This window comes from Falco biarmicus, chromosome 12, assembly GCF_023638135.1.
Source record: "Falco biarmicus isolate bFalBia1 chromosome 12, bFalBia1.pri, whole genome shotgun sequence".
In the NCBI taxonomy this organism is placed as follows: domain Eukaryota; kingdom Metazoa; phylum Chordata; class Aves; order Falconiformes; family Falconidae; genus Falco; species Falco biarmicus.
Window position 1 is genome coordinate 1,361,006 of NC_079299.1, and position 141,526 is coordinate 1,502,531.

General features: G+C 46.2%; 3 protein-coding genes across 5 annotated transcripts; all 3 read left to right on the forward strand.

Moving 5' to 3' along the window:
* The first annotated feature begins 7,448 nt into the window (after nucleotides 1–7,448).
* SEC23B (SEC23 homolog B, COPII coat complex component) lies at nucleotides 7,449–26,848 on the forward strand. 3 transcript variants are annotated; one of them, XM_056357174.1, is made up of 20 exons: nucleotides 7,449–7,590; nucleotides 9,977–10,212; nucleotides 11,272–11,329; nucleotides 11,963–12,049; nucleotides 12,257–12,493; nucleotides 12,874–12,959; nucleotides 14,380–14,524; nucleotides 15,082–15,240; nucleotides 16,080–16,195; nucleotides 17,380–17,503; nucleotides 18,017–18,097; nucleotides 18,420–18,509; nucleotides 19,305–19,411; nucleotides 19,588–19,741; nucleotides 21,149–21,226; nucleotides 21,516–21,677; nucleotides 22,521–22,607; nucleotides 24,192–24,347; nucleotides 25,179–25,244; nucleotides 26,405–26,848. In XM_056357174.1, exons 2-20 carry the CDS (start codon nucleotides 9,992–9,994, stop codon nucleotides 26,492–26,494), a joined length of 2,304 nt encoding a protein of 767 aa, XP_056213149.1. In that variant the 5' UTR covers nucleotides 7,449–7,590; nucleotides 9,977–9,991; the 3' UTR covers nucleotides 26,495–26,848. The 3 variants fall into 3 exon arrangements, with proteins under 3 accessions (XP_056213149.1, XP_056213150.1, XP_056213152.1); XM_056357175.1 differs by having other exon boundaries at nucleotides 7,457–7,590; nucleotides 9,921–10,212; XM_056357177.1 differs by lacking the exon at nucleotides 7,449–7,590 and adding an exon at nucleotides 9,296–9,316.
* A 519-nt stretch (nucleotides 26,849–27,367) lies between these two features.
* Nucleotides 27,368–29,209, forward strand: SMIM26 (small integral membrane protein 26). The gene is made up of 2 exons (XM_056357178.1): nucleotides 27,368–27,557; nucleotides 28,523–29,209. The coding sequence occupies exons 1-2, from the start codon at nucleotides 27,437–27,439 to the stop codon at nucleotides 28,705–28,707; spliced, it is 306 nt and encodes a 101-aa protein (XP_056213153.1). The 5' UTR covers nucleotides 27,368–27,436; the 3' UTR covers nucleotides 28,708–29,209.
* Nucleotides 29,210–30,522: 1,313 nt separating this feature from the next.
* Nucleotides 30,523–59,674, forward strand: DTD1 (D-aminoacyl-tRNA deacylase 1). Its single transcript, XM_056357379.1, has 6 exons — nucleotides 30,523–30,679; nucleotides 33,795–33,885; nucleotides 36,038–36,273; nucleotides 45,192–45,289; nucleotides 57,120–57,296; nucleotides 59,060–59,674. The coding sequence occupies exons 1-5, from the start codon at nucleotides 30,637–30,639 to the stop codon at nucleotides 57,273–57,275; spliced, it is 624 nt and encodes a 207-aa protein (XP_056213354.1). The 5' UTR covers nucleotides 30,523–30,636; the 3' UTR covers nucleotides 57,276–57,296; nucleotides 59,060–59,674.
* Nucleotides 59,675–141,526: the final 81,852 nt, after the last annotated feature.

A 141,526-nucleotide genomic window follows, 5' to 3' on the forward strand; every position in this document is an offset into this window, starting at 1 on the left:
GGATCTCTACACAGCTACTCAGTAGCTTCACAATAGCCTCCCAGCCGGGAAACGATTGAGCCAAGCACAACACTGGACCTGTTGCATCTAGCTATTTGCAACATTCCCTGTCTGAAAATGAGCCCTCCTGGGCACTGTGTTGGGAGGGCAATGGTCAAGCACCTCTACAGCTGAGTTACCAGCATGTCCGGTCATCCGACCATCAGTAGTAAGCGGTGGGCTAACAAAGATTTTGGGAGACAGTTTACCTAATAAGAGTAGGGATTCCACGTCAGCGATTTCAGTACTGTCCAGGAGTTTGCACCTTCTAAAAGCAGTCCGCATCACATACGAAGTGTTCAAATCTTGCTTGTTTCCTACTTAGAACATGGGTTGTGGACAGAAGGCGAATGGTGGCAAGTGCTGTAGAAAGGAGGAGGGGAAAAAAAAAAAAAAAAAGTTCCTGTCCCATGCAGGGTATAAATAGAGAGGCAAAGGCTCCTTGTTTGGGAGCAGCTAGGCATGCTGTCTCAGACTGCAACAAAACAACTAATACCGACCGATAAGCTGGTAATGCCCATGGAAGGAGTTTGATAGTATTTGCTAGCGTGAGCACCCACAGCCGGCTCTTTCTTTTGTTGCAGTGTTGCCTCAAGGTGACAGGGATGCTTATCTCTGCAGGGGCTGAAGGGCTCTTACAAAAGAGAAGTGGGGGTGAAATGATCAATGTTTGTTCTTTCTCTGCCCCCTTTAACCACTCAGCACACAGCAAGCCTGGGGAAGGCGTTGCTTATTTCGCTGGAGGGAGCCTTAACTTCAGCTTCAGGCATCCCTTATGTGGCCAAAGGTGACACTGAGGTGTGGGGCTGAGGTCACCTTTGTCTTCCTGTTCAAAGAGGACCTAACACAATGGGGTCCTGAATCCTGCTGCTGCAGAGGTAACATGTTGATTGTGCTCTGCTGCAGCTACAAGATAGCTTTCAGGGAAGTGACATGTCTTTAGCGTGCAGGTATGTCACTTCATGCAGTATAACCATATTCATTGGCAATTAGAAAAAGGAGAGAGGCTTGTTTTCAGTTAAGAGCTTCAGGAAGTAGAGAACTGTTTTTTTAAGATCTTGAAATTCTGGCTCGTTTGTATTGGGCTTATTTGGTTGAGATGACCTTTACGGTCTCTGAAGCTTCTTAGTGTTGTAGCTGTAACAGGACTTCTCGGATTTGGAAAAAACACGTCTACAGAGAAAAGTAGAGCTATTTCACTTCTCTGTCTGTAAAACAGGAATCTGATCTATTTCTCAATGAATTACAGGAATGAGCTTTCAGCCACTCTGGTTTTTCATGAACCTGGTTAATCTATCAGCCTGTAGTTCTTTTTTAAAAAGGGAGTAAATACTAAAAGGTAGCATTAATAGCCCAGTCTTTTCTTTTCCTCCCTGAGTTTCTTCAGTCTCCTCTTCTACCCGGCAAAGCTGTCCCTTTTACAAACTTACGAAATGCAATTTTTTGAGGAACCTGCAATACTAGCTCCCCTACTATGACACCACACCACGTGTAGAAAGCTGAGAGCTGAAGTTAACCCTCAAAACACGGATGACTGCTTGTAGGCATGATCTGCGCATTTCTTTATGCAAGCCTCGTACAAAAGGTCACAGTTCAGCTGCTGCAGGACCACGAGGTACCTCCTGGGTTGGAAAGATCCGTTTTCGTGAGCCCTGGGGTGTGCAGACCCTGCTGTGAACCCACCAGGCTGTTCTGAGCAGTTTCCTCACTAGTGGTCACCAACTGTCTAAGGGCAAGTTGGAGGAGGGTCACTTCCACATGCCATTTCCACGTGGAATCAAGTGCAAGATTGCTTTTTATTTCCAAGAGAAACATTAACTACAGTACTAGGCTGAATGGTGAACTGATGGAGTACAGCTAGCAGGTACTGTTCGACATGTCTAGCCTTTACAGACCAACGTTTAAAACATTAATGGCAAACTTGAAGCTTTGACAGTGACAAAACACTTACACTGTGGCTGCGTGGCTGTGCAGTTTTTCCTGCTTTTTTTTTTTTTTTTAAACTTACTCTGATCGTAACTCGCCCTACGGGGAAGTACGAAGCGATGGCTGTTGATCTGGTGTGTTCCAGCGCCACCTTCTGTCTTGTCCTGGTATTGCTGCCCTAGGGCTCAAGAAAGGACCGCTCTTACACCGTGCTTGGGTTTCCTGGTTTGCCTCTGTGCAGAGCAGGTTTGGGGAAGAAACAACAGCGAGTGGGGAGAGCTGGGTCTCCCTCTGCTGCCAAACACTTCGTGCTTTGAACCAGGGTATAGACACCTTAACACGCAGGCCACCTCATCCTCTTGCTTCAGGTGGCTGGGACTTTCTGTCATTTGACCTGTGAGAAATGGGCAGCCAGGCCCTCAGCTGTGCTGAGCTCAGCTTAGCCTGCAGCCTGGAGGGGACAAAAAGGTACTGTGAGGAGCTCCATGGATGGTGTCCAAGTTCTTGATGAAAATGTTTGCTTCCTCCCTGAGAAAGGTTATTATTGCACTTGGTGCACTCTTCAGGAGGTCCTGTGGGGAGGAGGGGAAGCAGAGCTCAAAGCATTCTCCTCTTTCAGCAGTTAAACAAAACAAGTTGGGGCTTATGTAGGTAGCCAACCCCCCCGCTCCTCCCCTTTGAGCAAGCTTGCCATTCTTCCAGGAAAACAGATGAATGGGAAAGCTTTTACTTTAGTTATTTGGTCTAGAAATACAGGGCTTTGGGATTGTTGTTCCTCTTGCAAACTTGTGGTTTAACCCAGCAGGCAGCTGAACACCACACAGCTGTTTGCTCACTCCCCCTCAGTTGGGGTGGGAGTGAGAAAAAATGGTAAAACTGGTGGGCTGAGATAAATGCAGTTTAATAGGACAGAAAAGGAAGGGGAAGTAATCAGAGAATATACAAAACAAGTGATGCACAATGCAGTTGCTCAGCAGGCTGCCACCCCCCTGGCAAACTCTCTTCAATTTTTTTTGTTCAGCATGACATCATAAGGTATGCAACATCTCTTCAGCCAGTTGGGGTCAGCTGTCCCAGTTGTGTCCCCTCCCAGCTTCTTGTGCTCCCCAGCCTACTCGCTGGCAGGCAGTATGAGAAGCTGAAAAGTCCTTGACTTAGTGTAAGCACTGCTCAGCAACAACTGTGTGTTATCAACATTATTCGCATCCTAAATCCAAAACACAGCACTGTATCACTGCTACTAGGAAGAAAATTAACTCCACCCCAGCTGAAACCAGGACACAAACTCACAATAGTTGCTCAGTGGTTTTGTTCATTTAATACTAGCGGGGTGGGTGCAGCATGGCCCTGAAGACCTGGGTCCCGGCGAGGTGCTGTGCTTTGCTTTTGAGACATGGCAAGCTGAATAAGATGTAAAATGAAGGCTAAACCAGCAATTCCAGAAAAGCAGATTTGATTTGGCCTCCTACTGATACTGCTTGGAGGGCAAATTCTGGGTCTGAGGACATTAACAGTAGTAGTAATTTGAATTTTATATGCTTTAGCATACAAGCATAGGTAGCATTCTTCTACTTTATTCCCCCTGAATTTGTGATTTTTCTGCTCATGGTCAGCCTGTACAGAAGTCAATTTAACCCCTGCAGAGCACACTTGCCTTATGTTAGGAATCTGGGAAGACAATATTGATGTTCAGCTCAGCACCTCGTTTTGGTTTCGTTTGGATCTGGAACATTTCTGTCCACTGTTAGATGCTTCAGGAGAAAATACACCTTTTCTGCCCTGGGAAGGAGTGAATGGCGCTTGCTTAAAGCAGTTTCCTCAAGTGTTCCATGGATAATACCAATCTTGCTGTGGAATTCAGCATTCTGAAAATGGCCCCTATCTGTGTACTTATGCATTTCTGCTCCGTATCTGTCAGCAAATTCCTTCTGTCCTTTCCAAGGGAAGGGAAGAAGAACTGAACTCCCAACAGATCCAAACTCTACAATAGCCCAATGGCACTTTCATTGGAACTTCTTCCACTGCCAGACTCTGTTAAAGAATCTCGAGGGGCACAGAGAAGGGAGTTGAAAGCCTTGTCCTTCTCAATGGTTTGTTTAACTTCTTGCTATTTCTAGTGTAAATAAACTCTTAGCACAGACTGCAAACTGGGAGCAGTCACAGATTTTTCCAGGTGCTTGAAGGGTGAAGAAGGGATTGCCTTTTTTTTTATACCCAAGCATTCCATTGTAGACTGTGCAGTGATGTTTAAAACATATTTATATTCCTAATTGCTTATTATATGTCAAAGCTGGCCACATTTCCTATGCATGGCTTTACCAAAACCTTTTATAGCTAAGAAAAGTGTAAGATGTGTCCCACATAGCTCATATACTAGAAAGAAGGAACATCACCCCATGGTTGGTCACAACACAGAGCCTCTACAGGCAATCTAAGCTCCACTGTTTGGCCAGCCTTTGTTTCTTGTGCCAGTTAACTGGTAGGAGGCAATACCACCTGGATGAGTAGATGTTCATACTACTGGCTTTCTTTGGGTTTTTAATCTGCCATACCTGAGGTGTAGGTAGACACCAACATAACTACATATGTGAGTTTTGACATACCCCAGAAAAATGGGAGCCTGGGGATCAAACCTCCATGGAGGACCATGCTGCTGCACAGCATTACAAACAATGTTGCTCTTGTTTTAAGCTGAGTGTCACCAAGCAACTTGAGAACGAACTTTAAACTTTTGTCTAATCAATGACTTGAAGAAAAATAAAAAATACTCAAAACATAGATTTACGTTGCATTTAAAAGAAGGAAAACAGAAAAAAACCCCAAAGGCAGTGCATGGGTGAGTGAACTTGATCACAGGGCATTAATTTCCTTTAAGCAAAGATGGAGTGATGCTCATGCAGAAGCCTGGGGAACGTTTAGGCTGACCACTGCATGAGTTCAGTGCAAGTGCCCAAACTATTAAAAGCAGGTCAAGATGTTTCAGAACAATGCCTTTGCCCGTAGAAGTATGTATGAAACTTTGCAGTGTTCAGAGATGGATTTGTGTGCAAACATTAAGATAGGACAAATCCCACTTACTTGAAGCCACAGTGGAGGATTCATGTCATCAGCCTCGCTAGGAACAGGCTTTGGCTTCAGAAGAGACTGTGGGAAGCAACGAGAGAAGCAAGCAGTGACAGAGGGAACATGTGTATCTTGTTTCAAGGCACAGACAAATTTCTGGGGCAAGTCAGACCTGGTCAAACAGATACCGGAGGAATTTTACCAGTGTGCTTAACTGTAAATGTTGCAACTATGTATTCATGACATAGCTGAGCTGTACAACGCTGTATTATGTAGTTTAGCTACTAGTAGAATGCTGCATTATATAGTTTAGCTACTAAGTAGATAAGAACTGGTCTGAAACCAAGACATGAACCGAGAGTACTGAAACATGGCCAGAAGAAGAGATGGTCATGAAAAGGATAAGAAGAAGAAGAGGAAGATGCCAAAGAAGAGGATGATGAAAGAATGAAGATGTCCCAATGCCCACCAGAGGACCCCTGACCCATCAGGCCACACATGTGCAGTAAAAGTATAGATATAATAGTTCTTAGAACTGTAATGAATATGCTAATAGTTTCTCAGACATGTCATTAATATGTACAGATCAGCTATATAAAGATGCACAGTGATCAAAGTCAGGGTACATGCTGGGCAGAACTTATCCCCCATGCACCCAGCACTGAAAATAAAGCATGCCTGCTTTCTAACGCTCCAAGCTGAGCATTAGAGAGCTTTGTCTCTGATTTTTCCGTATCAAACCCTCTACCACACAGCCACAGGCAGCATGTTGTATTTCTGGGTATTGTGGCCACCCCTGGACCCATCCTCGCCAGGGGTCTGGGCACCGGGGCTATCCTGGCAGGCTGGGGCACAGCTTTCCTCACGGAGTGACGGACCACTGTGGCCCCAAGCCAGCCTCCCGCGTCTTGTCTGGGCACAGCGAGGAACGTCCGATTTACCGTGGTCAGGCATGTTGGAAAGCAGGCTGCAGCACCCAGGGCGTGAGGTGTGCGGGAAGGCTGTGTGTCCTCGGAGTGTTATAGTTTACCTGTTCCATTAAATGACAGAGACGGGCCAATTAGAAAATGTGATTTATTAAAGCAAGCGACAAGTAAGCAAAACAGCGCTGGGCGGCCGGGGAGTCTCCTGCTCCACCAACGGTGTGCAAATTCAAGCAAGCTGAGCAGCTCTTTTTATCTTCCCCGAGGTCGCTTCTGACACCTTCAGTAGCCCCTCTGCTGCTTCTGTTATTGTGGTTTCTTGTCAGACAGGACGTTCCCATGTTTGGTGTAGCAAGATAACATTGTGGACATGTCTCTTCTTGTTAAACAGGAAGTTCTTAAGACCACCACGATGGGTTCCTTCCTCTTGCTTAACTTGGTTGATCAGCAAATTACCTTTAGTTACTTATTACAGGAGCAAACCACACCTGGCTGGTGGTGGTGTACTGTTCGCTTCACGGCCCTGCTGGCTCCTGGCTTGGCTGTGTTATAAATTGAGACCACAATGGATCATAATCCAATTAAAATTTTATTAATTATAGCAAGTAGAATATGAGCAAAGACAGTGCTGGACGGCAGGGGAGTCTGCGCTCCGCCAACTGCTGTGCTGAGCAGCTCAAACAGTCCCTTTTTATACATCTTTACTCCCGTGTTCATGAGGTAGTGGAGGTACTCTGCGCATGCTTCAGTTGTTGTTAGGGGGTCGTTTTCTGCCTCCTGGTGGTCGTTGAGGCCGAAGTAAGAAGTCTTCCTCCTTCGTCCCATAGTTGACCCCTCACTCATATGTCCTTATATGGGGTTGTTTGTCCTGTTTCTGTCGGTTCCTGGACATCTGGTGGTTATCTTATCTTGCACAAGCGCTATCTGGTGGCTGTTTTAGTTTGCATAAGCGATTTCATATCTTTTGCTGTCTGACCTTTACATTGGGCTTAACATAAATCTTAATAAACAATACCCTAGTCTATAGTTTCTCACAGCTGCACCACTGGCCCTGTGGCTCAGCCTGGCGCACATCGCTGAGCCACCCTGCCTGGGAAGCGCCTCCAGCCTGCGAGGGAAGCTGAGGCAAAGATGAGGCTGCTTGGGCCTTGCAGTTTTGTTTTTTTTTAAAGTGTCTATGTTATGAATAAACTGGTTTTTATAACCTCTTCCTAGGAGCTTCTCCCTCTGCTGCCACAGCAGCACCCCGCAAAGCTACCGAGGGCCCTGAGGGATGCCGCCTTCCCCGCCCCGCAGCTGCCCGCCCTGTACCAGTGCGGAAGGCGACGCCGCCCCGCCATATTTAGTAGGGGCACCGCGCTGGTCTCCGTCCCAACGCTGCACCTGGCACCCTTAGCCAAGATGGCCCCCATGACGCCGCCGCCCCGCCATGCTTGGTAGGGTCACGCCGCTTCCTCGCCTTCAGCACGGAGCGTGGGCGTGCCCTGAGCTAAGGTGCCGGCGGAGCCGCGCCGGGAGCGGGTGGGGCGTGCTGGCGCCGCCATCTTGCCTGCGGGCACGCCGTAAGGCTGAGCTGGCCGTGCTGCCCGCGCGGGGGCTGCCGGGAGAGCGGCGGCGGGGAGCGGCGCGGCGCGGGCAGGTGGGAGCGGCGGGGGGGCCCGGGGGTTCCCGTCCCCTGTGGCTGTCCTGGGGACTGCGGTGGTGGTGTCCCCGCAGAGGGGAGGCTGGGGGGTGGTTAGTGATGTCTCCCGTGGCGGCGGGTGGGTGACGGTGGTGTCCCCTGTAGTGGAAGTCAGTGGTGTCCCTTGTGAGGGGGGCCTCGGGGGGCTGTGGTGTCCCCTACGGGAGGGGCTGGGGGGCGCAGTGGTGTCCTTTACAGGGAGTGAGTGTCAGTGGTGTCACCTACAGGAGGGGCCGGGGGGACAGTGGTGTTCTCCATGGGAGGGGCTGGGGGGGCAGTGGTGTCCCCTGAGGGGTGCTGGGGAGGGTTTCGGTGACCCCTGCGGCTGTGCCTGCGTGGCGGTAACGCAGCACGGGGCTTCCGCCGTGTCCCCTGTGGGGCCAGGCGTCGGCAGTGTCCCCGGGGCTGTGCGGCGGGGGCCCTCGGGGCAGGGCTGGGCTCAGCCGCGTCCCCTGCGCGCCGAGGGTCCGCGCTCCGCCTGCGGCAGTGCGGGGCGTTGTGCTGTACCCCGTGGCCGGGCTGGGGGTCAGCAGCGTTGGGGTCTGGGGTGGCCCCTATGGCTTTGCTGGGGATCTGCGGCGTCCTCTGTGCGCAGCCTGGCGAAGGGCTGGGGACCTGCCGTGTCCCCTGGGAGCTGTGCCCAGGACGGTGGCTGGGTGGTCTGTGGCGTTCCCCGCAGCACTGCTGGGAAGCAGCAGCAGTGTCGCTTTGCTGGAAGGAGTGGGGCTCAGCACTGTGCCCTACAGCAGATCCCATACAGAGACGGGAACACTGCCGCCCCTCCCGTGTGAGGCTTTGGAAGGTCCCTGCTCTCCTGGATGGGGGATTTGGGCCTCCCCACTGCTGGGACAGGCCCTGGACGTAGGTCGCTGCGGAACTGGGGCTGGAGAGCCCTGTGCTGGTGGCTGGCGGATGGTGCAGGCACCTAAACTGGCCCTGCGCAGCCCTCGCTGAGGGGGGCATGCCTCCCCTCCTGCCATCCTGACCCCAGAGCAGGGCCACAGCCCGTGCCAAACCCAGCCAGGCAATGGGGGCTCGGCCCAGGGCCTGGGAGTGGTGCTGAGCTGCAGCTGGAGGGACACGGAGTAAATTACACTGCGGTGGGTTGTGCTGCATACCTGAGATGTCAGGTGTTTGTCTGGCTGTTCTGATGGGTGGGATCTTTTACAGGGAGGCTCAGCTCTGACTTCTACTGTGACAGAGCCATGTGTGGTGGTGGGTGTGTGTTGCTAAATCCTCCTGCTTGTCCATCCAGAGGTGGGGGTGGAAATACACAGCAGTTCCCTGTGAGCTTGATTTACATCCTTAATAGCAAGGATGAAGAAAACATCAGTGAGTTTGGAGGTCTGTAGGAAAGTGTTACCTCACAACTTCTCTTCCTCTGGGGGAGGTGATGCTTCTGATTTCTCATAGCTATGGCCCTCCTGAATCTCCTGCTGCAGTGAGCACCAGAAGTAAGGTAAACCTGGAGCATCTCCAGCTGCAGGTGAACCTCTTGTTTCCTTGGCTTGAGCAGCTCGTGGTGCTGCTGCTCTTGGCTCTGTGAGTTGCTGCCAGTGCTGTGTGGGTTTTGTGGGCTGAATTCGACAAGAGATTTCAGTAGGCTTGTCCTTTCTTTTGTCAGAGAGATCAAAGGTAATGACAATCGTGGTGCTCTTCTTCACATCTGACTCTGAAGAGTTCAGTAAGGCCATGCAGAGTGACCTCTCTGGTGTGTTGGGGATGTCGCTCCTTGAATAGTGTGTCTTCTCTGAAGTCTGCTGGACTTTCAATTCCTCCCTTACTGGGAGTGGGATATGGTGCCCTGCACAGACCTTTTTTTGACCTTTTTGTCATGTGCTTCTTCTCATCTGTGAGCAGGTCAGACTGGCAGCTGGGTGACATTCGTGACGAGTCTTTTGGTTTGAGACTTGGCCTCCTTTTCTCCCCCCAAGGTTTTAGCCGAGGGCTTCAGGATATGTTGCAAATTTGACCTGTTTTCCTTTACAGACCTGAGTCAGGCAGGATTGCCTTGAGACCAGCATGAGGCTGAGTGGGTATTGGATGTTAAATGTGGATTGCAAGGGAAAAAAAGCTTGCATTCTGGTTTTGAGTGTCGGATTTCCTTGTTTCTTCATTGGATTTAGTGGTGTTTTAATTGTCTGGAATGCTGATGAGAGCCCTGGACAGAAGAGATTAATGTAGTCACATGGTTCATTTGATAATTGGATTAACTCATTGTAACATGTTAGCTTTGTCCTGCAATGTCTTGTGCCTACATGTAGTTGATCTACTGACCTCCTTTGCAGGACTGCTGTCCAAACAGGTGACTGTTGCCTGAAACGTGTTGCTTGCATCCTTTCAGAGCTTCTGCGATCCCATGGCGACGTATCTGGAGTTCATCCAGCAAAATGAGGAGCGTGATGGAGTGCGTTTCAGCTGGAATGTGTGGCCCTCCAGCAGGCTGGAGGCCACAAGGATGGTTGTCCCCCTGGCCTGTCTTCTGACCCCACTGAAGGAGCGTCTGGACTTGCCGCCCGTGCAGTATGAACCGGTGCTTTGTAGCAGGCCGACTTGTAAAGCAGTGCTCAACCCACTCTGGTAAGAATTTCTTGGCTGGGCATATTAAGAGAGGCTGGATAGTACCTAGTTTTTATTTTAACTTCACTGCTCCCTTATTCCCCTTTTTCTCTGCCCAGTGCCTGGCAGCCTCTTTAATTTAGATGTAGTGTTTTTTTGTTAAAATCCTTGGGTGCCTAATGCGATACGTTGAATGCCAGTCTGTTACTAGAGCTGCTGGAACCAGAGGAGAGAGGAGTGCCTTTGGGAGGCTATTAATGCAGAGACGGTATGGAAATGGCCACCAATCCTGTTACCATTCCAGAGAATTTTGTGGTGAATGATGAAAAAAAAATAAACAAAGGTGCCACTCATAACTGTCCTGTGGGCTGTGATGTTCACTGGGTTTTCTGCTTCCTACACGTCCTGCTGCTTCTAGGGCAGTTCCAGTATGAGTTCAAGGTTTTCTTTGAAGTTTTGCTGAGAATTTAAGAGGAATAATCTCAGTCCCAAAATTATGTAGTGATCATACATATTTGGAGTGTAGCACTGGGCTGAGAAAAAGCAGGGAAGGACAGTAAAGAAGTAAAATGAGATCGAGCCCATGAAATAAGAATATGGCCAGGCTTTACTGCACCAGCAGTTACAGGATGTTGTAATGGGCTGAGGAGGGTAAACCCTCTGGGGCAGGGAACAGCCTGTTTGTTCAGTGTTTGTGCAGGATCTGGGTGAGTGGCTCCTGCTGCTCTGTAACTGGAGTACTTGTGTGCTACAGCTGTACAAACAATAAAATGACCAAGATAAGCCCAAGTGTACTGAAAAAATTATTAGACCCAAGTCTTTGTCTGCCAAAGGCTAAGCTCCAGAGAGCTGTCAGTGGTCTGTCATGCCAACAAGCCTGGAAGTGGCAGGGCTGAATGAGCTAATGGACTTTCTGGCAATAGAACAAGAGTCTGAATCCCTAAAACTCTTGTCGTTCTACTTGGAGTGTCTGTTACTCTTGTTTCTTCCTCAGTGCTGTGAACCAGCATGGATAATTATGAACCTGTGCTGTAAAACTGTTCCTGTAGTTAATACTAATGCCTCATCTTTCCCTCGCAGCCAAGTTGACTATCGGGCCAAGCTCTGGGCTTGTAACTTCTGTTTTCAGAGAAATCAGGTAAGTTGGAAAAAGTATCAGCCCTTCTATCTTTTCAGTGAACATTTTATTGATGGCCTCTGCTGACAAAGGATGTCAAGCATGAATTCCACTTTTTGAGATTCCTTCCCTTGGTCTTTTTCTCTTGCTGAACCCAGGCCAGAGCACTTGTTAATGTGTCTGTTTTACCTGACATCTCATCTATGTTCTGTTCAGTTTTGCCGGTGATTTTACCAGCATGCAGGGCATGGGAAGGCGATAAAAATGCTATTTTGTCCTGTGTGTTTCCAGTGTGGTTTTTGCACTGGATGTTTACTGTTCTTGCCAAATATGAAATTAATTAGATTTGAGTAGCCTTTTGCTATCAGAAACAGTCATGTGGCTAAATGAATTTCAGCTAATGCATAGTTGCTGCTTTAGTCCTACCTTTTATTTAAACTGAATTGAGCAGCTGTCCATACTGCTGACCACTTGTCTGTGCTTGGGAAAATAGAGTATGAGTCTCTCATCATGAATTAATCAGGTTGGTGCAGTGGCAGTAAATGAAGAGTTGAATAACCACATCACGAGCAGGGTGGCATCTGTACTGCAGAGGAGGGCCCTATATTTCTGTCCTGCGACTTCCTTGTCCTAATTTTTTGTTCTCTTTTTCAGTTCCCTCCCGCATATGCAGGCATATCTGAGGTCAATCAACCAGCAGAGCTTATGCCTCACTTTTCAACAATTGAATATATAGTGCAGGTAAATGAATCATAGGCAAGTTTGAAGCCTCCAGAATTGTCTTGTTTGTGACAGATTATGTATGTATTAGATTTACATAAGATAATGCAAATAAGTAACATCTCTGCAAGGTGCTTGAGGTAGGGGTCATTTTATTCCTTGGCTGGAGTTATAAAGTGTCACCCGGCATATGCACACACCTAGTAAATGAATCTCTTTCCACATCAGCGAGGTCCGCAGACACCATTGATCTTCCTCTATGTTGTTGACATGTGTCTGGAAGAGGAGGACTTGCAGGCGCTGAAGGAGTCCCTCCAGATGTCCCTAAGTCTGCTGCCTGCCGATGCTCTGGTGGGGCTTGTCACTTTTGGCAGAATGGTCCAGGTTCACGAGCTGAGCTGTGAAGGGATTTCCAAGAGCTATGTGTTCAGGGGCACAAAGGACCTGACGGCTAAGCAAATACAGGTATGTTCTGCCATCTCTTAGGCCAGTGGCTTGTTTCTCTTAGCTCTGTTGACACCACTACGGGTCTTTTGAGCGCTGGGCTCTTGGGGAGGAAGAAGGGTTCAGTGCTCTTAACCGTTAGTCTGCTTCCCTCCCAGTGTCTGCTCTGTCTTTTTTTCCCTTGTAAATTCCTTGGAACATTGTCCAGGATAGAGTTTGTGTATCTTACGTAATGGACCCATTGATCCATTTCTAATGGGACTGCAAAGATTAGTAATTTCACAGATTTTAATATATTTAATGCTACAGTATTGCAGGCCTCAGGGTATACTGCTTGACAGCAAATAACGTTTAGTGTTTGAATAGCACATCTCCTCTGCCTTCTCTTTACTGTTCTCTAGGATATGCTTGGGCTTTCAAGGCCGGCTGTCCCCATTCAACAGGGAAGACCTCTTCAAACTCCAGAGCAACCTGTTACTTCAAGCAGGTAAGCTGCCCCAGTACAGCCGGAGAGCAGGACAGGGGTTTTATGCCCCTTTGCGGTCACGCTTCTCAACCTCCGTTTCTATTCTAGTGGTAAATTATAACAGGATGAGAAAACCCCCTAACTTAAGTTCCCTGCTTGAGCAAGAGGTTGGGCCGGATGCTCGAGAGGTCCTTTCCAACCTCAGCCATTCTGCGACTCTGTATGGACAGGATTTACTAGTGCTGCAGGCAATGTATTAGGCTTCTATAGTGTCTTGGTTTTGCAGCTGCAAGAACATGATTGCCATTCAGGCTGGATTTCTACGTGAAAAACATAGAGTAGCTGTCTTTGGGAAGCCTATTGCTCAGGAGTCATTTGGAGCAAGGGCCTGTTTTTTTTGATTGACCAGCCAACAGGGTCCTGGTCTATGCATAACAATCCTACATACCACCTACTACCCCTGTCCCAGCAAGTCCAAAACCCAATTGACAGGCCAGCAGTTACCCCCGCACAGTAAAGTGGTATTTACCTCTGTAGAATACAGTTTTCTCTTTTTTCAGTGGCAGCTCTTGTGTGTGTGTTGTGGTTTAACCCCAGCCAGTAACTAAGCACCACGCAGCTGCTTGCTCACTCCCCCCTGCCTGGGGGATGGGGAGGAGAATGGGAAAGAATGTTAAACTCGAGGGTTGAGATAAGAACAACTTAATAATTGAAATAAGATAAAATAAATCCAGTAATAATAACAACAGTTATAATGAAAAGGAAAGAAAAGGAGAGAGGAATGAAATTCAAAGGGAAAAGAGAAAGGAAACAAAGTGGTGTGCAATGCAGTTGCTCAGCATCTGCTGACCAATGCCCAGCCAGTCCCCCAGCAGCGATTTGCAGGCCTCAGCAACCCCCTAGTTTAGAGTGACGTCCCGTGGTATGGAATATCGCTCTGGATAGTTTGGGTCAGCTGTCCTGGCTGTGTCCCCTCCCAATTTCTTGTGCCCCTCCAGCCCTCTCACTGGCAAGGCCTGAGAAACTGAAAAGTCCTTGGCTTAGTATAAACGCTACGCAGCTACAACTGAAAACACCAGTGCGCTGTCGACGTTGTTCTCACACCAAATCCGAAACACAGTGCTGCACCAGCTGCTAAGAAGAAAATTAACTTTCAGCTGAAACCAGGACAATGTGTTGGTAGACTAAATCAACATTGAAGTTCTTTTCTCTGTTTTATGTGACTTTATCTTCTTGTCAGTTCCTGACATCTTGCTTTAATCAACTTTTTTGTTTTACACAGGCCTGTTATCTTGGAAAGTTTGGATGTAAGAAGGAAACACGCCATGTGACTTTTTGTTCCTGATAACTGTCTCAGTGCAATTTATGCGTGCCAGGAACCAAGAGGCACTTTCTTCTTTAAACTTATAAGCAGGAAAACATCTTATTTGAATTTTTGCAGGTTTCTGCAGCCAGTACATAAGATTGACATGAATTTAACAGATCTGCTTGGAGAACTGCAAAGGGACCCGTGGCCAGTGACCCAGGGAAAGAGACCTTTACGTTCCACTGGAGTAGCTCTTTCGATTGCTGTTGGCTTATTGGAGGTACGGTTAGTGCTGCTGGTTGAAATGGGCTGGTCAAAGTAAGCACCTGGTGGTCTTTGCTGAAACATGCAGGTGTCAGTCCAGCTTGGTCTGTGGCCCAGGTACATTGGGCTGCCGAGGTGCAGTTTGCATTTGACTCGTGTTAGCACCAGCTGGTGTAGAGTGGGATGGGCGTTTACATCTCATGTGAAATACACAGGTGTTTAAAGGTCTCTGATTCTGTGTCGCCACATGGAGGTGATGCAATGCACAGGGTTTATCTGAGGGTCATCCAAGTTGTAAGTAAAAAGAACAGAAACAGCCTGCTTCTTGTTACGAAGACGTGAAGCTTGATGTTGTTGAGTCTAAACTTGAGAGTGCTGTGACTGTCAGGAAACGCGTTGCTGTTTATCAGGGTGGTCTCTAGCAGAGACAGGTCCCTAAGGACATTGCAGAAACATGTGCAGATGCTTCTCTAAAGGAAGCATTGTTGCCATTTAATCAGTTTCTCTCCCTTTTTTCTCTCCTTATCTGCCACCTCTGCCCTCTCTGATATGTGTCTCTTATTTTTATTTTAGGGCACATTTCCAAACACAGGGGCCAGAATAATGCTGTTCACAGGTGGGCCACCAACACAAGGACCAGGCATGGTGGTAGGAGATGAACTGAAAACACCCATACGTTCTTGGCATGACATAGAGAAGGACAACGCAAGGTTCATGAAGAAGGCCACCAAAGTAGGTGCTAGTGCCTACCGGGTGTGTTTAAACCCAAAAACTGAATAGTGTCAGAACACTAAATGCGGGGAAAGGACGTAACACAAATGTACGTACACTGCTGTGTTGACAGCTGTCCAAGGTCCTTCCCCAGGGAACAAACGTACTAAACGTACTTGTGTTCTCTTGATGTGGGAACAGTATGTCCAGTTATTTGCATGGTTTTCCTTGAAGTGCCTGAGTCTTTTGTGTATGCTAAATTGTGAGAATGGTCAAGGGAAGAGTAAAAAAGACTTCCTCCTAGTTACTTCTCCGGCATGGCTTTGTGCCTTCTCAGGAAAAGGAGTATTTCACTGTTGTTTCTTAGCTGACAGTGGATGCAGTTTGTTCATCAACATCATTGTATCTGCTTCTGGTGAGGAGAAAAACCTGTCTTCTAAGAATTGGTCGCTTTCAGAAAGCCTCTGTTGTCTTCTTGATATATGAAGCAACAGTTAAAATAGTAAAAATTTCAGATGTGAAATGCTTCTGTCAGCTAGGCGAAAGCGATATGACACCTGTTCTCTTAACTGCCACCAGGAAACCTTTGGGTTTCTGCTGAGTTGTCCCAGGCAAAGATCCCATGCAGTTCGTGCTCTCTGTGTTTGTGACATGCAGCTCAAACTCATCCAAGTGCAAACATCCTAGCGGGGAGAAGCATGCTCTAGCAGAGCAGTAAGAGCAAACAGCTCTTTAGTTACCACAGCACTAGTAGTTGCTTGATTTGTACCTTGTGTTTCATGTGTTGGCCTCAGCTGGAGAGCAGGAGAAAAATTGCCCATTGTGACATCCTGAACAGCGTGTATGTTTGTTTTCTCCAGCACTACGAGACTCTGGCTAATCGTGCTGCAGCCAACGGGCATGGCATCGACATCTATGCCTGCGCCCTGGATCAGACTGGACTGCTAGAGATGAAGTGTTGTACAAACCTCACAGGGTATGTTCACAGCAAGAGAGCACAAAGTTGGTACACGTTTGTTTGTTTGGGGGTGTTTTTGATGGGGACGATAGTTCAGAAAGCAGGTAAGTTTGCTGTCAGGGCAAAAGGGTGAGATAGTTATCGTTCTGTTCTAAACTGTGGTTTGAATTTGCCAGGAATTACATGGCAAACTTCACCTGATCCCAGTCCACATTTCTGAAGTCTCAAACCGGCATGTGAATTAGCACTGCTGGTAGAAAACTCGCAGTCCTGCTTTGAGAAAGGTATTCTAAAGCACGGTACTACATGTCTTTTGCAAATGCCTTCTGCCTCCTTGGGAGATAGGAAGTATTCCCGGAGTTTACAGGATAGAGGTGCTGTGCTTTGTGGTGTGTGCATGGCTGAAGTGCCATCAGAAGAGCAGGCTGTCAGGCATGGTGGGTAGAAGCTTTCCTTGTGTGGGCCAGATTTTCTCTGCTTAACAGCTCACTTGTGCTTTCTCCAGGGTTTCTTGACTTCCGAGGGTCTAGTTTTAAGTGACATCTCTGAGGGTTAAATGCCTGTGTTCCGTATTGCTGAAAACATTATGGTCTTGGTGAGGAATGCTGTCTGCTAAGCCCAGCCTTTTGGGGACTTGGCTTGTCTTGTTGGCCATTTGATGTCTGCTGTGTCTAGGGAGTGAAAGGAAGGTTTGAGCAAAGATGAGGTATTTGTAAATAATCACGTAATGCTCAGTAAGCAGAAGAGAGATAGTTTAACCCCGTTAGTTGCGTTACTGAGCTCCATCTGACCAGGCCTGGGTTTACCAAGGCACTTAGGGGAGGCACAGTACAAACCCTTGCACCCATAGCCTGCAGCATGGCAGGTTCCAGCCCTGTGCAGAGAAGGCAGGCTGAGCAAAGCTCTTTCCTGAGTTATTTCTAACTGGTGCAACATGAGCATTTTTAAGGCAGCTAAAGGGATGGCAAAAAATACAGTTGAGAAAGCAAGCTGGCAAAGATGGAGCATTAACATGCCTGGCTTTGGAGGAGGCATCCGTATATCTGCATTCCCTGATGTGAATTCTGCCTATGCAAAGACATGCTTTAAAACAGTTCCTGCATGTGTTTGCATGCATGAGTGTTGGAGGGATGTATCCTTTGTGCTTTACTTCTAGTTCCCAGTTACTTCAGTTCCCTTGTGTATCGTTTCCTCTTTCCCAGAGGACACATGGTGATGGGAGACTCCTTCAACACTTCTCTCTTCAAGCAGACCTTCCAGCGGGTGTTTAACAAAGGGTTCAATGGGGAATTTCGGATGGCTTTTGGTGCAAATTTGGATGTGAAGGTGAGAGATTAGTTTCACTGGATGACATTAACTGGGAAATACAAATGCTCTTCATTCAGAGGTCAATTTAAGTAGAAAATTCTACATGTTTGAGGTCAGCCATAGTGCCTGTTTTGGAAGAAGTACCATACTGGAGTGAGTGGAGGTGTTTTTGTTTGGAAGCTTATTAAGTTTGTGGGTTTTGTGGTTTTCCTTTTTCCTTTTAATTATTGTAAAAAAAAATAAATATAGGCAGCTGAGCTCAGCCTCTCCTCACTCAGCAAGGAGCGTTTCATACTCTCTCCTGGTCACTGTAAGTATGTCTTCATTATTAAGATGTGGCTGTGTAGATTCTCTTACGTTCACTAATTGTAGCAGTAGGTGATCTGGAAAAGTGCTCAGAGTTGCTTTCCCACAGCCACATGTACGCATTATCTGATCAAAGCTGAGGAAAACTGATTTAGTCTGTGTGTATTCTATTTGAGCTGATTAAAAACCAAAAACCCAAACTTACTTTTTTCCACCTTGTTCTAGACCTCCAGGGAGCTGAAAATTGCAGGAGCTATTGGACCATGCATATCCCTGAATGCTAAAGGGCCATGTGTCTCTGAAAATGTAAGTTTCTGGCATAGAAAAGTCTTTAATGAAGAATTAAATAAACAGTGCAAAGTTTCTGCCTAGACCTACAGCTCAGCTGGAATGTCAGTTTTTAAGGAGAAGTACAATTTGGAAACATCCTTAGGAAAAGACAATCTTTACATTCTTACCCCATCAGGTTTTCTTTTAACAGTATGGCCTTCAGTAACTTCATTCATACCCAAAAGACAAGCAATCTAGAAGGTCTGCTATTACTTGTACCTCTGATCAGAATTTAACATAAGCTTGCCATACCTGCTGCTGGGGATAAAAATGTTGCTTTCTTTTTGATTCTGTGCAGGAGCTTGGAATTGGAGGAACATCTCAATGGAAAATTTGTAGTCTGGATCCCAGCACAACTCTGGCCATTTACTTTGAAGTGGTAAATCAGGTCAGTCCTGGCTTCTCTTTTTGGTCATCTTTGTTACGCACCAAACTATTTATTACAGGGCCAGAAAATGTAGTGACATCCCCTGTGTTGCAAATGGATGGTTGCAAAGCAGCCAAGTGTTTTGTGCCAAAGAAATAGTGTCGGGGTTTTTTTTTTTTGTATACATAAATTGCCCAATATTTCTGTACAGAACCTGCATTCTTTCCTTGTCATCTTCCTATAGTATTTATTTAACAAAGAAGAAATTGTCTTTTTGCCAGTATGTGCTGTGGTGAATGAAAATATAAATACCTTCACATTCTTGGAGAAATGGTCCCCCAAACTGTAACAGCTTGATGGCTCACAAGCAATTTTTGGCTGGGGAAGTTTCTAAGCATGTGGCAGCTAGACGCTGGGAAAGCTACCCCAAAGGAATTCTATTCCACTTGTGACCCTCTGTCTTCTCTGCTGTGTGGGCTTGTTACTGTTGGGAATAGGATGGTGGACTCGTGGGACCTTTGCTCAGATCTTGTACTGCCATTCTTACATTAGTTGCTGTGGAGATAAGTTGCTGCCACCCTTTAAGGGACAAGCTGAGGAAATGTCACGCCCAATATTAAATGGGCCCATCATCACTTGACTCTGAAGGCTGCTGGGAAGCACAACACTAACAGATGTGTCTTTTTTCTCTGGCCCTTCTCTCACTTGTATTTGTACTATTCGATGATTGCTGAAATGATGCCCTGGAGTTCTCTGTAGTGGACAGAGCTACGGAAAAGCCAGCCTGTTTGAAGTCTCACCTTGTTTCATTTGCAGCACAATGCACCAATACCGCAGGGAGGCAGAGGGGCAGTGCAGTTCGTCACTCAGTATCAAAGCTCCAGTACGCAGAAACGCATTCGTGTCACCACCATAGCCAGAAAGTGAGTATCTGTTGCCAGTTCTTTTGCAGAAACTTAAGCCACAGCCTGTGCTGGAATTTTACTCGCTTTTTGGTGCATGTGTTGGCTGCAGAGCACTTGGCACAGGGAGGATGAACCTTGTTTGGGTTTTGCTGAAGGTGAATGCATGTAGCACTAACCCTTTACTAACCCTATAGTTGGGCAGATGCACAGAGTCAGCTTCAGCATATAGAAGCTGCATTTGACCAGGAAGCAGCTGCTGTGCTGATGGCCCGACTGGGAGTGTACAGAGCCGAATCTGAGGAGGGACCTGATGTTCTACGATGGCTGGACAGACAGCTGATCAGACTGGTAAGGCCAGTAGAATGCAGTTGGCTGCATTCTTGACTTTAGTAAAAATGGTCTCTGGAAATGAAAACGGCATCTTTTTCCAGACTGACTTGCTTCATTTGTGCTCTGACCGTGGTCACATAGTTGTAGTACGTGATAGCTCAGAAAGCAGTGTGATCATTGAATTTGTGATGGGGTAGGTAGGCATCCCATCATGCTGAAAGTGTTAAACATGAGATTAAAAAAGTGATAGGGGAACACAGAATAATGCAGATGGGAAGGGACCTTTAGAGGTCTCTGGTTCAACCCCTCTGCTCCAAGTAGGGCCAGCTTTGAAGTTAGAGCAGGTTGCTCCAGGTCTTGATCGGCTGATTTTGAAGATCTCTAAAGATGGAGTTTGTCTTGCTTCTCTTGACAACCTGTTCCAATGTTTGATCATCTCCCCTCCCCTTCCCTCCCCTCATCAGAATTTTCAATTCTTCAGCTACCTGTGAGGTAGCTATAGACAGCAGTATGACTCCTTGATCCCGCTCTTCACCAAGCTGAATAAAAACAGCTTCTTCAGCCTCTCTACATGAGGTGTTGCAGCCTTGTTTTTGGTGGCCTCTGCTAAACTCACACCAGTATATCTGTGTCTGTCTTGTGCTGGGGAGCCCAAAACTGGACACAGCATTCAGATGCGGGCTCACCGGTGCCAAGTTCAGGGTAGTAATTGCTTCTGCAGCTTCATAATGTCTCTTGCTTTGAATTTCACAAGCCTGAATTGCCTAAATTGGTTCTGGTCTTGTCCAAACACCCATGTGCAGTTGATACCAACAGATATGGCACATCAGACCCTGAAAAAACAGGGCCAGTATCAAATAAAGATTTTGGCACAGACACACAGGCATGTTGCATGCTGAAGTGATTGTGCAGTCATGTATAGTTAAATTGCTAAAACCATTGATGCTTCGTATTTTCAGTGAGGCCGTTGGTGAAATGCCAGTCTGCTGCTGCTCTAGAAGGAAGTAGAGTTGCTGTAGAAGCGCTTCATAGCATACAACGCAGCTTAGGTATAATGTAGTATCCCTGATTTAAAAATTGAGTACTACTAGAAGCACTATTCTTTTCATTCTTAGATAATTTCAAATCTAGATTTAACATACACGAAAAAAAGGTAAGTAGATTGAATCCTCATTCTCATTCCAGTAAGATACAGAAACCACTGACTTAAAGGGAAATAGCCTGTGCATTTTATATTACTTGTTATTGTCATGCTTATACCTTGGTTGCTGTTTGAAAACAACCAAAAGAACAACCTTCAAAAAAAAACCCCAAACAGGTGTTAATCTTAAAAAAAAAAAAAAAAAAGAAAAAAAAAAAAAGAAAAAAAAAAGAGAGAGAGAGAGTTGAGACGGGTAACCAAAGTAACCATTTTGCTTCCAACAGTGTCAGAAATTCGGACAATACAACAAAGATGATCCCAACTCCTTCAGATTGTCAGAATCATTTTCTTTGTATCCCCAGGTAAGAACTTCACTTCTCACAGCTATGGGAAGAGTGTGCAAGGGTGAGAGTGACGATAAAGTATCTTGTGCCATTTGTCAGATTCAAGGTGGGAGGATCAGGTGCTTTTTTAACGTGGGGGCCTGGTCCTGTAGTTCAGTGCTGCAAATGACTGCTAAGGAAAAAACCCTGAGGAGTTAATAAGAGGTAGACTTTTTTCCAAAGAATTTATTGTTCAGGAAGATTGGACTGGGGTGCAGAAGTTTTGGCAACTTGCTGACATTTCTGTTTTTGCTTCTTTCTGGTGCAGTTCATGTTCCATCTGAGGCGCTCCCCATTCCTGCAGGTCTTCAATAACAGTCCAGATGAATCTTCCTATTACCGTCACCATTTTGCTAGGCAAGATCTGACCCAGTCTCTCATTATGATCCAGCCCATCCTTTATGCCTATTCTTTCCATGGACCTCCTGAGGTGAGCCCCTGTTTTAACAGGAAGAAGTGGATCAATCCAAAATAATGAGTAGTCAGTCAAAGTAACAAACTTCTTTCAGTAACAAGGCCTCTTTATGTATTTTTTTGAGTCAAGGTAATTATTAAAGGATGCGATGGGGCAGTGTAACATACGAATTGTGTTTTCAATAAGCTTACAGCTTTGATTAAAAAAACCCCAAACGACCAACACCCCCCCCCCCCCCAACAAAAACAACCTCCCCCCATCCAAGCCACAACCCCTGTCCTGCAACGCATGGTGGATCCTGCAGCTGTCAGTATCGCTTTTGCTTCTCTGCCAGAGGCTGCCATCTCTGCTGTGTAAGTCAGCAAGCCTCAGCCCTTCCAGATCATAATCTCCCACTAGCTGCCTGTTTTCAGTTGTTTCTGCAGCAGTGTTTAACTAGGTACAAGTATTCAGTGAACAGACAGGGATATCCTTATCCTGACAGCCTCCTTAAAAGGAGTGTGCGTCTGGCAGGAAAGAAACGCAGGAGCTGCTGGAGTAACACTGAAACCTTCTTGGCAGCATTTGCTGGAGTTCACATGTGATTCCTTGTTTTTCTTGAGGTACTTTTAAAGATAATATCAAATTAGACTTGGATAACCATAGAAATTGCTCTCTGGCATTCTGCGCTTCATACAATAGCTGATAACCTGCTGCTCCACTCAGGGGTGCTGCGGGAGGCTAAGCGTGCTCTGCAAGGCGTTCGCGTGGGCTGAGCAGACATGTGAGCAGGGCTGGGCAAGCACTTCGGCCAGCCATGAAGGTTAATACAGTTCTGAGGGCTTAGTGGCACTTGACTTTCTTCTTTATTTTCCCCAGCCAGTGCTTTTGGACAGCAGCAGTATTCTGCCCGACAGAATCCTACTGATGGATACTTTCTTCCAGATAGTTATCTACCTTGGTGAGGTACAGTAAAATACTTTCACTTTCTCCATTTGCACTCCCTCCCTCCTGCACGCAGGCAGACAGTGTCACTGTTGATATAAAATAAGCTGCTTGCAAAGCCCATGCTAGCATAATGACATTGTATATGTGCTGCTGGTTTTAAGACAATTTCCCCACTGTCTGAGTTAACAAAAAAATCTTACTGGAGTCACTGAGGATATTCTGCACTGAATAACAGCTGTCACGTTAGCTTGGTAATGAAGGTGGTCCCTTACCACACCTGGAAAAGGCCAGTGAAACTTGAAACTAAGCAGGGCAGAGAGATGCGGTTTGATTTTCAGGTATGTGATATACTTGGTTGCTGGGTTTTGATACTTAAATACTGCTGCTCTTAAAGAAACCAGTTATGAATTTTTCCAGTTTTTGCTTTTAAATACTGGATGTTTTTGACAGCTGCTCCTATATTCTTTCCATTGTGACTGAGTTAAGTGCTTAGGTGCTGACCTTTTCTAAACATTCAATTTATACCAATATCCCAAGCCTTGGCTTTCCAGTGCCTCTTCAGTATGCAGAGCTGTAGAGCTGTGTTTCAGTCCTGTCAGGTTTTGTAAGGGCGGTATGCTACTGTAGCTGGATAATAGGGATGTCTCACATCCTAGACTAGTTATGGGGTAAGGGATGAAGAGGAAGCTTGCTTTCCGCTTCTTTGGAGATCTCCTTGTTCTTTGGTGCCATTTTTCCCCCTCACATCCTTTATAGTCCTGCTTGGGGAGTGGCCTTCATCCAGTTTCTTCTATATAAACATGGCATCAGATTGCAGTAGTTTAAATAAACCCATCTTGGCTTATGGCTAAACATTCCTATTGGTGAAAACTTTTTGGGAGGCATTTTAACTCTTCCTTTTTTTTTTGACTAAGCTACTTAGTCAAAAGATACTTAATGACTGTTATTAGAATGCTTGAAGTTTGGCATTATGGTTCAGGGCAGCTCCATTATTAGCCCCCAGCTTCACTCCGTATCGGATTTGATCCCTTTGAGAAGTGAGCAGGGACAGCCGATTGACATGAACAGGAGTTGGACACTTATATCAACAATGACAGTAAATCTTCTAAACAGTTTCTGCCTACTGTTGGAGGGCAAGACGCTGAGTAACTGGGTAAAATTCAGACAAAGGAAGAGCTAAGCGTGTGACCTGCACTGTATGGAACAGTTGCTAGGTACATATGGTTCGGTACCTTGAAAATACTGGAAGGCAATGGCTGCTTAATTTAAGTCCAAATCAGATTCAGAATGTCAGTGACTTATAAACGCTTTGTGTTTCTGTGTTGGCATGGGCTGAAAGATAAAGGCTTGAAGATCACTTTCAATGAATTGCTCTTGCACTGCACAAACTGCTGCCAGCTTTTGTGTTGAGTGGCCTGTTCTTAAAATCAGGGACAGAAAGTAAATAATGTTATTGCCAGAGTAGTGAAAGCGTGTGTTTGCCCTGTGCTCTGTAAGCAGAAGTACGTGTAACGTTCTGCTGCCTAAAGACATGTAGGTTGAAAAGGGGCGGCTTGCAGACATTTTAATTATTTTTTCACTTCCTCCCTGTCCTGTCAATAGACTATTGCGCAGTGGCAGAAAGCTGGTTACCAAGACATGCCTGAATATGAAAACTTCAAGCACCTACTGCAAGCCCCACTGGATGATGCCCAGGAGATCTTGCAGACTAGATTCCCTATGCCGCGTTACATCCACACTGAACATGGTGGCAGTCAGGTAAGGGGCTGTTGCTGAACAGAGCAAATAGCTGTCTTTCTGCCTTGCTAAGGGATGGTTCTGTAAGTTAAATACAGTGGTAATTTAACTCTCCAAAGTACAGAGCTTGCATATCTTTCCATGACTGTTTACTACAACTTTTGTCTTTTAATAAGCCAATCACTTGCTGGATATGCTTTTGAAATCAGAAGATGGGGAAAAAACAGAAAAAGCCAACTTAAATATCTTATTTCCCAGAGAGGTGGGAAAGAAATGATTTGGCTTTGTATCTACACTTACCCAGGACAGGGAGTGCAATTAGCTTGCTAGGACAGTCGATTACACTGAATGATTGACCATCTGTTCCTTTATTCTGTAATGCTGAATGAGGATGTAAAATAGTTCCTATTTTTTGCTCTTCCTGTAATTGCAGTTGTGCTGTGCTTGTCTGTGCCTGGCCTTCTTTGTAGCAGTGAAGAGGCAGGAATTAATGCTCCAAAACAAATATTGGGTGTTAATTTTTTATGTGACCGTGTTATGCTGGTCGTCTGCTAGAGTGGGTGGGGGCATGGGAGGGACAGTGCTGGTGACGTGCCTGTGTCACATGGAACCAGAGCTGCCCTGCCAGGCGAGAGCCGCTTGCTGTAGCAGAGCGCTCTGTGCCTCTTGGAGACATGTTGTCTGTGCAGCAGGGCTGTTCTGGACTTGAAACTTGTTTAAGTTAAATTGGTACCTTGCTTGCAAAAGCAGAGTAACATTGCTAGTCATGTATCTAAGGTGGTATGAGGTCCTGGGGGAGCCAACAGGTCTCTCATTTTACAAAACTGGTTCTCTGATGTTTTGTCTTAATAGGCCCGGTTCCTCTTGTCTAAAGTGAACCCTTCTCAGACCCACAACAACCTCTATGCATGGGGACAGGTAAGCAGTGGAAGAGCTGCTCATGTTTGGGAGTGCTGTAAAATGTACATTTACATATTTGTCTATGCAGCAGCCACATGGCCACAAACGGTGAGCAGGGTACGTTTGTCCTCTGTTTCTTACCTAAGAGCTTTTTGCAGACGTATGTGACAGGACTTGAAAACCTTACAGTGCTTTGCTGTGCAAAGAAGCAAGGTTATTTCTGTGTGCCAATGGATCTGATAATGGAATTACCAGCTGAGGCTACAGCATTATTGCAGCATTTTAAAAGACACGACTGATTAATAAATCTGATTTGTTTCTAAAGCTTAGGCAGGTTAGATTTTTATTCAACCTGCTTACCCAAGTCTGTGGTTGTTGATAAGATAAACAGTACCGGTGAGGAGTACTAGATGACAAGATGATCAGAATAGTTTGCAAGCATGGATGTCTAAACTCATATTCCTGTTCTTGTACTGAATCCTCTCAAGTTTTCAGCAACATCCAGTTGACTTTGGGGCTCTTTCTCAATGAATCCAAGGAATGGCTGTCCAGATAGGGGTGCTGCCACAATAGCTCAGTACCTCAGCAGTCTGGTGGCAGGAGATGAGTGGTCCTCACAAGGAGCATGTTTCCCCTTTGATCTCCCTTCATGTACCCCAGCTACATGTGGCGTACAGGCAGACCAGGAGAATTTTTCTGTGGTGGCTGCTATTGAGGGAAGCAGTTAATTTGGTGTAGAATATGTTCTTACAAGTTTCAGATGAACTGATGTAGAAATAGTATCTTCACCCTTCCCTACAAATACGATTTAAAACTCTTAGGTGACAGTGTATTTAGTATTCTGGAAAAAGTAACTAGCATAGGGTTACATATAGATCTAATTTATCTGAGAATACTAGAGTTTTATATCCTTGTTCTTTACCTAATTTGTGTAGAGCTTTGGGAAGCAGAATTTCTAATGCTTTAGAAAGAAGAAACTTAGTTCAGATTGCACTAGAAGATAGCGTCAGTGCTGTTCCCAGAGTAGCATCTTTCTGCTAGGTATCCCTCCTTTGCAGGAAAAAACGTGGTTGATTTAGCAGGCAATTAGTTCAGAGTGCCGACATCTGATTTGCTTTCAGTTAGTCTCCAGTGTCAACAACACTATTTTAGGCTCATTTTTTTTTATTTTCCTGCAGGAATCAGGAGCTCCAATCTTGACAGATGATGTTAGTCTCCAGGTGTTCATGGACCATCTGAAAAAGCTGGCGGTTTCAAGTGCATCATGACTTTGATCAAACTGAGAAGCAAGTATGGAAGTTACATTGATCATGTTTGTGACAGAAGCAGAGCAATTATTTACATTTCCTTCTCTCTCTTTAAGACCAAGGCTTTTAAGTATTAAATGAAATAAATATTCAGGGAGAGATTTTTACTTGGCCCTTCTAGATATTAATTTATTTGTATTCCTTTTTGTCTGTATTCTGTATTTTTCATACATTGTAATTAGAGCTAAAGGATGCTTTAGCCAATACAAGATTTTAACGGGTTTTAGCTTAATTTTTAATGTTGTGTGTTCTTAAAAGGTGTCTTTTAGCAACAGGAGATTGTGTAATGAATAAAACTGGGCAAGAGCACTACTATTTAGTGGTATGTGTGATGGACTTGGCCCACCTCCTTCCAATTTTTGAAAACATAATGCTGGAGTATGCACATGCTTTTGAAAATAATTTTAAGGTGGTGCAGAACAAGTAAGGGAGATGGTCAAAACATTCTGCACAGATACAGGGAAGGGGTGACCGGTACCACCAGTGCTTTGAGAATGGCCGTGGCATGCTGAAGCGCTGCCTCTGGGTCACTGCAGGGCCTGAACATCAGCCCCTCGCAGCTCTCCTAGCACAGCACCAACAGGCCTGGGAACAGGCAGGCAGCGCGGCGATGCAGCTGCGGCCCGGTAAGCCGCTGTCGCGGTGAGCGCCCATGGCCCAGCTGGCTCGCCTCACACCGCCTCAGCCGCCAAGCGCGCCTGCCCAAGCTCGGTTCTCGGCCGCGGGCGGGCGCCTTGGTTTCCAGGAGCACAGCTTCCCGGCATCACCCGCCGCCATCTTCCCGCCGCCATCTTCCCGGCGCTCCCGGCGCGGCGGCGGCGCGCATGCGCGCAGGGCGCTCTTCCCGTGCCGTCCTGTTGGCGGCAGGGCCCGGGCAGTGAGCGCGGCCCTTGCTGGGGAGCGATGCGGGCGGCCCTGTGGAACGCGCGGGCGGCGCTGCTGTACTCGGTGGGCGGCTGGACCATGGTGGGCGCCATGATCCACTACAGCCGCAACAGCGGCGCAGAGACCGGCGGCGCGTCCGGTACGGGCTGGCGCGGCCCTGAGGCCGAGGATGGCGCTTGAGGTCACCTCGGGGGGGTGTGGCGCGGCCGAAGGGAGGGCCTGGCCCGGGGGCGGGGCTTGGCGGAGGGAAGGAACTTGGCTGGGAGGGGCGGGGCTCGGCTGGGAGGGGCGGGGCTAGGGCGCCGTCCGGCCCGGCTGTCCCCTCGCCGAGGGCGGCAGCGCCGGGTCCCGCCCCCGCTGAAGTGCCCGGGCAGCCCGGCCGCCCCTCGGGGCTCCGGGAGCTGTGTGGGTGCCGGGTGCGAGGGCGCCGCCTGGGACAGGTGAGCTGGCAGGGCACCGGGGGGGGCTTCTGCCATCCCGGGGGGGCTCACCCTGAGGAGGGAAGATGCCGTGTTGATAGGAGAAGCCTGTGCTTCATCTCTGGTGACAGGAACAGCACCTGGACCCTTTCCAGTTCATTGCTTTCATTTGCATAGTGGGAATGGTTCAGAGCTGCGCCGGGGAGGTGCAGACTGGGTGTTAGGATGCACTTCTGTACTGAGTCAGGCGCTGGCACAGGCTTCCAGGAGGGGTGGTCAGCGCCCCAAGCCTGTCAGTATTTAAGAGGCATTCGGGCAATGCCCTTGATAATGCGCTGTAACTCTTGACCCGCTTTGAAGTGCTCAGGCAGTTGGTCTGGATGGTTGTTGTAGGTCCCTTCCAACTGGAACGGTCTGTTCTGTTCCACAGGCTCTCCCTGTCCTCCTGCTCATCCTCAGCCCCCTGCTGCTTACTAAGGTTGTTAATTGCTGCTGTAGTATTGATACTAGCCCAGCAACCTAACTTATCCTAGTAGATCCCTTTTTCTGTCTACACAGTCACCAGATCTTTGCTATCTATTCTCAGAATTTGAGAAGCAGCAAAATGACGACTGAATGCCTATGTGGCTGCTCTTTAGTGATCAAAATATTTTTACTGCTATGCTCTTTTTTTCTAATTCTTTAGAGAATGAACAAGACCCTCAGGCAAACCAAGGACCCAGGAAGGAGGTGTTCACTAAAGAAACACCTTTTGGATTTCAAGTGACAACTGTAATAACGTACAGGGATGTTCAGCCGCCTATTACTCGACTGCTCAGGCGTGTGAAATCGTTCTTTGATCCTGATGACAGCCCTCCTTCTGAAAATTGAGCGGTCCAGAAACTCAGAACTTTGTGCAGGAGCTGGCCTCTCCGAGACGGTCATCCCGGCGCGTGGCACCAGGCTGCCAGTGGAAAATCTTCTCTTGCATTGCTGAAAGGACAGCTCCATCTCTGACACAACTTGGCAGAAGTTGCAAACCCTCTTGTTCTGCTTGGATCGCTGCTGTTCTTTGCGTGTGTATTCAAATTACTAAACACGAACTGGATACAACTAGGTGTGTTGTGAGATGTTAATGATCTGCACCCTGCCTGGTGTCCTGTGTGCAACGGTCTGACCAGGTGGCTGTTGTGGCTTTTTTGTGAAGTTGATTTTGCAGCTGATGTGCAGGATGTGCCTAGGTGATCCAGGATGTATCTGGGATGGCTCCTCAACTGATCAGCTCTGAAATGGATACTTTAAGAAGGATTAGTAAATGGGAGGGAACGTAGTTTGATCTTTTGGGTTTCAGAGTTGTTCATTGTCCTTCAAATAAAAGCTTACAAGACATGAATCACAAGTGCAGAAATACTACTATAAGCTAAAACTTGCCAAGGTTTTTGCTCCAGGCCCTCGTTTCTATAGGGGTTTCCCCAGTCCTTAAACATGCTACCTCCACTTGTAGGGTACTGCTCCCCAGCTGCTGTGGCTGTAACTAACTTCCATTCTGTAGGGTTTTCCCTAGTTCTTATGGTCCTCCTTTCACAGCAAGCTGCTGGCCACTGTTTTCTATAGGTGTTTCCCCCAGCTTCTCTCACTGCTGACCCTCATTGCTGTAGGGGCTCCCTGCAGCCACCACTTCCACTTCTAGAAGGCAGCCCCCAGCCCCTAATTTCTAGTGGGGACTTCCCCCAGTCCCTATAGGCATGGGGAAGCTGACCGGGGATTGTGTACAAGCAGACCTTCCTTTCTGTAGGGGCTTCCCTATAACCTTTTCTAGGACATGCCCTGCTCCGCTCTGGCCCCTGTTTCTGTGCAGCCACCACCTTGCTGGGCACACAGCTGCGCCAGCCCCTCTGCCCACACACCCGCTTTGATGGGAGCTTGTACGCTGTGAGCTCCAGCCTGTGCACCTATAGACTCACCTTTCTATATAGGCTCCTCTGATTCTTACAGCCTCCCTTTCCAGAAGGCTTCTCCCAGACTTTAATGTCATTGGGCACCTGCAGGAGCGGGCTGGAAATTAGGACCATGCGTGGCAACCAGTTAGCTGAGCGGAATGTGCTGGAGCTTGTAGGTCACTAACCCTGGGAGGACAAGGAGCGTGAACAGACACAACAATCAACATGATGAGTCATGCTGAGAGAGCATAGGGGAGTGGGGGGGACGGGCCAAGGAGAGGTAACACCTTGCTGTTAATCGCTGGTAGTTAACCACCAGTCGGGGATTGCCTGGTATGCAAGGCTCAGCTTCAAGATCCAATCTGTTTAAAACGCGCAGCTTCTGAAAGTATATATAAACTCGTGCTTCTGTACAGTAAATCGACGTTTGCTTGCATCAAGCTGTGTCCCGTCTCTCCATCGCAGCAGGCACACCCCCCCCCCCCCCGGCCCTATAGCCATTCCTATAGAGGACGCTGCTGCCCTTATGTGCATTCTGGGGCACCGCACCCCTAAGAGCCTACAGGCGCCAACTCCCCTCAGCGGGAGGCAGCCCCTCCGCACGCAAAACATTTGCGGACACCTCACCTGCCTCCACGCACACCTCCGCTTTCTATAGAGGCTTCCGTAGGGGTGGCCCAGGCGGGCACAGGCACGCGCCCATACTGCGCTATACGCCCCCGCGGGCGCTGTCGCGGCTCGGGCGGGGAGGCTGCGGCACCTCCGGGCCGCCAGGGGGCGCTGCGAGCGGCGGCGCCCGGCGGGAAGCTGCCGCCGTTGCCTAGCGCCACCGCCTTCCCCCGGCACCCGCGCCGGGCCTGCGCTGCGCGGCCGCGCCACCATGAAGGCCATCGTCCAGCGGGTGGCCCAGGCCAGTGTCACAGGTCAGTGTGCCGCCGCCGGCAGGGCCACCGCCGCCGGGCCTCCCCTCCCCGCCTCGCCTCGCCCGGCCGCGGCCTCCGGCGGCCCCTCGGCGCCGGCCCCGCAGCGCGTTGCCCGTGTGTGTGTGTGTGTGGGCAGCGCCGCCCCCGCGCTTCCCTCGCGGCTGGCACGCGCGGGCGGGCCCCGTGTCACCCCGCACCCCCCCCGACCCCTGCGGGGCTTTGGCTGGGCCGGCTCCGCGCCTCTCGCTGCCGGCCTGTGGGGGCACCGCTGCCCCTGCCCGCCCCCCGCTCTGCGGCGGCCTTGCGCAGGGCCTGCGCGGGTGGCGGCTGTGCGCTGCGCGGGTGGCGGGCTGCGCGGGTGGCGGGCCGCGCGGGTGGCGGCTGTGCGCTCCGGGCAGCTGGCGGGGCTGGTCCTGCCGCTGCCGCGCTGGTTGCGTGTGCCCTGATTACTGCTGCGTTGCATCTGCTGTGATCACTGCTGCATTGGTTGCATGTGCTCTGATCACTGCTGCATTGGTTGCATGCGCCCTGATCACTGCCGTGTTGCATGCGCTCTGATCACTGCTGCGTTGGTTGCATATGCCCTGATCACTGCCGTGTTGCATGTGCTCTGATCACTGCTGCGTTGGTTGCATGCGCCCTGATCACTGCCGTGTTGCATGCGCTCTGATCACTGCTGCGTTGGTTGCATATACCCTGATCACTGCCGTGTTGCATGCGCTCTGATCACTGCTGCGTTGGTTGCATGCGCCCTGATCACTGCCGTGTTGCATGTGCTCTGATCACTGCTGCGTTGGTTGCATGTGCCCTGATCACTGCCGTGTTGCATGTGCTCTGATCACTGCTGCGTTGGTTGCATGTGCCCTGATCACTGCTGCGTTGCATGCACTCTGATCACTGCTGCGTTGGTTGCATGTGCCCTGATCACTGCTGCGTTGGTTGCATGTGCCCTGATCACTGCTGCGTTGGATGCATGTGCCCTGATCACTGCTTGCATTGGTTGCATGTGCCCTGATCACTGCTGCATTGCTTGCATGTGTTGGCAATGCAGTTGCAATCACCTTCTCCTATGTCTTGCATGCGTTGGGCACTATAATGAGAGCTGCCTTCTTGCATTTCTTCTCTGTGTCAGCGGTGCCATCCCAGTTGCCAGGGATATGGATATGGTTTGTGTCTGTTGGCACTATAATCACAGTTGCTTCCTTGAGTTGCTCTTGTGTGTTGACAGTGCAGTTGCAGTCGCCTCCTTGCATTGCTTGCATGTGTTGGCACTACAGTTGCAGTCATCTCGTGTTGCTTATGTGTGGTGGCAGTGCCGTCCCAGCCGCCTTTGCCCATGGTTTGCATGTGTGGTCTCTACAAAAGGAGAGTTGCCTTCTTGCACGGCCTGCATGTGTATGCACTATAATCACGTAATCCCCTTGTATTACTTGCTTGTGTTGACAGAGCTGTCCTGATTACTGTTGTACATTGCTCGCGTGTGTCAACGGAGCCATCCCAGCTGCCGCCTTGCATGGCTGGCACGTACTGGCACTGTGGTCACAGTTGCCTCTTTGCATTGCTTGTGCGTATTGAGTTGTGATCACCTTCTCCCGTGGCTTGCCTGTGTCAGCACGATAATCAGAGGTGGCTCCATGTGTTGCTTGTGTGTGGTGGCAGTGCCGTCCCAGTTGCCTTCTCCTGTGGCTTGCATGCATCAGCACTACGGCCGCAGCTGCCTCCTTGCATTGCATGTGCGTTGGCAGTGCAGCCTGACTCCCCTTTTTGCATTGCTTGTGTGGATCAGCAAAGCCGGTGACAGCCCTGGTGCTTGCTTAGGTGCTGGTAGGAATGGTGTGTCCCGATGGTGTGTCCCTGCTGTTCCGTCGGTTGGACCTTCTGAGTTCGAGGTGCTGAAGGCCGCAAGGAGTTTGCCCGTGAGGCAGTAGGTGTGCCTGCTGCAGGGCCGGGCAGGGTGCTGGGTGGCCGGGCAGGGTGCTGGGTGGCAGGACAGCCTCTGCGTTAGTAGCTTCTGCTTCGCGGGGGCGGTCGGGCAGCATGTGGAAGAGCATGCCTGTGAATGAATAAGGAGCACAACTCCTGTGCACAGCTGTGGGTACAGTGGTGGTCAGACCCCGTCAGCGTTGTGGCTGATGTTGCCCCCTTTCTGGATAGAATTTAAACTGTTGTTTCTGCCTGTCAAAGAGTTTGAGATGTCCCTCCGTGAGGGAGAGCGTACTGTGCTGAGCAGGAGGATAGATTTCTGGAGGGCTCATACCCAGATCGGATGGTAAGGAGGAGCTTTTGGGAGGAGTTTTCCCCCCAGTTTGCTTCTGCCCGTTGGGAATGGTCCAGATCTGGCCACTGGTGCACAGACACAAGCATTCAGCAACTCCCCTTGCATTTTACAGCTGCTTTGGGGCTTTTTTTTCTCAGTTGTAGGAGCCTGGATATAGTTTTAACAGCTAGGTTGCTGGTGCTTATCTCAGTTTTAAGACCTCATTTAAATCTTACTACAGCCATCTCAGGCCCAACCATATTAAGATAATTTAAATTAAGATAATTTAAAACATTTATTAAAGAAACACATTGGATCTGTGATGGCTTGTGTTTTATTGTGAATTCATTAGAGGTTGTGTTCCCAACTAGTAGGGTAGAATTTGCAGGTTGTTACAAGTCTTGTTTCAAAAAAATCCATGAGCACTGTATTGAGTGGAGATCACATTTTCACAACTAATGCAAAGTATGTAGGGAGTGGTGGCGTGGAGAAATTGAGTGCAGTTATTGATATCAACCAGGTGGATCATTTTTGCAAGGATTGCAGAGAGTTCTGCCACCTCTTTTGTTAGCACTGCTGATCCAAGTGTAGTAAAAAATCTTCATACAGTGCCTTTAAATGCTGGAGTAAGCATCTTGATTTAGTCCCTCACAAATATGTCACAACATTGGGAAGGCTTTTGAAAGAGGGCTTCTGCAAGATCTTTGCTCTCTAATAAACTTAAGGCAGAGAAGAAGGGTTTAGAATGTTGTTTTCTTCGGTGGTTTGTACGGTTGCCAGCTGAAATCAGTACTTACCTGTGTCATAAAGCGAGACAGTGCATTTAGCCTCACTTTTCTTTTCCCCCCCCTTTCCCAGTGGGTGGTGAACAAATAAGTTCAATAGGACGAGGCCTCTGTGTGCTGCTGGGCATTTCTTTGGAAGATACGCAAAGAGAGCTGGAGCACATGTAAGTCGCACATTTCCTTTTACCTTGTATTTGTGTGTTTCTGACACTGATACCTGTCCAGTAACTAAACAAATGTGGTGCTCCTGTTGGGAAACTCAGGCTTGCCTGTTAGTTCCTCTTCAGATTTTACCTTGAAACCTTGTTAAGTTAGAGTTTTCCTTTTATGAGAATCAACATGTTGGGTTTTTCTGATCTCCCTTTTTAAAATGTCTGTTCTTTTTACTATATGGATTTACCCAGATGGAGTCCATCCTTCAAGGGTGGGATGTATCAGAAACCTCAAGCTCTTATTTGCATATGAGAAGTTTTGCTCTTTCAAAAGGCTGGATAGTCTCATTGGTTACTTTTCTGTAAAAGTGAGTCAGTTTTGGCAGCCTGGAAGAGACTGGCGCTGGCCATCTGCTCCGTGCCCGCAAAACATTGTGATTCAGCTGGCAAAAACATGCAAGAGAGAGTTCTCCCAGGGGCGGCTTCTGTCTTCTTCAGATGGTACATTGTTCTATGGCTGTCCTCAGTTCTTAAGAAGGCAAAGAAAAAACAGGTAATAGAGCTAACTGATGTCAAGAAGAGGAAAGGCTCAAGCATTGAAGAGAGAAGAATGTGAGCGAGCGTGAAAACAACCCTTAGCAAATGTGGAAGAGAAAGCAGAGAGGGGGGATGTGAACTAAAGGTCACTGAAGATCTGACATAAACATGTGAAAGGTGTAGAGAATTGCAGCAAAGCTGAAAGTGTTTCTGTTGTGACATGCTCTGCTGGCTTGCCTTACTTTCTGCTGCCTCGGTGTGTAACATTTGTTCTATTCTTGTTTCTGGTTCCTGCCTGGGTGAATGTGAAAGATGCGTCTGAATATTGCAAGTGGGTGATCTGTAGTGACGGTGCTCTCAACACCAGGTTGTTTGGATGACTGACAGGAAAGGCAGGAAGCCAGCACCTGAAAAAAAGGAATGAAAGAAATCAGCTTAACCAGGCTCTTCAAGTCCTATTAAAGGAAACTTTATAATCCTGTAAATGAAACAACAATCATCTTTATCATGAAAACGCAGCAGTGACAATGATTTAAGCTCGTGCACTGGGGCCTTCCAAGGCTTTTAATCATCCACTTCGTTCAGGAGTTAATTCCATTTGTTGTTAACACACACAAATTGGCAAGGATTGTTTTTGTGACTGTGCCTTAGTGACGGCAAAGCCCTGAAGCTAGACCATAAGGAGGTCTCAGCTTTATTTTATGCTAACTGCCTCACCTCTGGTGCAGCGTAAAATGTCTGGCTGATGACTGCCGTTGAAATGCTTTGCACTTGATAACGCTCCCTTGTTTATAGATGCTGCAGATGTGGAGAAGCTGAAAGAAACCAAAGATGGGAGTGGCATGCATGCAGTCTTGTTATCAATCCAAGTCCAACGATAGATTGTATTGCAAGTCTGCCAGCTGCTTTTCAGATCCATTTGTGAAAGTCCCCTTGTTCTCTGAGTATTCAAGCGAGTCAGTTCTGTCCCCTGCCTCCAAAAATGTGCCCTAGTACAAATCCATACAAGTCCCAGTGGTCAGTTTGCTGCCACCTGCAGTTTCGCACTGTTCCCTGCTTTCCTCCTCATACCCTGATAAGAAAGTGCTGTCCTTGTCTGCCTTGTAGAGCCTGGTTTGGGAAGAGTGCTAGGAGGTGACAAAGCTGGAGGAGTTCATGTGAGTCGTGTTTGGAAACAACCATAGTTTAGGATGATCTCGTCTCATATTGAGTGTGATTTCCCAGTGTGGTGGGAGGATTAAAATTCCAAAAGCTATTCACATGTTAAATGATGTTGTGACAGATAAAAGCAGATAGTAAAGAGTAAGCTCACTTACTTCCTGTGCCATCTTTATATCACCCTGTAACTTGCAGTTATTCTGTCCTGATCTCATGCTCTATAAAATAATGTTAATTATTGTTCCGACAATGTTATGTATGTGTCTAAGGGCATTTTTGGTTATGGCTCTGCCTAATGTGATGAGATTCCCATGGTTTAGGAAGGAAGGGACAAAGGGATATCATCTTCGGTGGAAGCATAATGAATATGCATCTGTCTTCCCTTTTGTCTCATCCTGGGTGGTAGGCTTTAACTTGTACCTGTCATCCTGCACGGGACAATTTAGGAATTATCTTTTTCTCCTCCTAGGGTTCGAAAGATCTTGAACTTGCGAGTATTTGAAGATGAAAGTGGGAAGCACTGGTCCAAAAGCGTGATGGATAAACAGTATGAAGTGTTGTGTGTGAGCCAATTTACTCTCCAGTGCATCCTGAAAGGAAACAAGCCTGACTACCACATGGCAATGCCCACAGAGCAGGCAGAGTGTTTTTATAACAACTTCCTAGAGCAGCTAAGAAAAGCCTACAAACCAGAGCTTATTAAAGGTAAGGGCAAAAGGCTGGTAAGGTCCTTGATGTGATCAGTTGACTCTGTTTGTATGTGCTTTTCCCTGATTGTTATTTTCTTTATTCTGCGATTTTCTGTCTGTGTTGCAAAGGGGCTGTGTTTACGTGGCAGTAGGTGAGGGGAGCAGCCTGTTAGGATGATCACTCCAGTTTTCCTCTAGGCAATCCTCTGGAATAGTATGACACATAGTTGTTCTTGTGTTGTTACTGGCCGTACAACGTGAGCAATGACTGACAGTGTAACCCAGAGAGCCTGCAGCCATGAGAGTGGGCTCTGGGGTCAGGCTCCCGCAAAGGCTGGACGTTTTGTGCTGTGTAGTTAGATTAACCCAGGAGGAGTATTTTTTCTGGGACATATGTGATTAGTCAGGCCTGAAGGCATCGCCAGTGCGGGATGGACAGTGTAGTTCCAGCTGTCATTTTAGTTTCACATTCTGTTAAGTAGTAGTGATGACAATGGGAGGTGTAATGTGCTACCCGAGAACAGCATTTGATTTAGACTATCTTTTCTCAACTCTGCTATGGATGCAACAGTTTTCTCTTAGTTAGAAGATGCCTGGCTTCCCTGTGCGTTTGTGCTCTACCCACCCTTAATACCTTCTGTTTGCTTTCTGGCCATTTTCATATTCAGACTTGAATTTCTGATACACTTCCCCAGAAGACAAGTGTCTAGAAAATACTTTTTTTTTTTAAATGGGGACTACTAGTAGACAACGGTCAGCCTTACTTTCCTTATGAGGAAAAAAAATAGGAGAGAAAGACAGAAAGCTGATAGCCGGGGAAAGATTTAGAGGCTAATCTCCATCTTGACTGTAGATGAAGGTAATTATCCCAGGTGCTTTCCAAAGAGGCACAGTGAAATGCACACATAAAATACCCATCTTGTGTCAGCTTTCTAGTAGCTTGGTATTTTCTTGCAATCAGCATTTGTTGATGATAAGGAATGCATTTCTGATACTCCTTCCCTGCATCCCTTTCAGTCCATAACATAGAAAACTTCTGTTCTAATGAATTCAGAGTATGTGCTTTTCGAATCTTTGTCTTCGTTGAGTTATCACTAAGTTAGGACCCATTCCAGTGCCTCTGAAACTGGTAAGAGAACTTTCCGGGAAGTCACCGGGAGAAAGATTTGCGCTGGTAAGATATGATTGAGTTGGACCCTTATGTCCTGGTAAACTAAAAGCAAGTATGGACTTTCTTCTTTCACTTAAATGAGGTGTGGAAAAAATGATGTATCTCTGTATACCTGCATCTTTATCCTTGGACTTTGGAAAATGCTCTGGTTCTGAAATACTTTCAATCAGTTTATATTTTGACAGCAGCTTCTTGAACTTCTCTTTTAAGTGAATAGCAGTTACACACTTGAAATGAATAGTCACTGTTGTTAAGTGCCCATATTTTGGCATGTGTTTGCCAGTGCTTCTTGCAAAAAAGCCTTTCACTTCTCCATTTTTTTTTTCATGCTGAAAACTTAGAAGCCCACAAGTGACTGCCTGTGCTATTGTGTCAGGTAACACATGCATTTGAAACTACTGGCAGCCCTGAAACCACCTGTTGACTTGTAATTTTGCTTTTTTTTAGTCTGTTAGACTCTTATGATTGAAGTTTATGTCGTGCCATTGCTTTGTCAGTGTTTTTTTGTAGAGGAATGAAGGCAGGGGGTTGATTAGCATTGATAATGTGCAGCTCTGGCCTTGCCTCGAAGGCAGTGGGTTGATTGACATGGACGATGTGCAGCTGTAGTGGTTAAACAGCTGAAAGGATTGTGGGAGAGGTGGCTGTACAGAGGAGGAGCAGTGTGGTTTGGCCTCTGGAGGAAGGAGAAACAGCATGGACAGTAGGATCTGACCGATGGTAAGCCCTTGTTGCAGCCTGGTAGCTTGCTTGTGCTGCAACATTTTTTTGTTTGCTTGCTTTTTTATCTTTATTTTTGTGTGAAGTTTATCTTTATTTGTGTACGAAGTTTCTGAAGCTTGGTGGTTTCATCCATAGTAGATTTAAGTCCTGTGGTTGCCTCAGCAGAGTTTACGGTTTCCCTGAGCTGAGGTGTATTAGAGTGCAGAGCCTTTGTAGACTGGCAGGCTGTATGTGAGCTGGAGCGTAAGTATAACTTTGTGAAATTGTAATATCTGGGCTGTGATTTAGCGTGGTATGCAAACATACAGGTTTCTGCCCAGAAAAAGTCCTGAGGAAATCGGAGCCTGACTTGCTGGGGACTGTCCTGCTTGCTCACCTGTTACAAAGGGGGATGGGAGGGCCCTGGGATGGAGCTGCTGGATTATAAAAATAAGTTTTGTGTGTCAGCATGAGGCTCTGCCTTCTGTATTCAAAATCCTTAGTCATGTATTTCCTCTACAGGTATGCACACATACAGTTGTAGTTATTGGGAAGTCAGTTTGATACTCTGGTTTGCTGCAGGTGCCCTTTCCTTTGGTCTTACAAATTGCTTAATGCATTTGAGTAACTTAATGATTTCAAGTGGAATTGGTATAGCTGTCAAAGACAAATCAGTAAATGTCTTGCCATATTGGCTAAAAGCCTTGTGATTTCTAGTATATGTATTTTTTCAGTAGAGTAATTTGTCTGTTGGAACTACTGAGCTACTGCATGTGCCACTCACTGTTGTAGGTGCTGGGCAGGCAGCTCCTCGGTCTGGTATCTGGTCTGGCTGGAGCTTGCCCTAGGAGCTCAGGATGGTCAGTGTTCCCCAAAGAGAAGTGCAAACCATTCTTTCACACCCAGAGCAGAGGGACGTTTGACAAACAAAATTTTGGAGAAGGCTCAGAGCCGTGGCTTCTAGCTTAACACTAGTGTCTTAAGACTGCAAGTGGGCACCCAAGTCTAGGAAAGCCAAGGCAGCATCAGAAGTCCTTGCTTGTCTTGCTTCAGTGCTTTCTTGTCGTGAAATTAAGTCTTGAACACTCCTCTCCCATCGGAGGAGCAGAGCTGGAATGCGGGTCTGAGTGCTCTGTTATGCAAGCTGGGACCCAAGAACTAGGGCTACCAAGGGTTCTCCTTGTGCATCACGGCCTTTGCTCTCTGTCTTGAATGTGGATTTAGTCTTCTGAGGCAGTAAGGATTAGCGTGGCAAAGAGTGTGAAGTACTTCACTCCCCTGATAGCAATATCTGAGTAAATAAGAGAGGACTGTTCCACAAGGAGGAATTTAATTCTCATTAAGGTTTGGTGCAAGTTGAAAGCAAGATTCTTCTCTCTTGATTAATTCCCTTTGTGAGTGTTGTCACTTTGCAATAATGTCACTTATCTAGCACAAGAGTACCCGCATGGGGTTAATTAGGAATAACTTTTCAAGTAGACAAGCTTAGAAGTAACTTCTGAATAAAACCAGTGTGAAGTTTTTAGGTCATGAGGCTTGAGATATGTCCAAAACATATTCTGAAAGTAAATCATATGTCATTTTCAAGTCTTTACATCTCAGGTGTGGCTTCTCTTGCCTCACCTCAGATAAAGATCTTCTTTGCCTTTGAGGAAGGCATGCATGCCAGATTCTAAGGGAAAAAGAATTCAAAGAGATGAGTGGTCCAGCAGAATAAACTTGTCACTTTAATTATACTTGTAGGATTCTAGTTTATTGCAGAGAATGTTCCAACGAGGTTACCTGATCAGTCTTAAAGTGTGGAAAGGTACTTATTACATTGAAAAGCATTGTGGTATAAAACACAGGGAAAGAAATAATATTTAAGGATAAGTTGCTGGTGTCTCCCATGGGCAGTACAGGGTCATGTGGTAAATTTACCCCAAGCCGCTGAGGTAACAAGCAGTGTCCAAGGAGGGTGGTTTCTTGCTCCTCCTTTTCTTCTGACTGAGAAATGGGTCAATGCGGACAGAATCTTGAGACAGAGAGATGGAAGAGGTGATGGCCCCAGTTCCTTTGCAGTGCTGTGCAGAAGCGGGATTTGTCTGTATCAGAGGTTCAGAAGTCGCATTCAAGGGTGGAACAATCAGCTCCTCCGCAGCCCGGCTGCCTGAGCGCCGCAGAGGTGATGCGTTCCACTGGCGTGCTCTTAGGTGAATGCGGAATGCAGTGGCTCCACAGACATCAGTCTGCTTTAGGGGAGTCAGGCTTGCCTCTCAACTTACTACTTCAGGAAACTGTAACACAAATGAAAAATGCCACCTTTGAAAGGTTGTATTAATAGCCGTATACTGACACTGGTAGACACTGGGACAAGGGGAAGAAGGCAGGAGCATGTTTTTGAGGCATGCAGCCAACACTGGGGGAGATTCTGCTGAAGAAGCATCTCTTCCTAAGGAGGGGTTAGGCAGTGATTTAAGAAGAGATTGTGAAAGGAGGTTTTAGGTTTCCTTTCTTCCTTCAGGCAAGACCAGCCCTTGAAGCTGCAGAGAAAAAAGCTGTGTTATGAGGCCACTGCTTGAAAAGAGCTGTGGGGACCAACGGGCCACTGGAATCCTTTGGTTTTGTTGTATAAGGTTGCTGCCAGCACAAAAATCCAGAAGCATCCCATGAGGAAAGCACATACTGTGCAGGGACCATGGTCCCTGAAACTCCAGGGCACGTCAATTTGTGGTAAGGGAGGGTGGCAGATGCTTTTGACAACAGCATAACCTTTGCAGTATTTTTGAAAGCTTGAAGATAAGCGTGTGTGGCAGTCCACAAGATGTTGTGGATTAAGACCAATAAAGGGATTCTGGAATGTGTGAAGAAATTGTCCCTCAGCTGACTTTTAAAATCTTTAGAGAGGCTAATGAGGTTGCTGAGCCTGGAAGCCACACTGCCTTTCGTGCTGTGGTGGTTGCAAGGTGCTGAGACCTTCCCATCTTTGAGAGGAAGATCTGGAAGAGAGAGGCTATAGAGAAGGGCAGCACTAACAGATGTTTCTCTTTTAAATGCTGTTTCCATTAGCTCTGAATCTTAAACTTTCTAAACTGTGATTCACCTTGACCTGGAGTGACCTGGGGTCAAAGAGTGGAAGCGTAAGTATGAGGAGAATGGGAGGGAGCTGTTACGGAAAGCTGTTCCTGGACAGTAGTTCTGATGCCAAAACAAGATAGAAAGTGCTGGTGACATGGGAGTGCTTTGAGTGTTCTGGTGGAGGGTGGGGGCTTTATTTGACCGCTTTATCAGCCTTTGAAAAAAGGAGCCTGTGACGTTTACTTTTTTTTTTCCCCCTAGTTCCATACACGTATGAGAAATGCAAAAGGCAGTCCTTTTCTGTGAGTTAAGTACAGCTAACCACAAGCAAGCATTCTTCAAGCTCTTATTTCTCAGCTGAGGGTCATTTATAGGCATCTCTGAAAATGTGTGTCTGCATGATTCACCAGTGAAACTGTAAGCTACAGGTTTAGGGAAGAACTACCTGGGTTTTCTCTGCAGGTTCTCATTTATCATGGGTGGCAAAGGGTTTGAAAACCGTGCGGGAAATTTATAATCGCTGTTTTTTTGATTGCTCTGACATCTCTTCTCAGTGGGACTCTTTACATGTTCCAGGCTTTTGCAAATTTATAAAATGAGAACAGCTCTTTTTTTTATTTTTTCTACTTGTTTTGTAATACTTTTGTCTCCTAAATTTTCTTTTATTTTCTGTAATTATGTAGTACCTCTCTTTTTTTTTTTCTTTTGCACCGTTAGCTAGCATTCAGAACACACTGATCCTTTCCTGAAATATGGACAGCTTCATGGTATCTCTGCTTACCTGATTTACTCAATCGAGTCAGCTGCACCTTGTTAAAACAGTAACTGTTGATGTGCCAGTAACTTCTGATGTGCCATACTTTGATGTCACCACAGCCTCAGTTGTCCTCTCCCTCCAGAGGGTACTGACCCTACAGCAGAGCTGTCAAATGGAATGACACTTTTACTCCTGTTGTAGCAGTTCTTCTTAGGTTATGTGATGCAAAACCAGTTGGCACACACACAAAGGAGCACAGGGGCAGGCAGGGGAACCCAAATTCTGGACTCAGAGGGTTGCAAACCCTGTCCAGGCCCCTCCCAGGGGTCTCCTGGGGGATCCTCAGTCCCGTGGTCCCGGCGTGATGCCCACCCTGGGGTGTCAGCAGGAATGGCTCTCTGGGGCACCTTTCAGGCTGGGGGGGGTCACTGTCTAGAGGTACAGGACACGTGCAGGAGGAGAGCATTTTAGGGTGGCTTAAGACTTACAAGACGTTTAAGTGAGGAAGCAAAGGCAGGGAAGGGGGTAGATCTAGGTAATTCCAGGAGGAACAAGAGTGGGAAAATTAAGGGATATGGGTATAAAAAGGCCCAGCCCCGTAGAAGCAGTGGCTGGTCAGTACACTTGTGGCCGTGCCCTTCACCTGATCAGCACAGTCTGCCTCGTTTTCTTATTAAAGTCCATTACAGACTGTTTTGAGGGACCCACTGTTTTGTGTGCATGCGTGTGAGTGGGGGGCTGAGCGCAGCGCTGCAGCGGGGCCGTGGGTCGGAGGTGTGCGTCTGCCAGTGAGGGTGGGTGAGCAAACACAAGCAGGATGGGCTGGCGAGGGGCTGCGTGGCCACAGCTGAGCCTGGGTGGGCATCTTTGACGGGGAGACCACAGGAGGAATTGGCTCCTGGAGGGACTAGAGGAGTCCTGGCCAGTTGCTGGAGAGATTTGGGGGTGTCTGTGGATGAGACCTGTGTGCGTACACGTGTGTGTCTTAAGGGTAAGATGAAGGGGGAGGCAGCAAACTGCCAGAGAGCTGGGTGGGGGATCTGTGCCAGCAGCTGGAGCAGGGCTGGGGGCCTCAGGGACTTGTACCCCACGTGCCAGCACCTAGGGAGGCCAAGATCTGTGGGCAGACTGAGTTTCTAAGCCCGGCTGCTGGAGGGGTCTGCATTGTATATACATACATATTTCCCACTAAAGGACCTTCAACCTGATCAGCCAGCGAGGGGCTCAAGGTGAGGCTGTCGGTGCTGTTTGTGCTCATTTGAGTGCTTGTGTGTCTGTGTTGATACCTGTGCAGCCGGCTGTATGTGTGTGTGACACACGTGTGTGCCTGTGTCTGCCTACTGGGAGTACATGCTGAACCTCGCTACTGTTTGCACCTGGGGGTGTGCAGTGGTGGCAGCCATGTCTTTGTCATGCTTCTAGATTCAACACCCATAACGTTTCCCAGCCCACATGAAACACTGAAGGTCGATTTGATCAAAGGAGCCTGTGTAGAGGCAGTGAGCTGGGACACGGGGACACTGGCACGTTTTCTCTTCTGCCACCTCACGTGTGGGGCAGAAAATGTCTGAGGAGTGCAGCTGGTGAAACTGTGCAGCTTTTTATTCAGTAAATCCCGTTCCTTTTCATAGAATTACTTCCCTGAATCGTGTTCTTGCCCCCTCCCATTGGCATTTGTGTTGCTCTAACTCTTCAGTGATGGGTCCAGGAAGCTTTTCCTTGGCTGCTGGGCCACTGGCAGCAGAGTGTTGTGCAGTGCTGTAGCTTTTGGCTTTGCTGGAGCTTGTATCTCTAGCTCCTGGGGTGGCTTGTGGCATACAGCCTTTGAGAACGCAGTTGGGCACTAAATCTGTTGTGATATGGCCCAGACGTGTTGGACAGGCCTGAATATGCTTTTTCTTACTTTTTCTTTTAAGCAATATCAGGCTTCTGTCTGACTTACAGGATGAGATGGGGAAAGACTGAAAACTCTTGGAGAGCTCTTTGTCCCAGTAACACCTTTGTGAAAAATCAGGACAGTGTGGTGTGACCTCTGGTCACTCGGGGACATCATACGTTGCCATGGAAAGCTGCTGTGTAGCTATACAGAGTCTCATGTAAATATTCCCAGTGGGTGGTTGCTCCACTGAAGCTTGAGCCTACTTCTTTCAGCATGTTCTTGCTGGTTGGAAGTGGTTCTGGTTGCGTTGCCTTCCCAACGAGACTCTTCCAGTCTCTGGATAACTGCTGGCTGCTTGCTGCAGTACACCTTTTTCTGTTCCGTGCATTTGTATTGATGTAGTAGTGTCTGGTCTTGTTGCTGTCCCTACAGGAAGGTCTAGAAAGGCTGCTCAGGTGTGCAGGACAAGGAGAAGAGAGAAGGTGGTAGTGAGCAGTCACGTAGGTGCAGCCAGCGGTGGGGTGAGTTTGAAGGGTAGAAAGCTGGACTAGAAAAAATGGAGCAAGGAAGTCTGCAGAAAGTAAAGTGAGATGTGAGGAGAAGACAGCATGCAAAGGGGTGGCTGCTGTAGACTAGACAGGATAAAAGTGTCATGGGTCTGTTGTGATGGAAGCTTCTCAAATGCTTACCAAAAATGTGGTCTGTGCCTCAGCTGGTGTGCTAATAAATGCCACTGATGACAAATGACATAGACATTTCTGATTTCAGGAGTGTATTCCTGTGAAGTAGGCAGGATCGAGGGAGTAGACAGTCTTTTTTTTCTGCCCTTTTTGCCAGACTGTCAAAGAATGGTCTAGGTTGCAAACAGGGATGTAGAAATTGCCGTGGCAGATTGGGACTGAGCTGTACACCAGTGTCCCCAGCTCTAGAGTATCCAATGTCAAATGATTCTGAGCAGGCTTCGGGTCTTTTTATCTTTTGCTATATATAAGATTTCTTCAAAATGGCAACTGGTTAGCTGGACTGGATCCCTAGCCTTAGCTGTTACATCCTTTAAAGTTTAGTCTCCTGCCTGTGAGAACTATCCCGCTTACCCAGAACTGTGAGCACCTTGGTTATCTGTAGCCTTGGTTTGTTTTGTGGATGTTTCTGTACTTGGCCAAGTGTTTATCGTCTCTGAATGTCAGACCACGTAGCTGCATGCACGTACATTGTTTTTTTCTTAGTAGCTTTCTGCAGTTTGTTCGTTGGCTGTCGTTTTATCTGTTTGTTTTTTTTTTTTCTTTTTTAGTAGCACATTTGGTAAAGATTTTGGTATGTGTTATCTTTCCAAGAGCCCTCAGCACTTCTTGTCTCTTCCCTTTTCAGATGGCAAGTTTGGTGCCTACATGCAGGTACACATCCAGAATGACGGTCCTGTAACAATAGAATTGGAGTCCCCAGCTGCCACTGTTGACCCTAAACAGGTAAGTGACCGAGAAGGGCTGTCCGGAAAGGGTTGATGTATAGGCTGTGCTTTCTCGGTGGATTTGTAGCATTCCCGTTAGGAAGCAGAATAGCTTTCCTTAGGTATGACGACCTTGTGCTTCCTGTGCGGCCTTGGGAATGTTAAATAACTGTGGTGTTTTCTTCAGTTCCCTGACCTGTTGGTAGCTGCTTGCTGTCCTGGTAAAGGTCATGTGTGTGTAATGCAGACCAGCTTTTTACAGTTTATTCTTGCTCATCATTAAAGCTGCTGTTTAGTTATGACTCATTAACTATGTTTTTAATGTGTCTGGACACCCCCTTTTTTCTGGTGAAGTTTCTTGACATTTAGGAGGTTTTGTGTGTGGGTGGCTGGATGGAACTGGAGAGCTGCCTTTGTCAGAAATGAGAATACAAATTTAAGTCCTGAATTTAAGTCTGGAGTGGAGAGGAGAGCTAGTTCTGCTGAGGCACAGCATGAGCTATGCTGAAAATCAAATGTAGCGATGAGGTTTTCTCATCCTCTGAACACAAGTGACCAACTTTTCCAGGCTGAAGGAGAAGGGAGAGGGATTGTTACTACCAGCTGTGCTTCAGCAAGGCCAAGCTACCCTATTTATATAACCACTTAACCTTGTTAAAATGATTGCAGTTTGTAAGAAGGGCATGAGGGAAGAACCAAGAGACTGCAAACCTGTTAATGTAACCTCGGTACCTGGAAAAAGTACAGAGGAGATTATACTGGGTGCTATTGAAAAGCATTTAAAGGACAATGCAGTCATCAGGCAGTCAGGGTGGGTTCACAAAGGGAAAGTCCTTTCTAATTTGATGCCCTTCTACAATAAGGTCATGTGCCTAGTGGATGAAAGGAAGGTGGTGGATTTAGTTTTTGTGGATTTTAGTAAGGCTTTTGATACTGTCCCTCACAGCATCCTTCTTGACAAGTCCTCCAGCTGTGAGATGAGCAGGTGCATGGTGCACTGGGTGAAGAACTGGCTGAATGGCAGTGCTCAAAGGGTTGTGGTGAATGGGGCTACATCTGGCTGGAGGCTGGTCACAGCAGTGTTCCTCAGGGCTTAATTCTGGGGCCAGTTCTGTTCAGTATTTTTATCAGTGATCTGGATGCAGGAGTTAAGTGTACTGTTATTAAGTTTGCTGGTGATATCAAACTGGGAGGTGCTGTTGACTCCTTGAAGGACAAGTGGCCTTGCAGGGGGGTGTAGATAGATTGGAGTGTTGGACAATCATCAGTGGCATGAAATTTAACTAGACCAAATGCCAGATTCTGCACCTGGGACAGAGCAGTGCTGGACACAAGTATAGACTGGGAGAGGAGTAGCTGGAGAGCAGCCCTGTGGAAAGGGATCTGCGGGTGCTGGTTGACAGCAGGATCGATACGAGCCAGCAGTGTGCCCTGGCAGCCGAGAAGGCAAACTGCATCCTGGGGCGCATCACATACGGTGTAACCAGCTGGTCGGAAGAGGTGACTTCCCGCTTTAGTTAGTGTGGTGCAGCCTCACCTCAAGTACTGAGTGCAATTCTTGCCCGCAACTTAAGGAGGATGTTAAGGTACTTGAATGTGTCCAGAGAACAAAGCCAGTGAAAGGGCTGGAAGGAATGTCCTCTGAGGAGCGGTTAAGAAGTCTGGCTTTGTTGCAGAGGAGGCGGCTGAGGAGCACCCTCGTTACCCTCTACAGCTTCCTGAGGAGGGGAGGTGGAGAGGGAGGTGCTGAGCTCTTCTGCTGGGATCCAGCGAGAGGGCACATGGCGATGGTTCAAAGCTGCGTCAGGAGAGATGCAGGCTTGGCATAAGGAAACATTTCTGTACTGAGCAGGGGGGTCAGGCTTCCAGGAGGGGTGGTCAGCGCCCCAAGCCTGTCAGTATTTAAGAGGCATTTGGACAATACCCTTGATAACGCGCTGTAACTCTTGGTGAGCCCTGAAGTGGTCAGGCAGTTGGATTAGATGATTGTTGTAGGTCCCTTCCAACTGGAACTGCACTATTCTATTCTTTTCAGTATTCCTAGCTGCGGTTTGTCCCATGTGCAGTGGTGCTACCAAATTACGTGACCAGTTGACCAGCAAGATAGAGTGACTTTGCTGGTAGGGTCTGTCCTTGAGTTGCCGTCTGACCATCACTCTTCTGGATTAAATATCAGTCATTTGGGTTTTTCAGCCACCCGTGTATACCTGCTTTTTTAATGCCTGATTGTCAGTTCTGTGATAACTGTGGTGCAACTGGTGGCTGTAATTGGTGGGAGTTATGCGTCTCCTGGGAGTTCTGTGTATCTCAAAATAACCATACTAAAGGTGTACTGGAGCCTACTGGGAAAGGAGCTTGGGAAAGCCTAAAGAAGCAGCTCTTGTTGCCTTAAATAGTTAAAGTATCTTGGTTTGGAGTTGTTCTCGTTTTACCTCCAAATTCTGTTCTGTATCCTTTTTGTGATGTTTTAGCCCCTGAAAGAACTACACCTGGTCCTGGTCTGTCTTTCTGTACCCTCACAGCTTTAGCACAAAGGTTTCTCAGCCCAAACCATGCATAATTAGCAGCAGCAGCTCTGTCTTTCAAGTGAGAGCTGTTTGCAGATGTGAGCACTGACATCCCGGCTTGGAGGAATTGAGCTGCTGCCTGATCAGCCTGCAGAATAGTCTGCTGGGTGGCAGAGGGACAAGGGCTCTGATGTCCCCTTTGAGCTGTTCACCAGCCCTCAGGAGGGTTATGGCCCGCTGTTTTCAGGTGCCGTGTTTATGGTATAGACTTGTTAAGCCTGAGGTTTAGCTGTGGTACTTGTGGCCATACTGACCCTCTGCTTTTGCCACTCCAGCTCTTTGTGGAATAGGAGAGGAGATGTTCCCTCCGTGCCACCAAGCAGTGTTTGCTGCACAGATTCTCCGTGCTCTCACATGGCTGTCTCGGGTGCGGGTGGCCAGATCCTTTGTGTAGCAGCGTTTGTTGTAGCCCACAGTTGAGGGCGTTACTGGCAAGGTGGAGGGCAGCTCTGTGGCTTGTTGCCTGTGACAATGTCTTGGGCAAAACTGGTGATCAGTCTTTTTTGTTCAAGCAGGCAGTGGGAGCAAGGGGTTGGTGATTCACTGAAGGATGGCATGGGCCAGATTCTGACTGGAATTGAGAGCACTGAGAGAGCTTTTACCTGTGCTGTCCTGTATGTAGGTGTAAAATAACCCGAGAGGAATCACCGGGGCATGCAGGATTCTGCAAGGTTCTGTCTCTTTCCTGGGGAATGTTGGCTTGTTTAAGGATTTTGTCCTTACAGTTCGAGGCTGCCTACTTTTCCCATCTGACTGTGCCTTCCTAGGGGCCACAACATGGGCTGAAGACTGGGAAGGATGCTGGTTTTTAAACTTTCTCTGGCATGAGATCTTTGTTTAATGTGAATGTCTCATTCTGCTTTAGTCTGGCCTGCTAATTGCCTTCCTTTCCTCCTTAAACCATCGGCAAAGATGAGGCTTCTCATGCAGGATGTGCTTAGAGCACTGTCATTTATCCTAAGGTAAGGTTACACCAAGAATCTTCTCACTGGGTTGGTGCCTGGACCCTAGGAAAAGGACAGAGTCCTTGCATGGGCTATCTGAGTGGGCACCAGACAGTCTGTGTATAAGAATAAGAGTAATGTTAGGTTTACTTGCCTCCCTGCTGCGATGTGTTGTTCACACACATTTCCTGAGCCACCCAGAGTTCCAGCTCATTGCAAGTCCTGTTGTGGCAGATTCTTGTTTGTCACAGAAATGGATGAGCTCTTAGAGTGACACAGACACTGATAAAGCAATCCAGCCATTGCGCTTTGGATGCACAAAGAATTTAATCTATGCCATATTTCAAAGAACCCCATTTACTTGAAAACTAGCACTTTTTAAACTGTTACTGGATAGCTTTTCTAGCTCACATTGAGACCTTAACACACACAGTCAGAGGCACTGGCTGTTTCTGACGCTGTTAAGCATCCTTTCCTGATACTGTTTGACATGTGTGCTGTCATCTCTGACCCATCATACAAGACGTGGTGGGGAAGAACCAATTTAAATTTGTCATTCTCTTTCCTCTTCCCTGCCCGTTGCATTTTTTTTTCTTGCTGTCATACAGTCTGTCGATTTGCTCGTAGCTTGGAAACTAAGGTTGTGTTTCTGCTTCAGCAAGAAGAGATATGTAAAACATCCTGCAGTGTTTAGTGTGTTGTTATCAGAAAGAGATTAGACAAATAATTGCTGATGAATAGTTGTTCTGTATCGTTGGATGTGACAGTGAAGTATCTCTTTTTTTTTTTTTTTTAAAGTGGTTGTCTGTGGTTGTAATTGGTAATCTGATCTTTATAATTCCTTAGCAATGTAGTGAGTAAAAATACATTAATCCAAATGTATTTTTATATCCCTTCTGCTGGAAAGGTATAAATGAATCAATTACAGAATTAATTAAAAAATTTAAAAACTGTCTTCCTCATACAACAGATACGTGTGTGTGTGTATATATAAAAACCATGTATGGGTGTATATATGTATATCTTAAGAGAATATTGCAGCTGTTTGTGAAACCCTATTAAACAGGGGAAGCTCCTACAGTTCAGTTTGTTGTGAACTGTTCGGTTCCATTGTGGTCTGATTAAGTAATAAGCAAGTGATTTGAAAGTATGAAGTAAATCAGAAGATTCTTTCACCAGCAATATTTAGTGATTGCTGGGCCTTTTCTGAAGATGAGATGTTTTTTTGAATTTTAGGCATGTGAGTGGAATAATAGAAACATTAAAAATAGTTGGCATTTTGGCATTTAATTGAGCTCTTGAAGCACCTTTTTGGTAAATCTGATGTACAAGAAATTTTGCTTGAAAGGCAAAATAAAGCCACAGATTTAGAAACCTGGTAAGAAATGTGAAAAAAAAAAAAAAAAAAGAGGCATAAAATGGGAGAAGATCAATATACGCATGCAGTGATTCTGATCTGAGTTCAATAATATTATAGTATTGATATTAACTATGCTTCCTAAATAGTCTTTGAGAGTGGGGGTTGATCAGGGGATTTCTCTTCGCTCTTGGCTATGATGCAAAAAACAAAAGGATTTTTCCTAATGTTCTAGTACAAAACACAAGCATTGTAGTTTCCAGCCTTAACTGGTGAGGTGATTTTGGGTATTTCCTTTGAACTTACATGCATCTCTTTGGAAGTACAGAGGCCATTGATAAGAGTGTAGCAAATTTCTGTGCTGTTTTGATGAAGTTTGTTGTAATCATCGCGGAGATTAGGTTAGCTATGCCCAGAATGCTTTGTATGTCTGCCTGGGGAAGACTAGGGAGAGGTACTTTGTATTTTTTTATAGGAATTTGTAGCTGGAAGAAGCAGCCAGATGGAAATGGAGCAGGAAGAGGTTTTAGAGTGTGCCTGAGGAGGTGACATGGTGACAACTCAAAAAGAGTCCACTGAACTTTGAAAACATTATGAATAATTGTGGAATTCAGATTGGAAACACTCTGCATTTTTATGTCTTCTGCTAGGGCAGGGGCATAGCTGTTTCACTGTTTAATTCACATGTTCTAATCAGGTGCTGGACTGATCTCTGTGGACCAGTTTGTTCCATTACTGTTCAGAAGGAAATAAACTACATTGTATTTTAAACCGTATTTTGGAACTGGATATTGTAGTGGAAGGAATAAGAGGAGTGAAAGCGTTGAAGTAGCTCTTTGTTACTGACCCTGCCTGTAGCAGTACAGTAAAGCAGCATGTGCGCGCTTGGTTGAGACGAGGAATAAATAGTAATGTGGTGCCCCTTGGAAATGTCAGTTTTAAATGACAGAGACATCTCATAACATTTAAGTAACATACATTTTTAAGTGGCAGGAGGATCTTCATAGAAAATCCATTAAATGAATTCCACCTAAATATTCTATTATTTATGCCTTAAAGTATTTCTCATAAGTGTAGCCAAAAGTGATTTCTCTGCTGAGTGCAGAGAACCCTGCAATCTAGTATTTTAACTTTTCTATCATTTTTCAGTTAGAACATTATAATATAATGTAGCTGAAGGCATTTTCAGTTCCTCAAGTACAGTGTTGCTTCAGCTTGCATTTTCATTTTAGGGAGGGATGGGCACTATCTTGGAATTAGGTGATCAGTAGCACAGTCTTGACATGGCTGGTGATAAATATTTTATTTTAATCTATGGTAAATGACAGTACGGTGAAGGGCCCCCATCTGCAGAGTGGTTTTTTTCCCCATTGTCTTTGAATTTTTTTTTTTTTGTCACCCGGTTTTTCTTCCTTCCCATGCAAATGTATGCACTGCTGTGAGAAATAAACTGCGCTCCTCGACACCATTACCTGACATTTTTTCTAGGTGCTGTGTTGCCAGCTTTGATGTTTCTCTCCTTCCAGTTGCACTGGTTTTGTGCTTTGAAGAAACAAATCCATAACCTGTGAGTTTCTTTTCTTATACTGAAAGTTTTGGGGAGGAAAATAAACCAAAGGGGGCTCAGCTGGTTATCTGCATCACTGGTGATGAAGAGTCCTTGGGGAAGATGAGGAGGGAAGCCATGCAGCTGATACTGCTCAGCTAGGGAATTCTTCCAAGACCCTGGGCGGCCAGTTAGGCAAGGCTAACTGGTGGAAGGCTGGTAGCACTTCTCTTGCCTCAGGCTTTGGGCCCATGTAGTGTAACTTCATTGTGTGCTGCTGACATATCTTCTAGGACAGAATAAAGTATGTAATTCCCTGCATGAGCTGCCTGTTGGCCAAAAAGGATTGTGCCCTCTTCTCAAAGAGAAAAAAGCTCCTGATAACACTGCGATCGTAACTCTAAGGTATGGATATGTGGAAAGGAAAAGGAAAAAGTCAGATGATCTGCCATCTCCTTAACGGGTTGTGAAGACTATGCTTCTGTCACGACCTTGCCATTGATTTATTTTTGCAGTAAACCTCTGATAATCATTTTAGCTCAGTGCTGTCATTAGCTTAGCTGCTGTATTTGTGACACCCTATGGCAATTCGAAGGATTGGTCCCTTCCTGAAATGTAACCTGGCCTTAAAGGTGCTGTGATTTTTTTTCTTTTTTTCTCTTAGATTTGAAGTCGTAGTAGCTTGCCAAACCCACTAGTGAAATTTAAAAGATACATCTGCAGACCTTGTCATTATTTGAGGTTCCAGAAACATGAACACTGCTGCTGATTTTGCAGCAGACTGCAAACAAAATAATTCTTTTGCTGGTGTCATTTGCTTCTTGCTGGTGTTATTCATGGCTATTCTAAAAGGAAAAGCTGTCTCTAGAGGAGCAAACAACCTCTGTGTACACATTGATCACAGGGAAGGAGGAAAACACTCGCTATGTTTCTGTTATTCAAGAAGGAAGAACTTCAAGGAAGGCTGACACTAAGGCATTTCTGGATGTGGGAAATTAACTCCAGCAAAACAAATGACCTGCAGAATTATAAACGTTTTCAAGTGAAGGGCTTGGTGTGCCAGTTGGTTTGCATATTTTTGCTACAGCAAATTGATTGCAAAAGTGTTGTGTTGTAGTATCACAGCTGATGTGACAGCAGACATTTCTGCTTTGGTGAAAGCTTTTCACAGTGCAGCCTAGCTTGCCACTGTAGTTATTCAGATTTTAGAATTTCACGTCTGTGGTACACTATGAAATTGCACCAGGCTAGAATTTGTCAGAGAAGTTGTCAAACCAAATGTAAATGTTGACCTTTTTCAAAACTCTGACTGTGTTGGTCAGTCTGTTGGGGATGAAGCAGTGTCCATGTCGTTGGAGATTATTAATTTATCGGTAGTGTCTCAGCAATGTAAAATATCTGCATTACAGTAGGAGAAAAGAATTGTTACCTTCTGTGGAGTGAGGACTCTTGCCTGTTTGTGCGTGGTCACAAGGGAGATGGCCTTAAACACTTGAGATGTTTCAAGACTTTTCTGGCTTATTTCATGCTTCAGGAATTCAGCAGTCGGGTCAGACCTGGTATTGATCCTCAAAGTGCTGGTTTTGACGGCTGGCAAGGGACCATAAAGGATGACTTCTGAATAGCCGATCAGTCTGTGGGCTTTGGTCTTAGCCAAAGTTGTAACACAAAGTGATTCCAGGGTGCTGTGGTTTGAGATAAAAGGGTTGGCATGTACAGGTTTGTTATTTTCCATGTGAGTTTTCAGCCTCAGTTACTCCTGTTGTGTCTATAGTTAATAGTGTCTTAATGATTTGGTGGGCACTGATTCGAGTCCCGTGCACAGATTTTTGCCTAGGCGCAGCATGTCGTAGCTTAACACGTAGGATGCCTGGTCTTGTGTTAATTAATGTGATTATTTCGGTGCTTGCGCAGCTGTAACAGCTCCATGCTGCTTACCAGCCCAGCGTTACATCTTAGGCGTACACTGCATGTCTGCTGTGAGACACTGCTGCTTCTGCTGTAAGGTGCCCGCACTGTGAATCCTTAGGAGCCATCCAAGGTGTCTCAGAAAAGCAGGAATTTTGGTTTATGGATATGAAGCTGAGTCAGGCATCTTCCACACAGGTGCACCATCTCCACAGCTAGCCAGCAAACGCCTTAAGGCAGCAGTCACAAACAGCTCATGGCATTTGTGCAGGTGAGACAGTGACTATGGAACACACTCTGTGCTTGTATGGAAAGCATTAGAGGTATGTTTCATTGAACCAGACTTGGGTGTCTGAAGTTCTAATCACTGTAATACCATAAAGTTAACTGTTGTTACTTTTTCAACTCACTGGCAGGTCTTTTGTGGTGGAGCGTATACCTGTAACGCGTCCATTTGTATTACTCAACACCTTAGAAGCACAGAAATGGAAAAATTCAGAGATGTGTAATTCTTTTGTTGCCTGAGTGATAACCATGAGCTGTATATTCTGAGTACAAAGAAATATATTTTAATCTTTGTATCTGACCTTTGGTTTATAGGCTGATCATGGTGTATGAACAGATTGGAGAGCGTGTATGTCTGTGTTTATGTCCACAGGTACACACACAGACTTATCTGTTTCAGTATTGTTTGAGTTTTAGGTGGATGAAACAGTTCATAAATGAACATTACCTTTTATTTGTTATATGAACAGGATTTACTTTCTTTTTAAATTATGAGATATGGATTAACACAGTTTATGAAATTACCTACTCACCTCATCTAAATGAACTTGTGCCATTTTTGAGCTGGGTGAATGCTGCTGTCAGATCGTGCCAACCAGGGAGTTGGTCTAAATATTCCAAGGTTATTCCTGCTCCTGTTTTTTCTCCATCTGTTAGAGGTGTCAGCCTCTGAGGAAGAGACGTAGTTGAGTAGTCATGAGTAGAGCTTTGGGTCTGCTACAGAGCTAGGTGTGATGATGGATTTGCATTTACCTCTGTGTATCTGCTGTTTTGTTTGCCCTCTGTACTGTGGTGTTCGCAAACTAATTAGTTGCAGAATTAGGTTACTTATGAGGTCCTTTGTGATAAGTATATATGTTATAACTTTGGAGACCATCAGTTGCATGCTGTTTATTCTAGGATATGAATGCTACTCCTATTTCATAGAGAATATGGCCCCTTGTACATCAGACTATATGTACATTTATAGATATATTTATAAAACTGTGTACATAAATATATATACTTCAGAAGTCTTAGTGAGAATGCTGTTTGCCCCCAAGACCCATGTTGGAGAAGGGCCAGTGTAAGCATGTTTGAAATGGTGATGTGACGTGCTATTATGTATTGAGCCATTTCTGCCTCTATATGTAAATTACGTATGAACAAATATACATTATGGATGTGGATTCTGTACTGCATAACACAAGGTTCACAGCAGGACTACACTATTGTTTTTCATGTTTTGAAAACCCAGAGTTAGCTTTATTTGGTTAGCTTACAGCCTTCTCAAAGGCAAAGGTAACTCCATTTAAACCGTTGGTGTTATGTGTCTTGGGCTTTTTCTTCTTTCAAGTAGTAAGAAACACTAGTGAGAGAAGAGAGGGTATCGTGTCGCTCAGTAATCACATTATTTACAGAAACAATGAAGTTTCATGGTATTAAAAGTTACAGAATTATGGGGTAACGGAGACTTTTTTTTGGCATCGTTATTGTCGAAAAGGGTCGCTGCTAGGAGCTGCGGTGCTGCGGCAAAGCGAGGGGTATGGGCTGGAACATGTGACTTCAGCTTGGTGTTGCGGGTGCTTGGCTGGGGGTTACTTTGCAGTTACTGACTGCTGGGTTGAGGGCTGGTGAGGAATGATGAGTACGTGCTACCTGCTCACATGGTTATTGAGGTGTGTACAAATCTGTATCTTGAAACTTTGAACTGCAGGTCTCTGCAGCCCGCAGCTAATGCGGTGTGCCTTCCCTCTTTGGTACAGTTTTGGACCGTGAAGATCATTGAAGCCCCAGTTCTGCTTTCGGTGGCTGGATGATCCCAATGCCATTTGCAAAAATAAAACCCAACTAGATATAGACCATGGGAGTACCATTAACGAAGGCTGAGTACCTTTAATACTGAGGGCTTACAAACTTTTGTTTCCCTTCCTGCAGATGCACTCACTTTCTTGATCACCTTTAACATTCTGTGTGTACAGACTTGTTGGCAGAAGAGGAGTGTGCATGATAGCAGATACATGAGTTAAAATACTGCCTGTATCATTCCCAACATGTTTGTTGCATCTGTGTGTGTGTGGCTTGAGGACTGGATCACGCTAGACATGTCATCCTCTGTCATTTCACACATTTCACTTTTTTTTTTTTTTTAAATAGCCAGCTAGGAATGTTCTGTGTTGGGCTAGAAGTCCGTGTGTGCAGGTGTTCAAAGAGGGTGGGTGTATGTGGGATAAGGTACAAGGGGATGCTGTGCATCCTCCCAAGGCTCTGCAGTCTGCACTCCCAGCTTTTCTTGACGTGGAGCTCAGGTTTACATCTTTGTATACATCTTCCGTGAGCCTATCTAATTCATAATCAACACACGTAATCTAGCTTATTTTATTCTATGAAGATTTCACCTCAGAAGAGATCTTCTGGCCATGAAATTATGATTTATGACTAGTATGCTTTATCTCCTGGAAATTGTGGAAGCAGTAGAGAAAATCAGTAGATTATCCAAATGGATAAACCGCACAGAGTGTAGTGATTTAAGTAGCTATCAATATGTAATGTCCCCAAAACTAACTGCAACCTGCTTCTCTGAAAAATGGGAAAGAGATGTAGAAGTGACAGCTGTGTGCAACTCCATCTGACTCCTGGTAGCATTGAAAGCATTTCTGCTGAGAGGTGGCAAGGCAGTGTTAGCTGAGGGGTTTTTCCAAGCTGACTTGAAATGATTATTCTGTCTCCTCAGTGGTGCTAAGGCTTATATATATATATATATATATATATATATTTCTCTGGATAAAGAATGAAATAAATTTATTGTTGTGTGCTGTATGGCTGAACTGGGGATACACCTGTTGTCAGCACCTTCGAAACTACAAAACTGTCACTTAAGACCCAAAACAGGAGTTTGGTGGAATCCAGCTCCCCCTTTTGGTCCTTGTGTTTTATTCTTTTCCACATTTGCAGGTCACACTGGGTGGAGAAGGAACCCTGGAAAGCTGAGGGTAGTCCTTTGAACAAGTGTGCTTTTATACTTGGGGTGATTGTATTTACATATGATGATAATTCACTGTCTTCTCCAAATTTCTGAAAATCTAAGCCTTGGGCTTTCTTTTTTCTTTTCTGTTTTCTTGATATGTGTATTGACGTTGTGAATCTGAGTTGCAATTTTTGTACAAATACTCACATTTGTTTTTTAAGAAATAGTGTTCTAAAATAACTTCATTCCATGAAGTGTTCTCTCGCTCTTGAAGTATTTCTTACTTTGTGAATAGCTGACAAAACTGGAAAAACAGCAACAAAGAAAAGAGAAGACCAGAACCAAGGTGCCCTCTGAGTCAAGTAGAGAAAGAAATGCCCCCCGTAACAAGGATGACCCCAGCGCAAGCAGTGGAGCCGAAGGAGATGTGTCTTCGGAAAGAGAGCCGTAGCTCATCCAAAGCAGGCTTCAGGTTTGGCTTCTCCACTCCTCTGTACAGCTGTGTGTCCCCCTGCTTGGCAGCCTCTAACCCCGGGTGCTTTGCTGGAGCAGCACATGCAGAGGGTTGCATTAGAAGTGCCGAAAGGTGAAATTCTGATAATGTTGGTGGTGGGTGACGTCTGCTCCTGTCTGCAGGCGGCACATCAGAACGCAGAAGTGGGTGAAAACCTCATCCCAGCGGTGTGCTTGGCTGGCGGGGTGCGTCTGTCAGCCTGGCCCAGCCACCGATGTTTGCAGGCTAACTCAGGAAATCTAAAAATTTGGTCTGGTAGCACAGCACAGCAGTGACTTAACTCGGAGTCCTGCTTTGCGTTCTTCAGAGCAGAGCTACGTGGTTGTCTTTCCCTCTCTGTTGTTACCTAGCAGGCAGGTCACTCGGAGCAGCCCCCACCATCTGTGATACCCAATAACACACAGGCCCCAGCGGTGGAAGTGGAAAACATTTCGGAACTTGGGGACTTCCTGTCGTGGTTCCTGCCCCCTCCCTCCTCAGTTGGTTCTGCCCCAGGATGGCTTGATAACATTTTATGTACCTTCACCACCTGATGAGAACGTTAGGCCAGGCACTGAGAGCCAGACTTGCTGCTTGAATTCCGTATGAGAACTGGGATTTTCTCTCCCTTCAGGCATTTGACTTGCAGGATATGCCTGGACGCGGGTGAATGGCATTAGACTGAACATAGACCTTAATCCTTTGTCATATCTACGTATGTAGATATGTATTTATCATACTCTTCCCATCAGTTTTAAGTCTTCAGAACAGAGCTTTCATTGCCCACCCTGCCCCAAAAAGCTACATTGCTGATTTTGAACTTTCAAACATGTCAGGCTCTCAGGAAAGTATTATTTCCCTCATCTGCACACCGAAGCCCTGAGCTGGCTATGTAGTTCAATTATTAACAGCTTTGCAAAGTTAAGGTCTAACCTTTATTTTCCCATCCCTAAAATTCAGTCTGGCTTGTGATTTATACAATTCAATATCATGCATTGCTCAGAAAATTAGGTGTTCTCTTTTTTTTTTTAATAAGTTGATGGATTTCCCTGGTGGTCAGACACTGGGGGATGATTTCTGTTTTATAGAAGTTTGCATTATATAAACGAATTTGTATAAGGCATCAAATAGATTTCTGGAAATGTGCTGGGTTTTTTTTTAATTGACCTGGAAAAGGTATCAAAGAAACTTTCAAGTTCAGAGGCTTTTTTCCCCTGGCCTCATGAAGAGCAGCTTCAAGACTGTGGTTCCGCTCATTAACTGAGTTGCAGTCAAAAGTGGATTGTCATATCATACAGCAGCTGGAATCACATGAGTTCTGCTCTCTTTGGCATTATGTTTGGTGCATCATCCTGATCTTAATTCTGGAGATGAGCAGGTGCATTGGGAAGAGCATGCTCTTAGAAAATAAAGTGAGGATGTACTGTGTCTCAGCAACTGTTGGCTTTGCTGCTATGCTATGGGGATACAAGGTTCCCCCTGCTGTTTCTGGGCTGTGTGTTGAAATAAGAACATTTTAGGGGGCAGGAGTTTGCAGGCCTTCTAGAGTGCTTTGGTCAATGTGACCTTTCTAATAGCATTTGAAATTCTAGGGAACATTTCTAAAATGTGATATACTGATAACCTAGCATTGATTTTTCATGCTGTGAAAATAAGTAAAGATACTTTTCTCTATGGGATTTGAAGGAATTCTGTATTTCTGCTCTACCTGTAGTAATTTCCTATTTGTTACCCTTCCACAGTTTCTCATGCAAAAGCTACACTGGATTCTTGAAGAGAGACCCAACATTCACCTCCGCACCACTCTTCAACAGCTTTGGAAAAGAATGGAAAATGGGAAAATGGAACTAAGACATTAGAAACCTTATATCATTCTGTATTGAAACAACCAAAGCAATGTTATCAGATTCAGTTGTTAATGTGTAGTACCAGTAGTAAAAAGGACTTGTAACATTTTTGTGTATGTGTTTTCACATGACTGCTGAATAAAGGGTGACTGTAGGCAGGTTGTAGCAGAACATCCACTCTCAGTACATGGACTCCATTTCAAAAATAAATCAGGGTTTTTCCTTAAACTTACACTTGAATTCTGAAAATTGTCCAGGCAGGCTTGTATATTGATTCTCACTCTGTGGTGTCATGTGCTACCTGTTTCCATGGCAGCGTGTAGATCTGTGTATATTTTGGTATATTGTTCAGCTGCTACGTAACACCGAGTTAGGCAGTCCATCTTTCTGCATGGGTTAAGTTATTAAAAGGAAAGATCAGCCGCTAGTCATTTATCGTGTGGAACACATCTGTCTTGTAAACTTTTTTAAAAACAGAAAAGACTTTATTAAACAAATGATGCTAGCTGAGTGCCTGTTGGTGTTTGTGTATTGCATTCCCTGAGGTACAGCCACGTGTGTAACAATGTGGGTGACACGGAGCAAAAGCTACATGCCAAGGAACGCCTACTAATGTTAACTCACCCACCTCTCGTTTGGAAGTCAGGTTGCTGGCCTGGAATCTTTGCTCTTTTCAACACATTAAAGTCCTGTTGTTACTTTATGGTGGCCATCAAAATGCCACAGCAGCTGCCCCACACAGTGTGTCTCGTGCCTGCTGACGTTCTGTCAGATTTGTCAGAGGCAGAACAGCCTTTGGAAGGTGCTGGCAAACAATGAGAGCTGAGAAGCAGCTGCAGAACTGCTGTCCTGTGGGTGCTGAAGCCAAGGAAGTTTTGGGGGAAATGGCAGACTGCAGATAGTTACGCCTTTGACTTCTTTCAGAGGTGGTGATGGTACCATTCATACTGGATGTTCTCCAGGCCTGCCTTGCCCTGTGGTCCTCACTAGCCATCTGCCGTGGCCACCATCGGAGCTGGGATGCTTGCTGCCCAGCTCTGTGTAACTGGGTTCAGGGCTAGCTTGGTGATGGTATGGTGTGATATCCAAACGTATCATATTTACAGTGCTGCGGACTGTGCAACCACTCTGGTTTTTTCTTTGTAGGCTGCTTGCTTAGTAAAGTATCGGTCAAACCAAGTCAGGGGAGTTTCAGAACTGCACTCTGATACAGCTTTTTAAAATGCATGAAGCTTAAATGGAGATTTGGCAAGCTACACACACAGCATTTAAACAAGAATGGTGCGTAGTCTGGGTAAGTTCAAGTGTTACAGTTAGTCTCGCCTTTAATAATGACATAATTTTTTCATCTGGCTGTTAGATGCAATTTAGTTTGCTTGAAGTGGCAGCCTTTGTACAGGCGTTGCTCTGTCACCCCCAGGAACACGTGTTGTGTCTTGTCCTTTCTGAGTCTGTCTCACCTGGGACTACATCCTGATAGGCTGTTGTCAGATTGGTGCTTAATTGGCTGCAGAGGGCTAATTCAGTCGGGAAGACAGTGAGTGCCTACCTCTCCGGTGTTGATGGGGCTGTTGTTGATCAGCCAACCCTCAGGCCTATCTCATGTAGCTTAAGTGTCCTGCTTTCGTCAATACCTTTAACATCTCGTCTTCTGCTTTGCAGCTTGCTCTTAAGAAGGGGCTGGGTGTGCCCTCAGCAGCTTTGCTGATGGTGCGGAGCTGGGACCGGTGGCTGGTACCCCCGGGGCTGCGCTGCCCTGCAGCGAGACCTGGGCAGGGGCAGCGCTGGGCGCAGAGGGACCCCATGAAGGGCCATAAGGGCAAGTGCAGGGTCCTGCCCCGGGGGAGGGACACCCCCCCGCACCAGCACAGGCTGGGGCTGACCTGCTGGGGGGCGGCTCTGCGGGGAAGGGCCTGGGAGCTCTGGTGGGCAGCCAGTTGCCCATGGGCCAGCGGCGTGCCCTGGTGGCCAAGGGGCCAGCGGTACCCTGGGGTGCGCTGGGAGGAGGGTGGGGGTTATCTCCCCCTCTGCTCTGCCCTGGGGAGGCCGCATCTGCACATGAGGCTCAGGCTGCAGCACGGGAACCTCCGCCTGAAGACGGGGAAGAACTTCTCTGCCGTGAGGGTGCTGGAGCCGTGGGACAGGCTGCCCCGCGGGGCTGTGGGGTCTCCTTCTCTGGAGCCATCCCAACGCGCCTGGAGGCGGCTCTGTGCAGCCCGCTCTGGGAGAGCTGCTGCAGCAGGGCTGGGCTGGGGGCTCCGGGGGACACTGCCCACCCCCACCCTGCTGGGATAAGGGCGTGAAGAAAGTCCCGCGGCCTCTTTCCACCTGAAAGGTAAGTCTGTACAAGCTAAACTACAAAGAATCGTAAAAATTGAAAAGAAGTATCATACACACGTTTCGGGGGAGGCATGAGGCAATATTCCAGCTGTGTTTAAGCAGAGAAATGGCAAAGTGGTGGCTGTTGGCCAACGATGGGGCTCCCTGTGCTTGGCTCCCTGCTCAGCCAGGCTTTCGCTGAGTGACCGGACTATGTGGTCTTTCCAAGTCTCCTCTCATCGATATCATTCTCCTGCCTTACGTGGGAGATGTGAGGATGAGCTCACCAGAAACTGGGATGTGGTGGTGGTCTGCAGTGCTGGGAATGCCCAGGAAAGCTGTGTGGCTCGGAGAGATGCTTCCTGGTGTCCTGTGCCCAGAGTGTTTTCATGCGCCGTGATTTGTTTCGGGACTCAAGAAAAAGCCAACGAGCCAAACCCACTTCGCTAAAAATGCAGTTTACTAACAAAAGTTATTGCCCTGTTCTACTGGCAGCAAAACTTGGGAAAGGCTTTTCCAAGTGCAGTTACGTGGCTTAGAACCTCCGTATCTGTCCTGTGGCTTTTCCTGCTTCTAAGTCAAACCCAGGAGACTTGAATTCCCATCTCTGTTCTTCTGTCTGGCATTTCTTAGGCTTGGTTAGCTTCTAGCACCTCAGCGAGCTTTTGTGGTCTATTTGTGAAACAGAAAAGATTTTTGGTTAGATGGAATGTTACTTATTTTTTCCTAAATGCTGAAAATTACCTTATTTAACAAAAAAGCCTGTTTGTTTCATATGTCTATAAAATATTCAGGGACAATATTAAAGAACGGTGAGTTGCTGCACATGATTCCCTTTTCTACAGATTTAGACTTACAGGCTTTTCTCCATTTCCCCGCCCCAGCTCACGGAGTGTTTTGCCAGAGTTTGCTTTTATGATTTGTGGGCCGGAGTCAGAAGACGACCACCTAAGCAGGCTGTGGACAATGTTTGCTGGCTATAACAAAGCAGCTCCTGATTCAAAGTCCCCGCCACGTCGATGTCCTGCTGCACGCTGCCCGCCCTCGGCTGAAGGTCCTGCAGGCAGCACTTACAGGGTGGGCGTTTCGGGGGGCGCCGCAAGGTCAAATGTCCCGTGGCCATTATCCTTTGTGATGATGCTTCAAGGATGCTGGTTGAGTCCGTCACATTCCTTTCTGCATCCTTCTGTGCTGGTGTCTTTGTCTCGCGCTGCCTCAAACTCCAGCAAAAATCCTCCTCCTCAATGAAATGCCTGGGGAATCTGAGTGCCATGAAAATAATTAAGGTGACAAGTGAGGGTCAGTATTACAGTCCTCAAGCAAAGAAACCGCATTAGTCTGGGTTTCAGTGTGGCTTCAGTTGTTCACAATTCAGCATGTGTTTTGCCATCTATGCAGCTATGGTGCGGTCAGCAAACAGTTCTGCCTTTACAACAAACATACGCATGAAATTACAGAAAATATTCTTGGTAGGATTTCTGCAAACACCCCGTGTTTGTATATGAGTTCTGCAAGAAAGTCACGTTGGGTTTTCCCATTTGAAATTCCCAGCAGGTATCTGGGAGACAAGCTAAATCTGAGTACAGATACTTTCCATAACTTCTGTTGAAAGTACTGGCTAACAAGGGAGTGTCTGCGAATCATTCCGTATCGAGACACGCTCAGGCACTCCACTGCAGGTCCTGCTTTTGTTCCAACCTTATTTCCTCAACAGAAGGCTCCCCAAGGAAATCTGTCTGGGAAGCAGAAAATATGCTAGGACTCCTGTGAAAATTTACTGCTAATTTTCATTGAGTGCTATAACCAGAAAAAAAAAAAAAAAAAGAACTGTAATAGTAAAAACCTGTTTTGTAGGTGTTTTGCAAACATCTCCCTTCAGACACTGGATCTACGGGCTGCGTTGCTTTGGAAAGTAGGAACATTAAGAACAGAACAGAGTAAGTGATGCTCCTACAAAGCTGTTTAGAAAAGTGAGTGGATTCATTCAGTGTGTAAATACAAATGAATCAAAGGCAAAGTGACTTCTGACTATTGATATATAGTCATATATAAAGATATAAATACTTAACGGATAAGCTCACAGTTTCCAATTGTAGAAGCTCCTGTGGACAATGAGTTGAAACCGGTCTGATTCAGAGATGCTAATTCCTGGAGAATCCTTGTTGCAAGGTGTTGGCAGTACCTCCCTCTCTGCTCCTCTCTGGTGGCTGTGTGGGGACAGGCTTCAGTCTCAAAACCACTTACTGGGCTTTGATAAAATACACCTTCCTGCGGCTCCTCCTCAGGACCAGGGGAATTTCAGCCCGTTGCAGACTGCGCTTCAACCTCACGTGTAACTATGGGCTCTGCAGACAACAAAGGTTTGGTGGCAGTTTAGAAAGAGCCCCCTAAACTTTTTGCCTGTGTCTCATTCGCAGTGAAAGTGAGGTGGCAGGGCCCTGGCAGGGGACAGAACAGCCCTGGCAGGGGAGCAGGTGGTGTGAAAATACAAGCTAGTTGTCAGAAATCCTGAGGCTGCCCGCCTGTCCGTATTCTGGAGTACCCATTCATTTTGGTGTCAATCTCAGTTTTATCTCAAGTGATGCTATTCCCAATGCCGTTAGAGGGGAGCACCCTGTCTCCTCCCCAGTCCGTGGTTTGCTAGGCTGAATTAACCATTTCCCGGTCATTCCTATGAAAACTGGCCTCTTCACCATAAATAGCTCATCCCTTAAGGGGATGAGGGGTCAGGCTGAAGCTTGAGGGGCTGACGACAACGGTCCCCAGAATGGATCATGGCAGTGCTGAGCTGTGGCTGGCCTTGGGTTCCCACACCCAGCATGGAAGGGATGATGGAGCAGGTATAAACCCAGCCAAAAACCTCCCTATTTTTCCTACTCATGCAATTCATATTGGCACGGGATGTTTTAGGAAGCCACAGAGGTACATGGGACAGACCAGAGCAGCACAGCCTCGGTGAATAAGAGATACCGGCGGCTGGAGACAGGGGCTTGGTGGGGTCTGAGCATCTCTGCTTGCACCAGCTGGGGTGGAGGGTGAGGGCAGGACATCTCCATCCGTGTTACAGTCCTCCTGTGCCGGCTGGTAGCTCCCTGCAGCCCCCCGAGGCGGGGTGTGCTGCCAAATGCCTGAATTTGAGAGGGGGTTCAGCAGCTCGGTGTCACTCCTGCCTGTGCCCCCACTGGCTTGTGTTCCTCTCAGTGCTGGATGCCTGTGGTACCCAGCGCCTTTTTGCCAGGCCCCTACTCTTCCTCGGAATCTTCCAGGTTTTATCACGCGCTGTTCGAACCAGCCGCTCGCAGCGTTTCAGCAGGGGTAGGATGGGAGACCCTCGGGATGTGGAGCGAGGGCGCATCAGTGCAACCGCGGGGCTCTGAGTGGGGGGCAGAGTGGAGCTGCTCTCGGGTGATGGGGGGTGCCAGCGGTGCCCGCTCCATGCCCCCCATCCCTGCGCTGGGCTTGCAGAGGCAGGCATCGGGAGAGCGGGATGCCTCCGCCAGGGCGATCTCACACTGGTTCTTCACAATCCTTGGAAGCCTTTTGAGCTCTGATTTGTGTGCTCTCCATGTGCACTATTGTTAACCTACTAATCTTCGTTAAGGGAATGCTTGGTGATGGTAATTAACACCAAGAGCTTACAGAGGCCAGGCTGGACCAGGGAATGGTCCTGGGGTTGCCAAGAGATATTAAAAAAGGGAAAAGGGCGTGGTTGGGTTTTCCGGGCTGTGGCACATCTCTGTGCTGGGCACCCAGCGCTGGGAGCCGGGGTCTGGGCGAGGGGGGTGCTGGGGTCCGGGCGGTGTGGGTGGGTGGGCACAGCGCTCGCCTCCACGCCACAGATGTTTCTTAGTGCATTTGCTTGTAGCAAACCCCTGAGGATGCATCAGGATGTTCCAGGAGGCCCTGTCAAGAAATGCAGTAGTGGAAAAATTAGCGTGCACATGAACAAGTAGATTTGAGATTGGTGCTTGGAACGAGCCTTGTGAGTCACGAGCGCTGAAGGCGCAGGGAGGTGGCTGAATTGAGCGGATCTGTTTTGTGGTCTGGGATGCATTGTTGAGAATCACACAGAAAAACACTGCAAATACACTTATAAAATATGTATTGACTAGATGCGCTGCAGTGTTACTGAAAGCACTTGTGTACCAAGTAAAGTATTTTCTCAAAATATTCAAATATTTGATTTTTCCATGCTAATTTGTTTTAAAGAGCTCCTCTGACTTAGTGAATACTGCTGACTGCAAGTATTGAAGTATCTCAATATCTTTTTGTTCTTTGTGTGTCTAATGTCACTCCCGCAATGTTTTAGAGTTGCTCCATTTATTGCATTAACAACAAAATATTCCGACTGATACAATGAACATTCTGTAACGCCGGTGTACAGGGAACGTGGCTCAGTCTTGGTGTTAGGACAGATTTACTCTTTGCGTAATATAGTACTTTGGTATCCGTGCTTATTTAGGTTTTTTTCCCTCTTGTGTTTAGGGTATCTGGGGGATGTTAACTGGTGCCAGCTGAGGTATGACAGCAAACTTTTTTTTGTCTTATTAAGAACTGGGATTCATTTCACACAGGTGGTTGAAAAACTTATGGCTCTATGGAGCAGATACAGATCTTTTTATGAATCCTCCTGCACTAACGCAAGTGTACGCAAAACCCCAGGTTCTTGGGGGCGAAGAGTTCATGTGGTAGATGTTACTATAAAGGCTGAACTTGTAGAAGCCTTCCATGGCAGCTCTCCTAAAACCTGGAGTACGTGGCCTTGCGGTAGTAGACAGGCATGTTCGGAGGGGTTGGGGTGTGGGGTGGCGGGAGCAGGAGCAGGAGCAGGAGCAGGGGTGGGAGCCGGAGCAGGAGAAGGAGCAGGAGCTGGAGAAGAAGCAGGAGCGGGAGCAGGAGCAGGAGCAGGCGTGGGCGCAGGGGTGGGAGCCGGAGCAGGAGCAGGAGCGGGAGCAGGAGCTGAAGAAGCAGGAGCGGGAGCGGGAGCAGGGGGGGTAGCCGGAGCAGGAGCAGGAGCGGGAGCGGGAGCAGGGGGGGTAGCCGGAGCAGGAGCAGGAGCGGGAGCGGGAGAAGAAGCGGGAGCGGGAGCAGGGGTGGTAGCCGGAGCAGGAGCGGGAGCGGGAGAAGAAGCAGGAGCGGGAGCAGGGGGGGTAGCCGGAGCCGGAGCAGGAGCGGGAGAAGAAGCGGGAGCAGGAGAAGAAGCGGGAGCAGGAGCGGGGGCGGGAGCAGGCGCAGGCGCAGGCGCAGGCGCAGGCGGCTGCTCGGTGCGTGCCGGCCCCTCTGCCCGGCGCCACCAGGGGTCAGCAGAGCCTCAGGCACGAGCCGCCGCGGCGCCTTGAGCGTCTTCCTCGTCTCCTTCCCGCGGGGAAGACGATTGTTCTGGTGAGAACCGAGAGCTGTTTTCTGTAGAGAGCGTGCACTTGCCGGGAGGTGGGATCTCTATCCGCCTCCACCTAGCCGCTCTGTTCAAAAACTGTGGGATATAATAATTTTTTGCATATCCGTGCGATGATGAGCGTTGTGTTTGGGCAACGCCTTGGCCTGGTGGAGAAGCTGCGGTGGCAGGAGCAGCAGTGGCAGGAGCAGCAGTGGCAGGAGCAGCGGTGGCAGGAGCAGCGGTGACAGGAGCAGCAGTGACAGGAGCAGCGGTGGCAGGAGCAGCAGTGGCAGGAGCAGCAGTGGCAGGAGCAGCGGTGGCAGGAGCAGCGGTGGCAGGAGAGGTGTCCAGTGCTGCGCGTTGTACGCCGCGGTGTGGGCGCCGCTGTGCTCTCACTGCCCTGGTGGAAGCCTTGGGCTCGGGCAGCCTTTGGCTTGTGGCGTTGGTCAAGGTAGATGGCGGTGACTCGGGCAGCGCCAACGGGTATGGCAGGGGCTCAAAGGCAGGGGTGCTTTTTCCTGAGATAAGTTCAGTGCTCACAAATCCTGTAACGCTCCTCATGACGGACAAGTCACCTGCCTGTGAGAACAGGAGCGTGCCTTTTGAGCAAGAGCAAAGTAAGACTGTGCTCCAATACATGTGTCCAAGTCCTCGTTCAGGGGAGGAGGTTGCCCTGGCTCTGGGTGGTCTTTGGGTGTTTTGTTTTCCCTCTGCTTGCACAGATACACCAGCTTAAATGGGGCTACGAGCATATCTTTCGTTACGGCTGGAGACTTTGTGCCTTTGAGATGCCCTCACTATTCAGAAGCCAGACACCATTGGCTATGCAACGGATTTTTATTTGTATATGTACAGAGATATAAAGGCTTGTGACAGCTGCGAAGAAGTTTTCTCTTAAGTTTTTTTTGTGTGGTGGTGGTTTTTTTTTGCTTTGCTTGGGTTAGGAGGATAAAAGATGGAAATATAAAGGGCAAATGCATTTGTGTTAATCTGAAAATACATTCACATTTTAAAAGTTGTAATTTCAGGGTTGACATGCAGAATAAGACTCCACAATCTATCAGATTGTAAAGTAGGTGGGCAGCACCGGGGTAGTCCCATCAAAGCCACGCGCGCCTGGGGCAGCAACTTGCCTCAATTTATACAATCAAATGTTGCATGTACATAAGGTTTCCAAATACGCCTATTTCATGACCTATCCCCGCTTGATATTAAAATTAGTTCCAAGAAGTCATTTCCTAAGTCCCTCCCAAATGCGCTTGCGTGGTGCCTCTTGGTGGTGGTTGTAGGGGTCCTGGGGATGAAGGCTTGGTAGTCTCCCTCGCTCTGAACTTTTTACATTCTCTCTTCACGCAGACTCAGTTGCTCCTTGGTCTTTGTCCAAACTATAGAGTTGGTTTTAGCTAGTTCTCATCAGGAGCTGTCCTTCAGGAGGAACTGCAGGCTCCTTGCTTCAGTTAATTTGCACAATGGTTAGTAAAACAAAACATTATTTATCAACAACAATCTAGGTAATCGTTAAGCAATTAGAGCTACTAAAATTTCTTTAACCCCTTCCCTCAGGCTAATACTTCAAAAAGACAGCTGGGTGGAATATTTCTCTCTCCACAGAGAGTTGATTGCTGTGTTCTTTGGGATGCTTCATCACGGTCTCACCACGTTGGGCTCTGCTGTCCCTGAGGCAGGCGGAACGAGCGACCGGCCAGGTACCATTCTCTGGGGTGTTGTAGGGCAGCGGACCAGTATGGGCAACAGCCCTGTGACACCTGGCCCCGCCAAGGAACTCCCGGCCAGTGTGCACAATTTCAAGGAAGTTGATAAATGTCCTTAAAAAAGCAACCTGGACAAAAAAACCCCAAACCTGCTAAAATAATTTCTGATATAGTAATGCATAGTGAGGGCTCCATATGAGGGGAGGGAGGCTGGAGCAATGGGGATGTTTATTATTTGTTATTGGTTAAAAAGAATAATAATTAAAAGTTTAAATTTTGGGGAATTTGTTGGGACACAGCTAGTGGGCTTCATAAGTTCAGGTGTTTGCTGCCACCATCAATTCGTCGTCTGCCTGCTGCAGGACTGCCTCTGTGTTTCAGGGGGAAGAGGGAGACGAGAAGCTCGCTTTTATTTTCTGTTATTTCAACATAGGTGTTTTTTAACAGGTCTAACTAGACATCTTACGACTACATTTCCATTTCCCCACCCCTGTTTTGGGGAAATCCATGTTGCTTTCCTGTGAAAACTGAAATAGAAATATTACTGATGGTAGGAGGAATTGTATATTTTCCATTATGCTCCTTTGTTAAAAATATATTGAGCTAACCTGAACGTTCCTACAAATAATTACAGGGGAATATAATGTGTTATTGATTAAAAATCCATAAAGAAAAACGGTCAGACTATTTATCTCCAGATTACTGTCCTCTGCCTAAGAGAAGCAGTCATTGACGGGTTCCTGGGGCATGGAGTGGTATGCTGAGAAGAAAACCACCTTGAAGCGCGGCACAGCGCATTTTTGCAAGGATAAAAATGCTGGTGTTAAAACTGGGACTGATTATGTTGAACACGGTTTAGGAAAAAGGTTTCAAAATTAGCCCAGAAGTTTTGGCTACAACCTCTTAACTTCAGCGTTGAAACTTGTTTGTTCTTTTCTGAATCGGTGTTGAGCCTGTGCTCTGCCCGTCTGTGGTTCTGCTTGTTCCTGCGCTTGGACCGGCTCCAGGATCTTTCCAGGGTGGATAGGATCTGAGGCCAGGAGAAGCTCCTGATGCAAGCCCCACTGTTGGTTCACCTCTGATCTGTGCTGGAAAAGGCAGAAAGATGTTGTGTACCTTAATATAAGGGTAGTAAACAAGTTTTTGCAAGTGTTTCCTACTTGAAATACTTGTATTTGGAAAGGTAAAGGCAGAATACATTCATTTCTGGTTTATGCCCGGTGCCCGTAGGGGAGGTCCCAGACGCGTTGGCTTTGAGTATACTTCACCTTGCCCTCCAGCATCCCTTCTTTCCCCACGATCAAGCCGATCAGCTCCTGTTCCTCCATGGTGCCACATCTATTGTAATCACACACAGAAAGGTGGACCCGTCCCACCAGGGCTCCTGCACACGGGCAGTTCCCAGCGCAGCCTGCAAGGTGGGGGTTGTGTTGGTTTTGCTAACGTTTAGACGGCTATAAAAATAACACGCAAGGTGCTGTAAGGAAGAAAAGCTGCTTACCTGTGCGGTCATGAACCGCTTTGATGCCCCGGTGGGGTGATGGGGAGCAAGGGCACAGGGAAGCAGCTGGGAGCTCCAGTGGCATCTGTGAGGTTTGTCTTCGGTGGGAACCAGGTGGAATAAAAGCTTCCTCGTGCACGAACTCAGTGTTTCTAGGCTAATGGCAGCATGCCCAGCGCTGTCAAGTGTAAATGCCATAGGAGATGAATTAAATGCACTATAACGGTGTTCCCAGAACGGCTGCTGTAAATAAAGTATAAAATACATCGACCTGTGGTCTGAAGAACTCTGAGGCGGGGTCTGTAGGCTGACCATCTGTTCATCTGTAAATGTACGTGTAGCAAGAATCTGGGGTATGAACATTTGTTTGCCTCTTGCTGGGATGCTTGTGTAGCGCTGTGCAATCGTTTCCAGCAGTCGGTCCCCATAATTGCATGTCTGAGGTGTGATGTTTGAGCTGGGACGTTCATCCACTGTCCCGTCTCTGCTGCTTTTAAGTCTGTTTTATATCAAGCCCTGACCCTCCTTTGGACCGGTGTGCTCCCAGTGCAGCCAGAAGTGTGGCTGTGGGCTGGTGACTCCTCCGCGATGAGGCACGAGGAGGGATGGCAGGAGGAAGGCAAGTCTGTTGCTGTCATTGGGGTTCAGAACGTTTTCAGCCAAAGGTACCTCCTGTGGAATGGTGCTTACTGGGGCGACCCCGTGTTGTCCAGTGTGGGCTTCTTGCAAGCCCTGTTACCTTCCACTTTCAGGGCTTCTGAAAAGCTGCATGGTTTAAGTTTATAATTATATCTATTTATATATAATTACATATAAAATATCTTTTATGTGTTATACATATACATTTCATATGCATTTATATTTCTATATGTCATATAGATCTATTAAATTAGAAAATAAAAAAGTAAATCTATTAAAATGTACTTATATAACTATTAAATTAGAAAATAAAAAAGCAAATAAATTGTAATGTACTTATATATTTCATATATATAATTACATATAAAATAGATACAAATAAATATAATTAAATATAACGATAAAAGTTTATTAAGACCTATAATTGAAAAATGCAGAGACGCTTGACATTCGCCGTGTCTGGCAGGGGGAGTCGGTGGCAGATCTGCAGCGAGAAGGGTCCCCCCTTCCTTCAGGGGTAGCTCGGGGGGCACTGAACGATTTGCAGGTATTTTTCCTGTGTTGGTTTAGATCTCGATTTGGCTCAGCAAGCGGATGTAGTTACATTTTACACACCCTCTTTATATATCTTTATAAAATAAGGAATCTGTAGTATTTTTAATGAATAGGACTGACGCCTGCGGTGTGAATGAGACGCAGCCCCCGTCCCCTGGCGTGGGCAGGACCTGCTGGGTGGGATGGAGAGGTGGGACCTGCCTGACCTCAGCTGTTACACACGTACGTATTCAGACCGTTGCATCCCATGCCAAAGCCCAGCAAAGTTCCTACAGGTTCAAATTACTTTTTACACCGGTGTGATGAACTTCTAATCCATCAGAAGAACAGCGCTTCCCAACGAGCGCACACAGACAGCATCCTCTGAGCTCTAACAGATCGCTGACCCGTGCGGTTGGTGCCCGTTCTGAGTGCTTCCCACGAGCGATTGCCTCTCTGCGTGTGCAGTGACTTCAGAAATGCTGTGTGTGCGCATAATGAGCGTTTTTAAAACGAAGTGCCTTAATTCAGAGGGTAAGAAAGTAGGTCCTGGGAAGTTTCCTTGGCTGCGATTCCTGTTGCTGTGCCTCCTGAAGGTACTGGTCCTGTCTCTCATCACCCACTATCCCTTAATTTTAGTTTTGGAGCCTGAAATATTTTGTAAGCTATGTTGCAAATAATTTAGTTTACGTGTATTTCATTTTACTGTATTTTACACAGTAGAAGGCAGTGTGTGTGTGTGTGTGTGTGTGTGTGTGTGTATGTGTGTGTGTAGCTTTTAGACCAGGCTGCACACATGGTGCACGATCGTTTGGGACAAGTTGGTTTTAGTTTTGAGAGGAGCAGGTAAAAGCAAAAGAATCAGGATTATTGCTGGAGGATCGAGCAACAAAGCCGTTGAGTTGTGCGCTGAATCCTTTAATTATATCTCCTTAATAACAATGCTTGTTGGGTTTTTTTTCTGTTGTGCTCGAATGTGCTAAAGCTGGGCATCGCCAGGGAGCTGCTGCACCCCAGGGTGAGCGTCCTTGGGGGCGGGTGACATTCTTGGCACAATGCTTCGTCCCAGGTAATGCGTGAGCCTGCGGGCTCGTTCCCCTGCACTGCCGTGCTCTGAGCGATGCTCTGCACCCTCCGTGCCGTGGTTGCCCATCCCATCCTGACTGCTGCCAGTGCTAACGGAGCTGAAATGCCCTAAAAGAGTGTGTTGAGGCTACATCGGCTGTTAGGGACTAATCATTATTTGTGTTGTTAATACTGTGTGTGCTTATGAGTTCATTTTTTATATTTGGGAAGGGAATCGGTTATGAGATTTTTTTGGAGAAAGAGTTCTGTTTAGTCTCTCTTAATAACTGAGATATATGACCCATTTCCAGAACAGAAATATATTATCTTAATGGTTCTAATAAACTAATTCAATTTGCATTTCTATTTATTGGGTAAATGGGCAAATGTGAAAAATTAAATTAAAATAGTCTAATTTGTTCCACCATTAATTTTCCAGCTTATATTTAGAGTATTGAATATATTGCATTGTTCTGATTTTTGTTTGGAATATGCAGGAAAAAAATAGGCTATGCCAGTTCCCCAGTGTGTTGTTTAAGAGCAAAAATGCTTATTTTAGGGAAACACTGAAAAAATAAAAATCCTTCTGGAGAAAGGAGGAAGCATGGGATGTGAGGATGATTTTGAGTTACAGGTTTGTTGTTGCTCAGCATGGAAAGCTGGAGAATTTAAGAAAGCCTCTATCCCGTGGCCGATGGTCGCCCTTCGTTTAGCCTGGGTTTCTAGACTTGCATTGAATTGTCATTGGATATGGTTTTAGTTCTACTTTTGGACACTGTAATGTCGGATTTCAGTATTTTTGATTTAATTTCAGTTGCAAGCAGCTATGCAAAACTGTTATTATTTATTTAAATCTTTTTGTTTCAGTACTTTGATATATTTTCCCTGAAGTAATATCAAGAAATAGGAAATCAAACCTGTGAATAGATTAAATACCAGATTTCGTGGTGTTGTTAATCACCCTCGCTAGCACTAGTGAAGCAGTTGGGTTCTGATGCTGCTGCTCCTGTCATAGGACGTTGTTCAGTGCAGATAATCTCGCTGTGGTCCTAAAGTGACAGTGATGGTTTCATTCACATAGACAGATAAAACTCAAGTGCAATTAGTCCTTTCAACTAAAACTAAATGGATTGCTATTAAACCTGAGGGTGCCTTAACCTAACCAGAGAAATGATGTGAACTGATCTGTCAATACCTGTGGGGGAATAGATTTAAAATAACCTACAAACCAACCCAAAACCCCAACCTAAAAAAAACAAAAGCAAAGAAATCCCATCCATCCCATTGCCTTTCCTCCTGCAGTTTTGCCCGGTGTTTATCTGCTGTTGCCCTGAACAAGGGAATACCGTGCCTGGTCTTTCAGGGGGATGGGCTGGTGCCCCCGATCTGGTCTCCCTTTCATAGTAGGAGCAGAAAACCACATGTAACGCTTAAGTAGGATTGGAGATAGTGATAAGCAATAAATAAGATTTATAGTTCCACTTCTCACATGTTTTTTTTTTTTATATAACAGACAATGCTACAGAAGTTTTAGACCTACTTTCATAACTAAAGTTCCCCCCTCCACGTTCTGTACCTTCCCTGCTTCATCGTTCCGGTAACAAGAGCGCCGCGCTGTGCGAGCGGGGTATCAGTTCAACACAACAGCTCTAGCAAGGACTGGAAATTATTGAATGATAAATTCCTTTAGATCACGGCCCAAGTAATTTTTTGCACAGCACGTGATGCACGCACCCCTGCTGTACAACAGAAAATAAAATAATGGTTGTTTTATAATGCAATGCCTATAATCGCAGAGGAAAAAGAACAGAATATAAACCTCTTACTCTGGAATATACATATATGCATATAGTAGGTCAGTGAGCTGCCTTTACATCCTTATTGCTGACTTTTCGTTTAGCACTACAGATTCTTGTTCCTAACTCTATGGGATTGAATTCATGGCAAAGTATGGTATTATTCTAAAAAAAAAAATCACATTACTGTCTCTGGGCTCTCCTTGTCCTCCTACCAGACAGGTTCCACCCAAAAAATATTATTCAAAGGATTAAAAATCATCACAGCCCAGATCAAGATGTAACATCACATCTCAGCTGCTTTTTGGAAGTTTGGAGCTTTGTGTGCTGTCTAGAGCTACAGCACCACTGGGCTTATGCGTTTTGATGGTGAATCCATGCACGTGAGACTGCTTTGTGCTGGAAACAACAGAGAAATCCAGAACTTTCATGTGGTAGAGAATACGTTTGAGAAATAATACTTTATGGTCTTTGGCTATTTGCTGTCTTTCAGTTAATATTTTGCCCGAGTTGGATTTAGTTCACCCTTTGCAGACAGCTCTCAGCACCGTGAAGTAACACAAGTGGCTGGTGTGCCTCATGAAAGAAAATGTCACAAAGGCTTTAAAATCTTCTTTGAATTCTAACACAGCATCTCATGAATTTTTGGTAGCAGTGAGTTTAGTTCATCCTCCATTCATAAAGTACCAACAAGTTACCCATGTGATCCAAACCCATACCTCTCAAGGCTGGATCATGTTTATTTGTGCATCCCGATTTTGGTGTCTCATTTTTTTTTCTTCTTCTTGTCTTCCACATGTGACTCATTCTGATTTCCTTTATTTAAGGAAGGAGGATCAAATTAAGCAACATTTTAACTGTCATTACAGTTTTATCTGCAAAGCTTAGCTGACATACTGAGATGTAAAGCAGGTGCCTCTTGCAGCCTGGCTGTGGTACCCAGCCGGGCGCGGCAAGGCTGGCTGAGAAATTGCCCGGTATAAGAAAAGCCTGTTCTCATAAAAAACAGTGGTTTTGTGGTGGTGCACTTCTTTTCCCTGAGGCAAGCCTTCGAAAGAGTTAGTGTGGCTGGGATATTCTTTGCTGAAGTTTTCAGTTGCTTTTGAAGTTTCCTTAGTGGCTGCGGGTATGGAGTGCGTATCGATGTCAAACGGCAAATGAGACAAAGCGCTTATAAATAAATGTGTTTGCAAAGCGGTTACATTGCACGTGAATATTCCCGAGGATTAACTGCTAGTAATCAGTAGGATTGCACATCCTTACTGTTAGTTGAGCAAGTATTTTAAAAACGCTGTCAAATGTTGGCCACCAGCCTAGGGATGGTACTGGAATGTAATAACTAACCTGCCGTGTTTGCTGTTTTTCTACGGGGAAAGAGGCTGCGGAAATGCTTGGTTTGAGTTTATCCTACTCCAACTGAAAAGGCTTGAGAAAATCAGCAAGGGGACGGTGTGGGTTATTTTTTGTTTTTCGAAATGAAACGTGTCTCCCGGCCGTGCCTGTAGCCCGTCAGGGGCTCAGGCTGTGAGGGACGGGGCAGCTTGAGGCAGGAGCTCGCCCGCATCCGGGACTGAGCCTGTGGGTTCGGCTGTCCCTGTAATAACCAGAACGGGCCTCACCGCATCTCCCCAAAATTGTATATACGCTTTGCAGTGAAGGCTTGGGATTTATTCTTAACGATTTTCACTGCAAACTCCTGGAAAATGTCTTTAGACATCCCTGGACATCAAGTTCTGCCCTACTCGTAATGTATGATACAATCATTTAGGAAATGGAGACTTGGTAACTGTTGTGAAGCTCTGCGGTAGGTGAGGAAGGTACCTTCCAAATCCCTCACAAAGCGATGTGCAGTGGGATTACTCACTGGAAACAACACACAAATTATTGGTCAGAAATTCATCCATTATTGTGTTATAATCTGTGCAGAATAACAAACAAAGTGCTGAAATACCATTTGATGCTCATTGCAATGAGGGCAAAGGAAAGCAAATTATTTTGGCAATGTCCTTCTGTCTTCGGTTGGGCAGCAAGGGGGGAGCTGGCGTGTGAGTTGGAGTGTGCTCTGCGGGTTCAGTGGCCTTGTGAGTCCGTGTGGCCTGCGAGGCTGCAGGCTTGGGTACAAAACCGAAGGTGCAAAGAAATAGCACTTAAAATCCTGAGCTTGACAGCTCTTGAGTGCTTAAACTCCATGGCTTTCATTGCATCCTGTAAAATGATTTCAATTTATTTTCTTTTGGTCTAAAAGCAGTAATTGAATTTTTTTAATAAAAGTTAAATATATTTATTTTATATAAAATGATGCAAGTTTTTATAAAAGTTGCAGAGCCTCCAACAAACACAGCTGAATGTAAATCCTAGAAATTATTTTTTTACAGCATTAGGAGAGTCCCCATTTCTGAGATGCTTTGGTATTTCACGTGGCCCAGATTTAAGGTGGGATCTAAGCGCACAGGCACGGCGTTGCCTGCCCAAGAGAAGCCCGCAGCGGGCGAGCGCAGCGGTGGCATCCCTGGGCGTAAGGGAAGGCTCGGCGTGGTTTTGTGCCCTGCATCCGACGTGGAGTGGGAGTTTCGAGAGCTCCAGCTCACCCAGCCAGCCCTGTTCAGACACCAGCGGAGCCCAGCTGGTGGCTGCAGCCCTACAGAGGCAAAGAACTGATGTGTTTTTGGTTTTTTAATTTTTTTTTCAGAGGAACAAATGTGTTCAATGTAAAGACTGGAGTCTTTGAAACTAATTTTTTATTTTAAGCTGATGCTGCCTGGGAATAACTGCAGTCCTAAGGGCTTGCTGGGTTTTTCTGTGGTTTGGAGGAATTTTTGGTGAAGGGAATTTGCTTCCTCAGTGATAATTAGCCGAACTGAAGTGGCAGATGCTTTCTGTGATGCAGCAACAGGAGGTGCTGTTCCTTCTGTTTCTAGGTCTCTAGGTTTTTAATTTAATTAATACACACCTGAAATCTGCAGTCACCCTACTTTGGATTAATTTAGGATATTTCTTCTAACATGAAAGTTTATTTTGATGCGTTTTAGGTCAAAGCATTTGAGCAGCACAAGGAGTGGCTGCCTCATCTACTGTTGGGTGGTTTGAACTTGGTGAATTTACCGTGTGGGCTCTGGCAAGCAGGTAATACTGTGTGTCTGCTTAAACATGGTGTGCTCATCTCCAAAAGTCTTGCCCGGCTAGTTTTACATCTGCTTTCAAGGGATGGTACATGATAATTTGTTACCGTGATCAGGTTTAGTGAAGGTCATAGAAAAACTGGACTGAAAAAACGAGTGGGTGAAGGCTGGATCCAGTAAAACAAATTTCTTCCCCCTCTTTAGGAAGAAAGCCGTAATGAAAATTGTTTTATTACTACCTTGGAGAAAAGCATCCTTTTCCTGTTCTTAACTTGAACGTCTCCTGTTAGCCCCCAGATTTTGTTGAGCGCCAAGAATAATTTCAAGTGCGTAGAATGAGGTCTGAAGGGGTGGGAGATGAAAGCGGAGCTGTGCCGAGGTTGGGAGGGAAGGGAGCGGGTACAGCCAGAGCCGGTGGGAGACGAAACAAGGCAGCAAAAATGCCGGCCTGATCCTGCTGTTTCTCCCACACAGAAACCACTGCATGGTGATGTTTAGCTCTTAGTTAGTCACTATAGAATTAAACTAGTATCTAAAATTATGGAGTATTTGTATTTTCTCCTGGTTTTTGTTATCCATGAAAAGATGCTTAGACCTCCACATTTATGACCTTTTACCAAAATAATTTAAGATGTACAATGCCATTAAAATTATTATTTAACTATAGGAAAAGAGTAGGATTTTAAGATTTGCTTAGTTTTAAATATTGATTTTATATTTCAGACACCATTAAGATGTCAAAATGTATTTCAATGAAACCTTTTTTGCTAAAAGTACCATTTAAAAGTGTTTGTAAGAATTTGGTGTTGTGCTCTTTGTAGTTTTAATTGCATTTAGTGAAATTCTGTTGTTTGTTGGCATTCCCGCATTTCTAGGCAGTAGTTAGAGGTATATTTATATACGGAAGGCTTGGTATATCCGTGGCTCTGTAGATCCTATTTATATACAGAAGACTAAGAGTAATTGCAAAAGTAAACATACTAAACAGTTGCAATTCCACAACAAACATACCTGGCTGTCCATTTATATCATATAAAATGCTTTTTAATTTTTTGTTACATAACTCACAAATGTTTTCACACAGATTTCTTGCCTTGTTAAAGAATGCGCTTCTTAAAATAGTGCTTATCACATCATAATGTAGGAAACCGCTGGTTTTGTAGGCTCAACTGCAGTGTTAGCTATTTCATCCTGGAAAATAATAGGACAATTATAAATGATAAATGGCATTTATGCACATGGCTGATAAAACGCCTCTGGCTCCCTGTGCAAAACAGTTGTACAGTCATGTTCTGGTCAATCTAGAGCACTGGAGATTTAATGGCACTGTTACCAGTGGCAAAGCAAAATCACTCTTTGCTTAAAGAGAGCTGGGCAATCGGATCTCTCTCCAGTATGTTTTTTGGTAATTATATATAAAAAAAATCATCTCTCCTGTATGTTTTTTGGTAATTACATACAAAAAAAAAAAAGATTTCTGCTGGTTGCAGCCAGCAGTGAAGTCCCTTAATGTTCCAAAAAGGAAATAATTTTTAAAATCATACTAGAAAGTGTATAAAATAACTTTGACATGAATCTCTTGAAAAAAGTGTATTATTAAAGATTTTTGGTCTGGTCTTTTTGTGCACTTAGATCATTTAGTTTTCCATTTAGATGGAAATTCAGGAATGCATGCATCTAGGCAGGAGTTATTCTGGGAAGTTACACGGCTTTTTACCCTACATAATACTCTAACAGTTGCTTATACCTGCTGCGTTACCTGCTTACCCAATTAAACTATCATTAAAAGTTCCTCACACGTTGTGAAGATTTGAAATGTCAGCCTGATTTCTGAATGCGCACGTGCAATTTCTGGTGGAAGGAGAGTTTGAAACACTTGTTAATTCTATATTTTTTAAAAAAGCTCAACGTATTTGATGATATACTTGATCTGGCTTTCTTTTTTTTTTTTTTTTTTTCTTTTCATCTTCAGTTGTGATGGAAATGCTTATAATGCCCTGGTCACAGGAGATGTTATTAGAGCTTAGGTGAAATGGCAAAATGCTGTGGAGGTGAGTGTGCCTGCTGCTGAGGCACATACACTTGTAGAGCAAGTATCTCTTCTTCCAGTCTAACTTACTTTTAAAAAGTAACACAAGATCTAATCGCATTAGCGAGGCTTGCGCTGTCAAAATTACTTTAGAATTGCCTTTGATGGTTTTCTGTCCTTAGGACTTAGAGTGGTAAGGGTTTGTCAGAAAAAAGCAAAGCTTTCCATGTGTCATTCCCGTTATTATTTTTATGGTATTGTGTAAAATGTTAGAATTTGAGAGGATTGTTTTTGTTGTGTCAGATTTACCCTGTGAATGAGGATGCCCTTAATTTCATTCTGGAATTAATGAGCTGGGAGGGAGTCCCTCCGGCTGTGGAGCAAACCCTTTCAGGCCACAGAGAGCTCTGTCAGGGTTCCCGTGTCCATTTGGTAAGAGGTGCAATTAGCAAAACCCCTCCGTACACACCGGCTTCCAGCACGCTGACACGCAGTAGCAGCAGGAGGTCGAACAGTTGATGGTAATTTCATGTCCGGAAACCGGGGAGCAGAAACTGTAGTTGCCTTTGTAGAAAAAAAAATATTTGAATGCATTTCACTCGTCGTGGTGTTTAATTTATTCTTGGTGTGTTTTGAGGATGTATTTTTAATGTGCCCTGTGGCACCCACATCAGACAGGTGCGTGTGCATCATGCTGAACACTATGGGCAGTCCCCGAGGTACCGGCTTATGAGCCCCACACGCGTGAGCACAAGGGGATGGTGTCACTGCAAGGGTGTCTGTACGGGCATGTAGGCAAAAGCGTAATTCTCTGAGCTTAGGTGGGGTGAGGAACTGGGAGATGATGGTATGGCCGTGCTCTTTACTGGGCTGCCTTTGGTGCCCAGGGGGAGGTGGGAGCTGTGATGGAAACTCCAGGATCCAGGTGGAGGAGTTCAGGTGGGAAAGGCAAAGTATGGGCAGGGAATGTAATTAGCACTGCACCTTCCTAATGGGGTTTGTTCAGCCTCTTGGAAGACTTAAGAGAAGATAATGAGCATTGTTCGGTTACATTTTCTAGACAATATCCCAACTGACTTTGTTTATTAGTTTTGGAATTTTATTTGTATTTATGATGACATGCCTATCCTGCTATCTTAGCACTTGATAGTAACACAAATACAAACTGTAATAAATTATCATAACAGATATCTACAGCTTATTGTCAATCCTGTAATCGAAATGAGGTCAGCCAAAAAAAATTTCAATAGCGGTTTGCAAATGCCATCCTCCGGAAAAGCTGATTGAACATACTGGCTTTGCCTTACGATGTGTATTGTTATTGAAAAATGTGCTTAGATGCCTTCGGTACCGACTTGTTTCTAATAGAATTCTTCTTTGCAAGGTGCTAAAACCATGTTAATGTTATTAAAGAAGAGTTTCTTTGGAATATTGTATTTAATGCTATTTGTAAATTTTTTGGAGTAACAAGTTTGAGTTTTAATTTAATTTTGAGAAACTTAATTAGCATTCTTTCTCTGTCTCCTTTGCTATTTGAAACTCCACATATGGTAAGTGTGATTATTTACATTTGGGTTTTTTTGTTTGGGTGGAAGTTGCCCACCTCAGCGGACAAAAGCCACGAGAGCAAGTCCGTAATTCATGGTTTTAAAGGACCGTGTTCCATGAGAACGAAGGATGCGGTGGGCGGCTGGTACCCCCAGCTCTGTGCGTCCCTACCTCAGGCTGTCGCAGCCTTTTCTGCTCGGACTGAGCATCCAGCCCTCATCCCGGCAGGGGGGACGCAGGGACCCTCGGGGCTCCCGGCACGCTCGTTAGCTCTGGAGTGTGGCGGGCACTGGCATCCCCATCCCAGCTTCTCCAGGACCCAGCGTGCCCGCTCCAGCAGGCACACGTGGAGCTCGCAAACACCCCGGCCAGCCCGCCGCGGGGGAGGTGCTCGCCCTCCGCACGCAGCAGGAGCCAGCTCTTGGGCGGTTGCTCACTTGGGGATCAGTACACGTAAGATCACCCATGGAAGAATGGTGATGTTGATGCCTAATTATTTTTATTTTATTTTATTTTTATTTCTGGCATGTGATGTCCATGTTACCAGTAAGTAGGTGTCGCTTTTGGCTTGCAGGCACCGGAGTACCTACCAAAGAGAACAGAGTGCACCCAAGGGTTAAGAATGAGCCATCATCCAAAGTTAAAACTCAACATTCTTTACCATTTTAAAAAGGGGAAAATCAAGCTCTAAAAGTAAGCAACTGTGAAATATTTCAGAAATACGATTTCTCAGTTTGCAAAACCTTTTCAGAAATACGATTTCTCAGTTTGCAAAACCTTTATCTGTGGTATTACTAGTTGTTAAACTTCCCTCTTCTTTCTTTGAAGTCTGACTGCCTTAGTGTTGCTCCTCAGAGGTGATAAATAAATCTTTGTCTCATACAAGGAAGTTACTACCCAACCTGCAGTATTTGTGTTTTGCTTCTCCATCAGGATGCTTGGGAGTAAACTGCTGCCTTTATAGTAGAAAACACCATTTTGTTTCACGTGTGTGCTGTGCTGTTTTGTGTTAGTCTTTCCTTATCCTGAAAGTTATTTGGTGAGGTTTGTGGGTAATAGGCAACATAGTAAAATAATTTGTTGTTTTAGAAAAGCTTTTTCTTTCAACCCCTGCAATATTGTTAAAAAAAAAAAAAAAGTTTTGCTTTGAGAAAGTACTGACTTCTTGCAGCTGCTACATTGCTCACTGTTGTAAGAATGAGTTGATTTTCTTCTTGACTTTGGCTTTTGTTAGGAAGAGGGAGGCTGTGTTCTTACAGGAAAAGAAAAAAAAAAGTGTATCTCTTCCTTTCATATTTAGTGTAACTTTTGAGCTGTGCAGCACTTAAAATTTGATAACAAATTGGAAGTTTTCAGTGCAACCTCCAGCTCCTCTTCTGCCTTGCAAGAACTGTGTTTAGTGACTCGATATCTACGTGGCTGCCTTCAAAGTACGCTGTTGTGCTAGGAGGTGGCAAGTGCGCCGTGGAAGTTTCCCAAAAACTGAATTCTGCTGCAGTCCAAAATAGGACTTTGATTTTACAGCACAAAAGATACTGTAAGACATATGAATATTATGATTGAGGTAAGTGAATCGAACATCGCTTTTAAAACCCTTTGCTTATGGTTTTGGCTGCAAGCAGGACTGAAGGGATTGTTTTGTAGAAGCAGCGAACACAGCTGAATGCAGGTCATTAGGGTGGTAGGCTGGAGCTAAGATTTACATTAGGGAAGCTCCTGCCTTTGTGTTTGAAAACAACATCAAATCTACAGAAGTGCAATAGGCTTCGGTGCTTTTTGGCAACGGCTGTAAGAAACCACGTTTTTATTGGTGAGAACGGGCTAAAATCTCTAGCTTTTGATTCACAGCGTGATAGGAGTACAGTTCTCCTACACCTCTTGCTGAGACCTGTCTACTTTATAGGTAAGTGCTACGACTGGGTGTTTGCCACCAGGAGTTCCAGCATTAACCCCTTGTTCAACCTGAGAAGGTGACGGGACCAGTACTTGCCTGCGCTCAGCGCTCAGCATTGCGTGCACAGCGCAGAACCTGTAGCTCCCATGTATGACGTTGTGTGAAACCACACGTGACAAGGGGTCCTGATCTATGAAACGGACCCTGCCTGGGTTTCTGGGAGCTGCTGGCCAGCTACCTGAATTGTGCTTTGCCTTCTGTAGCAATAAAAAGTGCTCTTGCTGAAATCGGGCCGCGTATAATTTATGTATTGGGTTTTGTTTGCAGTGACAATGCCACCAAGCTTCGCTGAATGTTAAAGCTTTTTCATTAAAAAAAAGGTCACTGTTCTGCATTTTGTATCATTCAAATGATGACATAGATTGAGCTGTAGATAACAGCAGCCTTTTCCACAAAGAACAGAGCTATTACTTTCCAGGGATGTTCTTGGTGCACAGTGCTGTATGCAGATAAACCCTTGCCACAATTCCTCTACCCATCTTAAATTCAGAAATATTTTGGAACGCAGGAGCCATTCTGTTCTTGGTTCCAGGCCTTTAGAAGCCACAAATATTAGCTCAAAATTAGTCCTCTCTCCCACCTTTCACCCTCTTGGTTATAAAGGCAAATGAAAATTATGATTTTAAAACAATGAATTGAAGAAACAAGGGTTTTTTTTCTTCCTGCTTTGAATATTTATGATTTATATTTTCATTTTCTCTGATTTTAGGAACTGTACTTATTCTCATGTGATCCACCTCAGGAGCTAACTTTTTAAAGAATGCACATACCAAACGTTCTCTAACGTGTTCACCAAAAGGCTTGTCAAGCCCTGGAACAGGCTGCCTGGGGAAGGGGATGAGTCACCATCCCTGGAGGGACTTAAATGACTTGTAGATGTGGTGCTCAGGGACAGGGTTTAGTGGTGGGCTTGGCAGTGCTGGGTTAATGATGGAATTCGATGGTCTTAAAGGTCTTTTCTAACCTATATGATTCTGTGGCTCGGTGTAATAAATGCCGTGAGATAGATCAATACCACAGGTACACGTAGTTTGTCTATCAGAAGAATTCTTCTCTTCTTTTCTGGGGAGGGGTTGCAACCCCTGCAACCACGGTTTCTTTTATATAAGTGGAACTTCGAAGAGCCAGGTGAGGTGTATGGATTCACAAAGAGAAAGTTTGAAAACAACTGATTGCCCAGCAGAAGCAATAAACTGCATCACCAACATTTCATAAATAAACAAATAATGCAGTAAATAAAGAACGCTACTGCCTTTAGAAAGAAGGTCTGCAAAGCAACAGCTCCAGGTTTCCTTCTGTAATGAGCAGCGTGCTCTGTTGTGATGAGCACCACCACCTAAAGGTGGGGCCTTCACCCTCGCAGGCTCCTCTCGGGCCTGAACCCTCTCAGAGAGGCAGAAACGATTGCAGCCTGTATGCTAGGTGACTTCGGGATAATCTAAATGGGGAAGCAATTCTAGAAGGATTTGGAGGCTCTGGAGTGGTTGTTGGTGTGAACTGGTTCCCAGAAATATGTAATGTCAGGCTTGTGCATAACAAAAGCATATTTATATATATATATATATATATATATATACACACACACACACACATACATATATATATATATATATGTACCTATACGGGCAACCACAGATGCCATTTTCAACAGACAATACATATGAAAGACTGCGAGTTTATTCTTGACTCATACCACATGCTCTACTTCTTGCTCGGATGTGCAAGCTGTTTGTCATGCCTGGAGTAGTATTTTAAGAACCAATCTCCTGAATTTTAGATCATTGTTTTTAATCACAGTTTTGGGAGAAATAGGTGAATGATACATGATTTTTGGTCTTGGATTTGTGAGGGTGATAGCTTGTGCACTGGGATTAGCACACTCCTCTGGGAACCGGGTGCCACGACCTTATGCTGCTGCTCCCCGTGCTTCTGCTCAGCCTTGGCTCCTGGCTGTTCGCTGCTTGCTGTGGTCAACAAAAAAATATCCCCGGCGCCGGCAGCTAGGTGGTGGTGGGTGCGTGTAACCTGCGCTGGTCTCAGGAAGAGAGACTAAAGGAAAGTTTGTGACAAAGGGGAAAAGGACTCCAAGGCAAAATTATTCTATTTCACTCTCCTGCGATATATGTTGAGGACAACGACGGGGGCTGCCCCCCAAAGACTGAGTTTGCCTGGGGGTGGAAAGGGCTTCAGGCTCATCCTACCCGGGGGTTTGTCTACCAGAGGGGACGTACATACAATTTTGTTTTCCAGTTAAAGCTCTCAATTGCATGCATTGCTGTATATTATAAATGCTCTTGTTGTTCTGCTGCGCTCCTGTTCTTGAAGTAAAGGTCAGCCCATGACTTATGGAAACCGCGTAAGCCTGGACCAGGCGCTGAGGGGAACAGGGAGCGAAGATGCGGTGTGTGATCGTCGGTTGCTAAATGGACAAACAAGAAGATGAAATACCACCTCTTAATAATGAAAAGGTTATGTTAAACTCTGATCAGAAATTGTTTTTATTTTCCTGTCGGCCAGCAGACATGAAGTAATGTCTGCACCTGAGCATTTTGTCAATTAAATTAACCTTTTCTTCCATAACTTGCCCCTTTGCCAGGTCACCAAAAAGGCAGAAGCTCTCCTCGGCTACTTTTGACGCCTTCTCCTCTAGTTTCTTTCCTTCTTATTTGAACTTTTCTTACATCCAGGCTCCCTTTTCCAGGAACGTTGCCCTGACGCCTTTTGCTGGTTCCCTTGTTCCCCTTCTTCTCTCTGCCATTAAATGCCGCTGGCAGAAAGCCCAGAGCAGATTCCTTTAATGCTTTTCAGCCTGCTTAAACTTTAGTTCAATCTGTGTCCTTTGTTATTGTATCGCACTTATAACATCTAAAGAACCAGAAATCTCCTTTGTAGATAAGTTTTAAGCAAGCCTCCCTTTTAAAATGAGCCCTTTTTGCTTCCTGCAGTCAAATTTAAATCAACTTTCTAAAAGTTGTCAGGCTTGACTGCGATGTGACAAGGTACACGTAGGAAGAACTTGGTATAATTTCATTGGTCTATATTCCTTTTAAGTATATTCATGTTGTAAGTGAGGGAAAAAAAGAGCTTGGTCTAATATTTCTGTTTGGGTTTAAACCCTCAGGTTATTAAAGGCGCGATATGACCGTGGGTGACGGCGAGCCACCTGCCCTGGCCGGGGCTGGGAGAGGGCTGTCTCCGTAACTGGGAATGGGACTGGGAATGCTGAGCTTCAGCGAGAGGCTTTGTAGAGGAGAGTGAGAAATGAGCCTTTTCTGTTAAAAAGTCAAAGGTGTGAGTGGAAGAAAAGTCCCTCTGGAGGCTGCAGTCTGGTGACGTTGGGCTCCCTCTGCTCTCAGGTCTCTGGCTGTATTTGAGACAGCAATGTCAACCTTGCATTAAGGTGTGGATTCTGGAATATTAAAGTGAGGGTTTTTTTGAGTGAATCCACCTTTATGGACATGTTTGTCTATTTTTAAAAGTCGTGTGCATCTTTTGCCCAATTATCTAGCAACGTTGGAGAACACCTGGCACTGATATCATAAGACTGAGAGAGAAAAGGTTCCCATCCACGGGCTGGTTTCTCATTTCACCTTGAAGCTAAAGTGATCTATACGTGTTCTGTACAAAAAGTAATTAGGAGTCTTAGCAGGTTTTAATACATCAAGAGAAGTTAGGTTAAAATAACTTAAACAATAATAGATGAGTCTGGCTATTATTTAATGTTTATTCTAAAAGCATCTTCCCTCGTGTTTCCTTTTTCTACATGAGGAGACCAAAATTTTTACAGAAGTTCCTTTTATAGCTGGTATTTGCACTATACTGCACGTCACATCAAAATTAAATCACAAAAATGTCACTCAGGATGGAATAGGCATTTGAAACTGGGATTTAACGTGAGCTACAAGGCTTGATTCCATTTCGTTGCTTGATTTGCTTCTTTCTACGCTTCCTTATTTCTGGTTTCTGGTACAGCGGCATGGGCTTCTCTCCCCCCACCAGCTGGCTGGTCAGACGAAACTTTCTCGTTAAAGCTGAAACGTTTATTTTGCTGCTTCCCTGCCTCACATTTGTTGTCTGGTCCATTTAGAAAGGGAGCACCTACGAGGTGATGGGTTTGCCCGGGAGCTGCCGTTCCCAGCTGGTCTCCAGGACTGCCTTCCCTGCCGGCACTGACCACGCGTGACTGTGGGTCCACGAGCCGTGGGCTTTCCAGGGATGGGCTGGGGGCAGCTCCTCCAGCCAGCCCTGCCGGTGCAGGGCAGAGGGAGGCGGGTAGTGCCGGTGCTTGGGGTGATGAAGCTGCCAGTGACCCAGCGCTGGGGCTGCAGGTGTCATTATGGCAATTAGCAGCACCAGGGAAGAGCTACTGGAAGTAATTTTTTTGTAGTAATACGTCTTCTCACGTTGCACTTTCGTACCACGTCTGGAAGTTCATTGCAAGTTGTACCATGTACTTGTTTAAAAGGTCTGCTCTAGTTTGCTACGTCTGTGAGTATTTTCTGTTTCTGAAAGGAATGTTTTTGTCCTTCTAACGTGAACTTCTGTCACATAAAAAGAAACACAGATCAGGCTGATACGTGTTTACTGTAGTCAAATATACAACTCTTGTATCAGTGTCTGAATTAACAGTTACTTCAATGGTATTTTGAAATGATTGTACAAAAGAATTCCAGTGCTAAAGAATGACTTCAGACTTAGTAGTAATGTATTCTAAAAAAAAAAGAAAAGATAGTTCAATGTTTTTGGAAAGAGTGAGGCACCTGTGTAATGACTCAACCTGTACATACATATATTCTATACATGTATATCAGTGAAAAAACCTCAAACAGCCCACAGGAGTGAGTCTTTTGTATACATTTTTGCCTTTAACTTCAGAGCAATTGCAGTCTGTGTTCTGAATTGTGATTAGGTTAAAAGCTGAGCCGATTTTTTATATCCCTGTCAAAGCAATCTGTTATTGCTTGTTTCACTCCACTATTGCTTTTTGTCAACATTTTCATACTTTGCATGGAGCAATTCATTGCATTTGAACCTTATTAATAAATCAGCATGACTTGAAGTTAAGAGGTTTCATTGTCTCTGTTACTCAGTGACTAGTATATCAACATCGTAATGGCTTCAGAAAATTTACAGCTTTGGTTTAGAGTAATGATTTTTTAAAGAATACGATTTGCACCTCAAATACATAGTTATGGCTCTAAGCGAAGCCTCTATGAGTTGCATTTGTGAACTGGAGAAATGGAATCAAGCCTTGTAGCTCACGTTAAATCCCAGTTTCAAATGCCTATTCCATCCTGAGTGACGTTTTTGTGATTTAATTTTGATGTGACGTGCAGTATAGTGCAAATACCAGCTATAAAAGGAACTTCTGTAAAAATTTTGGTCTCCTCATGTAGGAAAAAAAAATCTGTTTTCCCAGAACCCGTCATGACAGCTGTGGTCCTTGCCTCTCTTTGCAAGGTGGGCAAGGGGGAGATGGCAGGCCAGGAATTTCAGAGGTGCAGTGAGCAGAACATGGTTATAAAGCCTGGCTCTTGCAGACAATGCCCTGCCATCCAGCCACACATATACTGCCCCAAAGCAGGACTAGTAACCAAATCTGCACCTTCCTCTTCTTCGAGAGAAAACAACTGATCTGGAAAATAGAATATGAAATTACCTGACCATGTCGGAACCAGGATCTGGGAGATATTTCAGACTAATCAAACACAGGGAGATGCGTAATGGCTGCATCATGCAAATCTTCCAAGACAGGTTTGCTCTGTTCAAAGGCTGCCCTAGAACAATAACTGTGCATTTTGCCAGGCTTGCGAAAGCAGTCTGTGTTTTACCTGCCATGTAGATGAATTTACGAAGCGGCATGACTCATTACAGCTTTCTATTCCTGGCCACTGGAGAAGGCGGTTCAAAGTTTCTGTTTCCTTCCCAAACAGACAATGAATTATTGAGTCAATAGGATCCTCTTCTCTGTATAAACTGTTGCATAAAATCTTGTTAACTTGTGAATTTTGTATGTTTAAATATTTGCTTATCTACTAAGCAGTACCAAACTGCGGATTTTCATTATTAGTAAATGATAATAGTTTTGCAGACATTGACATCAATGAATTTTCCTTGTGCTAGCAACCAGTTTTCTTGATCACTAAACAATGTCAGACAGAAAAAGAATTATGCTGGAGAGCTCTTATCAGATTGACCATATTTCTATTTTAATGAGGGTTTTCACTTTATGCTCCTTACGTTCCACACTGGTGAGGGGGCAGCTCTGAGACCTGCCCCACCGACCCGGCTTTGGAAGCCGCAGGTTCTGTCGGGGCCAGTTGCCTACGCCTGTCCTGAGCAGGTGGCACACCCAGGGGCATCTCCATTCGGGACAGACCAAGATACTCCCTGTTTGTGGTATTCCTTTTCAGCTGAAGGGATGCCTGACTACTAGATGCGTAAAGTCTGGTGAAATATCACTAGCAACGTCATTGAAGGGATTGATTTGTCTTCTTGCTCTGTTGTGTGACCCTGTGCTGCTATCTGCATCTGACATCAGAAAAATGAGGGAAATTTCTTTTGGATGTCCTTCCTAGCTACCCAAAGCTGGTACAAGCTTTGCCTGCACACGCAAGGGACGCACCAGTGTGTCTCAGAGCATTCCTTGTCTGCAGCTTTGATCTGGGTTTCTGGCTGCGTTGTATCTTGGTGATTGATGATCTGCCCAGTCCCTTTTTCTTTAAAGCGAGATGATAAAACCCCAAGAAAACTAATATAATGGTAGTATTATATTACACATGTGTTAAGGACAACATAAAGAAAGAGACTATGGCAGAAGGGAGTCTCAAGATAAAACGGGACTGCTGTGATGGTGCACCTGGACTCTGCATATGCAGCCAGTAAAATGTGCCTGAGAATCGGAATAAACCACCTATCTGGTGGAGTGATAGCTAATCTTATCATAACATCTCCAGCGAACGACTCTAAAGCTTCCCCTTATATTCTTTTCCAGTCCCTAATTGCCATTATGCTGCTAATGGCAGGAACAGTTTTATTTCAAGGTTGAATTGCTGCAGTTTTGTTCAGATTCCAGCCACGTGATTTCGCTGGCTCTTTGTGAGATTAAGAAGTCCCTTGCTATCAGATACTGTTTCCGTATGTAATTATCTATACACAATGATTGAGTCACCTCTCAACCTCCTTTTCAACAAGCTGAATAAATTGAACTTCGCTTTGTAAAACTGTATTGAAGGAAATCCCCAGAAACCTTTTTTACACATTTAACAATGTCAGGGCAGACATAAGCTGCTCTGCTTGTCATTGATATGTTTTCTTCTGTATATTCTTCCCAGCTAGTGTGTTTGTAGGCACGCTGGGAGGGATGCAACACACCAACTACTCACTTTCATCAACATCCTCTTCCAGATATTTAAATATGCCTCAAGATGGGGGAAAATCATGCATTGCTCTGCTGTACTTCTTGGAGCTGTGTCTCCATCCCCAGTGTTGGGTTGACCTTCTCAGTCCTCAGATTCAACCGACGGAAAGCTGTTGGTTCCACGAGGAGCGACAGCGAGCCGGTTCCCTGTGGGGCACCCAGGCTGGCGATCACCCACCCTGTTCCTGGCTTCTCAGCAGTTTGCTAAATGGTGATTCCTGTGCTGAGCTTCTGCTTCACTCCGGTTCATCAGCCAGGGTGAAGCCAACATTTTGCCACGGTTGAAATTTTGTGGCTCATCTCCAGTGGCTTCTCCCTCCTCCTTGCTCTGGGAAAGAAGACAGTTGTTTTTGTCACAGGTGGGCAATGTTCTGCTTTGGGAAGACACTCTCCCAAGAATGTAAGAAGTGCAATGCCTTTGGGCCGGTGCAATTAGTGCAAATAGTGCAGAGGCTTTCAGGAGCTTAATTTCCTGAAGAGCTGCCTGCACGGAGCGTGTTCAAGTTGGGACAGGGCTGGGCCTTTCCTGTGGTCATGGTGGCTCTAGCACCTGGTCATCCAAAAGGAAAACAGGGGATCTCCCCTATGGTTCCATGGAAAACTTCCAAGCAAGAGGAAGCTGCTGGACACGCCACAGAAGGATGGACCGGGCAGGTAAAGGTTGGTGGCATGGGCCCAAGGATTTCAACACCACTGGTTGCCCCTGTGAATAATGATGGTATTTAGTTTTGACTTATGAAAATCTAGAGAGTTACACCCAAACAAATGTATTAAAAATAGTTGGGGGTGAAGGAAGGGAGGGACTAAGATGGTAAAATCAAATATTGAAGATACTGGGAAGGGGCAGACCCTGCCTACCCTATGCCTAAGTCCTCTGTCATTTCTCAGCACAAGCTGGGTTTGTTTTTCCACTTTGTTTTCCTTAGAGCTCCGTTCTCTTCCTCCGGCTGCCTGGGGTTTGAACCCTGTGGATCATTCTGAGGTTGCTTCCCTCATTATTAGAAAAGCAACAAAGCTGATCTGGGCAGCAGTACTGCAGAAACCAAGCAACACAAACAATAGACCCAACTGCAGACAGCCAAAAATAACACGCATATATGCAGGCATTGGCAGCAGGTGTGAATAAAATTCCTAGTCAAATGTCACAAGGAACAACATAAAGCTTATGGAGCCAACAAACAGCAAAACCTGTTTCTACTGATACCCCTGAGAGCAGCTCCACCTGAGCCTGCTATTAATCCTCATGAGTGTCCTGAATTTTTCTTCTCTCAGTCTTCAGCTGCCTTCCTGCAAAAAGATGGTTTGCATCTCAATCTAGCAGGGGCTCGGCAACCACAACGGGGTTACAACGAAGTGTTACTCTGGGGAGGAGCTGCAGGGGCTGCAGCCTGGCTCTGACAAGAGCATGGGCTTTGGATCTGGGCAGAGGTGGGGAGGCTGGAAGAGCAGAGGGAACCATACGGGGAGGATTTTAACCTTCAGGGTATGTGGCATAGAGTTTCCTGATGTTGCAGAAATGGATGTAAGTCTGATTGCTGTGCCTGAAAAGAACAATTTTAAAGGTGGTGTGTGATGCCACAGTGTGGCAATGTATAAACATATCAGCAGGAGTTTCAGGGTCAGAAAAAAGAGCAGAAGCCACTTTTACCCTGTCACTTGATGCTGACTGGGAGCTCACGTGCCATCTCTCTGCCTCCGAGGGGCCGCTGGGCTGCGGTGGGACCGTGCCTGCCTCTCTGGGAATGCAGGGGGAAGCTGCATTCAGCAGGCAGAGCTGATTCAGGGCTGGGCAAGATTTCTCAATGGAAGCACAATCTTCACTTTTTTTCTTTTTTGCTGTTTCCAATGTCTTCACCATGATCACTGCAACCCCAGGCAGCTCTCCCTCACCTATCAGCAGGCAGCAGACTTTGTGAGCAAGAGATGCTCTACGGAAGGGGAAGCCCCCTGCCTGGCAGCAGAGGATTTAAAACTAATAAAAGTGTTATTACTGTCTCAGTAATGAAAATCATATGGCTTGTTAGCTGTTAAAATTGCATGCTACAAAATTTATATGAGGCCATACAGCTGGGGTGTTACTAAAAGGCAGGGGCTGTTCCGTGCATAATCCCGGTACGAGGTACCAGGGCTGGTTCAGCTCTGCTGACTTCACCGGGAGACTTTCCTGTACCCCCAGGTGGGCCCAAAAGGGAAAGAAGAAAAGCCACTGATGGCAGCCTGTCCTCCTTAACAGCTGACTGCCCCGCAAGCTGACCTGGAATGAAGGCTGTGGATTTGGCCCTTGCTCTCAGCGCAGGTGCTGCAGTGCTTAGATGAAGGGCTACAGCCAGGGGAGCAGGGAGTCACTGATGCGCTGGGCTCACACTGTGCTGGGCACCTTCAGACAGCTTTGCAGTGCTTCTGATTGCCTCCTTTGAAGAGCTGGTGGGGTCAGAAGTGAGAGATTTCTGGGGGGCAGAAGAAAGGACTAAGCCATACAGCTGTATGTTACGAGAATGAAATAAAAGCACAGACCAGGGAGTCCGATGCTACGCTCAGTCCTGATGAGTGACAGCAAAATAATCTTCAAAGAGACGGGTTGACAGGGCCCTTACCCATGGTGTGCAAGTGGCAGCAGGCAAAGCAGGGTGAGGGTTCACAGGAGAAATGTGTCTAGGCAGGGACTGAAGCAAGGAGCCTGCCCTGTTCCGTGGAGGCGCTCAGCTCCAGCCTCCAAAACCTGCGGTGGCTTTGCCACACCGAAAAGTGCCTTCTGATGAGCACGGGTGAAACCTCAGCCCTGCCAAAGTCCAGGGGGGTTTTGCCACTCATACCAGGATCCCAGAGTTCATTCAAGGTTTCTCCACCACAGGGCCACTGCCTGTGGACAGGGGGCAGGACAGAAGGGAGCGTGCAGCTCAGAGGGTTATGGAATAGAGCAGAGAGGATTAAAGATCGTTAACTCTAGGTGACTCTAATGAGCTGTCTTAATTCTAAAAACAGTGAGGAGCTCAGTGTCGTTGCTTACTGGGGTAGACAGAGTAATGGTGTCTGCAGAAAAAAACTAGCACCTTCTCAGGCAGGAGAACAAAAGGCTAAGGAGAATGGCGGTGCATCATTTTCTCTCTCCCCACCTCTACGCCTCATTCTTATCCATAAAACCGAAATGGCTTTGAGTTCCTGCTATTTTTTTTTTAAATGCCAGGTTAATATTTTTCTATCTCTCTTTCTTGACCTTTCATATTTTCAGAGAAGGGAGATGTGCTTTTCTGAGTTGAGGTGAAAATGGCGCTAACCTGCAGCACGCACACCTGCACCAAACTTTTGGAAAACAGAGAGCAGCTGTGCTGTGCCTGTGTAACAGAGAGCGCCTCGGAGCATTTGGCCCAGGGAAAACATCTGATGGGGAAATAATTTCTCCCTTCTCTGCTCAGACAGCTTGGGTGTGAAGGATCACTCCTACGTGGCTAGGAGGGTAATCTGTCTGCTAGGGTCTGAGCTGGACGCGGGCAGGACCCTGCTGGTTTCTGTGGGAGCTGGACAGACTCATAAAGGCACCTTTGTAGGCATAATTTGCTACTCTCAGCTCTGGTCTGTGCTTTCAAATACTTGAATTTCATTAAATCAAGAGTGCTTTTGAAGAGGAGACAGTCTTTACAAGTTCTGGCTGCATGATCTTGAACAAATCACAGTGGTCAGAACCTCCTACTTTGTATTTTTGGGTCCATTTTCAAGTGGCATCAATGAATTGTTTGACTTTCCACAGTGTCGAATGCCCCCAGAGTGAGACTGCCATACTTTAAAACCAGGAGAATCTCTCTTTGCTAAGCAGACACTGAGTTTGAAGGACTGTCCTGCGTGCTCCTTGCCATACACATCTGAGGGTTACGGTGGTGAGTAAAGACATGCAAAACCAGAACGTCCTTTGCAAAGGGGCTGCGTTGGGACTCCCCGCCTGGCAGCTGGGGATGGTATGCATTTCAGGTGGGGGGAGCCTGTGTGTTGTTAGGGGCTGAGGTACTACACTTCAATGTGCTTGGGAACAATTTGATTTCTGGGAGGAAGCCTGGGACCTGCCCCCACTGCCAGGGATGTGTTGCAGGAAGCGGTGGCATGTCTCTGCTGTGCCGTGTGCTGGTGGGAAACCTGGGCGATATGCCTGCGCTATATTCAAGATCTGTCCCCTGACAACAATCAGAAATTTGCTGCTACTTGAGTTGGCTGGGGAGAGGAAGGAAGAGCTCAGAAGCTGAGGTGATGGCATCTGTACCCCCTCCTTGAGCAATGTACCTGAGGGTTTGAAGGAGCACAGCAGCTACTGGCAGAAGAAAACTGCCTCTGCAAGACTGCAAGAAATGTCTCTATTTTAGGTTATCTTAGCAGGTCAGCCTTGTTGGAAGAAGCCAGCTGAGACATCTCAGAGGTGTTACTCCTCCAGAACAAGTAAGCAGCCCTCTACCCCAGAGCAGCAGCACCAGGAAGGAGCCCTGGCTTCTGAAGACTTGTAACTAGTTCTTAACCCTTTTGGGTCACAGGGGAGTTGCTGCAGCTCTCCCCCTCCATGAGGATAGTCATGGCATTTCACAGCTGTTATCTATTAAGCAGGACTAGGACTCTCCCAGCTTTCTTCTATCACTCATCAGGGCATTAGGTATATAAACACACAGAGCTGTGGTGGCTCTTGTTTCCATGCACCTGCAAGCAGCAAGTCTGGTGGTTGCTCTTACTAGAAGGTGAGAGATGTTCCCCTGGTCTGTGTGGTTAGGGGACCTCAGTGTCTTGGCTTTCCAGGGGCGAGGGGTGCTGCCAGCTCAGGAGGTGCCCCCACAAGCTCTGGGTGCTCCTTGGTGTGAAGGTGCTGCAGGCACGCTGTGTGCTGCTGGCTCCTTGCAGGGAGGAACTGCAGGAAAACCTGTGCATTTGATGCCAATGCTAAAGCTTGGCTTGGGTGGTGCTGGGAGAGTGGTCTTACCTTCCCTGCTGGACGCTGAAGCTGTACTGACCATCTCTGTGTTGTGTTTGAGTAAGGGGGCAGGTGTGAGTTGTGTTGACAAGCAGGCTCCCGAAGCATGAGCTGTGCTAGCTTCCAGCGGGCATGGGGTCTGTAAATGCGTCCACGGGCTCGGAAACTGCTGGGTTCAAGGCTAACGTTAGCTTTGTAACGCCTGGGCCAGGTTACTGGGGCTTGGAGGGAAAGCCCCTTGAAAACAGCCGTACTTTAAACGTGCCTGCGCTGTGTCCGTGATTATGGCGCTGTGTGTAATTGCTCTAGAATGCGAGCATGGCTCTGACGGCTCAGGGTTGTATCGGGAAGAATTGCAGCATGTGTATTACAGTAAATTTTACAGGTTATCTTACTAAGCTATAACTGTTCCAGGGATGTAACACTCCACCTTACAATACAAGCACGTGAAATCTTTCTAGAGACCTGGTCTGCATCCTCTGTTCTGTGCTGGATAAAGGGACAGCTATAGGGAAACCTGCACAGGTGACAAACATACCTTGTTTCAGGTGAGCACATGGAGATAAAAACTGAGGCCACCCAAGAGTAGAAGTAAAACGCTTGCTCAATCTTTGTTCTCTGGGTGAGAATCCTCGGCTGTGTGAATGGTTCCTGCGCAGTCTGCGTGCAGCCCCCAGCCCCGTGGGGGATGTGTACCTGGGCAGGGAGGATGCAGCTGTGCGCTGCCTGGGGGTGATCCAGCGGAGCTGCCAGCCTGTGCTGGGTGGATGAAGGGCTCCAGGTGTTGCCTGCAAAGCTGCATAGAACAACGGCTTCCATGGCATTTCTGATTCCAGGCTTAGGGGGAAGGAAGGACTAGAAGATGTTTGGAGGGCTGATGCTAAAGCGGACAATACCAAGCTCCTGCTGCTGGAGGGCTGTAGGCAGTTGCTAGAGAATGGTAACAGGTCCTTGGTTTTAGTTTCTTGTTAGTTTTCTAGGACTTGGTGAGGTGCCAGTCGTTGTACAGGTGTTGGCAGTTTGTCTGGTGTGGTTAATGGATTTTACGCTCTTTACCATCAAAGTCTCCCTAAACTTGCATGAAATTAGTATCATGTGGGTTTCTTGCAATTAAAAAAAAAAAACCCAAAACACATGCTCTAGCAATGGGAATAAGAAAAGAGTGGAAATGAGATACCAAGCAAACTGAGAGTAGTTCTGAACAGACAGATTAGACTCTTGGGGAATTTTAGAGATTCAAATCTTTCCATGTGGAAATATTTGAATCTCCTTTCAGTAAAAAAACCCAAATGCTAAACCAGAAAGGAGCTGGTGTGAGCCTGCTGCCTGCTGCGCAGGCTGACCTGAGCACCCAGCGATGGCCGCAGGGAAGAGCCAGCAGCTCAGGAGGGCGCGTTGGCCCCGTGTGTGAATCTCTCCATTCAGCCGCTATGGGTTTAGCTTTAAGCACTTGTGTAAAGTCCCACTGAGGCTTCGCGCTGGCACGGGTGTACGTATGGCTGAGATTTTAGCTTCTGCTAAAATCGGTGCTGGTGTGCTTAGATTGCGGCTTCGGAAAGAGCGTGTTTATCTAACACAGTATCCCGATTTATGAAAGGAGGGGGACGTGATCTGGGTACTGCAGGAGTCAAGTTAGTCTTTGTGCGTCCTTAAATTCTTTTACAAATCTTTGCAAGACTTTGGGCTCAAGGACCCCTGCGCTCGGACAGTAAGGGTGCTGCTGTGTGAAGACACTTATCCATAAAGTTGTTTTATTTATGTTAGGCAGGGAGTTTATTTTGGAAAATGATGCATGTAGAAAAGTAGGGGAAAACCTAAACTGATGCAGCATAGCAGTTTTGAGGTAAGCAGGCAGCCTAGACACCTACAGCAGTTATGTGGGGATGCATCAAGGGCTCAATATTTCACAAAACAACAATGTTGTGTATTAAAATATAACGTTAGCCATTTAGTTGCCTTGCAATGGAAAAGAAATGGCAAGAGAGCATCTTGTAGGAAAAAAGGTCAGTGTAGCCTGGCAATTCATGGTACACGTGAGTCTGTTGGTATGACAAAGTGCTAGGCAGGAGAGGGGAAGCAATTCTCAGGGTCTCTGCTAGTTTTATGGCTGTACATACTTAAGCTACATACTGTACCCTGAGAAAAACCCATGACAACAGATTTGTGTGCATGCCATGTCATGGGTTGCGATAGCCACGTTAGGAGGCCAGCAGCGGGCCTCCTGAAGGCAGAATTACCTGCTCGTTGGTGGAGCTGCCGGCACACGTGGCTGCTCAGCAGCTGAAAATGAAGATGCTTTAGCGGGATGCTGGTATTCCAATTGCTGAGCAGTAACCGAAGCCAGTGGGGTTACTCCTGTGAATGACTGCTCCCTGCGTGAAGCCTTGGGCAGGGGAGGCTGAACAGTTTGTCTCCGTCCTTTCGAAGCCACCAGCTGTAGTGTGAGCCAAGCTGCATCCCCAGCGTAGGCACCTTGTCAGGCGACCGTGGTGAAAACATGCCGTGTTTGGAATGAAATACCTTAAGCTGCTATGGCCTCCTCCTCTCTGAACGGCAGAGAAAGTGACTGAGGAAAATACAGGGCTTCTTGCTTATGTTTGTTCCTTTACTGGTGATTCACAACTGAGATTCGTTGGGAAAGACTAAGCAAAAGCTGGTAACATTAATTGGTATCTGTGGTGCTGCTCACTTTGTCCTGAAATTGGACCCAATTTAAAAACTAGGTGGTTAGATTCAGGCTACGGAGTTTGAAGATGTTTTCTTTTGTCCTAGGCATACAAACAAGAGAAGAGCCTTTGCTGTGTATTGTTATTAAATACAAGATCCCATCCCTGCAGTCTTCAGGGGGTTCAAAGTCCAGATTTTGTGATTTTTGTGATGTTGACCCATATCCACTATCGATTCCTGTCACTTGCTCATTTTCCCCATTAGTGATGTGGGGAGAGGGGTGAAATATTAAACATCTCAGTATGTCTTGGGCAGCCTAGCGTTTTTAAATTTGTGTGGTGGGTTTTTTTGTTTCTAAACATTGATTCGGTTCAAAAGCACCAAGGGCTCCTGCCTGTGTCCCCTTACCTGGGGACACATGTGAGCGTCACACACAAACGGCTGTCCCCACCTGAAGGGCACAGACAGCCTCAGCTGGGACCTACAGTTTCTTTCATTCCGATACACTGAGCTGCCTGTTTTATGCAAAGGCCAGGGAAGACTTATCCTTGATTTGTTGCTAAACGTTATGTTGGTTTTTCAATCAAATGATTTTTTGTAAGCCCGGTTGTATGTTCAGGATAAGACAGCTGCAGGCTTTAAAGCTGCGGTGTTTGGAGGAATCTGGTGCTTAGCTCAGTCTTCAGATCCCTTCTATATCCCTTTGAAAAGCCAAACACCTAAGGAGAGTTCCATATACATGTTATACTTAACTCTGTTTAAAAAAATCCAGCAACCGAACAACAAAACCCAAACCACCAGGAAATAAGAGTTAAAAAGCAATCCCTCTTTCTGGCTTTGGAAATCAGTGTGTAAGCAGTTAAGAAGGCTAGCAGCCTCTTAAACTGGCATTTTCTCAGTAGGTCCTGAAATAATATGTGAAAAAAGTTCAGTTTCATCAACTTTTTTTTTTATTTTTAGGTAGAGAAACTGAGGCAGTGCAACTTCTTCGCCTGCCCATCACATGTATTGCCGGCTGCGAGGGCTGGGATGTGGTGACTGTGGCTGTAGGGCGCTCGGCCATCAGGAGGGACTAGCCTGTACACCAGGCACTACAAACAAGAGTGTTCACTGCTGCTAAATTATTGTGATTTATAGTAGCTGTTCCAAAAGACAATAAAAAAAATTAAAGCCAGCACCTCACTACAGAGGAATGATGAGATTGCTTAACTGTGATATGCTTCTAGTTTTACTGGGGAGTGGCTACACTGAAATCTAGGCTGCACATGTGTGTGATATTAGATTAATGCAGTGGTGAGTCAGCACTTTAAATAATTTTGATGGGGGATGGACAACACAGTGTATTTTAGATTTTGGCAATGAGTTCCTCTGAAATGGTGGAAGCATTTATATTATTTTATTAGTATAGCTCTTGTAAGATGCTTTTCATCAGTGCTTCGGATTAAAAGTGTTCTATAAAGTGCTTAGACAACTAATATTGATTATAATCAAAGTCTCTCATTTGAAGCTGATTTAAGGCATGGTAAATATGACAAGAGTCTGTTACTTTGTGATTGATACACCTTTTTTGACGGCTAACATGAGCCTATTGCTGTTCAGGAAACTGATCATATGAACAGAGTGCATGAATGTCTTGTATGACCCGTGGCCATGTGTCTAGATAACTTAGTATTATTAAATTATTGTTTTAATCTTGTATTAACAGAGATAAAGTTGTGTTGGATTTACATACAAACGACTTGAGTAGACGGGTCTATTGTTTATATGTATGGAAGTGTTGGTATTCTTTTAATTTCCCTTTGCACCCCTTCCAAACTAATGCCATGCATATGTATGTGCATTTAAAGCCCAGTGTAGGATGCGTTTGAAGCTGCTAGGTAGGCAAATGAGGATCTCTGCATTTAATTCTGTAGAAGATGCCCCTCAAACATAATTAAATGTGATCTATCTTATTTGCAGACAAATGAATAATGCATGGAGTTTAGGCATAATCAGGTTATGTGCTTTCTGAAATTCTCAAATGATGTGCAAAGGTTAATTTTTATATTAAAAAAAAGAGAGGCTCAGATGGTTGTATCACTGACACGAAAATTCAGGTTGCCTAGGATACAGTATTAAAGGGGCAGAAAGGTTCAGGGTATGTATACATCCTCCTTACACAGCCAAACGCATCCTAGTATTTAATCCCATAGATGCATAGATTTTAATGTCTGAAATAACTCATTTTCTCTTGAAAAACAAGACATAGAGTGAGGAGAGAGGGCTGGTGTGGGAGCTGAAGGGGGAAGGGAGAGTGACAGGGAACTGGAACTGAGAAGCCCAGAAGTGGCAAGTGCCCAGGGAGGCAGAAGAGAACGGTAAGGCTGGGGGGGTAGCAGGTGCCTGGCAGGCTTAAAGGAACCTGATGTAAATACAGAGGAATTGAACTGATCAGCCATTTGTATACATGTAGCAAACAAGAATTATAAGGGCAATTCTTCCGGAGGGAAATTCAGCAAATTTTTTATTTTATTTTTCCACCCCCTGCTGTGTGCTACCAGGAGTTTTGAAAAGGCTGTGGCAGATTTTGGCTATGCATCCCGGGGGTCCCCCAGCCCAGAGCCTGCAGCGCTGGGGGGATCTCTCTGCATGGTGGAAAAACACCCACTGGGTGCCCACCTGGAGCGAGTGGCGGAGGGGGAGACTGGACGGGGGGTGGCAGTGCCTGCAGGTGTTACCGCTGTGCCTGCAGGTGTTACCGCCGTGCCTGCCTGCTTTTACGTAGCCTGAGCTACTGAGTGGCCCCTCTCCCCTCCAGAGCATCCTCACGTGGGTCCTCCTCTGTGCTGCGTTCCACCAGCACCTGGGCTGCTTGTTGTCCTTCCCCTCGCTGCTCTTAAAACCACAGACCTCGTGAGCCCCTTCCACCACGGACTGGATTTCTGAAAATATTTGAGTTCCCAATGAAAAAGAAAGCAGTGAGTCTGCTCAGCTGAACAACAAATAGATCTTCCTTTCATTAGTAATGCATAATAAACGTGGAAGGAATGATTCTTTTTGTTCCGGTGTGTATTATCTCTGGGATGTTTGCCTGAAATAGCAGGGGGCTTCGTACTGTAACGGAGGGGAAGGTGGGCTCTGCCATAGCAGGTCTCTGCAGGCATCCCAGGTGGCTCCTGCCACCTGCCTGGGGAGAATCCTGGTTTTCTTTAACATGCTCATTTGCAGTCAGTTGCCCAGCAGCTGTGCCATGAGAAATCCCAGTGCAGCCCAGTCTGGGGTCTCCAGACTAAGGTCCCCATCCACAGCTGGAGTTAGTCAGTGTGGTTTGGGTGGGAGCGATGGGCAGCTTCCCAGGCACTGGCTTTAGAGGGCTGCCTGTTCTGAATGCAGGTGTTGCAGGTGCCAGCCTGGTGTCCTTTCTTCCTCTGTCATCAGACAGGCCAGGAGCACAGAGAAGCTGTGACTGAGCAGGTTTTTAACCATCCAGTCACCAATATGGCTCTATATAAATAAAATTACTTTTTTGGCTGCCTTCATTGATATTTTTGGTGTCCCCACCGCCATCTGCAGTTTCAATCATAACCGCATTTTTAGGATAGGCTCTATTTCTGCCTGCAGCCTCTTGCTAAGTGAAGCTGGCAGCATCCAGCCATCCACAGGGCGCTTCTCCCAGCGCTCGGAGCTGCGTTTGCACCTGATATGTTTGCCCAGGTCAGCTGAGCTCCGCAGCGAGGAGCACTGTCACCCAGGGTCTCCCATCATTTTCATGAAATATGCCTGTACTGATCCAGTCCATCTTTATGACGGCTTCTTATTGAAAACTGGTGTCTGAAACTGCCTTTCTGACTGGGTAATTTCCTGGATGTGTGTTTGGCTTACAAGGGGTTGAGAAAGGGCAAGTGCCTGCTTTGTAGTTTGGTGACTTAATCATTTGAATAGGCTCTCTAATTTCTAATGTCTCCTGGACTGCTCTTGGGTCATCTAAAACATCCCATTCCCTGTCAGGCTGAAAAGCCTTTTTACAATAAGGCCAGATTCTTGAGCGTGTATTGCTATTTGGAGTAAACCTTACTGTTTTCACCCTGACCGAGCAGAGCTGTATGAGTGTTCAGTGTGATGCCAGTATCTGGAGAAAAGAGAAGCATTAGATGCATTTGTCACGGGCTCTGTTTTTGCTGCTCGCTGGATGGGTGTTTCATGTCAGGCAAATACAAAAAGCTGCATCCGTTAGCCACGTGGCAGGATGCTCCTTCAGGAGATGCCCCATCCACCTTAGTGCTGCAGTTGCTTCCTTCTGACACAGCACCGTCACATCCACCAAAACCTGTCCCTGCAGTTTTGTCTTTTGCATATTGGATTTATAGAAGTGTGTTTAAATTGTTAGGGGTTTTTTTTGGTTTTTTTGGGGGGTGTTGGCTTGTGTGTGTGTGTATTTCATATATATATATTTAGTTCAAAATACCCAGAGTGCCGCTACTGAAGTGCAGCATACTAATTCTCTGAAATTATGGGCTTGAAGCCTGAGGCTGACCCTGGGAAAGGCCAAGTGCTGGCAAAGCAGGCTGAACACAGCCCCCATTCCTCTAAGACTGATTTGGATGACTCATCGCGATGACCAGAGGAGCTACAGTCTATGGACTCTCTCTCCTGCTTTACACTGTGCTGTGTACCGCTGAAACGTGATAAATAATGATGTTCTTCCCCTTATGGCAGGGCTAACAGCAGCCAGCCCAAAACTTGTTTGATCACTGACGGTGATGCAGCGGGGGGGCTCTGTGCACAGCCGCTCATCCCACGGGAGTGCTTCCAGAGCATCCGTCCCGCTGGCAGGGAGCGCCGCAGTGGCAGGCGATTGCAGGGTCCCTCTGACCAGCTGCTCAGCAGGGGGCTGCAGGCACTGTGGGACCACTCTGTGCTCTAGGGAGCTGCGCTGGAAATACCTGTCCTTCAAAATCTAATTTATTAGAGATTTTGATATATATTCTTTTTAAAATATTTTGTTTGATTTGGTCCAAAATCAAATATTGATAGAGATATAAGGGGAATGGCAGTAGGGGCTGGTTTTAAAAACACAACCCCCCAACCAAAAAAAAAACCCAAACCCACAACAAACTGATACTCTGGAAGGAGAAACGGGCATTAAACTGCTCCCTTAAATGTATCTTCATTGCCATTTTATAAAAGGCCAGTGTTAGAACTGAAGCCTCCCCGCAGAGAGGCGATGCTCAGCGTGCTGCCTGGTGTTGCTGCTCGGGGTGGGTGTCAGGCACGGGTGCAGGAGGCGTTGCGCTGTGTTACCCACCTGAGTGATGCTGGTGCATCATCTGGCTCACATCTGGCTGGCTGTGCCTGGGCCTGCCCTATTACTTCTCCAGGGCTTGATGCGGTCCTTCTAAGAGTGTGCTTATCACTAGTAATGACTCTTCTCTTGCCCAAGTGGGAACTCTGTGTTTAAATCCCCTGCTGCCTTACTGTCACTGCTTCTCCGTGACTGACTAAATCTTCGTCCTGGCATAGCTCAGCAACTGTAACTAATAAGGCATACAAGGCATTAGCCTGTCGAGTGTCCCATACCATTGCAAGAAATCATTTACTGCCTTGCAGCTGTGCTGGTACTGCTTTCTGCAGCAGAAGTGAAACCACAAGGAAGGCTGGAGATCAAAACTTTATTTCCCATTGTGCGTATGCTGAATGACATTGGCCTAATATCTTACACAAACAGGAGAAATTACCTTAAATGAAAATGTCATGTAATCCATTCATATGGGCATGCGATAGGGTTACGACAGCAGAAAGAACTGAAAGCTTCACTGCAGCGGCTTAGCTTTCCTGTCGGTAGACATGTACTATAAATGAGCACGCAGTCAGGGAACATCTTTTCAGTTTCCTTCTGGAGAGCAGTGTTAAATTTCTCTTTTGTATTGAATTTTTTGGACTGGCGAAGAATAAATTTCTTTGCTTAGAAAGCCAACTCTCCACTACAGAATTAGATTATAAGAGTCTAAGATGAAAACACCTTTGAAGGCTGAATTAAGTTAATAAGCTTCCCAGCTGGATTTTTCCATTTAAATTCTGTTTCTTAGAAAGGTGCATCACAAATACTCCTGTGGCTGCTGTTATGGGATGGAGTAGTTTGGCAGGGAAGGAAATGGAGGAGGGAGGAAAGCAAAGAATATTAAGCTTGCAAAGCCAAGAATGCTGAAAGGAGGAAACTTTGCCTTCAGAGTCCTCACGTGTGTCATGAAATGTTCCCTTACTAGTTAGGGTCTAAAGCAAATGTTTGTGCTGTTCAGTGGATGAGTAATTACTTAATATTCCTTTCTGTGTGCCTCATTCAGTTGTGATTCAAGGCCTTTCTCGTGTTGCGTGTCTGTGCCCTGGCAAAAATAAGTTTTCATGATATCCCAAGGTGCTGTAGAGTGTTGCACAATCGTTATTGCATGTGTCTTCGGAGAAATCCTGTGAAACAGCACAGCCCTATTTTGCACACAGGAGGCTTATGAGCTGTTGTTTTTTGCTGGGTTAGGGTGCTGAGCTTCAAATGTTTAGAGTTTTGTAAGTTAGAAATTACACTGCAAGTGTAGCATCTGGCAGGTATGAGTGTTTGACTGTTCCTCTGCCGTGTGGGCACCTAGGCAGGGGTCAGATGAACCTGCTCCCCCATTCATCAACCGATTTCTGAGTTTGGTTAGGAAGAGACAGGTGTGGAGCAATTCCTTAATTATGCAGGAGCTCTGCTGAGAAAGAGATATTGATGTAATAAGAGCTGTGGTGTCATGTGTGTGCGCTAAGGGGCTTCATCATATTTTAATGCTGGGCTTAAGCTCAGATGCTTGTTTAAGTCAAGACTTTTGACCTAGAGAGGATTTCCAAAAAAAAAAAATAAAAAGAGGGGGGAAAAAAAAGAGAGAGAAACAATCCCCAAACCAAAAGAATGGAAAAACTGTTTGGTCTGGAAGTTCTTGCCCCTATGGTCGTGTTGTAACTGAAGAGCTGTTTGAACAGCAAATAGCGGTAATGGGATCTTGAATCATTATATTTGACTCTGTCTAGAGGAAGATAAAATATACTCCCTGCCTGTAGGTTTCTTATCAACTGATTCCCAACAGAAGTAAGGAGAGACTTGGTGGTCCTAAATTCAGCTGCAGACTTTGGAAAGAGGTGCATCCAAGTTGTTAGACCTTTATAATATCATAGGCTGCCCCTCCTCTGCCTCCTGTCTCCCACGGACCTCTGGGACTTGGGTTGCTCCGCTTTTCCACGTATCACCTGGCACAGATGTCCATCTGAAGTTGCCCTCGGCTAGTTTGCTCAGTTAGCTCCTCTCTCCATGGTGACAGCATCATTGTGGTCTTCCCTAGGACCTTGTATCCAGCAGTGCTCCTGCATCTCACTGCGAGCAGCTGCTCTCTCCTCTGGCTTGCATGGTTCATTTGTATTTTCCCTCTTGCCAGCCTGGAGCTGTCCCAGCTGCAGTTACCAGCCCTTTGTGTACTCCCTGCCCTCAATGCTAGGAGCTTTAGCAGAGAAGGTGTTTGCAAACTACTTTTTTCCTCCTGATAATATGTATAAAATATCACTTGCGACTAAAATGGGATGGTGTGTGTTTGAGGGGGACTGGTCCTGGAGCTTGAGGTAGGCAGAAAGAACAGCCTGTCCTCAACTGGAAGGAGGAAGAGGCAAACCTGACTGATGGATCACAGCCCAGGAAAGGGCCTGAGACCACTACCGTTAGGGGAGAGACTACACCAAGTGCTGTAGGGTTAGTGATGTGTAGGGAGAAAGCTGCCAAGCGTTTTGAGCCCTAGGAAGTTCTGTGAGGATGATGCAGCCACATGATCGCTCCTTTTCTTAGAATATCTCAAGTTGGAGAGGACCCAAAAGGATCATCAAGTTCAACTCCCTGCTCCTCACGGGACTACCTAAAACTAAACCGTGTGGCTAAGAGCATTACCCAGACTGGCAGGCTTGGTGCTGTGACCACTTCCCTGGTGCGGTGACCAACCTCCCTCTCTGTGAAGAACCTTTTCCTAATGTCCAACCTGAACTTCCCCTGATGCAGCTTCGTTCCACTGCAGCATCCATGGCTTGCTCACCTTCCCCTCCGTGGGTGGTACAGCAGGATGAACCTGTCTGAGCTTCAGCTCCAGAAAGAGTAGCTCAAGGCTGGACCTTGGACTGAAGGTCCTGGATGAACGCCTTTGTCGTTAGCCTTGGAGAGAGCTAGAAAGGACGTGGAAGCCGTGACCAGTGTTCGTTTTCCATTTATACCTGAATGTCACTGAAGGCCAGCCCACCGGCTGCACCAAGCTGCCCTCGAAGTGGCGCAGACCTGAGGTAGCTCCTAATGTCAGGGCAGCTGAGTAAGGGAAGGGACCGCGTTTCCTAGGGTGGCACGTGGGATTTTTGCATTCCCTCCCCACATGTGCTGCCACAAAGGCAGGGCATGATTATGCCCACCCCATGGAGAGATCCCAGGACCTCCTAAAGACGGCGCTGCCTCCAAACTACGGTGGCATCATTTGCAGTGTCCAGCCCACTGGATTCATATCTCTTGGGTTTGATGCTTTTTACCCATCATTTTTTATTTTTAATGCATCACTAGGGAGATGCTGCCTTTTTCGGTCTTTCAGGGATGGTTTGTAAGAAACTGCCTTTGTTTCTACGTCTGTTTTTGATACCAGGTGTGCTGCATGCCTGTAGCACCCACAAAGTGAATTGCCCCTTGCCTGCAGACCAAGGTACTGTAAAATAAAAAATAAGATCTTTGCTCTTTGTCATTTATATGAGATGTTTGTATTAAAAAAGCAAAAAAAATAAATTAAAAAATCCATGTGCTGCGGGCATTTCGGGCGAGCGGGAGTCAGATTCAAATACTCACAGAGTTCAAGATCTGATCCGTTTATTGTACAAACCAGGTAGACTTTTATAAGGCATTCTATAAGCGTGCAATAATGTGATTGGCTATTTTACAAGCATATAATAATATGATTGGTTAACAATTGTTTACTGGGAAGATTTCTGTTTCTGCTTGTTCTGGCATGTAGGCTCCTTTCTGCGGTTTCCCAGCTCCTCTTATCACATCCTGTTGGCCTTGGTTTTGAGCAAACATCTGCAATTTGCTCCTTTTTCTTCATCCCACTGTTCTGGCCGTAACCTCGTCTTATTTCTTCAGTATTTTTCCACTTGCTTCAGAGTTCAGTATAATCATTCAATACAGCAAGAGCCCCAACATCCATGTTTACTTTTAAGGGTTTTTTAGGTCTTTAAATGCCCATCTGAAATTGATGACTGCTTTAAACTAGATACCTGTTGAAGCCTGAACCTATTTTTTCTTTTAAGGAATGTGATGAAAACTCTTTGTACCCAAACTGAATTTTAGATGTGCTAGATTCGCTTAGGGAAGGGGACTGCTCGGTGCCTGGCATATCTGTTGTTTGATGGAAGGGAGCCTTGCACGTTGCTGGAATCATGGGGGAGGGGTGAAATGGGATTTGAGCCTGAAAATTCAGGCAGCTCAGCTGGGAGGTAGATGTTGTCCTCGGCAGGGAGGGAAGAACTGAGGAGGGCAGAGAGAGGGTGCTGGAAGGTAATTTGCAGAAAGAGTCCAGCTTAGCTGTGCTCTGGAAGTTGCTTGTTCTGTCTTCCCTCCCACTCCGTTGGAAACGTTCCCTGGCTCCTTTATTTGACTTGGGTGCTTGCAAAAGCAATCTTCCAAATCCTGTGGAGAGACCTTGCAGTATTTCTGCATGGTGGCACACGAATTCTCCATCCTTCTCTCTGTCCTCCTGGGCTGAAGTTCCTTACCCCACCAACTATCAGCCTGTGCTCATTTTTTTTACCCTGCAAATGTTTGTTCAGAAACTGCCCTAATAGTTCAGTCCAGTGGGCAATCCTATTGTGAAAGGCCATAACAAGGATGCAGATGCATTTTTTCAACCCTTGCACCTGGCTTTCCAGTCCAGCAATGCTGGGTTGTGGCCACAGAAAGTGCATGAGCCACTGGGGCAGGCAGCTCCCCCCACTCAGCCTTTGAAAGTACGTGAGTTTAGGTGCATTATACATGAAACAAGATGTTTATGTATGGAAGTGTGTTCAATTCCTCAGTATGTAATCCAAGAAGGAAAGAAAGCATGGTTCACAGGGAATGTGATGGAAACATAAAGAGATGCTGATAACAGCACAGTAAACACACGGGCAGGGCGTAAGCATGTCTTATGTGAGCTCATTTGATGCAAATGTGGCATTTCCACAGCTTCCCCACATTGCCTGTTTTATGTTTGAATGTTTATTTTTCCATGCAAAACTTTGGCATGTTTGCTCTTGGTTCTTATTAGACAATCTGCTAATATAGCAGAATTGACTTTAGATTTCTTTTTTTTTTTTGGTACTTGCAATTCAATTTCCAGATAGTTATATGCTGGGACTATAACAGTGTTAAAACAGATGATTTGGTCAGTCCAAATACAAATTCTACATTTGCGATTCTTTTCACTAATAGAACATTCTTCAACTTGGTAACATCATGGCTAGGCCATGGAACATTTGTTTTCTCACTGTTTTGGCCATGACAATGACATGTAGAAGCAATAAGATGCAGCAAAATTTGTGCTTATTGATGAGAGGATTCAAGTCACCAATGATCCAAAGTTATGTGAGGTGGGTGCCTGATGCCTCCCGAGCCCTCCAGTTAGGAGGGACAAGAGGAGCAAAACACCTTGTGTAGCATGCTCAGAAAAAAAATATCAGCTTGTCTGAGTCCACGCAGATGCCAGTAGCACTTCTGAGGGAGAACTGGCGGAACTGAGCTCCTCTTACTGCCAAAGGACCTGAGGTCACGGTCAATACAGACTGAAGGGTGTCTGAGGCATGGTGGCTGCTGAGCAGCCCTGGGGAGCGGGGCAGGTGGACCTGGAGACATGCACGGTACTAACAGCACGGAGCTGGCAGCTCGTGGCACCGCGTCGTTTTCTCTTGGTGATCCTCTTTCTTCTACCATTAAACTATGCAGTGGAAAATGACTTTTTGCAGCCTTTATTTGAGCAGCTGGATGGCCTTTCTTTGAGAGGGGAGGCAGAAAAGCCACATTAACAGCTGCTTAGTGGGGGAAGAGAACTTGCAAGTGGAAGGTTGGGCTTTCCCTGGCCACAAGGAGGTGGAACTGCTGCTGTGGAGAAGCTGGATGTGAAAACAGGCTCTTGCTGTCATGCAAAGGTGACGGGGGGTGGGGGGGGTGGGGTTGGTGGTGGGGCAAAGGAGAGCAAGGAAGGGTGATACTAGCCAAGTATGGCCCAGTGCGGGTGAAAGGTGATGGTTTAATGCTGCTGGGGGAATGGGAGGGATGGGCTGGGGTGGTGCTGCGGGTGAAGGCTGTGCACCTCCGTGAAGCTGGTCCCTGCTGCCACTTCTAGCATAACTCCAGGCCAGGGGCACGGGTCGCAGGTGCCCTCCTGCGCTGGCTTCTGGGGATCGCGGCTCGGTCTGCAGCACGAGAAACTGGAGGGAGCTGGCTGTAAGCTCTTTCCGGGAGGCGCCTTGATGCACGTAAAATGTATGTGCAAAACCTATAAATTACGGTTTAGTGGTGAAGTGTTGCCTCTGATGAGTTGACATTAAATAACAGAGACACTATACAAACCTTGTACAGCGAGAAGGTGGTGTCCCAGTGTCCACTGTGTGCCAAAGGCTGGCAAAAAATGACTTTGCAGAGCTGCTTACGTGCTGTGGTCAGGGCTGGGAGGAGCAGGTGTGTTTTCCATGTGATGTGGATGTATCTGCACCAGCAGAGCAGGGAAGTGGGGTGACTTTTTTTGGGTTATTTACTAAAGAAACAGAAATACCCCTGTTAATACTGTTTTTGGAAGTAGATAAATAAGCCAGTGGCAAAACCATGTTACGCTTGTGATTTCGGAGAAGATGCCTAAGCAAGTGCATGCATGAAAGCTTTATTCCAAGACTTGAAAGTAATTTGAATTCAGTACACAGTAAGCATTGTGCTTCAGTCTTCATCTACAGAAGCTCGTGACACTAGAGCAGCACCCAGTTGGTAAGATACCATGGGAATAAAAGTATCTTTTTTGTCCACTAGTTACAAAGAATTTACGATATAGCTCACTGAAGAGAATTAATGAGATAACAAGATTAATTTATTGATATAGCAAATCAATATACTGTACAAAAACTTAGGAGTTTTAAAAAAGAACGAACAAATACCAAACAAAACCCAACAAACCACCCAGACACCTGAGACATCAGAAAGCCTAATGGGAAGAGGTGGAGACGCTAAAACCTGCTGCTGTGGAAGTTGTTGCCTCTGCACTCATGGTGTGTATACATATATATATAAAAAATGTATATTTAATGCATGTATTTTGCCAGTGTGCTGTAGATCTGTAAATAACAGGAAGTGTCGTTTTACTCAGCAAAACTTCATTATATATCTTGCCTTGGTATCTAGGATAGTTGGATGTAAAATCCTGAGACATTTTTTTATGCTCACAAACAAGAGAAGTAGACGTTAAATTGGCATGTTATTTGTTTGTGTTATCTAGGGTCTCTGAAGGAATTACTTTTGCATATGTTAGCAAGTCTGGAAGTCTTTCAGTTTGCATATTTACAGGGTAGAGACAATAGCTGCAAGGTCTGATGCTTGAAGCAGCTGAACTAACATAAATTTGACAGGATCAGGCCTCTGCTGATGTCTGTGGTGAACACATTCACCACATTTATTTTTTTTTCTTTAGCATTAAAACCTATTTTACTTCCAGTGATGGTCCTTTCACCTCATTTATCTGGCAGTAAGACTTGTGCATAAGTGTTGTTGCAGCCTCTGGGAATCTGACAGGAATTTCACCTGGGCAGTTTCACTTCTGGGCTGGTGATACTCCGTTAGAACGGCAGTGACATTTTCCCGTTTTAGTCCAGAGATTGTTTTCTCTGCACAAGAAAAGTATTATTTTATAAGTGGCTAACAACAAAGTAGATACTGCATTTGGGTAATATGTGTATGTTCCAGAAGCTTGCCTCCTGCCTGCCCTCATTTCTTCATTGCGGTCCCCAGCAGGCAGAGTGTTCAGCCCTTGAAGGCAGTCCTAGGATTTAATTTTCTTTCTGCTGGAGGACTCTGAAATGCATGTTTTTCAACTTCTATGTGAACCTGGCCATAAGGAGTCCTGAGACAGGCTTCTCACACTGCCTCTCTTGCTGAGGAGAGAGCTTTCGACACAACCGCTTCAAACAGCAAGAGAATTACTACATAGGTGAATCATTCAGGTGTTCCCTAGGGAAAGGAAGGCCTTGGGTCAAGTCCATCACTGTGCCCTCAGGTGAACGGGTGAGTGTGTGGGAATAGGCCACGGGTCTCCCAACCTCCCCAGGAAGGACCACGATCCCCAGTCAGGTTTCTTTCCCCAGGGAGAGAACTGGTGCTTGGCATCCCCCATCCCCAGTGAGCACAGCAAGGGCTGGCCCTGGGGGGAGGGCAGCGCTAGCTCGGGTGTGGGAGAGGCTGGAGTGTTCAATCTTTATCGCTGATGGTTTTAGTCTGTGGATAAAGAAAAGAAAACAGGGACCTCCCCCCAAGTTTAGAGAAAAAAGGAACCATAGGAAGGCATGTAGATGCAACACCACGCTCATACTTTCTGCCCTGGAACAGGGTCATCTGCCCTCATTTGGAACAATGCTCTTTATTCTGAATTTCAGGTGGAATAAGTCCACTAGCAAGCAGTGTGCAATCAATTGAGGATAGATGCAGTTTGCAGCTGCTGATGTGTCGTGCACAGGAAAATATGTGGGCATCAATATTTCATTAAATGAAGAACGGTGTTTGTGTGGACACGTTGATTACAGACATTATTTAGTTTAGATGGGTTTTTTTTGGGGGTGGGCAGGAGTCTTTCTCTTAATGTTTGCTGCTGTGAGCACACATGAGCGCAAAGGCAGTCCCTCGGGAGAGGGAAGGTTTAAAGTTCCTACAACTATTTCGGTGCGACAAAAGCGAAGCAAATCCTGGGGCAATGGAAAAGAGAACTGTAAGGGGCTAACACCCTGTAGCCTGCCAGAGATGTGACCCAGGTCCCCTCAGACAAAGGAGGAACGTGTGGTTCTTGCATGTCAAATAAATGGGGGTGATGGTCTGACTTGAGTAAAGGATTCGGGGCTGTGGATCCCACAGAGATGGCTGCTCCCTTTGGTCCAGAGTTAATTCTTTAACTCAGATCTTCATGCCACTTCTCTGTTTGTCTTGACGAACAGCCAAACTAACTCTTTTGCCAAGTTTTGTGGATCTTACATGCAGACAATGAACTTCCAGTGTTCATTGGAAACAGGATTTGACGTACAAAGTGGGATTTGTTTGGATTCCAGTAAGTTCTTGTAATACCTGTAAGTTAGGGGTTGCAATTATCTGCTAGCAGCTGAGCTTCTGGAGGGAAAAAGCACTTCTAAGCCCTATAAATATAAAGCTCCAAATGTACAGTGAAATCCTACAGTTCTTTTGGGATTTAATTTTCTTTGAAAGAATAACTTGGTGCTTGCAGTGTTGTGGACTGGACCACAGAGCAATGATGCTCCTGATGAGCACGAAGCAAATCAAAACCTCATCTCTTAAAGCACTGGCGAGACAGGCTGCAGCCTTAAGACAAGAAGGTGGTGGTGAACATGAGTGCAAGAGATGCAGGGTGCGCTGTGCACATCCCTCCACCTGCTCTTGCAGCCTGCTAGTGCCACAGGAGGCTATGGGGTGGCTATGGCAGAAGAGAAGTTAAGTCTTGCTATATGCCTACTTTTCCACAATTTTAGAGAGAGAAAAAAAAAAGACTAATTTGCTGATGGAAGCAGCAGAGAGAGGATGCTCTGATGTGATAACGTTGGTCATTTGCTGTAGACAGCGCCTGGCCAACTGGGCTATCCAGTTTCTTGCTGAGGCAGCTGAGAAGACAGGTGACCCCAGTGCAAGGTGCCCTGGTATGCCTGGAGGGGAAGGCAGCAGGAATTTGGATGAAACCTTTAAAGCCATTTATCTCTGGGCCCAGAAGGCTGAGGCTCTGAGGTCAGCTAAGCAGAGTGATGTGACAGTTTAGCACCAAATCCCTGTGCTCTAATTTCATGCCGAACCTGTCTCGGTACGAAGCCTCGTACCTGCTGCTCCTGCAGGGAGCACAGGGGTGTTCCTCCGGATCCCACCGTGGGCTGGTGGAGGGCAGGTTCACCAGGCATGGGGAGCAGGGGCAGATGAGCTGATCTCGTCTGCTTTTTCTCTTCCCTCTGAGGGAGCTGCTGCCATGCGCTGAATCAATTATTCAGGATTCATGAATCAGTGGTTGATTAATTAAAAGCCTTACCGAGAATCCCGGAGTTCACTAAAACCCATGGTCCTTTCTTGGCTGAAATACCTGTTCAGATAGCAGTGTAAGGAATGAGGTTTATCTCCTTGGCCGTTCCTGTTAAAGAAGGCTTTCTTCTGCCTCCCACCCCTGCCCAGAGATTTGGGCTAGAAACAGAATGAAGAACAAGCTCTGTCCTGCGGGCATCCTTATGTGGGAGGGTGGGACAAAACTCTTCTGGCCTGTTAGCGAGTGCAGCTGTGCCTTCAACCTTCTGTAGGGTCATGCTGGTTTTTGCCAGTGTTGGTGATCGCTTAATTGTGTATTAAGAGAGGAAAAAAAATAAATTATGCATTCAAATTGGTTACTATTGCTTTTACGGACCATTTCTAAATGTGGCATACCTAGTAGACCATCTGAAATTTTTTTTTTTTGTTACAAGCCCCCTAGTTTTGGAACACGACCATAACGCGTTCACACTACAGCAGACCAGGATTTAGCTGGTTAGGAGGTATGCACTGCCTCTGGAGGTCCCAGGAACGCTGAGGCCAAGTGCCTTAGCAGGTCTGCAGGTAACGGGTAGCTGCCAACCTGAAAGTTGTCCCGGCACGTTGGATTGTTCGAGGCGTGGGTTTTGCACTAGATCTCCCGAACATTCGGGTCTGTGCCGCTCTGCGCGTGGCTCGGCTGCGGTTGTAGCTTGCTGCGTGCGGAGCACCGTGGGGCTCGGAGGGGAAGGTAGAAGCCCTGCCTTGGGTGGTCCCTGTGAGGGTCAGTGCCCCCGGGTGGAGCACCTTTGGGTGCTGCTTGCTTGCTCTGAGGGTGTCCGTCTCCTACTGCTACTGGCTCAGCTGGGGCTGCGGAGGGTGACCTGTGTCCAGGACCAGGGAGGATGCATTTTGGGGCCACTACCCCCTTCTCTGTCCCTGGCTGCCTGCCTGTGGGGCCAGCCCCATGGAGCTGGCAGGGCTCAGACCATGCTTGCTTGTTGGTGGTGTGTTGTGTGTTTTTGTTTTTTTTTTTTTTTTTTTCTCCCAGTCCCACAACCCACGGGCATTTTTTTGTTGCTGTTCTGGAACTATCTCTTCTTTGGGTATTATTATCTTGTGTTTGCTTAGCCATGCTTGCTTTGGAAATGGCTTTGTAGCTAACCCTCAGCCCCGAGCAGCCTCTGCGCAGGACGGGCATCCTTTTTCTAATCTGCCTTTCAGAGGTAACAGTTTCTGAAACTGGCAGTATAGTTTACATTTCATCCTCTGACTTAAACGCTCACAAGATAATTTTAATCAGAATCTTTCTAAATCCTGAATAATAGGAAAAGAAAGAGGCATCAAGGCCGTGTTTGCTTCGCAGAGCCCAGCGCCTGCTGTCTTGGAGTGCATTTCAAACAGGAATAAATCAGCGGGGCTGGTGTGCACTGCGCTGACCATTTGTCTGAAGTGCAGAGCCGAGTTGCCTCTGAGGAAAATAACTTTATGGGAGGGAGGCCAGGAACAGCCATGAATAAATGCTTGGATGTGTTTCTGGGCCAGGATATTTACTGTATAATGACTTTATTCTAGACTGAAAAAAGAGTGTGCAATAAATAACTCCTGCCAGTAAGTACAAGTACTTCAAACCCAGCTATTCTACTGATTCTCAAAAGTAAGAATATGCTTTCTCCTTCATACTAGCTTATTTTTTTAGGACTGTATACATTTACAGTGGTGACCAGCCATTCGTAGCAAGAAACACGTTTCTTGTCTTGTCAACTCTTTTCTCCCTGGCCTCTCAGAGCTAGGATTTCAGAACCCTTGTGCTTGGCAGGCTCTTGAATTTGTTATGCTGCTTTTTGTGCCTGGAATTGAATTTTTAATATCTTGGCAGATGGTGTTCAAACACTTATGAGTTTTACACCCACTGTTCCCCTGGTGCCAGTTGGGCATTTCTTCTGAGGAGTATTTTTCTTTTCTAATTACACCATACTGCAGGTTTGGGTTTTTTTTTTCTCCCCCTCTCCTCCAGTAGTAGCATATTTTGCAGTTTTGGGTACTTTACTACTATCCCACAGTCTGGAAGGTGGAGAGAGAGCGCTGACCTTCAAAATGATTGCCCCCCTCTTCTCCCCCACTTAGTTCCCACTAATTTAAAATTCTACTTCGCTGATGTTTTGCAGCCTGTGGTGCATCTCCACGTGGTTCACAGTTAGAGCAGAAGGGACAAGCCCGGAGGTACTGTAACTGTGCCTTGTGGGCAAGGTCTCCGTTGTAGAGGTTGCCCACCAAATAAATAAGCCCACCAGCTAAATCCGTCTGTGCACACTTAAATATGAGAAAGGGTGATCGGGAAGAAGGGCTTATGTCAGGAAATAAAGAATATAGAAACGAGGACATAATTTTTTCTAAAGGTTAATGGGAGCCAGATAATGTCACTGTCGTATTAAGGTGCTTTCATATCAGGAAAAATGGATTTTCCTGTGCTTTGGCACGCTAGGCAACAGTCTCATGTTTGAGTCGCCACAATGCCCCGATAGGAAGCCTTTTAATGTACCTGTTTGAAAGCCTGAAGCAATAATTTGGCAGGTGCATAGAATAATCCCAGTGCTGCGCTGTGCTCTGATTTAGGAATGGGAAAGCAGAAGCCGTTGAGCGATAACCTGGATTTTTCCATTGCCTAGCCCTTCCCCGGTCACTCCTCGCTGTCAGTGCCTTTAACGCTTGCCTCGCCGTGCTTAGGTGTAGGTGACTGTGGAGGCTGCCAAGCCGTGGAGCATCCTTGAGAAAACCCTGATGCTTTCAGGCTCCAACAGCCAAATCCCACGAGGACCTGGGAGAGTGTCTCTACTCTCCAGAAGTAGCTCCGACTGCTGGAGAAGTCACGTGTAACAGTACTCGGATATCATTCAAGTCCCTCCAAAGTCAGTGATTTTTCCAAATAGCAGCTGTACACTTGTGGAGAGGGAGGAAGCAACAGCTAAAGCAGGATGTGTAGGGACCGTAGGTGGGGTGGGAGCACGGCTGGACGCGTAGCCTGGTGAGGGAGCTCCCGGGCGCCTTGGGGCAGGGTGTCCGTAAAGCAGCCTCCCGCAATGGCATGAGCTAGCTCCAGATGTCCTGGAACCACGCTCCTCAAGTCATTAGCTACGAAATGTCCCATCCCAGCCCCACAGCTGCCTAGCCCCCAGGACCCTCTCGGAGGTGACGATGACGCCAGCCTGGTGCCAGCTGGTGCCCGTGTCTCTGTGTAAAGCTTGTCCTTCTCTGGCCCCCCAGGCTGTGCTTGCAGCATCGGGGCTGGGCTGGGCAGTGGGTGTTTCTGCAGCAGAACTGTACCCCTAAGGGCACCTGGGCTGGCTGGCGGCTCCCTTCTGCTGGGGAGGAAAATGCCCTTTGCTTTTAAATTAGCAGCCCAGCCGTGTCTTCAGAGGAACACAAAAAAGCCTGTGTATAGTGTATCAGTGTATTGCTTGTAGATTAGGTGATAAGCGCAGCTGATTGTCAAAGAACTGTTTTGCAGCAAAGGGGGAAGCTGGAATTTAAATACATGTGCTTTTTTCCTTCCTTGCAGTGTTTGTGGTTTATGCTGTTACATTTTTTTCTCCTGTATCTTCATTTAAGCCATTCCCAAATAAGACCATGTATGTTAGAAATAGGAGGTTAAAGCTGTGCTGTGCTTGCTTGCTTTTATTTAATCTGGATTTAGAAAAAAAACTCCCCACCCAAACAACCCGTTCAATAAGGCAGTATATGCAGGACTTTGTTTCATATTATGAAGTATGCTGCTGCGCACAGTCCGTACAATTAAAAACTTACATTAAAATTCCAATTTGGGATGGCTCAGGACCTTGGGAAACATTACTGGATTTCTTGCTAACTATAGAACTTCCTTGAACAGTAGATCCGGGGGAATCAAAAGCTTTAAAAGCATCTAGGAGGAATTACTCAGTGTTGCGGTCATTTGTCTTTTGTGACTTGCATGCTTGTGCTACTGTCTGGTTCGGGAGCTGCTGTACCATTTTAGGGACTGGGGGAGATAAAATGGCAATGGTGGCTTCAGGGGGAGGATGTGTTTGTTTATTACATGCAGTTTTTCTCCGAAATGCTCTTCTAGCACCTGAGCTGTTATGGATGAAGCAGGAGAAAGATGTCTTCTCTTGTAAGTTTTTGGTGATAACTTAAAAATATATAATAACATTACTTCTTTTCCAATTATAGGGCTAATATGTACCAGTTCTCACCTATGCACTTCATCATAAATGGATCTATTTGATTAACTCTTCAGAAGTAAAACAGATTGCAGCGATGCCACTGTAGTGTTCTGATATGGTGCATCATTGACATAGTTCAGTATTATCTTAGAAGGGCACAGACAGCCTGACTGAGGGGCACAGTGTGACCCACCTCTGCTGGAGCAGAGCTTGGGGAGGTCTCTTGAGGAACCAGTTAACATCATGTGGCATTTTCCTTCTCTGCACTGCAGGGAGAGACTAAAAAGGCAAAATGGGGCAAAAGGATCTCTGGCTTTTTTCTGTGTGTGAATCTCTTTGCTGAGGGTGTTTAAAACCTTTACTGCCTTGATCCAGCAGCTAAGATGTGTTGCACAGAGAAATCTTAATACTGGAACGCTCGTCTCTTGGCTCTGGGTGTGAGTTGGCTTATCTCCTGTATTCAGGTGGTACGCTGATCAACTACGTGGCTTGAAAAAATATAAATTTTGATAATTCAGAAGATTCCCCATAAGAGATTAAACATTTGTGGGTATGTGACTGATGAAGTTTCACACTTTGAAGAATCTGGGAGAATGTGTCATTAGGGTGCCACCAGTTTTACTCCTTTACCTAGAAGATGATATAAATTGGCCCAGTGGACTAGTCTACCCATTAGGGTCTGATCCTGCGAGGTACTGAGCACTATCTCCTTACCCTGCATAAGCAAGCGCTTGGCTTGCCCAGTGATCAGCACCGGTGAGGTCAGTAGGACGATGCTCAAGCTTAGAGCTCAGTATGCACTGGGCCAGGTGGTACCCAAACTGGGCTGGCTCCCCCCGCCTGGGGCAGTGCTGGGGCTGGCGGGGCAGCCCTCGTACCGCCAGCTCGTGCTCGGAATGGATTAAAGCCGTACAAGTGCATGGATGGAAGCCTGATCTCTGGGCCTTGTGGTGCTTTGCAAGTTATGTTTTGACTCTAGATCATCTTGAATTTCATAATTCCTGCTGTTTCTAAACAGGTACAGTAGCGTAGGACTGAGCTGTCACTGCTGAGGAGTTGTCTTGCGGAGAATATGTACAAAAAAGTGAGGTATTATGAACATTATGTTTGTGTCAAATAACATTGACAGCAAACAGTCCAGCTCAACTTGTAGTGGAAAACCAGTTTCCTACCTAATGGATTCCCTTCCTGCCTCAACTGGAAGCTGGAGTCATGTTATTTACCTCGCTGCTATTTTTAATTAATTTTAACTCATTTTGCTCATTTTAGTGATACTGTAAATTGCTTGCTATTAATATTTCCATTTTATAAGAGTCCTGTGGGTTCCATCACATCAGATAACTTCTGTGAAAATCAGCAGAATTTTAATGGGCTTGGTCGGTTCAAGTCAGTGGTGGATTTTCTGCATTCGCTTGTACTTTACTTTGCATTTCATTTTTGCTTTCCTGCTGCTGTTGTGTTGTTGGTTTTGCTAGGGCATGCTGCGATAAACTCAGACAAACACGTTTATGACCAGCCTCATGTCTGATACAATTGAATTATGCTATATTTAAAATAACTTAAATGTGTTGGTGCCTTTATTCAACCAGCAGCTTGAGCTGTTGACTTACCGTGTCATTAAAACCCGTTTCATGATTCGTTGTTATATTTAAAAAGTTGGTGTCCGTTTTGTTTCCCTGGATTAAAATTTCATGTGGTTGCTGCTGGTGGTGTTGTAATATGATCTGATCTGTTTTTTTTTTTTGTACGAGGAAATTTAGAATGTCCTCAGATGCTATGGTTTCTGCTGCGGAGATTCCTGATCAAGTAAATTCTTGAGCCTCCCGCGTGCCAGGGCTCCGACACAGCTATTGAGTGTCGGCTGCTGCAGGGAAGTCCCGTACCAAGAACATCGCCACAGCAAGGAGGTGTCAGGCTGGGGGCTGCTGTGTAATATTCTGGCCAGTTTTTCCTCTCAGAGAAATACTTGTACACACACTGAAAAGTACTATCTGCACAAATAAAAAAATTCTAAAATCTGTGAATGTCTGCTTGCAGGGTCAGAATTTAAAAATGTAACCTCTGGCAGGGGCTCTGCAACCAGTTGCGTACTCTTGAATGTAATATTTGTTTTGGATTACCTCATGGGTTTTTTTTTGTAGATTCTTGCTGATGAAGCCTTGGAAGTAAAATCTCTAAAATAGAAAACATTTTCATTAGAGTGACACTGCATGGAGTAACTTTCCTTGTGTAACCGGGGCCACGTTCATTGTGCTGGTGCTGTCTATGTGTCCATTTTGCTCACAGTATGCTCAGTGTAGTAAGGTCTTTCACACTTCCAGCTTCTGATAGATTCTGTTTCCTTGCTCTAGTTCTTGATTTTTTTTTCCTTTCTGCAAGTTGTCCTGCAGTTACTCAGGGAAGAGGCAGATCCCTTGAGAGGGGAGAAGAGCCTCTGACCCCCACAGCTTTGCCACAGTTGGGATCAGACAGATTCTCCACATCCTCACAGCGGTGGGGTGCTGATGCTTTCTAGTGCAGCCTTCAGCCTGTGCTGCTGGAGGTAAGGAACCTGGAGGGGTGACTGCTAGGAACGGGGGCTGTGGATATCCAAGTGTGAAACAAATTGGTGGCAATGTGCCTTCCTCGGTTTGTCCTTAAAACCCAAAAGACTCGATTCCAAGTTGGGGTCAAGGTTTTTGATTTCAGCATTCAACCAGTCTTGAAGGTTTTTCCAAATTCTTTCTGCACCCAATCTATCTGTGGAACATAAAACTGGACAGGATCTCAACAGCTTTTTTCTTTTTTCTTTTTCTTCTCTCATAACTGAGGATTTTAGTTCTTTTCAGTCGGAGCTCATTCCTCTTCAGAACTTGGCAGTGATCTCTCCATCTTCCTTTTAAAGATGCTTTACCTGTACAGAACTCATCAGTAGATCCCAATTCACATCAAATTCCTTTTGGAATGAGCCCCAGTGACTTCTGAGCCACAGGGTATATGTTGCAGTGAGTGTTTTCCCCAAACAGCTGGGAGTTAGTTACCCCAGGGGTGTCCTATCGTGACCTTAGTGTCTCCCTTATTAGCAGTGGGGAACATTTTATATCAAGGCTGAGAAGTGGGACTTCTGTGAGTCTCCTCCGTTATCTCCTGCTGCCAGTTGTTCAGTTCCCTAGTGTTTCATGTTGACATTTCAGCAGCTGTAGTGCAGAAATTAAGTGAAGTCTACGTGAAGAAGGATGTGGAGGTAATTAAAAAGGAAGGTGGTGCAGAGGAATGGGACGGGAATGAGAAGGAGCAGATGACAGTAGGGAAGCTTTGCCGTGTTGGGGGCATGATACCCTCACCTGACCTTGCTGACTGACACTCGGGTACTGAGCCAACATCTGAAGGGAATGAAAGGGGTTCGAGTTCTCCGTGGCACCGCAGAGATTCTGCTCGAGCCGCTGTGGGCGGCTGCTGAGGTGGAAGTGGTCTGTGATACTAAGCCTGAAGTGAGACTTGTTGGCCATTATAAGAAGAGGGATTTTTGGCCTCTGTGAGTGAGTTACCACACCTGCTCTATCAGCGGTGATTTGAATTCCCAAGCACTTTCTAGAGTTTGCCTCATACTTATTCTAGAGGGATGGCTTCTTTGTGCTTAGCCAATTTATGGCTCATGCTGCGGATTTAGTATTGCTTATTTTAAAACCAGACACTTCCCTTAACCATAAATGTCTTTAGAAAATAATCATAGGGAAACATTTGGGGGAGATAAAATCTAATACGATGTTATCATTTTGTGGCATTTTCCTGCCAGTTTTACTTCCATAATATAGTTTGTTCTTTTTGTAAGACTCTGGTGGGCATAAATAAATCAACAGATGTAATTCAGTATAGTTCTTCCATAACTCAGGTAGTACTAATTTAACCAATGCTAACTTACATTTATAACTGTGTATGTTTATACACTTCTGTTTAGAATGGATAAACTATAAAATCTAACTACTGTGTCCCTTTCAAGCCTCTACTAATTGTCTGAAACAAAGGAAGCAGCTACTCTGGTCAGTTCTCACTTTCAGCATAAAATTGGGCATCGGTGAATGAATGGTATGTACAGTTTACAAGCAAGCAAGCTGGAAAGAAAAACCCCCAGTAAACCTCTTGTTATCTAAAGCTACTAACGCAGTAACGCTTCTTCCCTGTAACTTACAATGCTTTGCAAATAAGTTTCACCCTTATGCTGTATTATGGTTTCTCACTGATACCTTATGTTATTGGTGTAGAATTGTCTTTTGGAACAAAAATAAAATTAGAACTGTAATAGCATAGATTTAACAGCATGGACTGGTAACTTCTAGTGTATCCAAGAGTGGGCACTACTTTGAGAAAGCATGGTGTCTCAGCTCTTGTAGACCTCGGTTCCAGTCCTGGGGCTAGCATGGGTGTTGCTGTGTGTTACCTGGCCTTTTCGAAAGAGGGGTTGAGATTAGTAACGTGACACAGACCCACGGTGACTGACTGGGTTAGTTGTTCCTGGTTGCCACACCCTACATAAGCTTGATTTCCAGGGAAAAGCCTATGAAAAAACCGGCACGGACATTCTTTTATGACCGTCTATTTGTAAACTGTGGCAATGGCTATGTCTGCACAATGGCTTAGACTGTTTCTGAACTTGAAGAGCCTTAAAATACCTTGTGGCCACACAGGGCAATCCCTTGGTCTCGGCAGGCTTCATCCCACTGCCTCCGCTCTGCCTGTGAACGCGAGGCTGGCACGTGGAGGGCTGTGCTCCATGGAGCACCCCTGGGGGTGACGTGTAGCCGGGTGGGGAGCCCTGCGCGGGACCTGCCCTGATGCTGGCTGTGCACGGCAGGGCCGGCAGGGTGCTGGTGCTGCTGGGGTCCCTGGGGGCAGACACTGCTCCCCACTGCTGGCCAGGAGCCCGAGGCGAGCACAGGCAGCCAAGGAGCGTGATTCCATCTGCATTTCAGAAAGCAAATCGTAGAACAATTTTGGAATCTGATTCTTATTATTGTTATTATTTTCCTATAGGGACTCCTCAGTCCTAAAATTACCTCTATGTACTTATATATCATACCTTCTTCTAAAAGATAAGTCGTTGTCAGCAGTTGTGGAGGTATAAGAGGTAAGGAGGGCCCATCGTCGACACTAGAGCATCCAGTAACTGCCATCCAACGGGAGTCCTGCAATATAAAATGTCAGGCTTAGAAACAAATTCATAGCACTTGGTTGACAGTTCAGGCTGAACTACCTACAGGCGTGCCCAAGCAGGTGCGGCTGGTGTGGCTGCTGTTCGTACTGGGGAGGAGAAGATAAACCTGAGTGAGTATTCGGCATTTCAGCAAATCTCGTCACCTGTGAAATGCCATAGCTAAACAGGCTTGCTGGTGCTCCCTCTGTAATTTTGTGAATACCAGACTGCCGAAGGAGGAGGAGAGGGAAGGAGAGACATTCTGGAGATGGGCTTTCATACTTCACAACTTCCTGCTCTACTCCTGGGGAAGAGTGCTGATACCAGGTATATTTTACGACTTTTTTTTTTACTATTTGTTTTTGGTTTTTTTTCCCCTCTGTTTTATTACTTCCTACTTCTGTACTCAAGAATTTTCCTCTCTGCTTTGCTCAAATCAAGTTCTTGGGGGTGTTGTCCTTTGTATTTCTCTATTTGAAGTAAACTCAAAGGGATCTGACAGCTTTGGGTGCTCTTACCATCAGACACACATTTTCCAAATGAAGGTGCGTGTTAGTAATTCTTTGAAGTGCCTGCAGTGCTGGACAGGTCTGGGGGAGCATCAGGAGCAATGGTGCCTTTCTCATGGGGCAAGGCTGACTACTATCTTTGAGTGTCAGTCCCTGGGTGAAAAGTTCCTGTGGTCATTGAGCTGGATCTCTGTTGAGGAGCAGATGATAGCGAGATCCCACAAGCATGCTAACTTGTTCTAGGCATCCAAAGAAGAGGTGATTTCCCTCCTGAGTGCTCACAACCTCTTTTGGTGGGAATGGGTGTGGGTTTTTTTTTACCTCCCCTTGTCCAGCAGATGAGAAACAGTACGTTAATAGTGTCACTTCCATGCCTTGGCCTCACTAAAATGAAAGTGGTGTCTGTCTAAGACCCATTGCAAGGAAACGTGCTGTGGGCAGGTGCTGCATATGGCACTTTACATGGGTCCAGGGTGCCTCTGGAGTCTGGTCTTGCAATCTCTCCATAAACCCCTGCCTGCTGATACAGCAATGTGCAGAGCTCCAGGAGGCATGCTGATTTTATTAGGAAAGAGTAAATCAGAAGACATGTAATTTCTCAACCTGCCCCCTGAAGCCTTAGTGGGGTAATTATTTCCAGGGGGTCTGACACTCGGTGCTCTTGAAATGTACAGGAATTAAAATCACCTTCCCTCCAGTGTTCTCAGTGCTGGCTGTTTCCAGCAGATGTGCTGGGGCAAGAGTAGGTTTGGTCCTTGCCTAAATGGGTGAGGTGATGCTGGTTACCAGCGTCCCCAGTCTTTGTTACCATGTCAAGTCAAAGGACAGGCTCTTATCAGCAGAGAGGAGGCTGGGTTTTCCTGAAATGATACGGAACTATGTGTATCCATTCCCTGAGCGATGAAGACTGCTGAAGTGCTCTATTTACCACTGACTTTTCATAGCAGCCTTATGTGGGATTACCTGTGATTCTGTGGTGCTGTACTCTGTTCCCACTATTAAATCCATTATATCCATTTCACTTTAATGCCCATGGATTGCTGTGGCAATCAACCTTACACAGAATTACATCTTTTTTTAGTTCAAAAATCACTTATCACTGAGTGCAAAACTGCCTTCCACAACCTTGTCCACTGGATCTGCATAATAGGGCAGAGACTGCTGCTCTTCAAGGTCTTCAGTCATTTTTGCTGTGCAGGAAAATATTGCTGTCTGTAGCATATTCCTCTGATGTCAGTAATGTATGTCCTATTGGAGTAGGGGAAATTATTTTGCGTTTTGCCTGACAAGTTCTGTAGGTTTTCAGCATCTGGGAAGTTTCTTGGTATAAGGACTACTTTGCTTTGTGCACTTATTTTCATTTGTAAACAGATAGCTGACTCATGGCAAATGCATTCCAGTCTTAACTGGAAAACTTGGTAGTAATAGTCATAAAAATGGGTAAATATGCTTCCCAGATTGATTTTGGGCTCCAAAACAGTAAGGAGCTGGGGCATAAGGTTATTTTGTGGAAGGAAAGAAGGGGTGAGAAGAGAACTTAAAAAAATAAATCTAAGTGAGAACTCTGAGTCTCATCATGACAGTATGTCTGCTTAGCCCAGCTCTGGGGATTCAGTACCCGACTGTAAACAAACGCTGCCTTTTTCTGTTATTGATTTCTGGGGGTTTTGTTTGTTTGTTTTTTTTTCTCCCCCCCCCCCCCCTCCGCCAGTGAATGAATGCACTTGCTCAGCCTGTTTGCTGTCATTTTGAAATGTCAGAGATGCCATTTGGACATTACTTTGTAGGAAAATGATGACAGGTCAGGAAACCCATAGGTTTTAAAGAAGTGGAGCTCTAGTATGGTTCGATGTATCTCAACTTTTAAATGACATCAAGTATCAACTTAGACAAGTATATATGTTTAACAGTAATAAAGGTGAAATGGCTGAGCTGGATTGTGCTTGCTGCTTGGGTATGTAACTTCCCATCTATTTAAACCTTCTTTACATTCGTATTCAGGTTGAAGAATAGCTCATGGCATGAATATTAGCTGGTGTCAGTAAATCAGAAGCATTCTGAAAATTATTACTGAAAAATGTCTGCTTCTGCTTTTTGACCTCCCTACCCCCAGTAGGTTAAAAAATATGACAGGTGCAATCCTTACGAGGAAGGTATGGAATTTATAACCGTTCCCTGAAAATAAAGCGCAGAGGTATCAAAGCTTACGTAGATGGAGATAATAAGGATTTGATATTCTCTAATCATTTTCACTTATATCTACCAGGCTCCAAACAGGTTTAATTAGATTATTAAAATTATAGTGTACAATGATACTGAAATCCCAGCTTTGTAGCTTGGGGGCAACCTTTGACTGTCACTAATTAAGCACACGCAGTCTGGCTGCGTGGTCCCTGTGATCTGCATTTCACGGCTTCAATTTCTGCTGTAGCAGGGTGATGCTGCCAGTGTTTGATGGTTGGTGTCTCAGTGGAGAACGTGGCCACGTGGGTCACAGGGGAACAGGGAACTCAAATATTTCCTTCTTCTCTGGACCTGGGGGTTTGTGTTGCCCTGTCCCCAGGTGCCTCATCTTTGCAAACAGAACCGAGGAGCCCACCATGGTGCTGGGCATGAGCTGGGGCTTTCATCCCAGCAGTGGGGCGCTGGGCAGGCAGCAGGAGGGCTTGGAGCCTGCCCAGGCAGCTCCCACCAGCCCTGGCCCTGGGGGGCGAGGGTGGGAGGGTTAGTGCAGCTTGCCACCTCTTTTAAAAACCCTTAGTGCCCTGGGCTTAGGCAGCTCTCCCGAGGAAGATGCTCCTGGCTGCTGCTGTTGGCAGATGAGGGAGATGGATGCGCACCCTGGTCCTCTGAAGACGATCCTCCCAGTCTCTCCTGGGGTCCTGGGAGGGTTGTTCTTCTAGATTGCCATCTGCTTTAGTTTTCTAGTCTCTTCCACCCCTTAGATCACACACTGGCTTTCTAGACAACTGAATGTTTTATCTTTGTGCCAGTTTTGTCTGGGGGAGTTAATTTTCCTCATAGCAGCCGGCGTGGGGCTGCGTTTGGGTGTGTGCTGGGAACAGTGCTGGTAATTCAGGGATATTTTCATCGTTGCTGAGCAGCGCTTGCACAGCGCCAGGGGCTTTTCTGCCCCTCCCCCAGCCCACCAGCGAGCAGGCTGGGGGGCACCGGGAGCTGGGGGGGCACCCAGCCGGGACAGCTGACCCCACTGAGCCAGGGGTATCCCATACCACAGGGCATCACGCTCAGCACGTCCAGCTGGGGAAGCAGGAGGAGGGAGGGATGCTCAGAGCGATGGCGTTTGCCTTCCCCAGCCCCGTTGGGCTGCTGGAGCCCGGCTGCTGGGATGGCTGAGCACCTGCCACGGGGCCTGGGGGGGGAGTCCCCTGGTTCGCTTCGCTTGTGTGCGCGGCTTTGGCTTTACTTACAAAATTGTCTTTATCCCAACCCATGAGTTTTCTTGCTTTTCCTCTTCCAGTCCTCTCTCCCATCCCACCATGGGGCAGTGAGCGAGTAGCTGTGTGGGGCTGAGTTGCTGGCTGGGGTTAAACCATGACACTTTTAAAAGACTTTTCACATCTTCAAATTAAAAACTTAAAATAGCTTGGGCTGCTTAAAAGTGTGGTTCCCACGGGCTTTGCTCCTCCACTGAGACCTGCTGCCCAGAGAGCACAGGGCTGGCTTTGCGTGATGCAGTCAATGATTGTTGCCAGTAGCAAAATAATCACTTGTACTCACATCTGCCTGTGGAAGCAAACACTTTATGAAACTTACGTTCATTTAAAGAAGGAAGAAAAACTGAAATTGGAATTATAGGTGGACTTGCAGCCCAAACATAGCAACCTCCAGCCACAAGTCTGTCGTGAGTGACAGTGCAATGCATGTCCCGGAGCAGCGATGACTTGATGACTTGATGTCAGCAACAGCAATTAGCAATGCAGCACTGCCAGGACACTCTGCTGATGCCACAGGCTGCAGAAGCCCAAGGCTGCAGAAGCTTTCACTTTAGCAATAGCATATGGCTGTTGGTTCAGTTTTGGCTCTTATTTTGAAAGGACTTGCCATGTGTGGTTTTGAGGCCATCAATCATAGTCCAATTTTTAGAAACGGAAGCGAGGTATGAATGCAAAATGCCTGCCTTGACCCCCAGTTTGCGATGGCAAGCTGGTGTGTGTAGCCGTGGGAGAGATGCAGGAGGCTTTGCTGTTCCAGCCAAGGACTCTGAGTGACTCTCGAGCACTGTCTGCATGTGCTGACCTGGGAGCGTGCTCCAGAGGAAACTGATTTTTCCAGAAGCTGGTCAGCAATAACCAGGCCCCCAGATATATTTGTAATCGGGCACTAAAGCTGCTACCTTAAACATCTAAGATGCTGTTTTCATTTTTTTTTCCTTGTTTCAAAATGATCTCATTTTCTTGCTGCATCCAAGCTCTGAAACTTGTTTGTGTATTTCTTGGGTTGGTTTGAAAAGCGGTTTTGACCCCTCCAGCTCAGGTGTCCCTTTCCCTGTGCTGAGAAATCAGCTGCTTGGGCTGTTGTAATTCGTACGGACCGGCTGAGGCTTCTGTTTTCAGGGAGCAGAAGTTTCCCTCACTGAATGGCTCCTGGCACTCACTGTGTGAGTTGTGAACCAGCACCAAAATGTGCTTTTGGTAAATACCCGAGCATAAAAATGCATGTCATGTGTTCATGCTTGCTGCAGGAATGTAACGAAAAGAAATGTTAAGAATTATGACATGAAGGAATGAAAGGTGTGTTTCTAAACAGACAGGTATTCCTGTGCTTGGCACTTTGCTTAGCTCTATCAAATACTTTTGAAAGTCTTTCAGTGTCTTTAAAACCTTTTCTTTGTAACCTAGGACTAAAATAAGGAGTCAGTGCCACTAGGAAATGAGTGTCCAGGTAGGGGGCAATTATGTATACGAGCTGTTTCAAGAAACACAGCGTTTCAGGGGGTCTGAGTAGGAAGCCCGCAGCGTTTGTCTGCGTGGCTGGGCACAGACGGGTCGCTGCGTGGCACTGAACACAGCGTGGGGTGGGCTTCGGGGAGGGGACCGCTTCGCTAGCCTGGCCCGATGGCTTCTGCTCATGAGAGAATCCTTTTTAACCTTTCATTAGCTATAGAAAAAGGCGGGGGGTGGGGTGGGGGGGTTGGGAGGGAGGGATGTAAGTGCTTGAAAACGGAAGATAATTTTCACTTGGAGGGAGGAGGGGAAATCTGTCTGGCAGCTTTTTGAAGCTCGGTGTTCGAGGTGGGTACGTCCAACCTTTGTCTGTAGAGGCAAGGAGAAGAAAGTGAGCTGAAGTGCCTGTTGCTAAAACCTCATCTTGCTTTTCTGTGACCAAAACAAGAGAAACCTGTGAAAGAAGAGGGAGCAAAAGGATAAGCCGAAGGCAGAAGTGGAGGTTCTGCCCGGGGCGCGGGCTCTTTGCCGCTGCCTGCTAGAGGATGCGCGGGGCTCTCGGAGCTCCCAGGACGCGGCGCTGGCGTGCTGGAGGCACTGCTCCTGCTGCCCCACCATCGCAGGCTTTCCCAGCCTCTGGGTCAGCTGAGCTGGTCTTCTGTGGAGTTCAAAAGAGGGGAAATGGGGGAAAGAAGGAAGGAATGAAGCAAGGAAGAATTGCTGCCCTGGAGGGGTGGGGCGACTGCACAAGTGTGTAGCTCCTATGGCAAGTTGTGCTGGAGGTCTGGTGGCAGCTGGTGGAGAGGGGATGGTTTCTGGGTCAGTCCCTGGCCTGGCTAGGCTGGGATGTCTTTAATGATTGGGATGAGAAGATGCCATAGCAAATCTTTGATTTGGGTGAGTAACAGAAGGGCAAACAGTGATTAAAAACTGCTCTTCTAATTCCATCTGTTATCTTGAAGGATTTGGCACAGCCCTTCTCTTCTTCAAGCCTTATTTGGTGTTCCCCAAAAAGTGGGATAGGACCAGAAATTGGTTTTGGTTAGCAATGCGGTCTAATATCTGATTCCCCAGCTGCGGTCTCTGAATTTTGATTCTGTTATAGTTCATGTTTCTAGGGCCTATATTAATGTAATGCAGCAGTAAACCTTTCGCCTGCACTAATTTAATCATCTGGTTTTCTTTACCTAACTTCTGTGGTGCTCACTTGTTACAGTTGACTGTGATGCTCTAGGAAGTAACTTTGGTTTTCTACGCTACAGCTGCTAGATCTTGTTTTTGCAACAGTGGGCTAGGTTTTCTTTAAACAGAACTGTTGATTCACCTCATTTACTCCTCACTTCCATCAATTTCTCCCCATTGCATCTGGAGATCAGTAACTTAATTTAGCTAAAAGCTGTCATTCAGAAAGCATGCTGCTTTCTGGTGCTGGTCGGTGCTGGGGTGCAGCCTCACAGGACCCGAGCAGGGTGGTGGGCAGGAGGGAGCTGGTAGCAGGGTCCAGCCACCCTGGGCAAGGCAAGGGGGTGAATCGCACCAGGGTCCACCAGGGCATCTGCAGCAGGAGGCAGGGACAGGAGCAGCAGGATAGGGAGGGGGAGATGGATTACTGCAATGTGGGTCAAGGGTCCGTCGAGGAGACGGGGGTCCAGGCAGATGAGCAGCGGGGGTGCAGCTGAGCTTATCCAGAGCTGCTGTGCTGCAGGCAAAGGTTTGGTGGGGGTCCCAGGTGAGGGTGGTTGGGGTCGCTGAGGGCCTGGCTCACGCACACAGCGCCCTGACACTGTTTAGTTATGCCCTGCGTGTATGTGCATGTGTGTAGGGAAATGATATTTCACTAGGTCGTTTATTTCTGATTGATTTTTCCGATTGCATTTAAGGAAAGGTAATTCTTTTTAAAAGAGCCCAATAGATGCAGTCTCTCTCTTCCTGCGTGGGAGACGTGCAGGTCTGGCTGATGCTCCCAGGTGCCACGCCGCCCACCTCCCGTGGGTCAGCTGCTGGCTGCGGCCACTGACCTCCCTGGCTTACAGTATCGTAAGGTAAGGGCTGGGACCAGATAAGAAAAGAGATTCAGCATGAAGCTGTGTGAAAGAAACAGCATTTTGAGCCTCTGAATCTCGGGATGTGGGTAGGGGAAGAAATGGTGTTTGAAGTCGGGTGGAAAATTGAGGGTGTATTCAGTGCAGCAGTATTAATTTGGCTAGTAATTACAGTGGGTGTATTTTGTACTGCTTCCTACTCTTTGATTTATTGTTTGCAATTACAAGCTGTGGGTAACAATTCTGGGTTATTTTGCATGCAGGATCCAAAGCAGAGCAACGGGCTCGCCTTTGTGGAGTCTGATGGAATAGGTAATTATTTGGGTCATCCATATTCCAAAGAACAAAGTACATGGAAGGAAGGAACAAAACCATTTTGGTTATCACTAGTACAATGTAATCCCTTCTACAAATAATTACTGGTTTCCACCTACTTCTCTTGGGGCTTGAACTAATTGCTGTGTTAGCAGGCTACAGGCTGAGTTCAAAAGGCTGGTGCTTATGCAGCTGCTTCTGGAGGGAAGGAGTAAAGAAAAAACTCAAAGGCAGTGAAAAGGAAGGAATTTGAGGATTATATTGCCATGAACACTTGACATGAGCAGTTTTGGTTGATTCTCAAATGAATGGCTCTTGCAGGTTATTGCTAGCTTCCTTTTTTTTTTTTTTTTTTGGTTCGTCAGCAGTTTTTAGCAACCAGTCAGGTGGTGCTGCTTGCTGTCCTCCTGCACGGTTGCTGCCAAACAGGCTGCTGCTTATTTTCAACTCCCCAGTAAATATCTGCTGAATCTTAGTGATATTCTAAAATCTGACAGGGGCCTTGCCAATCTGTGAAGCAGGAAATCGGTGCCAGGCTTTGCTGTTGGAGGGACGATGCATGCTGCAAAAGCAGGGAGCAGAGAAAATGCGCAGCAGAAGCAGCAAAGATCCAGAGATGAGCAAATGGTATAAAATAAAGTAGCCTCAGTGGGTGCTACCATGAAACTCGCAGAAGCGTGGGGATGCTGAGGGTTTCGGGGTGCAGGGAATAACAGTATGCACATGGGGTGCTCTGATTTAGTGTCACATCTACACTTGACTTGCAGAGTACATGTACCCCAAGAGCCTAGTGCTACCTCCATAGCCGCGAAGGGCTTTGTTTGGAACTGTGAATGTGCCACCAACATGGACCAACAGTTGTGCACGCTGTTATTTGACATAATCTGGGAAAGGATAGATTGCTGCAGTAATTTGGGAGCTACTTTGGACTCTTGGATAAACACCATTTAGACTTGTGTAAATTTGTAAGAGTTATTTTGACAAAAGTCCTGCTTACCCCAGTTACTGTGCACTTTATTTTGGTGTGTGCTTTGTATGTGTTTGGTCGGTCCGCTTACTGAGCTTAGAGTGTACCTCTAATGCTGTCAGGATGTCTAGATCACTGGATACAGTATATTTTTAGTTTGATCTCTGCCTCAGATTTAAGACAGACAGCACTAATTGGTTGAAATCATCTAACATGAACAATTTTGAGTGACAGATTGCTTGACCTGTTTCTCCCTGGAGTCGGGATAGGCACCAGGAGAGGCTCCTGAGATATTTAATCCATTGGGTTAGGGACCCTCTGCTGAGGGAGAGAAGTAAATATGCCTGGGGTTATGTTTTCCTTCTTTTAAAATATGTTCTCTGATAGGTGCTGGTGATACTGGCCCTCACGCACACGTTAAAAAGCCTGGGCTAATATTTCTGATGGGTGTTGCTCTTTTGCTCTATTTTCTTGAAGTGCATTTCCTAGTGGTGACCCTTGGACTCCCCTGAGAGCCAGGAGTAGCCTGTTCTATATCCAATGAATGTCCTTGGCAGTATAAAACTTACTAGAGTTGTATCTTCCAAGACAATCTTGACAAGTCATCCATGAACATAGCTTAGTAATTATTAATGACAGGTCAGAAAGAGGTGGGAGATAAGGGAGAAATTCAGACTTTCTCTTTTTGTTTTGGGTAGGTTTTTGTGTATGCCAGTGATTGGGAGAATAAGGGACACCAGAACGGTCCTGCAGTGTGGTGTCCTTCACCCTGTCCCACCCCGCACTCTTCATCTTTTTTATCTATTGGAAAGGGTGTTCCCTTTTCTTCCAAATAACTTTGGAAAGTTTCAGGTTTTGTCCTGGTTTTGCAGGAAGTTGCCTGGGAAATGCTAAGCAATTTTTGGTTGTACTAAACTGTTTTCTTTTAGCCCAAGTTCCTTGAGACTACTTTTTCACCCAGCTACTAATTTCAGAGCTTCCTTGTCCCTCCCAGCTACTCCCATGTGTTTGTTTTTCTGCATCTGTTCCTCTCTGTGTTGGTTAAACTCAATTTGGACTGATTGCAGTGTGACTAGAGTGAGGGCTGGTAGGCAACGCCGTAGACAACTGTTCCTTTGAATGATTCTGCTGTATATAACTTACTGCTTTTCGAGTATTGTGTGTATGCCAAAGATGTAAAGGAAATGCTCCGTGGGCTGCTCCGTTGCTCGGTTTGCAAAGGGAAGAGTTCAGCTTAAAGGCAAGAGGTGCAGTCAGCCTGTCACTGAGGCACCCAATATTAGCAGGTGATGACAGGTAGGGAATCAGCAAATGTTTATCTGCCATAATTAGTGGGTACTAATTTCTACCATTTTAGGCAGTCATATCTTTGCTTATCCCCTCTATCGACACGCTCAGACAAACGGCAGTAGATCTCACTGTTCCTCCTTGAGGCTGTGTCAACATCCATAGATGAGACTCCAAAGGTACCTTCCCTTCCAGAATGCAATTATAAAAAAATACCACTGGAGCTGCCTCGTAACGAGCTCTGTTGCTGTTGATGCAGCGGCTGGCACTTGGGTTTCTCGGAGCTTAACACAGTGAGAGGTGAGGGCAGGCTTTCACGAGCCGGGGCGCTGGACCCTTGGCACTCCTGCATCATCAGTGCGGCTTCAGCTCGCCACTGGCCGTGCCTGCGTGGGGTTTGCCGCCCCTGCGAAGAAGACATGAGTAAGAGATGCCAAACGCAGGAAAAGAGTCAAATTTATGCTAATGTCTGTTAAACAACGGGGACAACACTGTCTCAGCAGCAAGCGGAGCAGTCACTTAGCCGTGTAGCCATCGTGTAACGTACCGGGTAGCTACCAGCAGGGTCCTGCCCAGCCTCAGCAGGGGGTGACGTGCCGGGGCATGTGCTGAAGCCGTTAGTGCGTGCTGCGCTGCCCTGTGCCGTTAGGTGCTGAGCCATGAGGTGGGTCCATAACCTGATGCCCAGCGAGGCGAGGAGTGCCCAGCCACCGTGGAGGCAGCGCTGCCCCTGCTGTGGGTCTCGGCCGGTGCCCCCGCTACGTTTCTGTGGGTGTTGGTGCGGCTTTGGCTCCCCGTAAGCCCCAGCTCCCAGGCAGACTGGGAGGGTGGAATAGTTTCTTTGAAACAGCTTCTTTAATTTTTGCTTTAAAACGTGGCATGGCTCTGCCTCGCTCTGCATGTAATATGACTTTCTGGTTGCTTATACTGTGGGTTTCCATGGCTTTTTATAAAAATTGGGGTTTCAGATTGTGAAACCCATGTGAAACAAGGCACTGTCCCGTTTCCAGTGCTTCGGGCAGGCTGAAAGTTCCTGTTTATTTGGGCCACGGTGTTAAAATAATACTGCCAGATCTACCGGTGTTAGCCGTTTGATCCACAGTCTTTCCAGCAGAAGCACCAGGCTGTGGGATCCCCTGGTGCTGGATATACAGCCAGACAGCAGGATCAAGCTGCTGCTTACTGTCAATTCTTTTCTTGAATAAAATATTTTTTTTTTTTAGATTTAGAGTTCATTCAGCCTGCACCCAGGGGTGCCCTTCTCCATCCCCTGCAACTTGAGCTCTCCCTGTCCCTCTTCCCTGGCGATGCCTGCCAAAGCTCCGTGTTCCCTGTGCTCTCACACCCTGGGGTCTCTGCCAGCAACTTCTGAAGGCGCAGAACTGCTGCATCCCTACACTTCTGAAAAACGTTATCAAGGACCATCAGGGTTGTCTTCTGGTCTCTAGGTGGGTACGGAGAGGTGCAGGCAGTGGGTTTCTAGACAGGAAAACATGATTCTTTTTGCGTTTCTTTTGTAACTTAATAGCATATATAATATGTATATTTGCTACTTTAATAATACCCATCATGGGGGGAGAACCAAACCCATTTTTCATGCTACTTAATCTTATTGTTTCATATCCTACTGGGTATTAGGCCACACAGCATCTTGCAAATCAGATTAGGGCGAAGCAAATGTGGAGATGGAAATGTCCTGAATCTCAGAATTTTTCTGACTCCAACTTCATTTATAAAGCTGTTCTTGTGAGTGGCATAGACATTGACAGCTCCGCATTTTAATTATATTAATTTAGTATAGATTGTCTACATTTATAGCTGAAACTATAAAACCCCAAATGGAGCTAAATACCTGTCTGTCATGTGTGAAATCTGTGATTTATTTAATTACATTAACCTTAAGATGGGCTTCTAACTGCAGTTTTATCTGTTCTTACACCAGCTCTGACTGGTAACTCAGCTTGTCATTTGTATAATACTGTCAATTATCTTTTCTTCCTGAAACAAGTCAGGCAATAAATCAAGTTTGTTTGCTTGTAGGGAAATAGATTAACTAAAGATTTCTTTAGCATAGAAATTCCTTATTTTAAGAATATACATATATTGCCCTTGGTATACCTCAGCCTTTTCTTTGTCCCTCTTGAAAGCGAAGTGAAACTATTGTGAATCAGATTTTCTAAACTAATGCATCTGAGGGAACTGGTGGCAGCAATATGCTCAGAAATATTGTAGCTGTTCCGGTGTTTTACTATGTCATTAAATGCAGACTAATTAAAGCGTAATTCAGGTAACTTTCAAGATCAGATAGGCCATGTCCTCAAAAGGTTTATTTTTTGGGGAGGGGAGGGAGCCATGCTGTTATGAATGACAGTGGGATGCTAGCATTCACTCGAGGTCTAAAGGTAGTCTTTAAAATGGTCTAAATGATCTAAAGGGACAAAATAGTGCATCCACTATTTATACACAACCTGTGCTATGGTACCAGTCTGCGTCCTGGTGACGGCACGAGAGAAAACGGCAGTTTTTTGGCTGACATGGAGTACACAGAATGGCATGTCGTGTTTCTGTGACTCCCCAGCAGGTTATTTCCCTCCTGCTTCCAAATGTCCTATTCCCTGACCCTCTGCCGCCTGTGCTTCTGCAGCACTTGGCCTGGGAGGCTGAGAGAGGCTTTGCAAAAGGGGGAATGTGACCTGAATGGCAGGCGCACAGAATTCTAGATAAACTGATGAGGCAAGGTGGAAGCTTGGCTCACAGCGGCTGTTACTGGGTGAGTTAAATTACTTGTGCTCTGGGCAAAAGTTTGGGTAGTGACAGCTGAGGGCGAAGAATGGGAGGTGATGGCTAAAGGATCTGGAGCTGGACTAGAAGCAGGAGGCAGGATGTGTCCTGGAGAGAGGAGTGAGGGCTCTGGGTCAAACAACAAGGTGGAGTTGGGAGCCTGAGCTGCCAGGGCTTGGGTGGACAGTGCCTGGGGAGAACAGAGCAGGTTTACCTTCTCCTGTGGCTACCTGGCTTCTGGGGAGCGGCGCTGAGAAGCTGTGAAAGAGGCAGTGAAGGAATGGAGTTGTGGGCATGGACGACAGTTTGGGAAAGTTGTGGAAGATATCCAGGTTTTACTTGGGTATTGAAGTGCCAAACCAAATTCCAGCCTAGCTGAAGAGGTGCTGAAATGCCATATGTGGCTACCACATGTTCTGCTCCTACAGCATAGGCTTCTAGGAACCTTTCAAATCGAGAACTGTGAACTAAATAATGAGAACAAATTACAAGAAGCAGTTTTTTGGGTTTATTTTGGAAACCTTCTTTTGTAATCTCTCTGGTCCCATTGCTATGTTTAACTGTCTTATCTATCACAGGCTGTATTGACTAACCTCTCTGATGTCCTTGTGTGGTGCGTGCCAATGCAGGTCGCTGACATTCTTGGACCATACTAGCTGTTGTAAGGGTGTTGCATATAGAGATGCTGGTTTCAAACAGCCTTCCTGATGCCCTGCCAAACTCCCTGCTTTGGTGGCAACATTCTTGCTCTTCTGATGGCTGCAGGGTCCTGGGGACGCAGCATCTTCCTGGGCATCCTCCTGCAAAAGGCTTTTCAACCCCAGCACCTTCAGCAGAGGCTTCTGAGGGTGTTAAATAAGACGACACATCTCTGTCCCAGCTGGATCAATATTTGAGTGGCTTTTAGGTCTGCCTGTCACAGAGGAACAGGTAGATAAACGGTATGAATATCCAAGGAATATTCACAATACCAGCTGCCAAGGATGTCACATCTAAACACAGCATCTGCTTGAGTGTGATGCCTCCCTTGGAGACCTCCGAGGCGTGGGATGCTGCCGAGGCTGGTGGGAGCCCCTGGTTACCAGGTGCACATTTCAAGTGAATGAGTGACACCTTCAGGGTCCTGCAGAGCAGGTGGAGATAAGGTTTTTGTAATGGTGTCTTTTGTCTGGAAACCTTAGCTGTGGTCTCTAAATAAAAAACCCAAATCCTCACAGGGGAAGAAAAATGAATGCCTGCTAGGGGTGCATCTGCTTTCACTAATAATTTGCAAGATACTAGAGCTTCTGTTGGGGGGAAAAAAAGTCCTTAAAGAAGGCTGTGATGCTGGGCTGTAGCGCTTCAGCATTTAGGTTGGTCTTCAGAAGTGATGTGTGATGGGGTTCTCTTTAGGTTTGTGTGTTTGCTTTTTTTGGGGGGGGGGGGCATGTTTGTTCATGGGTTTGTTTTTTTGTGTGGCTGTTTTGTTTTTTTTAACAGTATAACTAATATTCTGTTGATGTGGCTACTGTTTCATATTGCTCATTTGATCAGTTCTCTGTGGAGAAGGTTTCCTGGGCCGGGACATGGGGGACACGGGCTTGCCCAGCGCTTGGGAAGCCCCATGTCAAGCTCGGTGTGTGTGAGGTGCTGAGCAAGGCAAACCATGGCAGAGCGCCTGAGGAGCTGCATCTCTGCTGGTGTGAGCTCCTCTGCTGGAGGGCCTTTGCTCCCAAAACCAGCTGCTCCTTGTGTCGTCTTTCCCCACTAAGAGCCCAGGGATGTGACTCCCCCTCTCACTAGGTGGTTCCAAGGAGTGGAAATCCCTTACAGCCAGCGGCAGGACACAGAGCTGCCAGGACCAGGGGTGAGGTGGGCAGCAGGCAGGCAGATGAGGGACCAGGAGATGCAGGATTCACTTGCCTCTTCATCCTTGGTAGGCTGCTGCTGCTGTGTGAAGTCTGGATTAATGAGTGCAGAGATTTATGTGGACACCTACACCACAGAAGCTGTCTGACAGCCTGATTACCTTCAGTCCCCTGATGTGGCTGCCTGTCACGTTAGACCAACAGCATTTTGGCTAGAAAATGCCCCAACCAGGCAACTACATTTATATGTCCCTGCTTAGGAGATGTGAATCAATTTGAATTTTAAATCCAGGAAGACTCATCTGCATTTGCCCTGACAGGTGACATACAGTGTTGCTTGAAATAGACTTCATGAAGAATAAAATGTGTTTGGAAAGGAGTAGATCACCATCTGGTTTGATTTTTGGGGTCTGACACACATTTCAAGCAGCAAGTGGATGCTGTCCTTCAGGTCTGATGCCTTGATTATAGCTGTGTAGTGAGGTGAGCTCTGAACTCCTGGTCAGCTTGTGCTGGATTGCTCTCCCTGACCTTCATCTCCACTGGCAAATGAATGCAGGAGGAAAGAGATACTATTAGAAAAGAACCAAGCCTGGAATAGCTGCAATAGAAGGAATTTTAAATGATGCCACGGGCACTGTGCATTTGCAACTGGGCTTACTTCAAACTTGCCGTAACTCAGAAACGCTGTCCCTTCACAGCCATACGGCGTTTGTGATGACCTGGCTGCCTGTATGTCACCTGTCCATCAGAAAGCTAAAGGTGATTTCAGACTAAGGGTAACTCTCCCAGCCCCTGCCGAAAAGTGTCATAGGTTTCTCTGTGAAGTTTGCATTTAGTTATTTTCTTTTAGCAGATTTAGAACTTGATCCTGCCTGAGCAGGGGAGCAAGAGAAATGTCATCTTCTTGCTGTATCCCGATACGCAAGGAGGGTGCTTGTCTGCTGGAGCACGCCGCCTGCTGCTTTGGTTTCTTTCTGCAGCCAGCGTGTGGGGCAGGTTTGCAGGGCTGCAGCCGGGACATGGAAGCTGGTTCGGTTTTGGTCGCTGTGGGGAGTGGTCAGTGCTGCTGTGCGGTCACAGCAGCCGGAGCCTGGGGTAAGCAGGGCGAGCGTGTTCTTCAGTGTGTCTTGGCAGCACCCTGTGCCCCAGAGCAGCCGGGGCTGCCTGCTGTGCGCTGGAGGGTGACCTGGCAGCCCAGCGCAGGCTGCAAGCCAAGCAGGGTGGACCTGGGGGTGGCCACCAGGCTCAGCCAAGAGTCCAGATCACCAGGGAAGTCACTAGGGATGAGGTGAGCCCGTGGTTGGGCTGGGAAGCCAGGCTGGAGGCAGGCGTCCAGATCCATGGGCTACCTCCTTGGCCACAGGGTTGGTTGCGCTGTAGCTCAAGTTGGGATCAAGGACATGAGCCCTGGTGTTAGAGCAGTTCCTAAGCAAAAGGGGGACAAACCCAGCTGGGGCATCTCCCAGCACTTTCTGCACAACAGCTTTTACCAGGGAGCTGAGCCAGGACTGTCAGACTGTGCAACTCCTGCATCTGTCCCAAAGGGATGTGCCTTTTAAATAGATCCTTAACACATCTATTTACTGCTCTCTTATCTCTCTGTTCAGTCTATTTCCTTACAGTTAGCTGATGCGTGTAATAAAGGTGGTAGCAGTGCTTGTGAGGGTGACTGGATCCTGGCTGCCGGCATTTTTCCTTACTGCTGCGCATCAGCCCTGCTCACCTCTCCAAGAGCCCGGCGTGCTGCTCTGTGGGATGGGGGCAGAGGTTTCTTCCTGAAAACACACAATTTTTATACTCAGCAGGCTGATTTGTCATGCGTTACTGGAAAATGGTGTGTGAAAGAAGGGAACAAAATCCTGCTTAACTGTGTCTACTTATACATTAAAACATCTGTATTTTTTGTCTTTGAAGCATAAAACCAAGAGTAAACTACTAGGCTTACCTAGAAGGCTGGCAGCTATACTGCCATATATATGATATATAGTAGATATATCATATAGATATGATATAACTATAACAGATAGCTCTTAGTATTCCGTTTACTTGTTTTGTTCTTTTTAAGTAATCATTTTATCTTACTGGGCCATCAGTTTTGGAGTAATTTCTTGATTTTAAAACCACTGTTCCTCTCTTTTGGGCACATTCATCGCATTATCTGATATTTTCAAAGAGCTTTTAATTGCAGACAGTATCATTTGCTCAGCATTGTGTTTTTCTTTGCAATTTATTTTCTTGGTAATTGCTAATTACTACACTACTTGAAGCAATTATTTAAGGCTTGCTTTCCAATCCTAGCTGGCTGACTTCTTGTGCAGCTTTTTCATTTGGCTATAGGAAACTCCACCAAACCTATGGAGTGTCCCACTTTCCCAAACTGCCTGTCCTGTTATTCCCAGGATACGAACGGCTCGCTGTGTTGAGGGCAGTGTGGATGGAATCGCTGGGGAGAGTCTCTCAGGGGGGAAAATGGGACCTGCTTTATAGTAGAAAACAAGGTACCTCCTCTAAATGACTAGAAAGCAAATTAGGGAAAACTGGAAATGACTTTGCCAAAGCCTTATTCCCCTGGTTGCTTGTAATTGTTCTTTGCACGGAGCAGCCTCACCGACAGCCGGCTTGCCTAGTCGATAGCTGCCATACCCCACGTTTTCCACAACGAACGTTTGAGATGAATGCCAGTCTGCACTGGTCTGGGAGCTGGCCACCAGCTGTCTGGGGGAGAAGCATGAACACCCGGACCGACCCCTCTGGGGTCTCCTGGAGCCGCGTGGGGCTGGTCGTGGGCTCAGCCCGTCTGCAGGGAGAGGAAAGCGGAGAGGCAGCCACCCGGCGCTCTGCCCTTCGGCTCTCCGTAGTCTTCCCAGGGCATCTTTCGAGTATATCCTGGGCTCGATGGTTGTCTTAACTGCTGCTGAGATTTTTTCTGGCTTCCCACCTTTGAGTCACTGCTGGAGCTGTTTGCTGAGATCCTGCCCCTCTGTATCGTTCTCCTTCCTTCCTCACCACCGCTTTGTTGCCTTGCCCTCCAAATCCTAGTTATATGGCTATTTTTGAGCCTTTAAGAACATAACGTGCTTATAGCTTTTACATACTAACTATATAGTATGTTATATTAATTACATAGTATAATGCTAGTATAATTATACAGCATGTAATGCTATATAGTACGGAGAAGGCATAAGCATGCACATGAGGAGATGGTGTTCTCTGGGCCGGTTCTTTGGTTTTATTTTATTATTATCAAAGGTTTTTAGCCTTCTGTTATGATAGTCTTTATTCAAAGCTCTTCATCCAGAGATTTGTAGGAAGGGACATTTATTTTTCCCTGTTTCACTGCAGGGAAAAAGCGATCCCTGTTCTGAGCCAAGGTTTGCACTGGTAGTTCGGTAGGTGAGAACGGCGTGGGTAGTTTCTTCTGTAAGTCTGAAAGGCATCTGTCCCGGTCTGAGCACGTGATAATAAAGAGAGTAGAATTGTGACGTGTAATAAGGTGCCTCTTGCATTGGTTTGCCGTCTAGTGCCTTTTGCACACCTCTTGGTGATGCCTTGCTGTTGGTGGAGAGTGCTAGATGACTTCATCTTGGAAATATCCACGCTAGCCAGCCCAAGGAGAAAGTTCCAGCCTAACAGAAATCATAAGCAAAGCACACAAAAAATAAAAATAATCTTCCTTTTTTTATTGTTTTAGCTCCCCATCTCTGTGGAACCAGTTAGTGCACCCTGCACCAATCACTTGGTAACTAGGAAGCACACAGACCTCTGATGTTTCACGGCAGCTCAGACGTATCCAGCAGGGTTTTCAGGCAGGTTTTGAAGTGCCCACTGCTGTCCTGGTGTGGCAGCACAAAGCTCTGGGCGGGCTGGCTGGGTGTTTCTCCGGCATGGTCCCATGCTGCATGGCCAGGGTGCTGAGCTTTGGATGGATTTCCACTGCACTTTATTATTTTATTTTTTATTATTTTATTTTATTATTTTAGTTATATATTTTTATTATTTTTTTATTATTTATTTTATTTTAGTTATTTTATTGCAGTGTAGAGTTGCTCTGCATTAGATTGTTTTGTTTTCCTAAATGTCTGCAACTTGGTTTTTAGGTGCAGTAGTCTCAGGAAACACAAGTCAAAGAGTCTTCTCTTGGGTTTTTTTTTTTTCTTAAGACTCTTCTAAGAGTTGAAACTGTACACTCATCTGAAGAGTTGGGGTACTGTCCTGCTGCTTGTGTCCCTGCCTCCGCTGTCCATGGCCACATACAACTGAAAAAGCTGTGGATCTTCGCCTGAAGCCAACAGGGTTCTTACTTGAGTGGAACTTAATTTATCTTTCAAGGATGACCTGTTACCAATGATAAATTAACATATCATAATCTTCAATTTTCAGCATCTTTTGCTGTAATTTATTTAAGACATCTGTACAAGGTG

Excerpts from the sequence above, each read along its gene's own strand:
- SMIM26 (XM_056357178.1), top strand. The coding sequence starts at position 27,437 with ATGCGGGCGGCCCTGTGGAACGCGCGGGCGGCGCTGCTGTACTCGGTG. Across the intron at positions 27,558-28,522 it reads AGAGACCGGCGGCGCGTCCG|AGAATGAACAAGACCCTCAG; the intron begins GTACGGGCTGGC and ends CTAATTCTTTAG.
- DTD1 (XM_056357379.1), top strand. The coding sequence starts at position 30,637 with ATGAAGGCCATCGTCCAGCGGGTGGCCCAGGCCAGTGTCACAG. Across the intron at positions 30,680-33,794 it reads GGCCCAGGCCAGTGTCACAG|TGGGTGGTGAACAAATAAGT; the intron begins GTCAGTGTGCCG and ends CCCCTTTCCCAG. Across the intron at positions 45,290-57,119 it reads CCACTGTTGACCCTAAACAG|CTGACAAAACTGGAAAAACA; the intron begins GTAAGTGACCGA and ends CTTTGTGAATAG.
- SEC23B (XM_056357174.1), top strand. The coding sequence starts at position 9,992 with ATGGCGACGTATCTGGAGTTCATCCAGCAAAATGAGGAGCGTGATGGA. Across the intron at positions 18,098-18,419 it reads GGCCATGTGTCTCTGAAAAT|GAGCTTGGAATTGGAGGAAC; the intron begins GTAAGTTTCTGG and ends GATTCTGTGCAG. Across the intron at positions 24,348-25,178 it reads CTGAACATGGTGGCAGTCAG|GCCCGGTTCCTCTTGTCTAA; the intron begins GTAAGGGGCTGT and ends TTGTCTTAATAG.